Below are 105,725 nucleotides of genomic sequence, written 5' to 3'. Positions count from 1 at the left end.
GTAAAGCACCGCTGTGTTCTGCGCCACATCGCGCAGTAACGCCGCGCGCACGCCAATGTATATAAGGAAGGGCAAAACCTAATTTGATTTACATCACCCCGACGCAAAAATTCCATCTTATGAATAGTTAATGCGGTACCCGCTGCTTGTACATCAGATTCGAACCAATCAACCGATCCCTTTAGCTCGGTGGGCGAGTGGTAAGACATCTGCAATAGAAAGCAGGAGCTCGTGGGTTCGAGTCCCACCCGAGTGATGTTTCCACCTTTCACTCGGGAGGTAACATGCTGAGTGTATACGTCGATGAAGGGCAAAACCTTATTTGATGATCCATAAATTGTAAGGAGTTTTTGACCGCTACGTGCGCGAGGCACATACATGTACCATAGACATGGCCAGAGGGGTCTTTCACAAAACATGCAGTGGAATAAATTAACAAAATCGTTGGGAATGTTTGACTTGTTTTGACGTTCGGGTCGGTCCATTATCCACATCCGGGCCCCTAGCTGTTTTTAAACGTTCTTGTTTAAAACCGACCGAGTACATATATTATTGGCTGTTTCGGCAACAGGCCGAAACAGCCTTTGTTTTCGTTAAAGTTTTTTTTTGGCTGTTTCGGCAACCGGCCGAAAAAGGCAACCGGCCGAAACAGGCTTTGGGTTCGTTAAAGTTTTTATTTTTTTTGTTTTCTGGCTTTTCCGCTGAACAGCGGAAAAGCCTTTGTTTTTGTTCTGATTTTTTTTCTTCTTTTTTATCTTTTTGGGTCCACCCCAAATCCCAATGACTTTGTACACGTTTTTGGTGTGACCCACTTTTGATCTAAAACAAAGTCCTTTTCCAATGAAACTTATCTCAGGTAAAGACCCTATAGTGAAGTTGTGTCTCGAAGAGTGACGTCATGATTACGTCATCATGGGTCACGTGACATCATCACAAATGTGCATATTTGGAAGGCCTATATCTACAGAACTGTAAGTCCGATTGGGTTGAAACTCGGTATGTTGGTAGACCGGGATGTGTTATAGGTAAAAATTGAGATGACGTCATAAGGACGTAATCGTGCGATTTGATATGAATTTTTGAATGTTTCGACCTTTAAGCGGTATCTCAAGAACGCAACATGCAAAATTCAAAAATCCTTTTGTAGTTGGCTTGTCAGATAATAGGTATATACACAATATGTGTGACGTCACGATGACGGTAGATAATGTCACAAGTATGCAAAATTTGAAATGATGTAACCATGACGTCATCGGTTGATATTTTATGATTTTCTTAATATTAAAGATTTTATTCCGCTTACACAATTTTACACTTTCTTTCATCAAGACCACAATGACAAAAATGTTGGTGTTTGGTGGTTCGAATTCGCCATGAAGTAGGCCTAAGCATTTGTGAAATGTGAGCAAAGGAATTCGAAACCGTTTCATGTCATTAATGTGTTGGTCAGAATTCAATAAAGTGTCTTTGTTCGAATTTAAAAATACAGAACAGCTGTTTCCCACGTTCTACGTTTCCCACTCAGCCACAAAGCAGCAGTCAACAAAAATAACCATTATATTGATCACTTTTTGGCAGAAAAAGAAAGCAGATGTTACTGAAATGAAGCATGTATACGATAAAGCTGACTGAGAAAAGAGCAAAGGTAAATAAGTACGAACATAATTAACACGAAAAAAATATACATGTATGTGAACATGATATAAAGAGGGCAAGGATCTTCTGAGTTTAATGTTACCTAAGTTTATAGTTAATACAGGGCGAGTAAAAAAAAACCGAAACCCAAATGTCGGGTCTATTGTTTTATTGAAGTTCTGCATGTAGGACTTTCAAAATCTAGAACATGAAAGACCAATTCATAAACTTTCTTTTAGAACAAGAACCATTCAAATCACTCATGTACATATCAAGTTACGGAATTTTTAAACACAACCACCGTTTTAAAGTTCTGTCCACGGATCACAAAAAGGGTGCGTTCTTTCAGCAAAACAAATCTAATTCACACACATCCCTATGTGATTGGCTTTTTCGCAATTTGCCAAAAAGCCTTTCTTTTTGTTCTGATTTTTGGCTATTTCGCAATTTGCGAAAAAGCCTTTTTTTGTGCTGATTGGCTTTTCCGCTGAACAGCGCAAAAGCCTTTGTTTTTGTTCTGATTGGCTTTTCCGCTGAACAGCTTACAGAATCCAGGGTCTTCATTTTGTATATTATGTGCAAAATCACGTGACTCCCCTTCCGGTTGAAACCGGAAGTGCCTTGTAATTTAAAATTGGTGAAAGAAGTGAACTCGCTTTCAACGATGTATACTCAAGATAAGTTGTTCTTTACCACAAAATTATAGTTATACATAAAAATTGATGGGACGTCATCATGACGTCATCACGTGACATGTGACGTCATAATTCAAAGCCCCTTTGAGAATGTAATCACATAGTATATGCCACCATTTATTATAAACAGAACTACACATTCTTCCTTGATGGAACATATACTTGAAACTTTTAATGTCACACGTCACAAAAAATTACCGAAACAGCCCTTTGTCCACAAACATAAATCTAGTTTTCTTAATAACAACAAAGCATTGATCAGACGTGTTCACAACATACTAGGATCATATTTCGTGGTGGTTAAGTTTCTGTGTTAATAGAAGCATACGTCATTATGCTCATGGGAGCGTATCACTCTAGTCACGAGTGTTTGGATAATTTATTTTTATCGCCCATTGAACCCTGGAGTAAATGTCTAAGAAAAACAAAATGGGCAATAAAGTATTGTGCGGGTCTAGTTTGTCCACAGCCATGCGCAGCTTCAAAAAAAAACACTCGGCTCTTTTCCGACAACGCTAATTTACAGAGGCCTGAACACGTATTATCATTCAAGGAATGAACAAAAAAGTCTCAGTTCTGCTTATTTTACTTAGTCTTTCCTGCTGAAAAAAAGGACTTGAATTGTCTCTACAAAAACGACCACTATACCAGACGTAAAACGCCCCAGTATATTTATCTTTCTTTCATGCAATGTATTTTGTACTCGAAGTTCACTACATAATGCTGTTATGATAATGCCGTATATACAAAACGGCTATAGAGATTCGGTCTAGGTCGATGAAGCACGATAATCACTTCACTCGAAGAAGGGTCACCACTTTACTTCTCACGCTATTCAAAATCTTTTTAATGCATCTCAAGATCTCTGTCCATCACAACAAATTGCCCACGGTGCAAGTGTGCAGACCCATGGCAAGTGTAAAGTAAATACTGTCGGTTGCTGACGTGCAAAATACTCTTTAGTCCGAAAGTCAGTCAACTGGCAGATCGCTGGGAATCACAGTATACATTTCTTGATTTCTTCGAAATGACAGCAAGCCAGATGGCATAATTTCACGGGGTGTTTTGTACCAGTACGATCTTTAATCCATTCCCAAGTAAGCTTTTTGATAACACGTATATGATGAGGTTACTTTTGGTATAAATATTAAATGCAAATGATCCTGCCTTTCAGTTGCGCTGTAAAAAAGGCTGTCAAAGACCATGACCGCTAGTAGGCGTCATTCAGCGCGCATTAACATTCACAGCATCCTTCACATCATCATCATTATCCTTCACTTATTTACTAGTTATCGACTTTCTCTTATCATCTCCCCCAAGTAATCGCATGTACTTTAGCATGTGCCTTACTTAATTTTTTTTCACAACATATACGCCGTATACCACTAACAGAAGACACTGCATAATCATGATGCGTAACAATGCACAGGTTCCATTATACTACATTCCTTCTTCACATTAGGCGAAATACATGAATAAAAAAACATTAGTTATGAGATTTGAGGCTTTGCATGGTGGAGATACTAAATAATGAAAGGTTTGCGGAAACACCATGTGCGAATAATTTCTCAACTAAGAGAAATGTTCCGAAAAGAACCAGAGGTATAAACTCGACGTTCCGGTCAGTATGCTCTCCTGAAGAAGGTCAGAGCATACTGACCGGAACGTCGAGTTTATACCTCTGGTTCTTTTCAGAACCATTAACTTAGTTGAGAAATTATTTGCACATGGTGTTTCCGCAAACCTTTCATTATTTAATTAGTTATGAGGCTGTTAAAGGGCACCACTTGACATTTAGGGGGGGGGAATAATGCGAACGAGGGTGATCGAAGTAGGATTACAATAACACGCACATGCACCGTATGTTAATGCATTGTATGAATAGAAATACAGTTTAATAATAGGTTGACTTTATCATAACCTTTCAAACTTGCACTTCAATTTGTAAACGATAGCAGGGGCCGGGTACCGGGTGGGGCGGTCGGACGACGCCCCACGCTAAAAAAAAGATCTGCCACAGGTTAAGTCACTTGTTATTAGACATGAAAAATGTCCACTTTGAGGTAGAAACGACCACCTCATCAACCATGCTGCCTATACGGCCCCGAATGTACGTGCCTTTAAGGAGGTACACGCGTCACTGCTTTCTGAAAGCATTTTAAACCTTTAAAAGCAATTTAAACCCCTGCCCCCCTAAAAAAATATTTTTTTTAATCCTATTCGATATAGAGTTTCCAGAAAGGGGGGGGGCATTTCTTCAAATGATGATCTTTGACAATCTACAAGACTTCGGTTACAGGTGAGTTCCACATGCTACTTTGGAGTTTCATACCAAAAAAAACAAAAGATATTCCTTTTCTAAATACCGCACCGTTCACTTTCGTTGAGTGTAGACGGAACACCCTCCCCCGGCTCCGCCCACCCCCGATACGCCACTGTTTCAGTGTTAGGTGACTGGCATTCCCTCGCGAAAGAAAACGAATACCGAACAATCTTACGTACGAAGGAAATATTTCATTGGAAGGACAAACTCTCATCTAAATTCCGTCAGTAATTAGAGTCAATTGAATGAGTTCAACGGGTGATTTGGGTTGTTTTCGTTTTGTGGAAATTAATTACCTAGTAAAGTCGAACTTCGTGCAAATACACAAGCTGGCGATGACAGACTTGCCTTTCGGGAAATACAATTTGGTATCTAAATTCTATTTTTCCCATTTTATCTTTTACTCCAAATTCTGCTTGCGGGTCCGGAGGGGGGGGAGGGGCCAAACCTGGACAGGTTGAAGGGGGGATGTCTCTTACATGAACTAAGTACCAGCTATATTCTGATGTCGGTGACTCCAACAATAAATTAAATACAACCCATATTTAGAAACTCAAGCCATTAACGCGTAACGAAGGACTGGCCGTAAAACGAAACTTCTTGGCTGTCGATATATGCGGGCACTTTTCGGATATTTTTATCATTATTATGTATAGACTATTTTATTACCGGACGTAATTAGTATTTTCATAACATATTTCTGCGAGTTAATAGCTCATGTTGTTTTGATAATCTTCACCGAACTCATACTTTTCCAGACTCTCTTAATGAGCGGAGCTGCAACATTCGTGGTCATTAATGCTCCTTCCTCGTGCTATTTCGAGTTTTATCCAGAAATACATTACTTTTTTTTAAATTATCTGTACATAAAGTTATTCCCTTTTGAATAAGATTTCGACCGTAAAAAATGCCATGTTTAGTTGTTGATACTTTACAAATTATTTTTACTGGCTGTCGGACAATTAGGCATAATTACGTTATCGCGGGCCTGGTTCCCGCCCCGCGATCCGATAGTGACTACGGACGGCGAGCCAGTCTGCTTGCAAAGCAGACGCCACTTGCCACACGTATCCTGAATGGGAAAGTTAGACAATTAACGTACGTTTGACGCAAATAAGGACCCGTCGATATGAGCGGTTGCTAGTTTTTGGTGTCAATATATTTAGGAATGTTAAGGGTCTTTGTGAGAGAAACGTACCACATTGTGAATTTTCAAGCATGTCAGAGGCCATACAGCTGACATAGGCAAATAAAGAGCGTGCAGGATGAAAAACCTCGAAAACCTACGAGATTTTACGAGAAAACAGTACATCCGGGTAGGCCTACCATTGTAAAGGAGCTACAACTTAGGGTCCATTTTGGGGCATTCATTGTTGTGTCTTGACTTAGCTTATCCAGTCAAGGGCGACAAAATGCATGGGTTCGGTGAAAGATCAGCATTACAACACATTGAAAATATTATTGACGACTATAATAAAATGAAACATTTTGAACTCAACTCCCGTTTAACCACGCTGATAACAATAGGGTAAATTCCAACACAGGAGTCTGTGACTAGACCAGTCAGTGTTTGGTACCAAGACGTGCACATGAAAAGTGAAAGTGGACTGGCGAGATAGGCACCGTTTGCATGCCCGTTTTATACCCAAATGCAATTATCTACGCAAGACATTATACGTCAATACACGGTGTTTTGCCAGCTAACAGGCCAGCAGGCGGCTAGCCTTTTAAGTAAAAGTGGATTTTTTCAACACAAAAAAAGTGTAGATCGAAACCGCAACTTTAAAAACTTCACATGACATTGATTTCAATAAAACTATTTAGTCCAGTTAAAGTACTTGCATTTCTTTATATTTTGACGGTTAAGATTAAAAATTGACATCCCAAAAAGTGGACCCTCTGTCGAATTTTGGGTGCAACAAGCCCGACTTCCCTATATAGCTAGCCATATGGGCCCACCTCTGGTCGTTATTTCGACAGCTGCTTTGCGAGACACCAGAATACTAACACGAAGGCCTATGATATGCTTTAATTGGAGCGTCAACTTCTTTGAAAAGGTTAAGGCAACACAGCGTGGATGTCTTCCCTGTTTTGTCCCAACAACCATAAGCCCATGCAAGTGATCGATAAACCTGGTTAATTTTGTTTTGATTTAGGGTAGGACTAGACGTGACAAGACATTGGACATTTATTATCCCTTGTGCCATCTGGAAGAAAATAGTATTATTTGTGGATTGTGAAACAAAGCGGCCAAATTAAAGGCTACATTTGGTGAAATTCAGGATTTCACGCGTCAGAAAATATTTGCATGCGATTCGTTATTACCTCTGCCAAAGAGGTTATGTGTTTTCGTCGGATTTGGTTAGCTTGTTTGTTGGTTGGTTTATCTATTTAACAAATAACTCAAAAACTTATGGACGGATTTGCATGACACTTTGTTGAGGGGTGGTCCTTTGTACAAATACAAATCGAATGGATTTTGGAAGTGATCCGGATCTGGGTCTGGATCCATGATTTTTTAAAAAGGATTCTTCACCATTTATGCGAGTATTTCTTTTGGGTGTACTGACAATATGGCGGGGAATTATTTTAGCCTTGGCGGAGCCTTTGCGCTCTCTGAGTGCTTTCTGCTGTTGATGTTTAGGTTTTGTTGTATTTGTTTGTTTGTTAGTTTTCTCTAATTGTCGGGAATTTCTGAGCTGATGTGTATACTTCAATATGTACTTCAGACTTTTGCACTGCTTTTCTCGTAATTGGTTAAACATACAATGTACTGAGGTGATTAAAATATAATGCCATGCTCAATGACATGATATGAGACATCACAACCTGTAGGTGGATTATCGTATAGTACTAGTGGAGGCAATATTTTGAGGGGCACTCAGTGGGGTTTTAAGCAATTAAAAATCTATAATTTTTGCCTTTTCCCCAATTTTGAGGGGGGCACACAAGGCGAGGCGCGCACGTGTACAGCGGGGAGGGGTGGCCCATCTCCTATATACTTATACCACCTCGTACGGTACCCGGTTCACGGGTCCGGCCATGTAAGTAATTGCACGGTAATTGTTAAGACAAATTTGATTAAAAATTTACTCGGTCTTCCCAAGGCTCTTACCTGAAAGGATCGCCTGTACTGAGGACTCATCACCCCGTAGATAATGGGATTGAACACGATGCATGACTTGGCGACCAGAGCCGGGGCGGCCGACACTGGAGGAGTTATGTCTCGATGGTCCCCAAAGAGACTCCAGAGGGACACGAAGCAGTATGGAGTCCAGGCTAGGAGGAAGAAACTCAGGCAGACCAGCATCATGATGGTGGTCCGTTTCTCCATGGTGCGGGCCGAGTTCCGGAGCTGGAGGGACACGGACTGGGAGATGTGCTCCTGGGTCCGCCGGTGGAGGAAAGTGAAGATCCGCCAGTAACAGTTCACGATGATGCCGAGAGGTGCGAAGAACAGAGCCAGGAACATGAAGGCTATGTAAGACACGAAGAGAGGCGACTTGTCGCGGTAGTTGATGTCACATTGAGTCTTGAATCCCTCCAAGATGAACTCGTTCCAGCCGTACAAGGGAGGGGTGGTGCAGATTAGTGTGATCACATGAACCGCCGCGATAACTTTCAGAATCATTGTCACCGTGAAGCGTCTATTGGGTCCATACCTCATAATCACTATATACCGATACACGGATATCGCCGCGAAGGTGTTGAGCGAGATGCAGCCGCAATAATAGTTAATAAACCCGTAGTAGGAACACCCACCTTGACCGTAGAGCCACCGGCCGGCGAAGCTGCTTGAGCACGACATCGGGGTGCCGACCACAGCCATTGCCAGATCGCTCACCGAGAGATTCATGATCAGGCAGTTGTTGGCCGTCCGCAACTTCTTGAATTTGCAGAAGGCGACGATGACAAGAACATTGCCGACGAAACCAACGATTATGACAGCGCAGAGGTACACGCCGATAGCCACGTACGCTGCCATACCGATAACATGCGGGGAGGTGTTTTTTTTTTTTTTATATTAAACACGCGCGCCGGGAAGTTACCAAGTTAGACTGGTTCCGGGTGACTCTACCGTGTTATTTAATTACTTGCCACGAATGACCGATGATTTCTGGGCCAACGAGCTTTAATCGTCACAGCAAGTCGCCTTGTAGTTGATAATTACTGCAGGTGGCTGCTTTTATACTACTGCATATCATCACTCCTACACATGATTTATACACGATCCAATTGCTAATAAGTGCCTCAAGGTCTTTTCGTCCACGTGTCTTATTTTTATCAACTCGAACTGATATTATTTAATCAGACAAGGGTCTTTCAGAACGCACGATAAAAGATTAACGATGAAAGATGAGATGATTATATATCTTTGTTTTAGACATGACAGATAAACAAAGTTGAAGACCTATTGTTTTTTCCGCTCCAGTTGGAACTGGACTGCATGTTACGAGTTACGGCAATAATTACACGACAGCGATCATAGACGCGGACATCCGGGGATATTTTTTCTTGACATTGGCGTATATCTAGCTCCCAGACCTATACTCTTGAAATTCAATGGTTCTTGAGTCTGGAGTGCTGAATAGTATAAAATACAAATCAACCAAAGAAAACTGGTGTGCAAATGAATAAATGTTTTCAACGAACGCCACTCCGCCTCGATCTAAATTAGCATAATAAACTATAATAAAATACATCACGCCTATGGATTCGTTTTTCAAGGCAACATCATTATTCACGCAACTGTCACGCATGAACACGGTTTCTAATTACGTCTGTCTGGATATTTTATTGTTTTTATTTTGTTATTTTACAATAACAATATTTGTAACCAATTCACGAGAGTGTGCGGGTTGTGACGTGTACGTTGTATACTTGTAAACCGTAAACCGTGTTATTTAAAACAAACATTCATTTTCAAAATGATGGAACAAAATTGTAATGCTTCTCATTTGAACAATTGTATCAAATGTAATATTAAATTATTCAATTTAAAGGGAATGTACACCATTTGCTTTTGCTGCAATTTTCAGAAATAAGTGGATAGGAGGATAAGTATGTTATAGCATTGTTAAACTGACTTGCTTCACGTTTTGGGTTCGGAGATGCTGGAAAATCCAAGAAAACCAACCATGTTTTTGTAGTCTGGTTCCCTGACCCCACGTTAGATGAAACGGAGCAATTTATAGAGATTGGGGAATTGTAAGGTCAGAGAATCAGTCTAGCAGGCTTGTACCCCTTCACAGGTGTGTAATCAATTGCAAATAAAATGCGGAATAACTAAATATGAAAAATTGGGAGCACGTTTTGAAAAAAAGTCAGTTTTTCCAACGCTGGTCGGTCGACCAGCGTTGGGAAAAATAAACTTTTCTTGAAAATGTCAGCACACCAGGAGCCACGATTTTACAAGACGCTTTAGACTGTCATTCCCTAACAATCCAGTGAGATATTTCGTGATAAGTTGATCATTTGAGGTTTTTTTATGTTTGCAAATGTTGTATCTTCCCTTTAATACTGAATATAAAACCTGGGGTTGTTCTATCTTTGCACGTAGACCGGGTTGGGGGTAGTCTGAGTATCACCCGTTATCCACGGAGCCAATTCCTGGAGAACGTCTGACATCTCCTGACATGCAAATTTATGCAAGCCGCGCGCCAGCCAATCGGAGTCGACTTTACTAAATCGTGACGTCATTTCATTCCTAAATCGGGACTAAATGGTTTGATTGGTCAATTTGAATGAAGTGTTTTGTAATACAACAACAGCCGCGCGATAGCGCGTAACATGATACAGAGCGCGTGACACATTTTTTTTAATCCATTGTCTATGACGCACCACGGGTGAAAGACCGAAGACCCGATATAGAAGGCTCTCACTGATTGGTCAAATATCTAGAAGGTCAAGAGTCGGTTGTCTTGCCTAATTAATCAGCGAATCTGCTCACAGATAATAGACCACGGCATTCGCCGTGGTGACAGGTCTATTACATAGACTAGGTGGGGGGTTAATCCAAAATTTGACAAAAGATTTATCATCAATCCTATTTTTGATCAAGTTAAGTTTTTTTTTTTTTTTTTTACACTGTTCCCAGTCAAAATTAAAGAAAAGTTTCATTCCTGCGCTTTCAAGACTTTGGCGAGAAAAAAATATTTTAGCGTAAAAATGGTGTGACTGACGGTGAATATCTGGGGAAAATGTGTGAGGCGGATTCCGATACAGCTCTTGTACCGTTAAACCATTTTAAAACCTTGATCGTAATTACTTTTGTTCATTTTGTATTGTTTCAATACAAACATTCAAGTGTAAGGCCTGAAGATCAGCTGTCATGGTTTTTCTTTTCAATTTCACAATTGTTGCGAGACTCCAGGCTATATTTCGAAGGTCCTAAAAGGCCCACCTCCTCCATCCTATACCTTTTAACAGCTGTTTTAATATATACATGTAAATTCATCTTCCCGGGAGACAATTTAGCTTAATTCAGCCCGAGTGAAATTTTTTTGTTTGCACACAATTATGTTCAGCTGCATTTAAACGTTTTGAACGGACGGACGATTTTAACATATACATTGTACAACGGTGACCTTCCAGTAATTAAATAGAATTTGCTTTACACTAATACGCTAGTTTTTAGGCCGTGGATTACTGCGCGGCATAATGATATGAAAATATTGCCGGGTCATAGTGGTGTCAGGCATGCTTGACGCAAGCGCTTTAGCTTTTCGTGGCAGGTGAAGTGTCACAAAAAATCCAAGAGGTTTTTTTTCTGTACTGGCAGCTGGTTTATCAACCCTAAATAATTGACCTTTCGTCATCAAAGCAGTTAATTATTGTCTGCCCTTGTTCCTTCATTTCCTACAACAACATCCGAGTGATTATGTCGATCCGTTTTGCTGTAGGCAATCTATAATATTGCCTTCGTGACAATCGACCCCTATAGTTGGCTTATGGTCAACAATCATCTCCCATGTGCAATTTTGGACATTGTTTAAAAGTTTCAGGGATTAGTAATGAAACGCTATAGTCGTGTTCCCTAACGTGGCGCACTTCGAAGCTTACCCAACTTTCCTCGTGTAGTGTTGCCAAACCTCTTTGTTGATAAACCTCAAATTCATGCAGTGAAATACTGGTACTTTTACCTTTTTAATGCTTGCTATTTAACCTCTGTGAACAATTTCGGTTTCATAAAATTTAATCCGAAATGCAAAAACGGTCGCGTCCGGAAATTGGGCACAAATTGGCGGAGTGTTCCCTAACGTGGCGCACTTGAATAAATCTCAGAAAATTCCAAATTAACATTTAAGAATTTCTGTAAACTTGATAAATTCTGATAAATCATTATTATCTTAACTTACAAACCCAGCCAGATGTTTGTCAGAAAATTATTTTCTTATTTTTCGGGGCATTTTCAAAGGTTTCACTTTGCACTTGAAAATAAAATCGGAAAATCACGCCAAAATAATTTTTTCTTTTAACTTTGTAGCGGGTAAATAAACTCGCAATTTATGAACGGGAGTGTTTAGAACTTGATGAAATTTCACTTTCTGTGAAATTTCAGTTAAAACTTTTGCTCTAGCTAGGCGCTACAGGCGAAAAATCAAAGTGCGCCACGTTAGGGGCCGCGCCACGTTAGGGTACATCAACAATACATGATCAACTTGACGCCATTTTTCTACCCAAGAAGAATATTTTCCGGGTATCGTGGGGTTTTTTTAGCCGAAATTAAAAATAAACAATTGAATACCCATTTTCGAGAAATTGAAAATATTCGTCACTGTAAAGAAGTGCTTGACGAGAATGTTGCACTTCTTGCCGCTGATCTGATATAGCGCAGCGTGATTTTCGCGTGGGGCGGCCCCCGGGCTTGTACGCACCATCTCCGGTCAACGTACGTACGTGACCGTGTGCGCACGGTCGAAAATGATGAGGCCTCAGTTATTAATTGTGAACAGCGCCATCTAGTGTCAGTTACTGTTAGTCTGGTCCCCCGACCTGACAATTTCCCCCGACGTCTACACGTCTAAGATTCATCAGGAATAGTCGGAATCTTTTGGTCTGGGAACCAGACTAAGTTACTGTCTGCTTCTGCATCCCTGATTGATCTATTGTCGAAGTTCAAACAGAACATGGATTTTTTTTATGTTTAAAGAAGTGTACTTTCAGTGAAATGAACCAAAAAGGGATTTCAAATAGTTTTCATACATTTCAGACTGTAGTAGAAAGTTGCACAAAATGTGTTCCTAAGAAAAATTGACCCCTTTAATAATGTCAACAATCACTTGATCTGGAACCACACCAAATAATGAAAACAAGAAAGTGTAGGCTACCAGTTTAATAATAGTCTGTCAGTCTGATAACGCCACTCCTGACAGTGATAATATAGCGCTCATAATAAAAGGTATCAGACTCAACAATTGTCGCAGCCATCATGCAATAAGTCTCACAGGTCATGCGTGACTTTGTCGCTTAATTTGTTGATGTTACATTATTAAATGATGCAATAATAGTAAGTGGTGACTTTCCTAAAACTTGTGTCCATATCAAAAGGGAGAACGTTTTTGAGGGGAAGGTACGTAGGCCTTAACTTTAAACTATTTATAATTATAGTATTAGTAGGCCTAATACAAGTAATAGTAATCATATTCATATTCATAAATAGTCCGAGTAACTTGGACCCAACTTATCGCCTTTTTTAACATTTGGACATGGTCTGGCGATAGTAAGGTCCAAGCTAATACCGAGACCTAGACAACACAGTCCCAAAAACCAACATTTTCCAACAAAAAACATCAGATTTCACCTTCAAAACGGCCTCCAAATTACTAGATATGTCACCTGATATGTCACCAACGCCACGCGCTTCCCTCGCGTAAATACAAGCGAAATCATTATATCTTTTGATCCGCTACAAATAACCATGTACAATTTTGCCCATAGGCAAATCACTTAGGGCCTACTTGTTAGGCTTCCAGTTCCTGTAAAATACGGCACAATATACAATAAGATGGGTACACCACAGGTGATTGGTTTGTAAATGGACTTTTTATTTTGCCAGACAACAAATTGTTTCCTATTTCTCAAGTAATCTTTAAACCATTTGAGTGCAGTACCTCTTACACCATAGATGTTTGTAGTTTACTAATTAGAATATCATGATCTATAGTATCGAATGCCTTAGAAAGGTCCAGAAAAATGCCAATTGTATGCTCACGTTTGTCCAGGATAGATGTTACTTTATCAACTAAATCAATCAAGGCAAGTTCAGTTGAATATTTGGCCCTGAAGCCATACTGAGATTGTGACAGTATGTTAAATCTAGAGATTTTTTTTTTCCAAGACAGTTTGCAACTAACCTTTCTAACAATTTTGAGAAGCATGGCAAGACATATATGGGACGATAATTAGTGACATGGGAACACTTCATTGACTTCGCCTCTTGCTACTTAAGTATTCACTTTCTTAGAGTTTAGGCACTCTCCTGAAGACGGTCAGAGCATACTGACCGGAACGTCGAGTTTATACCTCTGGTTCTTTTCAGAACCATTCTCTTAGTTGAGAAATTATTCGCACATGGTGTTTCCGCAAACCTTTCATTATTTAGTATCTCCACCATGCAAAGCCTCAAATCTTACTTAATGATGTACATTCCCTTTAAACTCAATGTTATAACCTGGCATGCCCAATAGGGGATCAGGGTCTGACTTCAGCCATGTTTCAGTAAGGCCGATAATTTGACATTCGTGCCTTATTTCTAAAAGCGAATGCTGCAGGGAATCAACATTTTTATTTATACTTCTTACATTTGGGTGATACAACGAAAAGGAATCACCTTTCCTAGTATATTTGGATTGCACCTGTTCTTCACTAAGGTATTTTAGACCCGCATGTACTTTGCAGGAATTCAGCGTATTCAGTATCCAACGGTACGGGATTAAAGACGTAATCGTTGAGGCGATTTATGACATCACTATCTGATGAATGGTGTGAGTCTGTACTACTTAAACTTTCATTGAAACTACTGCTGTCGCTTAAATAGCTACTGCTAGAACTAGACATAAGTATTTAAATTACAATAAGACATTGATGGAACGAAATGGGCCAGAATAAAAGCTGTTACTAAGCCAAAAAAAAAAGTCTCCGGTTTCTGGTATGCGCGCGCGCGTGTTGCCGTAGCCATGCGCGTTGGCAAAATGAAAAAGTTTTTTTTTCAATGAAAGATGATGTCTCAAAACCGCCAAACTCACTGGTTTGACTGGAATCCTGCTGCCGCACAATTTTAACGTGTTTTTAGATTGGGTTATGGTCGAGAATAAGCTTTATGTGGCCTCACTGGACTCCCATATATTTGCACTAAGTTTAGTCGGGCACCATTTGCAGTCATCAGCCGACATTTGAAGCAAAAAAATCAGGTAAAAAAAAAAAAAAAGCCGCGTCGCCGCACCACTTTTGGGGCAAGCTCCATACCAGAAACCGGAGACTTTTTTTTTTGGCCTAAGGGCTAGTGAAGGACGTCCACAGCTGTGCACAGCTGTGCACAGCAACGTTTCAGTGTATTAAACAAGATACTGAAACTATGAACATGTTTCATTACCAATGAAATATGGAAGATGATGTGTTTACTAGGGTAGACAATGATCATAAATTCACACATTATTTTGTTATAATTACACGCACTAAACCCCAAATATTCGGTGACTTAAGAAGACATTGAAATGATAATATAAGCAGGTGATCTGCCAAATATTGCAAGATTTTGGTGATGGTAGTAGTTGTGAATATTAAAGAGAAAAGAAATTGTTACCATATTTAAAGTAGTAAATTTAAGTAGTAAGTAACAATGTAGCTAAAGCAAGTTGTTATATACCTTATTGATGGCGTTAAAGGGAATATACATCATTTGCTTTTGCTGTAATTTTCAGAAATGGATGGAATTGGGGGGTTGGAAATATATAGCAAATATAGTTACACTGACTTTTTTGAGGTTTTGGGTTCGAAAATGCTATAAAAACCAAGAAAAACAATCATTTTCCTGTAGTCTGGTTCCCTGACTCCATTTAAGAAGAAACAGCAGTTTACATACATTGGGGAATTGTAAGGTCAGGGAACCAGTCTAGCTGGCTTGTACCTGTTCATCATGGTGTGTAATCGATTGCAAACAAGTGCGATGGTCAATTGGGGCCAGTATTTGAAGGAAAAAAGCCAGTTTTTTTCCCAACGCTGGTCGGCCGACCAGCGTTGGAAATTGATACAAAAATACCACTTTTCTTGAAAATGACAGTATACCAGGTGCCATGATTTTACAGGATGCTTTACACTGTCATTCACTAACAGTCCAGCAAGGTATTTCAAAATGATTTGGTAGTTTTATTTTTTGATGTTTGCAAATGTTGTATTTTCCCTTTAAGATATCGGGTTAGATTGCCCCATTCTGAAGGGCTTGAATGAACCGCTCTTGAGTTTGTAGCTGATGACTGCTGGTACTGACATGGGGATGTAGGCGAATTGTACCTCCATGCCCCGCCCCCTAATTTTACTTTTAATAGTGTTATTTGCTTTTATGTTTTTTTTTATCAAATCCTAGTACTTTCTGTTGAAGTGGGCCCAGATTTAATTTGTTTTCATAGTGAGCCGTGGCTTTGGAGGAGTTTCTTTAAAAAGGGTAATTACATTGTAAGTCCGAGAACCATTCGGTCGATGCATGTAGGTGCTAAGACACAAAGATCCCGGCATTAAATATTGTCAAGTCGGGTCAGGAAACTAGACGGTCAAACGCTGTTAAGATGCATTATTAAATAGTCCATGAAAGTTTCACTAAATAGTTACCACATTACGAACTCCGGAGTGTCAACTATAAACAGGTAAAATGACATTTCTTGTGCCTATTCTCACGGCTGAGATTCGTCGGTGATTGTTTCAGTCCTTGGTTATCCATAATGCTTGCCACACAAGCATATGACAGATGATTCTGAAAATCTAATCACTCAACAGGCTAAGGAACGATCTGTAATGGTTTTGCAGATAATCCGTCCATAAATCATGTACATTAATTAACTCTGCAAGGGCTCAGCTCAGCTAGTTTCTTATTGGCCTTCATTTTGTAATTTATTCTTTTGACAGGTTCCTTTTTCGAGTATTATTAGTGGCACCCGTGAGTCGTAATTCACTCGACAGTCGTCATGTTAGCGTCGCGAATCTTCATCAAACTCCCCCTGGTTGCCTGTGTTTCCGCCCCCACGGTAGGCAGGGGCGTGGCTACCTGCTTGCGACCCAAAGTCAGTGTTGTGGTACCCGCCCTGCGATATGCAAGCCAACCGAGCAGAATCGCGGCCAAGAGAGCAGCAAAATCAAAAACCTTGAAGGAAATGGCCGCTACCCCAGCCGATGGATCAGGTATGGAAACCAAGGCCCATTAAAAAAAAGTTACTTGTCCAAATTTTTGGGGAAAAAAGGAGGCGGCCCCTTTTTTCTTTTTTTTCGTTAACGTTTTTACCAAATGCCCCCGAATCTGAAAGTTTTCAATATCCTGCATTATCAAAAAAGTCAATTTGGACCCAAACCTCCAACTTCAGCAAATTTTTCTCAAAAGTTTACACAAGGTACCTAGAGGCCAGAACTGAGTCCCCTGAAGATTTCAGTTCGCTACGGTCAGTATCCAGTGAGAAAACCAAGATTTTTTGTTTTTACCAAATGCCCCCAGACCTGAAATATTTTCCATATTCAGCATCATCAACAAAATTCACTTTTTGGCCCCAAAATCCAAAATGTCTACCTCATATCTATGATTTTAGGTTCCAGAAATAGTTTTTTTTCCAATAAGAAGCAATACTTATAGCTGGCAATACTTATCTCACCTGCACACCAGTCAAATGCAATGCCTTGTTGTCCCCTTTCATTTGATACCACATTTGAGGTTGTGATGCTTGTAGTTCTGAAGATTTCTTTAAAGCTATAGTCCATCATTTGCAGCCACCCGAAAAAGTAACTGACGTATTATTGTTGAAAAACATACTTGGTTGAAAAATTGTAAGTGGACTAAACTCCCTGTGAAATTAATCTTTCTGGCAAGCTATCATTTTGAAGTAATCAACGAAAGAAGGCCTTTCCAACGGTGCGTTTTAAGACGCACTGTAGGAAAAATTTAAATTACATGTAGTTGTTCGTTTTGTTATTCGGCGCAGCGCGCACAAGCATTGGAACGACGCACAGGTGCGCGCGGTTTCTATAATTCGTCAGATCAGTGCGCGACATCGCGTATAGCTGCAATTCAAAACAATTCAAAACATGATTCAGCAACTTTTGATTTGAAATTGAGATCCTAGAATGCTGTTTTTCTCGAAATATACAGCTGAAGCTGAGCTGAAACTTCATCAGGTTAGTTGTTCAGTATCCTTCATTAGATTTTGAACACTTTTGTTGCTTCAAACAAACAAAATGCACAAATTACAAATGATGGACTATACCTTTAAATTTTCTACTTCACAGCCATGTCCATTTTCTCATTGAATTCCCCATTAAAAAAAAATTATATAAAACATGTCCTAAAGACTAATTTCTCAGCATCTTGCCACAAATGATTGTTACCTACTGGTAACACCTGTTGTTTTTTCCCCTTTTGATGATTGCCCCAGCTATCAGTGTCGGGCGGGGCGCTTTGGCAGGTGCAGCGGCAGTTGGCATCGGTGCGTTGTGCTACTATGGCCTTGGCATGTCCAAAGATGTCGGCGCCTTGGAACGAGCCGCGTAAGTCCCTTTGCAAATTGATTAAAAATGTATTTCCAAGGTCAAGTTTGTCCCTCCTAGTGGGAAGTCAATATTCAGAGCAATATGTGAAACCCTTTGAAACCCCGCAGGTCAGTTTCAGGTGAAGGGATATGAAGTGTTAAAGGGAGGATACAACATTTGCAAACATCAAAAAACAAACTGATCAAATTATTTCGATATACCTGACTAGATTGTTAGGGAATGACGGCTTAAAGCATGCTGTAAAATCGTAGCTCCTGGTGTGCTGACATTTTCAAGAAAACTTTTATTTTTCCAACGCTGGTCGGCTGACCAGCTTTGGAGAAAACTGGCTTATTTCAAAAACTGCTCCTAATTATTCATTCCACATATTCTTTGCAAGTGATTACACACCTGTGAAGGGGTACAAGCCTGCTAGACTGATTCTCTGACCTTACAATTCCCCGATGTCTATAACTTGCTTCTTTCATCTAAAGTGGGGTCGGGAAACCAGACTACATGATTGGTTTTCTTAGTTTTTCCAGCATCTACAAGCCCAAATCATGAAACAAATCAGTTTAACAAAATTTTCTATAGTAGTCGAACCCTCCAAAGTCCAAATCCATTTCTGAAAATTGCAGCAAAAGCAAATGTTGTGCATTCCCTTCAAAGTGATTCTGTGTCACACAGAGTATCACTGCACACACGAAAACAGCACTGTGGAGAGCAGTGAAGCGTGACTGAATCTGCCTGCTTACCCTGAGCTTAATGACGCCAAAGGATTGTGCAGGGATTTGAAGTTGACAAATTACTTCTCAGACGATGAAAAAGAAAGCTTTCGAATGTCAGTTGTGGGGAATTTTCAAAATAAAAACCAGGCCATATGGGAAAAACAAAGCATATTTCACATTTGTGACGCTCACAAAAGCTGCAGTTTACACCGTAAAGCTAAGCTCACTGTACACACTTGTATCTTGTCGTATTGATGCGCCGATGCGGTAGTATTGCTGTGCGGATCATTGTAAACAATCTCAACAGCAACTTCAGAGGTTTTTAAATTTAGCATGTTTGGCGTTGGGTTTCTTTAACCCAGGTAGCTGTGTTGTTTTTTTTCAATCGGGTTCTCGATCCCTGTACTACCCGTAAATGCACACCCCTTGCTTCGGAGGCATATTTCGAAATGTTTCATGCTAAACTTTTCACTGGAAATAAATTGACAAGGAAAAACTGAAGACATTGAAGTCACATATGTGACAGAATTACCCCTTCCCCCTGGAGATAATTCCACTTAAATTTTAATCTGCCTTTGATTCCCAAGACCTTGTGAATTTTTAACAGCTTTTTAGAAAGACCTCAGTCCAAGGAAATGAAGATGAAGTCATGAATAAAGCAGTGTCAATTTTCTGAGCCGAGTGTTGGCGCGACGGCGCCATGGGACTGTATTGTCAATCGCACTAGATAATGAAAATGTCCTCTGTGGTGATATTCATTTCATTCAAGTGCTAGATGCTGGCAATCACATCACAAACTTATAAGCCGCTGTGGTGAAAATAACGAGCGTTAATAACAGTGCGCCGAAGCCGATTAATACAATTTGGAAGCAGTAGGCCCGCAGATCATAAGAAAAAAGGAAGGTCTCATATCGGAAATGACTCGGAGTTTGGAGGTCGAACTTTGTGTTTTTATCATTTGGGCAATTCCACGGTATACTCACGTTACATTTGGAGGGTGGTCTTCTTTCAACTCTGTACTCTTATATAAAAGTCATTTAGGGTGGATTTTTTTCTCAGGGATCAACCCTTAAAATTAAGTGACTCAACTGTAACCAAAAAAGGCCCAACTACATGTAAATGAACTTCTATTGGTTTGGGAATATATTTTTTATTGATTACTAATGTTACACAAACAGGACATGGAAATGTTTTAAAAGTGTCCATGAAATGAATTTTTCAGAGAAACACAATTCGTGCTACTTTCTACTCTTCTTAAATGTATGAAAACTATTTGACATCCCTTTTTTGGTTTATTTTATTCAAAAGTGCACTTCTTTAAACATTCAAATTTGTGTATGTTTTTTTTTTGGACAACTGAGGGCGCTGTTGCCGTGATGTCATTTCAGGGAGACACTGTTCAGTTAAATGGCTTTGTGTACATATGTGAACCCCAAAAATCTGCTTATCGATAAAATTGATGAGAAAGGTTCGCTCATTGGCTTACTGCCATGCCATGTACTAACACAACAACGAATCACCGAAAAAAAAGAGAAAATTTTCAACAGCAAAATATCCAAACTTCTGAAAACTTTTTGTGCACAAACCACTTGCAACAGTGAGGTTTCTGCCTGATATGACATCACGCTTTTGCTCATTAATATGGAAATTTGCATTAGCATAAAAACCAAAAAGGCACCAAAATTCCCTTGAAAACAGCATAATGAAAATTGAAAATAAGGTTAAATGGGACACAAAGGTGCATTTTCAAGAATTACATTTAAAAAAATTGCATTTCATGGGCCCTTTGAATACATGTACCTTGCGTTTGACACTGTTTTATCATGGTGTGCATGACATGACTGATGGAAAAAGGTTTTGATTGCATCATTAGGTGAAGTCGTTTTCTACCATTCAATCTCTAGAGAGAAATGTGTTTTATTAACTCACACTTAGCGCACTACTGACTTTCTCCCAGCATATCTTTGGAATTATTTAAGCTACAGAAATAAATTTGGTGTCATTACAAAGCTAAAGAGTTGCTCTTTAAACGGAAGATACAACATTTTATAACATCAAAACAGCAAATTATCAAATTATCACGAAATACCTCACTGGCCCTTCAGGGAATGCAGGCCTTCTGATTTGAAAATCACAGGCGTGTGGAAAAAGGCACACCTGAATTTCTCTAGGTGTGTGTTTTTTCTAGGTGTGTGGTTTTCTAGGTGTGTGATCTGTGGTCCAGGGAAATTCAGGCGTGCAATTATTCGCACTTCTCAGGAAGCTTTTAGGTGTGCGATGGTGTGGGGGTGTGATCCCACGCCTCAAATCAGAAGGACTGGGAATGACACTTCTAAACCATCCTGTAAAATCGTGGCTCCTGGTGTGCTGACATTTTCAAGAAAACTTGTATTTCTCCAACGCTGGCTCTCTCCAAAAACTGGCTTTTTTTTCAAAAAGAGCTACTAAGTTTTCATATTTGGTTATTCCACATTTTCTTTTCAGTTGATTACACACTTATGTGAAGAGGTACCGGTACAAGCCTGCTAGACTGATTCTCTGACCTTACAATTCCCCAAAGTCTATAAATTGCTCTGTTTTATCTTAAGTGGGGTCAGGGAACCAGACTATAAGAACATGATTGGTTTTCTTGATTTCTCAACAACTACAAGCCCAAAACGTGAAACAAGTCAGTTTAACAATATTTGCTATAACTTACTAATCCTCCAAATCCATTTATTTCTAAAAAAATTGCAGCAAAAGCAAATGTTGTACATTCCCTTTAACATGGTATATAAAACTCAAAAAGTCAACTGCTGGGAGTTATTCCTCAAATGCCAGGTGTAGTCAAGTCCGTCCCAAGTCAAATCACAAGTCAAATTAAAAGAAATATCACAAGTAACAGGCGATAAACAACGAGAAACTGATCACTGATTAGAGACGAGAGGACTTGTGATGTACCTGTGAGGACATGCAAGAAAATAACTAGAACTCTGGTGTTCATTAAAGGGAATGTACATTATTTGCTTTTGCTGCAATTTTTAGAAATGGATGGATTTGGGGGGTCAGTATGTTATAGCAAAACATTTTATACTGACTTATTTTACGTTTTGGGTCCGTAGTTGCTGGAAAATCAAGAAAACAAATCGTGTTCTTGTAGTCTGGTTCCCCGACCGCACTTAAAATGAAACAGAGCAATTTGTAGATGTTGGGGAATTGTAAGGTCAGAGAATCAGTTGTACCCCTTAGAAGATGTGTAATCAATTGCTGAGACAATGTGGAATAACTAAATATAAAAAAAATAAGAGCAGTATTTGAAGAAAAGTCAGTTTTACCAGCGCTGATCGGCCGACCAGCGTTGGAAATTGATACAAAAATATCACTTTACTTGATAATGTGAGCACACCAGGAGCCATTGTTTTACAGGATGCTTCAGACTGCCATCCCCTGGCAGTCCAGTAAAGTATTTTGTGATAATTTGGTCATTTATTTTTTTGATGTTTGCAAATGTTCTACATTCCCTTTAAAAACACAGGGATATTTTTTGAAAATTATTAAGTACTGTCCAAACAGGCCCTTTTGCTTAAAGGCTATGGATTATCACTGTAACATGTGATTGACATTTAAACAAAGCCGCAGCCATGCATGGCGGATTCAGAGGAGGGCCTTCCATCCAAATCGGAGTCACCGGAGAAACGGATTTAAACTTTCACGGATCTTAAAGAGAATGTACATCACTGGCTTTTGCTGTAATTTTCAGAAACGAACTATTTTGGGTTTAGGCCAAAAAAAAAAAGTCTCCGGTTTCTGGTATGCGCGCGCGTCGCCGTAGCCATGCGCGTCGGCAAAATGAAAAAGTTTTTTTTTCAATAAAAGATGATGTCTCAAAACCGCCAAACTCACTGGTTTGACTGGAATCCTGCTGCAGCACAATTTTAACGTGTTTTTAGATGGGGGTATGATCGAGAATAAGCTTTACGTGGACTCTCTGGACTCCCGTACATTTTGCACTAAGTTTAGTCAGGCACCATTTGCAGTCATCAGCCGACATTTGAAGCAAAAAAGTCAGGTAAAAAAAAAAAAAAAGCCGCGTCGCCGCACCACTTTTTGGGCAAGCTCCATACCAGAAACCGGAGACTTTTTTTTTTTGGCCTTAGTATAATAGATCAAATATTGTTACACTGACATGTTTGAAGTTTTGCATTCGAAAATGCTGGAATAAACCAAGAAAAACAAAAGGTTTCAAGTAGTCTGGTTCCCTGACTCCACTAAAATGAAATGGATCAAAAATGCCAGAAAACTGTAAGGTAAGGGAACCAGTCTAGCCTGGCCTGCACCCGTTCATGAACATGGAACCAATAGCAAACAACATTTGGACTGAAAAAAAACAATGGTAAATATGGAGCAGTAGTTGAAAAATAGTTAGGTTTTTCCAACGGTGGTCGGCCGACCACTGTTGGAAATGTATACAAAAGTACCATTTTTCTTGAAAATGACTTCACACCAGGTGCCATAATTTTACAGGATGCTTTAGACTGTCCTTTACCAACATCCTAGTAAGGTATTTCGTAACAACTCGGTAGTTTTATTTTTCGATGTTTGCAAATGTTGTATTTTCCCTTTAAGTCTGTCACAGACCATTTAATAAATATTGTGTATAGGTTTTTTTTATTTTGCATGCATCAACCTCGAATTTAATAATAATAATAATAATAGTGGATATTTATAAAGCGCACATATCCACCAAGACTGGTGCTCAAGGCGCTACATCATTATTTCCCCTACTCATTGGGCACATGAAACATTCCAAATACCATCTCAGCTCCCTGGGGAGTATGCAGCTCGATGCAGCCTGTTAGGCGCAAGCAAGCTAATTGAGAACGCTATAATTGTGTGTGAGGATAACTCATGGATCATTGAACATATGGTTACAAGGTTGATTGTAATTACACATGAGGGGTAATATACAGGTCATAATTCCCTGGAGACAAGGTTGACCGGTCATATTGCTCAACCGCATCCATCCTTTATGGTTTTCAAAACCTCCATTTTTAATTCCCTGGCTTAGAGAACTATATGGCTAAATAATTGGACCCATTTTCTACTTCAGGGACATTGAATCCTAGAGGACAATAAATTGAATCATAAATTGGCCATTTGAAAGTTTTAGAGTATTTTCCTGCAAGAGTGTTTGTACATGTACTTAGCAAACTGATGTCCTTACATATCACAGATCAGTGAAAGTTGACTTGAATTAAAAAAAAAAAAATTCTGTACCTGATCATTATGTGTACTCTTTAAATGTAATATACATGTGTACAACATTTGCTTTTGTTGTAATTTTCAGAAATTGATGGATTTGGGGGTTAGTATTTTATAGCAAATTTTGTTACACTGACTAAGACTTGTTTGAAGTTTTGTGTTCAAAGATGGGGGAAAACCAAGAAAACAAATGCTGTTCTTGTACATTGTAGTCTCGTTCCATTGTGAGACGGAGCAATTTATAGATGTCAGGGAGCTAGGTCAGGGAGCCAGACTAGCTGGCTTTCTCCCAGTCACGGTTGTGTAACCAAATTGCGAACAAAATGTGGACTAACTAAATTTGGCACCTTGGGGGCAGTATTTGAAGGAAAAAAAAACAGTTTTTCCAACGATTGTCGGCCGACCATCATTGGAAATTGACACAAAAATTCCACCTCTCTTGAAAACGTCAGCACACCAGGTGCCATAATTTCACAGGATGCTTGAGACTATTACTCACTTACAGTCCAGTAAGGTACTTCATAATAATTTAGTAGTGTTTTTTTTTAATTTGTATTGCCTTTAATGTTCATATGTAGTCTAGTTACCTTGAAGGTAGACATTTGGCACGATTTTGCAAAACTTTCATGTTTTAGATTGTTTAGTGACCTTATTTCACAGGTTTGGATCACACAAATCCACATACATGTAATATCTAATATTCACGGAGAAAACATTTTAAAAACCCTGTATATAAACTATTCAGTCATGTCAGTATACACGTACAGATTGTATTACGCATCTTGCAGTTGGTATTCTGTTTTATTCCATCACAATTTTATTCCTACTTTGTTATCCCTAAATACAGCATGTGGCCAGACTACGTACGGGAGAGGGTCCAGTCCACTTATGCCTATTTTGGCGTCGGGATCGCATCCACTGCAGCCTCAGCTATTGCAATCTCCAGGAATCCTGCCATCATGGCCAGAATGATGCCCAAGTCATGGGTGGTAGGTACAAACTTCTCAAACGGCAATGTCAGTGTATGAAAAGTAACAAAGTACATGTAATGCCTGCTGGGCGCATCCATGTTTGTGCACAAACCTATGGAGACCTAGACAGTTTGTACGGCTTTTGTACGGCTATTTGCATATCTGCGTTTGTATTCCATACCGGTGCGTTATCGAAGCCAATACGCCCAAAACCGAAACGCACGATCAGCAAATGAGAGTGTCATTTTGCTCTACGCAAACAGCGCAACGCGTGCGCGTATTCGCTGCAGATGCTTTTTGCTGTAACGGTTTTTTTTAACCGTCAATGACGCGCTTAAGTTGTTTGCGTATGTTCTACTTGCACGTTGCATGTAGAGCACACTTTCAAAATTCAATCCATCTAATTTCATTATGTTCTACAAACACGCACATGAATTCAAAATGCCTGCGCCCAGGACGGCTTCAAAGCTTCTCCGCGCGCAGAATGAGGAGTTAGCGCTCTAGTAATTTAATATAGCTCTATGGTTTGTACCGAAACTGCAAAAAGAAAAGCACAAAAATTATGAATACTTGATTGAAAGTACCGTGGATGATACCGGTAGTATCAACTATCAAGCATCCTGTCAAATTTTACTTCACGGAAGACCTTAGTTTCCCTTCCTTTGTTTTCCTTTGTTCCTATTGAAATCTCAAACTCCATTACGTTTCCCTTATGGGGGTGGATCAAGTTCTTAAGACTCCCTGCGGGGTCTATTCTGCTACTGATATGCTGTCACTTTAAAGGTATAGTCCATCATTTGTAATTTGTGCATTTTGTTCGTTTGAAGCAACAAAAGTGCTCAAGATCTAAAGAAGGGTGCTGAACAACTAACCTGATGAGGTTTCAGCTCAGCTTTAGCTGTATATTTTGAGAAAAACAACATTCTAGGATCTCGATTTCAAATCAAAGGTTGCTGAATCGTGTTTTGAATTGGGCCTGAGTTCAGTGTCCGAGACACGTTCTCTCTGAGCCGATTGCAGCTACGCGATGATCGATGACGCACACTGATCGGACAAATTATAGCAACCGCGTGGGCGTGTGCGTCGTGCCAATGCTTGCGCGTGCTTTGCCGAATAACAAAATGAAGTACTAATTTGAATTTCCTACGGTGCTTCTTAACAAGCACCGTTGGAAAGGCCTTCTTTCATTGATTTCTTCAAAATGACAAGCTTGCCAGAAAGAATAATTTCACAGGGAGTTTAGTGCCCTTACTATCTTTCAACCAAGGATGTTTTTCAACAGGAATTACGCCAGTTACTTTTTGGATAGTTGCAAATGATGGACTATAGCTTTAAAGGTATAGTCCATCATTTGTAATTTGTGCATTTTGTTCGTTTGAAGCAACAAAAGTGCTCAAGATCTAAAGAAGGGTGCTGAACAACTAACCTGATGAAGTTTCAGCTCAACTTCAGCTGTATATTTCGAGAAAAACAACATTCTAGGATCTCGATTCAAATCAAAAGCTGCTGAATCATGTTTTGAGTTGGGCCTGTTCACGACACGTTCTCACTTAGCCGATTGCAGCTAAGCGATGTTGCGCACTGATCCAACAAATTATAGCAACCGCGTGTGCGTCATGCTAATTTGAATTTCCTACGGTGCTTCTTAAGAAGCACCGTTGGAAAGGCCTTCTTTCGTTGATTTCTTCAAAATGACAGCTTGCCAGAAAGAATAATTTGACAGGGAGTTTAGTCCCCTTACTATCTTTCAACCAAGTATGTTTTTCAACAATAATTACGCCAGTTACTTTTTGGATAGCTGCAAATGATGGACTCTGGCTTTAAATAAATCAGGAATAATTCATATTTTTTTCACCACGAATGGACACAGAACATAGTACAAATGCTAATTGGTTTACAGTGAAGCTTAAAAATAATGTGATCAATTTGTTACGGGTGATGCATCACATCTTTTAACTTCCGTAAAACGTGAGCCAGCTGTGAAAGTTGTAAAAATACATGTCAGTCATGGACGGTATTAATTTCCTGTAAACATTCATAACACGGCGTCAAATTATTGGGTGCCCCAGCTGGCGAGGAGTTGTGATAACGGTCTAATTACGGACCCACCACCAGCGATACCGCGCTAATATTGCTGCCCCTGGAGGAGTAATTAGTCATTTGTTGTTTCCCAGATGTTAATCTTGTCAAGATTGTGTGATTGCGGCGTCTAAGAATGCCTTCAGGGATGCAGGCCACTTAAGCGTTATTTGCTCGAAATCTGTCAAAACAATCATCATTTTGTCGAAGCTCCAAGTTGAGGCAGTTTTCAATTCGCGACTTTGGTTTGCAGCTGTGGCTTGATTTTTGCATTTTATTCATAGTCATTTTGAAATGTTTGTTCTTAACCATCTTAAAACCAAATGAAAAATGCACCAAAAAGTGAACTCGAAAGAAAGTACATGTAGTTCATCAGGCCACTCTGGAAATCCGGAAAAACCTCGAAAATGAGTTTTTATTTTTTTCTGTCAGGGAAAACCCAGGGAATTTGGGAAAAACACCAAAAATCAGGGGAAACTCAGAGAATTTGACAGTGACCCAGAAGGGAAAGGTTTGCGTCACTTTGGGTATGTGTGGGTTTTTTTGCCGTGTGTCCATGTTGTGTTCATTGACTGACTGGCTATGGTGGCTTTTTAATGTTAATGCAGTGTGAGTATTACACACCTCTCCAGACAATGACAATTGGCTGTGCTACACCACCTCGTGACTTCCCAGCAACCTTGTGAAAATATTTCTCATGAAATTTGGAATTTTCTCAGTGAAATATTGGGGAAAATGCAGGGAATGTTGTTTTCATAAAGTGATGGGAACAGTTCATGTCTAAGTAGCAGAAGATTTGAAGTACATTAACCCTAAAAGAGCCGGGCTATTTTGATCATCTCTCATCCCCCCCCCCCCCCCAAGATCTCGGCCATTGAGCAGTTGAGTGACGAAAAAAATTTGAAACTTGGTACATGCATAGAGCAACTCATCATGAACATACCCAAGAAATTTCATGACTATAGGTCAAAGGGTTTTGGAATTATGGCTAATTAATTATTCTTATGCACGAATGGTACGGTAACTCTGCTTTTTTTTTCTGCTCTCTTTTTGGTATCAAAAGATGCCCAAGGCTTGAGGTTACAAGTCAGAACAGCTCGGGTCGCAAAAAAACACATTTTTTTAAGCTATCGGGGAAAAAGTTTAAGGGGGGGGGGCGGATTCTCCCCCCCCCCCCCACCCGGCCCCTTTAGGGTTAAGCATATTGGTGAAGCTAGCAATAAACCTAAGGCCAAAAAAACAAAATAAGTCGGTCTCTGGTCAGCGTGCGCGTCAATTTTAATCTTGCGCGTCAATATATTTTTTTTCCAAAATGTTCTGCGGTAGCTCCAACAGCGCCCTCTATTCCCACACCTCAATTTTTTTTTACTAAAGAGCACCAAGGAATGGGAAATTGCACCAAGGCAAATGATCGAGAGCACCAAGGCAAATTATGGAGGACACCAATGTACATGAGGACACCAAAAGAGCAAAATAGTACCCCACCTTGTCTGTACAATCCAAGCTTGAAGAAAAAAAAAAAAAGCCGCGTCAATTCCGGAACTTTCGTCTGACCAGAGACCGAATATTTTTTTTTTTTTTTGGCCTAATATACATGAACCGTAAGGTACTGGTAGTATTTACCTAGTCCAGATTACTGTTAATTCTTAGCGAATTACTACTCGGATATTGGTCATAGATCAGTAGCCCTACCGCTAAGCTGCCACCGGGTGTACGCTCTCAACAGATAATTAGTTTTTAAGTCATCTGTTGACTAACAGATAATTAGTTTTTATGTCATTTGTTGTTCACTGGATTTTTTTTGGTGGATTAATGGTAATCTTCAGAAAATCAACAGGGGCAGTATTGCTGCTTTTAAAGGAAATATGTATGAAAATTCTGAAAAATTCAGGAAATTTTTGATAATTCAAAATACTGCTTATGGATGTCAAGTTTTCAGAGGTGTATTTTTTTGCAGCACAAAAACGGTCACTTTTCAATAATTTAAAGTCTGTTGGGTCTCTTACATTTTGACAGCTCCATGTATATATTTATTGTAGTGGTTACCGATCATTTTGATGCAGATCATTTGTTGTATTCATGCTAAAACATTTGCCCACTAAAACGTTTGAATTGAGTTTGGCACGGAAATGGCACAGCGTTTACAATAGTGCCGTTCCACTCCCGTTAAGAACCACGATAGCACAGCAGACCCTGTCGAGCAAAAGGATGTTGCCGTGCCGAACATTGGCAATGGTTAAAATGCCGTGCTATCGCCGTGCCAATTCCAGAAAGTCATATTAATTGAGTTTTGCACAGCGGTAGCACAGCATTAAGAGCATAAGTGTAGTTCTCAGAGATAACTTGATTTATATTTCTTATCTTCTCTCCCCCCCCCCCCCCCCCCCCAGGGTGCACTGGGCATGATGGGTCTGGTCATGTGCTCAGGCTTTATCTGCATGTCAGTGCCGTACACAGAGGGCGTCCTAGGAGGGAAACAGCTGGCGTGGTTGGCTCATAGTGGTCTCTTGGGGGCGGTCTTAGCCCCCATGACCCTGCTGGGTGGACAACTCCTGATCCGTGCTGCATGGTACACGGCTGGTGTAGTTGGAGGTCAGTATTGATATCGGCACTACAATTACTAGCAATTAACTCCCTCCTGTGACGTCACACTATTGTTTCTTCTCGCCGTTATTTTGCACGAATGGAGCACGGCCTGCGATTCAGCTTCTGACGAATGGCGTACTGCCCACATATTTTTTTGTTGTAGGTGGATGAAGCCACATGTGTTATTCAGTAATTTAACAGAATCGAAGCAAGACACTTAGTTTTTTTTTGTTCTGCTTTTTCCCATGCAATTAAAAAAAAATGGTCGTTGGAAAAATTGACGTAGCAGGATTCGAACCGGGCACCTTTCAATCCATAACTCATCTCGTTTACCACTAGGCTACTGTGGCAGCTCGACCACTGCCTTTCTCTTAAATGCTTTAAACATGGAGGTAGGAAACTCACTAAATAATAACAAAAATGTGACGTCATTGTTCTTTTCTCATAAACAAAAATGTTTTTTTCCCATTCTAACATATTCAACAATGAAGCTGTACAAAGGCCTTTGTTCCAGCAATAATGAGGAATTCACGGAGGGTGTCAAGTAGGTTAAAACACTCAGTAGCGAGCCGTTCGTGGGTGAGAATGGTGCGCTCCTCGTGTACCATCCATAACACATATGTTTTAAAAAAAAAGACATGATTTTTTTTCCCACCCTACCAGCCCGTCCCAAAAAAGTTTGAAAAAATTATGAAAAATAATTCTCAGGAATTGTTTCAATATTCTGAATTAATAATATGTCAAAGTTTTGAAATGGGCCCCAAATTTTATTACTGAAAATACTGTCCCAACCCAAAATACTTCAAATTCAGGTGCTGAAACTGCTCCATTCTTGGTTTACTTCAGAATACCCAACTTGAATTTGTCCCGATCTTACCGACATGTGTAAATGTATGTACCCTAATGTTAACAACACCAATCTTGTTTCAACTTTGTCAGGATTGTCCTGCGTCGCTGCCTGTGCACCTAGCGAGAAGTTTCTGTACATTGGTGGTCCCTTGGCCATGGGACTCGGTGTCGTCATTGCAGCGTCAATTGGTGAGTTTTTGCCTCACAATTGGTAAAATAGGTCCTCCGTGATTAACCCTCATGTTTGATTGTTTCTATGTTGCTGTTGCAGGTGGTATGTTCTTAGCACCTACTACCGCCATGAGCTCAGCTACCCTCAACACTTTAATAGGCCCTCCTAGATAAATCCTAATGGTATATTGTTTTCTATTTTGCCGTTGCAGGTGGTATGTTCTTTGCACCTACTACTGCCCTAGGCTCAGGCCTGTACGCCATCAGCACCTATGGAGGCCTGATTCTCTTCAGTGGCTTCCTGTTGTATGACACCCAGCTGATAATGAAACGTGCCGAAACCTATCCCATCATGCCCCAGAGGCCTTACGATCCAATCAACGCGTAAGTGAATGTTTTTTTTGGAAAGAGTTATTTTAAGATACCAAATATGTCTGTGCACGCCAGTACATGGGCAGTATAAACATGTTTAAAGAAAAAGTTCGAACGACTGACTTTACAGTTTTTAAAGGCATAATTTATAGGGTTTTTTGCATTTATCTTAGAAGTAACCTACTTAATTATCAAAAAGCTTACTTGGATTAAAGATCGTACTGGTACTAAACACACCGTGAAATTATTCCATCTGGCCCGCTGTCATTTAGAAGAAATCAAGAAATGTAGGTGATTTCCAACGATCAGTCAATTGCCTGATCGTTGGAAATTAAGAGTGCTATTGACAAAATCGTGTTCTTTTGTCATACTGTTGTGCATGGTTTTTTAATATGTTTTATCGAAAAGTGTAATATCCACTGAGCTGAAACTCCAACAGGTTATGTTTTGAACATTCTTCTTTGGATTTTGAGTGGTGTTATTATTGGAAACGAACAAAATGCATGATCGTACTGGTATATATGCCTTTAAAAACCTGATATTTCTTTTCATTTATTGTTCCATTTCTTTTCTAGGGCAATGGGGATCTACATGGATACAGTCAATATCTTCATCAGAATCGCAATGATCTTGTCCAACTCATCAGGCGGACGAAGGAAATGAGGAAACGAAACAGTAGCCATGGCAATTTTATAGATCACCCTAATGAATCTTCCATGTGTTCTTGTACAGTCTAAATATACGAGTCATATATAGCAGCAGAGGGAGGGAGGGGCTTAATTAAATTTTTTATAGGGGGGGGATTTCTAGGCTAATGATTTGCAAAGAATGAACAATTTCTCTTGTTGATGGACTTATGATTACCAGGAACGACAGGGTTTAGCCTAAGAAGGCAGCTGGTTCCCCGTCTCGCTGTTTGATTTCTGAAGGAGGGGAGGGGCAGGAACCAGTGTTCTTTTGGCACTTACTTGGATGTTTTCTTATCACTTGTAAGAATCATTGTATACCAGGGAAGTTTCATTCATTGACAACATTTGTGCATGTTCATGTTGGGGGGGGGGGGGTTGCTTGGGGAGGTGAGTGGGTTGCTGGGGGAGGGGGGGGGGAGAGCTAGCAAACAGCACCAATACAATTCAAAAGAATATTGTAAATATTGTAGCATAATCGCGGTTATTTTTGCAAATACGAATTTGAGAATGTCAATGACTGATTTTTATTGTACAGTTGTCATATGAGATCACATTCATTTAATAGGTTTAAAAGCAAACTTCATGGATTATTTTGTAAAAATTCATTTACATGTACATCCAAGGGCGGATTTAGGGGGGGGGGGATTGTCCCCCGTTGCCCCCCCCCCCCCCAAAAAAAACCCATTTTTTTTGGTGACGTCGCTATAAAGGCAGGCACTGCGTACACCATCTTTTCTTCCCCAAAAAAAATTGGTTAAAGTGGTCAGAAATTGCCACAGATCGCACCACAGAGCATTTAGAATCCCCCCCCCCAAAAAAAAAAAAAAAATTGACCCACTTTTTGGGGGACTCAATTTTTTTTTTTTTTTTTGGCCCCCAAAAAATTGTGTTCTTGATCCGCCCTTGTGTACATTTGGCATAGCTGTTGCTTTTTCCCTTGCATCTTTAGAATCCTTGGTAAAAATTTCTCCAGAGTACCCCAACGGAGTGGGTTCCGAGAAATAACTTGATTTCATTTTCTCTGCATGTTATTTCTCCTTTCTTTGTATACAGTTGTTCTGTATGCCTTTTTGTTAATTTTCCTTCGTGTCCCTTTCATCCATGTTGATTTCTTTACTTCATTCTCGAGTTTAAATAGTTGGTAGGATAGCAGAATCCCAAATTAGCATTGGCTATCAGTGCTAAGCCATCGTATGAATTGAGGACCTTTTCTTTGTTTTAATCCTCTCAACAAACGACAGCACTGGGGCCTCAGCTTCACTTCCAGTTTAAAATTCCTCCATTTTATTTCCAAAGACGCTATATATCCATTTGAAAAAGGTGAACATTTTGCATGGTTATCAAACTTTAAAGAATAAAAACAGTATAACAGCTGTTTTAACTTCCAGGCGCGGATCCAGAGGGGGGGTTTTGGGGGTCAAAAAAAAAAAAAACCAGCTCTGTCCAAATTTAATTTTTTTCATACAAATTCCTAAAAAATAAGTCGGAACCCCCCCCCCCCCCTGCTGTGTCACCCAAAAAAGATTATACTGGATATAATGTCTGCCTGTTCAAAATACGGTACACCATTCTGTAATCTAATGTTAATAATTGTCGGATTTGAACAGCGCCCCCTATTGAAAAATGGTACGGTTCACCTAATTTTTGTTTTTGAGGCAAAATCTGTTAAAAAGTAGCTGTTTATTAAAAAAAAAAAAAAAAAAATTTTTTGACAGATTCAACCCAAATTTTCGATTCTTTAAATAATTTTTTTGACCTCCACATGTATTTTGGAACAATAAAACCAAATAATTTATCTTTGCAATGAAAACAGTTTGTTGGACAGTTTCTTGAGAAGTGTGCTCCTGCTTTTGTTAGAATGACCTCATGATTGTTATTCAAATAAGTGAAGGCAGAGTTTCATGGGGGAATCCCAGGCGCGGTTCTACGGGGGGGGGGGGGGGGGCTTTAGCCCCCCCAACATTTTGTCTAGCCACCCAAAAAGAAATTCCGTAAAAAGAAATTGCATTATCAAAAAGAAGGATTGTGATGTACATGCGAACGGTCTCCCCCTAAAGAAAGTCGTGACAAGGGTGCATTTGTAGTTAATAGAGTGTGAATGATTTTAGGATTTTATGAGCCCCCCCCCCCCCCCCCCCCCCCCCCCCCCCCCCCCCCTATTGATTTTCGGAGGCCTAAGTGTCTGGAGAAAATAACCGGTCTACATTTCAGCACGCCTCCCTGAAAAAAATCTGGATTCACCCTGCTAGCCCCCACAAAATATTGGTTCTAGAACCGCGCCTGGGGAATCCCTTTCAGAAAACCTAAGTCTATATTTAATTTGAGTCTAATAAAATGTGTTCTTTTACTCCAGTTCTCGACCAACTAAATCGCTAATTTGATCGATAAATGAAGGCTCACTTAAGCATTTTTTGCATCACGGAGTAATCATGTTAACATGAATTTTCAAACCTGAACTTCTTTTTAAGAAAAGGCACAAAATATTTATGGAAGACATAATGCGATTATCAATTTTAAATTTTCAAATGGTTAGGAAGCTTGAGCAAAAGGAAACAACAGACTTAATCTGTGTAAATCTGTATCACATTTATTTGTTTAATTAATTAGCAAGTTTTGTGGTGCAAAACCTTTTTTTTAGGCCTTCAATAATTTGGTTAGTAAGTGGGGCGCCCCCATGGGATGACACTCAAAACGACGGCGCGCGCACGTGGTTGTTCCGCCATTTGTTGTTCGCGGGCAAGCCGGACGATGTAACGGACGTCAACAACCATCACAAGAATGCAGAGTAAGTTACGCATTTTCACCTTAAGTAATTTAGTAGGAACTACTGGCCACACTGGAGAACTTGTGGGAACAATTTCAATTAAAGTATGGATAAAAATGGTGAGGAAAAATGAGGTCAAATTTGCAAGCACTGCATGTAAAAAAAAAGTAGCTGTCTGACTGTACAAAATGTAAAAGACGCCCCCTCGCGACGCCCATGTGCCGAAGGGAATTGCGTTCCTAATAATGTTGACACCTTTAACATAATGGTATTGGTAACACTAACAAGTGTCAATTTCAAGAACAGAAAGAAGTTGTCTTTGTTTCAAAATTGGCGTCACGTTGCAACATTGTTTCCGAACAGATACCAGGAAAAAATTGGTGTGAAGTGGAGGAGGGGAATTTCTGGATGATTCTTGAACGAAGACATTCAGTCACACTTTGTCATGTTTGCAAAATCTCTTTAAACTTTATTACAACGCAGTGGCTATCGTTACAGCAGCCGTAACGCATTTCCCATTTTGTATCGTTACGGTAGACTGCAACTTTTATAAAAACATGAGAAGAAAATATAAAATTAGAAGGAAAAAAGAGAATTTGAACGTTATGAAATTCGGACTTTATTTCCCTTTTAAAAAATATCCTCCAAAGCCTCAGGTTAGAAAAGGAAAAAAAAATTGAGTGCAAAACTGAGATGCGAACCCGCAACCTCGCGGTGAAAAATCCTACCCTCTATCAACTGAGCTGTCACACTGCTCGCTAAAACATGGGGAAACAAATAATTATATACCTGCGTGCTTATCAAAATGTATCGTAGATGGCGCTAAACAACGACTGCCATAACAATAGCCACTTCGTGATTACAACTCCCAAATTACATCTTTCCTCTTGGACCGCCAAACGCTAACTCCACCAACCATCACCATTCGTCCTCCTCCGCCACCCAATGCCAACTGACTAAATTCTTCTAAGAACAAAGAGTCATTCTTCAAGTTACTGTTGTTATGGAATTGTCTTCCATAATATATCTCGAATGACTTTAAAGGGAACATGTAATGGGATTTTAATGACTTAAATACATTAAAAACAGCTTTCTTACCATGTAACTATGACTTTCCACCTCTTTTGTAGCAGTAAAGGGAAGAAATTTCAACATTTTAATTTTTATGCTAATGAAAATTTCCATATTCATAAGCCAATGGGTGATGTCATTCAAGGCAGAACAGTAGTGTCCCCATAGCTTTGTGTACAGATATATATCAAACTTTTCTTCATTTTCTTGGAGTAAATTCCACTTTATACTTGTTTATCATTTTTAAACAGCTTGTTTGGACAATAGTAGTGACCAATATTTCTTCAAAACTTTTTTTGTGGGTAAATTTGAAGGAGCAGTTTTTGTACTGTTCATATGCACTTTTGACAAGGAGTACCTTAAGTGACAAAACCAAAATAGCGCCCTCTTACATGTATTGATGAAAGGATTTGCTAATAATTGAAAAACTACCACTTTCTTGTCACTTCCAATGAAAACATGTATTATACAAATATTGAGTGGCTCAGCGTGGAATGGGAGGAATATTATCACAAGGTAAAATGTGGACTTTTCCATTACAAGAGGCGAAGCCGAGTGAACTGGAAAAGTCCAGATTTTACCGAGCGATAATATTCCTCCCATTTCACAATTTAAAGCCACTCAATATTTGTTTTATATAACTGACATAGATCCTTGTCATTTGATATTTTTTGAACTTTTTTTCAATACATAACTGGAGGAAAATGTATTTCTCTCTTCCAAACCACCCCTTCACGAAAATGTTTGAACCTAACGCTGTAGCGCTGGCTCCTTGGAACAATAAGCGCTACGCGCAACGCTGAACGCGCACACCAACATGCATTTGCACACAAATACCGCGTCATGATCCTAACTGTTGATTAGTATTTCCCATTCCCCATGGGCGGATAGTACTTTTTGAGCCGCGGCATGAATGGGAGCAATAACGAATGCCACGTGATGCGAGTTCCACCAATCAAATGACAAGGATCTGTATGTCGGTTATATATTAAGATCTAGTATGTATTGTTGCAACACATACATGTAGTAATGTGCATGAAAACAAGATGAGCTGAATTTCCACTGCATGTTTCCTTTTACGCATGCACGCACCCAGCCAGCTTGCCTGCCAGCCTGCCAGCCAGCCAGCCTGCCAGCCAGCCTGCCAGCCAGCCTGCCAGCCAGCCAGCCTGCCAGCCAGCCAGCCTGCCGGCCTGCCAGCAAGCCAGCCAGCCAGCCTGCCGGCCTGCCGGGGAGCCAGCCAGCCAGCCTGCCAGCCAGCCTGCCAGCCAGCCTGCCAGCCAGCCTGCCAGCCAGCCTGCCGGGGAGCCAGCCAGCCAGCCTGCCAGCCGGGGAGCCAGCCAGCCAGCCAGCCAGCCTGCCAGCCAGCCAGCCTGCCAGCCTGCCGGCCTGCCAGCCAGCCAGCCAGCCAGCCAGCCAGCCAGCCTGCCAGCCAGCCAGCCAGCCAGCCTGCCAGCCAGCCAGCCTGCCAGCCAGCCAGCCTGCCGGCCTGCCAGCATGCCAGCCAGCCAGCCAGCCTGCTGGCCTGCCAGCAAGCCAGCCTGCCAGCCAGTGTTCCAGCCTGCCAGCCAGCCAGCCAGCAAGAAACGAGTCGTCCAGATGTGTTCACTAAGGTACATGTAGGACGTGACATTTGGTTCAGTCATTGATTAAACTTATTTTTAGTACAATTTTGATCAAAATGCAAGGCTAAACTCTTACGAATGCCACGTGATGCGAGTTCCACCAATCAAATGACAAGGATCTGTATGTCGGTTATATATTAAGATCTAGTATGTATTGTTGCAACACATACATGTAGTAATGTGCATGAAAACAAGATGAGCTGAATTTCCACTGCATGTTTCCTTTTACGCATGCACGCACCCAGCCAGCTTGCCTGCCAGCCTGCCAGCCAGCCAGCCTGCCAGCCAGCCTGCCAGCCAGCCTGCCAGCCAGCCAGCCTGCCAGCCAGCCAGCCTGCCGGCCTGCCAGCAAGCCAGCCAGCCAGCCTGCCGGCCTGCCGGGGAGCCAGCCAGCCAGCCTGCCAGCCAGCCTGCCAGCCAGCCTGCCAGCCAGCCTGCCGGGGAGCCAGCCAGCCAGCCTGCCAGCCGGGGAGCCAGCCAGCCAGCCAGCCAGCCTGCCAGCCAGCCAGCCTGCCAGCCTGCCGGCCTGCCAGCCAGCCAGCCAGCCAGCCAGCCTGCCAGCCAGCCAGCCAGCCAGCCTGCCAGCCAGCCAGCCAGCCTGCCGGCCTGCCAGCATGCCAGCCAGCCAGCCAGCCTGCTGGCCTGCCAGCAAGCCAGCCTGCCAGCCAGTGTTCCAGCCTGCCAGCCAGCCAGCCAGCAAGAAACGAGTCGTCCAGATGTGTTCACTAAGGTACATGTAGGACGTGACATTTGGTTCAGTCATTGATTAAACTTATTTTTAGTACAATTTTGATCAAAATGCAAGGCTAAACTCTTACGAATTTAATTTTGTGATAAAAATTGATTTTGTCCCATTTTGATACAAAATGCAAGGCTACATCTAACGGCTTATGATGTGGAATCTTTGGAAAAATAGTTGTCATATTTAAGGCTCAAACATAAGGCTCATAACCCCTTATGATTTTGAATTTGTGATCACATTTATTTTTGTGTGATTTTGATACAAAATGCAAGGCTACAATATATCCCCTTACCATTTTGAATTTAAAAAACCAACTTTTTCTGAAAGTAAAATGGTTGAATTTCAATTTAAAGCAATTTTGGTCCAGTTTTGATACATGTAGCATTGCAAGATAAAGCCAACCCCTTTGTTTTTTTTTATGAAACTTATGTTTCAGTCCATTTCAATAACAATGGAAGGCTAAGCCCTTACCATGTTAATTTTGATAAAAATTAATTTCTGTCAAATGTTGATAAAATTTCAGCCAGCCAGCCAGCCAGCCCAGCCAGCCAGCTAGCCAGCCAGCCAGCATGAAATAAGTCGGCCAGGTGTGTTCACTATTAGGTGGGACCAACCATTTTGTTCAGCCGTTGATTAAACTTATCACGAAACAAGTCAGCTACATGTAGATATGTTCACTAAGGTAGGACTAACCATTTTCTTTCAGCCATTAGCGCTCAAATTGAGCCAGTGAACACCCAAGACCCTGGATCTCAAGACCCTGGATCTCAAGACCCAAGTACAGTCGGCAAGTGGAGTCGTTCGATGGGTTGTTCAGAGTGAGTCAGACTCTAAATGTTTAATTGCATCCCAGCGCGCTCTTCCTCTGGTGTATGTTCTGGTACATGTTGCGGTTGTGGGGTCGGTGGTGGTTGGTTTTGTGTGGGGTGGTGGTTTCTCCACAGATCATCGGCTCAAATTGAGCACGTCGGGCGATTGGAGTTTTACTGGTGCTTCAAAAGTGCGGCGCAAGCCCAGTATAAGGTGGTGCGGCGGAATCGATTACTAACTGGAGTTTTGACTGGGGCTCAGGTTGAGGTGCGGCGCAACCCGGTTAATCGGAGCGGGACTGGTGCTTCGGTTGAGGTGCGGCGTAAACCCAGTTAATCGGGGTTGGACTGGTGCTCCGATTGGTACAGCGGAGTAAACCCAGTTCTAAGGGGCGAGTTGCGTCCGCGTGGAAGGTCCGCCATCCACGTGGGGCGTGGGTCCTACGCAGCGGCCTGGAAACCCTAGGATGCCGTGCTGTAAAGGAGCAGGTAGTGCGTCCCTCTTTTATAGGGGCGTGGCCCTGTATTCAGAGCCGGCACACGCTGCTACTTCCTCAGAACGCATGAACCTGTAATGGGGGATGAACTGAGGGGGGCACGCATATAGGTTAGGGTACTCTCCTGATCCTTCGGGGTTGGGGGAGCGTACCGGACAGTCGATAACTGTGTCTGGCCCTCCGGGGCCTACCTTTTATCCAGCAATGGACCTGACGATACTGAAAGCGTGTTTGGGGCTGGTATCCTGGGACCTTCTCGTGGTGGCCCTGTTTAAACCAACCTTACCAGGATCTTTTGACCTGGGCCCAATTTCATGGCGCTGCCTAACAGTTAGCAGAAAAGTTGTGTTTAGCATAGCAGAAAATGTGCTTACCTTAAGCACTATTTCACGGCGCTGATGTGCTAACGGCCGCGCATGCGTGGAGATTTCTATTGCTACATTATGCAAGTTAAGCAGATTTGTTTCCTCTGTAGTAAGCGTGCCTTTTGCTTTGCTTTAATGCTTACGGTCTCCAAGAAATAGACGGAGGCTCTGTTAGCGTAAAACCGTGTGCCTAGCAGCGCCGTGAAATTGGGCCCTGCTCAATGAACATGAATCACAGTGTAACTTTGTCTTTCTTGCAGCTATTAACCTGCTTAGTGAACAATGATTACATGATGCATCATATCTTCAATTCTTCATAGATTCTGCAATTACTACCGGTGACTTGGCGTTCAATTTCACAGACAAAATTCTGAAATGAAAATGCAGACCGACGGTTTTCTTACAGGGCAAGGCCTTCCAAATTTTATGCTGAGAAATATAACTCGGAACATTTGCTACATGAAAACGCTTTGTTTTTCGGTTTGCCCTTTTTTTTTTTACAAAGAAATCCTCTGAAATTGCATCGTGCAACATGTGAGCACTTTTCACTGAGTAGGTCAAAATTATTACATGTACATATAATTTGTGCTTTCTGTACTTCAATATTTATTTTTCTGAATTTTGTTTAAATTGCGAGGTTTAATCCCTTACCATTTCAAAAGAATTTTTGATAAAATAATAATGGTCTTCTTTTGATATTTTTGATATTTGGTACTGCTGAATTTTGATAAAAAGGCAAGGATAACCCCTTAACGTTTTGAATTTTCGATGAAAAATTTTGTCCTACACATATTTTAACAAACATGTAAGGCTAACCCCCTTACCATTTTGAGTTTTGACTGAAAAAAAATTGTTCAATATCTCGATAAAAATGCATCCACTTACTGTTTTGAATTAAAAACTTAACTTTGCCCTATTTTGATAAAAATGCAAGGCTAACCCCTTACCGTTTTGAATTTCTGATAAAAAAACTTAACTTGGCTCCGTTTTGATAAAAATGCACAAGGCTAACCCCTTACCACTTGTAAAAACTTTTAAATCGTTCCCCCATTTTGATAAAAATACAAGGCTAACCACTTGAATTTGTGATAAAAATTAGGTTTTTTTTCTTTTTAATACAAATTTAAGGCTGACCCCTTACAGTTTTGAAAGTTAGATAAAATGTTGTTTTCGTCCTATTTTTGATAAAAATGCAAGGCTTACCCCTTATCGTTTTGAATTTCTGACAAAAATTTAATTTTTGCCCTGTTTTGATTAAAATGCAAGACTTATCCCTTTCGTCAGTTTTTGATAACAATGCGAGGCTGACCCAACAGTTTTGAATTTGATAAAATTGAACTTTTTCCCCCATTGTGATACAAATTGTGATGAAAACTTGTTTTCGTCCATTTTTGATACAAATACAAGGCTAATCCCTTACCGATTTGAATCTGTGATAAAAACTTAACTTTTGCCCTGTTTTGATAAAAAAAACATACAGTATTCTCAGATCACACACAAAAGCACACATTGAAGCAATAATTTGACTTTTGGCAATTTCTTGAGCCAATACTTTATTTCTCTTTCATTGATGATTCACTTTATTGAATGGCACACCAGTACACGTGGGTGCTTGGCGTTCTGTTTACAAAGATTAAACAAAGTCTTACTATTTCAAATTTGTTATAGAACTAAATATTTGTCCACTTTTAATCAGAATGCAAGACTTACCCATTACCATTTAGAACTTTAGATAAAAACTTAACTTTTCCCCTTTTTGATAAAAATGCAAGGCTAACCCCTAACCATTTTGAATTTGAATAAAAATAGGTTTCGTCCCCTTTTGATAAAAATGCAAGGCTAAGCCCTTACCATTTTGATTTTTTGATCAAACTTACTCTTCCTATCTTTTTGATAAAAATGCAAGGCTAACACTTTACTATGTTGAATTATGGATAAAAATTTGTTGTCATCCCCTTTTGATAAAAATGCAAGGCTAACCCCTTACCGTTTGGAATTTTGGATAAAAATGTTTTTTTTCCGTCCCTTTTTGATAAAAGTGCAAGGCTAACTAACCCCTTACTATTTTAAATTCTGTATACAAATTTGTTTTCGCCCCTTTTTGATAAAAATACAAGTTTGGAATTTTGGATAAAAATGTTTTTTCGTCCCTTTTTGATAAAAATGCAAGGCTAAACCCTTACTATTTTAAATTCTGGATACAAATTTGTTTTCGCCCTTTTTTGATAAAAATGCAAGGCTAACCCTTACCGTTTTGAATTTTGGCTAAAAGTTTGTTTACGCCCCTTTTTGATAAAAATGCTAGGCTAACCCCTTACCGTTTTAAATTCTGGATACAAATTTGTTTTCGTCCCTTTTTGATAAAAATACAAGGCTAACCCCTTACCGTTTGGAATTTTGGATAAAAATGTTTTTTTCGTCCCTTTTGATAAAAATGCAAGGCTAAATTCCGGATAAAAAATTGTTTTCGCCCTTTTTTGATAAAAATACAAGGCTAACCCCTTACCGTTTGGAATTTTGGATAAAAATGTTTTTTTCGTCCCTTTTTGATAAAAATGCAAGGCTAAATTCCGGATAAAAAATTGTTTTCGCCCTTTTTTGATAAAAATGCAAGGCTAATTAACCCCTTACCGTTTTGAATTTTGGCTAAAAATTTGTTTTCGCCCCTTTTTGATAAAAATGCAAGGCTAACCCCTTACCGTTTTAAATTTTAGCTAAAAAATGGGTTTTGTCCCCTTTTGATAAAAATGCAAGGCTAACCCCTTACTATTTTAAATTCTGGATAAAAATTTGTTTTCGCCCCTTTTTGATAAAAATACAAAGCTAGCCCCCTCATCGTTTTAAATTTTGACTAAAAATTTGTTTTCGTCCCCTTTTGATAAAAATGCAAGGCTAACCCCTTACTATTTTAAATTCCGGATAAAAATTTGTTTTTTCGCCCTTTTTTGATAAAAATGCAAGGCTAACCCCTTACTATTTTAAATTCCGGATAAAAATTTGTTTTTTCGCCCTTTTTTGATAAAAATGCAAGGCTAACCCCTTACCGTTTTAAATTTTGGCTACAAATTTGTTTTCGTCCCCTTTTGATAAAAATGCAAGGCTAACCCCTTACTATTTTAAATTCTTGATAAAAAGTTGTTTCCGCCCCTTTTTGATAAAAATACAAGGCTATTCCCCTTACCGTTTGGAATTTTGGATAAAAATGTTTTTTTCGTCCCTTTTTGATAAAAATGCAAGGCTAACCCCTTACTATTTTAAATTCCGGATAAAAATTTGTTTTCTCCCTTTTTTGATAAAAATGCAAGGCTAACCCCTTACCGTTTTGAATTTTGGATAAAAATTCCTTTTCGCCCCTTTTTGATTAAAATGCAAGGCTAACCCCTTACCGTTTTGAATTTTGGATAAAAATTTGTTTCGCCCCTTTTTGATTAAAATGCAAGGCTAACCCTTACTGTTTTGAATTTTGGATAAAACTTTGTTTTCGCCCCTTTTCTGATAAAAATGCAAGGCTAACCCCTTACCGTTTTGAATTTTGGCTAAAAATGTTTTTTTCGCCCCTTTTTGATAAAAATGCAAGGCTAACCCCTTACTATTTTAAATTCTGGATAAAAATTTGTTTTCGCCCCTTTTTGATAAAAATACAAGGCTAACCCCTTACCGTTTGGAATTTTGGATAAAAATGTTTTTTTCGTCCCTTTTTGATAAAAATGCAAGGCTAACCCCTTACTATTTTAAATTCCGGATAAAAATTTGTTTTTTCGCCCTTTTTTGATAAAAATGCAAGGCTAACCCCTTACTATTTTAAATTCCGGATAAAAATTTTTTTTTTCGCCCTTTTTTGATAAAAATGCAAGGCTAACCCCTTACCGTTTTAAATTTTGGCTACAAATTTGTTTTTGTCCCCTTTTGATAAAAATGCAAGGCTAACCCCTTACTATTTTAAATTCTGGATAAAAAGTTGTTTTCGCCCCTTTTTGATAAAAATACAAGGCTAACCCCTTACCGTGTGGAATTTTGGATAAAAATGTTTTTTTCGTCCCTTTTTGATAAAAATGCAAGGCTAACCCCTTACTATTTTAAATTCCGGATAAAAATTTGTTTTCTCCCTTTTTTGATAAAAATGCAAGGCTAACCCCTTACCGTTTTGAATTTTGGATAAAAATTTGTTTCGCCCCTTTTTGATTAAAATGCAAGGCTAACCCCTTACCGTTTTGAATTTTGGATAAAAATTTGTTTCGCCCCTTTTTGATTAAAATGCAAGGCTAACCCCTTACTGTTTTGAATTTTGGATAAAACTTTGTTTCCGCCCTTTTTGATAAAAATGCAAGGCTAACCCCTTACCGTTTGGAATTTAGGATAAAAATGTTTTTTCATCCCTTTTTGTTAAAAATGCAAGGCTAACCCCTTACTGTTTTAAATTCTGGACAAAAATTTGTTTTAGCCCCATTTTGATAAAAATGCAAGGCTAACCCCTTATGGTTTGGAATTTTTGCTTAAAATTTGTTTCGCCCCTTTTTGATAAAAATACAAGGCTAACCCCTTACCGTTTGGAATTTTGGATAAAAATGTTTTTTTCGTCCCTTTTTGATAAAAATGCAAGGCTAAATTCCGGATAAAAATTTGTTTTCGCCCTTATTTGATAAAAATGCAAGGCTAACCCCTTACCGTTTTGAATTTTGGCTAAAAATTTGTTTTCGCCCCTTTTTGATAAAAATGCAAGGCTAACCCCTTACTATTTTAAATTTTGACTAAAAATTTGTTTTCGTCCCCTTTTGATAAAAATGCAAGGCTAACCCCTTACTATTTTAAATTCTGGATAAAAATTTGTTTTCGCCCCTTTTTGATAAAAATACAAGGCTAATCCCTTACCGTTTGGAATTTTGGATAAAAATGTTTTTTCGTCCCTTTTTGATAAAAATGCAAGGCTAACCCCTTACTATTTTAAATTCTGGATACAAATTTGTTTTTTTCGCCCTTTTTTGATAAAAATGCAAGGCTAACCCCTTACCGTTTTGAATTTTGGCTAAAAATTTGTTTTCGCCCCTGTTTGATAAAAATGCAAGGCTAACCCCTTATCATTTTAAATTTTGACTAAAAATTTGTTTTCGTCCCCTTTTGATAAAAATGCAAGGCTAACCCCTTACTATTTTAAATTCTGGATAAAAATTTGTTTTCGCCCCTTTTTGATAAAAATACAAGGCTAACCCCTTACCGTTTGGAATTTTGGATAAAAATGTTCTTTCCGTCCCTTTTTGATAAAAATGCAAGGCTAACCCCTTACTATTTTAAATTCCGGATAAAAATTTGTTTTCTCCCTTTTTTGATAAAAATGCAAGGTTAACCCCTTACCGTTTTGAATGTTGGATAAAAATTTGTTTTCGCCCCTTTTTGATAAAAATACAAGGCTAACCCCTTACTGTTTTAAATTCTGGATAAAAATTTGTTGAAGCCCCATTTTGATTAAAATGCAAGGCTAACCCCTTACCGCTTTAAAATTTGCTTAAAAATTAACTCTTGTCCCATTTCAATAAAAACACAAGGTTCAATTCGATTCAGTTCAATTCAATAGAATTTATTTCCATACGACATTCATTGCAGAGAAAATAATTACAGTTAAAATAAATTAAACAAATGTATTGAGGTCAATTCACAGAAAAGCAAAAGCTTGTTACAGAATGCCCTGATATACACTGCATTCAGAAGAAGTACATGTAAATAAGAAAAAAATTCATATTGAAACAAAAAGTATACAATAGTACAGTACTACATGTAGTATATATCAAAAATGGGTGGAAAATATTTATCCAAAATTCACAACCGTAAGGGGTTAGCCTTGCATTTTTATCGAAATGGGGAAAAAAATGTTTTTATCACAAATTTAGAATGTAAAGGGGTAAGCCTTGTATTTTTATCAAAATGGGGGAAAGTTATTTTTTTATCACAAATTCACAACGGTAAGGGGTTAGCCTTGCATTTTTATCAAAAAGGGGGAAAAATTTTTTTTATCACAAATTTAGAATGTAAAGGGGTAAGCCTTGCATTTTTATCAAAAAGGGGCAAAAACAAATTTTTATCCAAACTTTAAAACGGTAAGGGGTTAGCCTTGCATTTCAATCAAATACAAAAAGTTAGTTCTATAACAAATTTGAAGTAGAAAGACTTGGTTTAATTCACAGAATGTCAACGAAAGAGAAATAAAGAAGTGGCTCAAGAAACTATGCCAAAAATAAAATCATCGCTTCAATGTGTGCTTTTTTGTGTGGTCTGAGAATACTTAATTTTATCAAAATGGGGAAAAGTTAAGTTTTTATCACAAATTCAAAATAGTAAGGGGTTAGCCTTGCATTTTTATCAAAATGGAGGAAAGTTAAGTTTTTATCACTAATTAAAACGGTAAGGGGTTAGCCTTGCATTTTTTATCAAAAAGTGGCAAAAACAAAATTTTATCACAAATTCAAAACTGTGAGGGGTTATCCTTGCATTTTCATCAAAATGGGGAAAAGTTAAGTTGTTATCACAAATTTAAAATAGTAAGGGGTTAGCCTTGAATTTTTATCAAAAAGGGACGAAAACACATTTTTATCATGAATTCAAAACAGGAAGGGGTTAGCCTTGCATTTTTATCAAAATGGGGGAAAGTTACGTTTTCATCACAAATTCAAACCGGTAAGGGGTTAGCCTTGCATTTTTATCAAAAAGGGGCAAAAACAACTTTTATCACAAATTCAAAATGGTAAGGGGAGTTAGCCTTGCATTTTTATCAAATTTGAGAAAGTTAAGTTTTTATCACAAATTTAAAACGGTAAGGGGTTAGCATTACATTTTTATCAAAAAGGGACGAAGACACATTTTTATCACAAATTCAAAACAAGAAGGGGTAAGCCTTGCATTTTTATCAAAAACTGACGAAAACAAATTGTTCTCCAAAATTCAAAACGATAAGGGTTTAGCCTTGCATTTTTATCAAAATGGGGGAAAAACAAATTTTTATCACAAATTCAAAATGGTAAGGGGTTAGCCTTGCATTTTAACAAAAAGGGGCAAAAACAAATTTTTATCCAAAATTCTAAACGGTGAGGGGTTAGCCTTGCATTTTTTAAACAAGGTAAGAGTCAACTTTTTAACACAAATTAAAAAGGTAAGGGGTTAGCTTTGCATTTTTATCAAAAAGTGGCAAAAACTAATTTTTATCCAAAATTCTAAACGGTGAGGGGTTAGCCTTGCATTTTTTGTCAAACATGGCAAGAGTCAACTTTTTAACACAAATTCAAAAAGGTAAGGGGTTAGCCTGGCATTTTTATCAAAAAGTGGCAAAAACAAATTTTTATCCAAATTTTAAAATGCTAAGGGGTTAGCCTTGCATTTTTATCAAAATGGAGGAAAAGTTTCAAGTTTTTATCACAGTCAAATTGGTAATGCAATATTATTGCATTCTGATTAAAATTGTACAAAAAGTTAGTTCTATAACAAATTTGAAGTAGAAAGACTTTGTTTAATTCACAGAATGTCAACGAAAGAGAAATAAAGAAGTGGCTCAAGAAACTACACCAAAAATAAAATCATCGCTTCAATGTGTGCTTTTTTGTGTGGTCTGAGAATACTTAAGTTTTATGAAAACGGGGCAAACGTCAAGCTCTTATCACAAATTCAAAACGGTAAGGGGTTAGTCTTGCATTTTTATCAGAAAGTGGCAAAACACATTTTTATCATGAATTCAAACAAAGGGTTAGCCTTGCATTTTTATCAAAATGGGGGAAAGTTAAGTTTTTATCACAAATTCGAAACAGTAAGGGGTTAGCCTTGCATTTTTAACAAAAGTGGCAAAAAAACAATTTTTTATCCAAAACTTAAAACGGTAAGGGGTTAGCCTTGCATCTTTATCAAAAAGTGGCAAAAACAAATTTGTATCCAAAATTTTAAATGGTAAGGGTTGGCCTTGCATTTTTTTTCAAACATGGCAAGAATCAAGTTTTTAACACAAATTCAAAAAGGTAAGGGGTTAGCCTTGCATTTTTATCAAAAAGTGGTAAAAACACATTTTTATCCCAAATTCAAAACGGTAAGGGGTTAGCCTTGCCTTTTTATCAAAATGGGGGAAAGTTAAGTTTTTTATCACAAATTTAATAACGGTAAGGGGTTAGCCTTGCATTTTTATCAAAAAGGGGCGAAAACAAATGTTAATCCAAAATTCAAAAGTTAAGTTTTTATCACAAATTTAATAACGGTAAGGGGTTAGCCTTGCATTGATATATCAAAAACTGACGAAAACAAATTGTTCTCCAAAATTCAAAACGATAAGGGTTTAGCCTTGCATTTTTATCAAAATGGGGGAAAAACAAATTTTTATCACAAATTCAAAACGGTAACGGCTTAGCCTTGCATTTTTAACAAAAAGGGGCAGACAAATTTTTATCACAAATTCAAAACGGTAAGGGGTTAGCCTTGCATTTTAACAAAAAGGGGCAAAAACAAATTTGTATCACCAATTCAAAACGGTGAGCCATGCATTTTAATCAAAAAGGGGCAAAAACACAGTTTTATCCAAAAATTTTAACGGTAAGGGGTAAGTCTTGAATTTGCACTAAAATGGGGGAAAGGAAAGTTAACTTTTCATCAGAAATTCAAAACGGTTATGGATCAGCTTTGTATTGTTATCAAAAAGAGGCAAAGAAATTTGTATTCAAAATTCAAAACGGTAAGAGGTTGGCCTTGTATTTTCATCAAAAATAGCACGAACGTAAGTTTTCATCAAAAAGTCAGAACGGTGAGGGGTTAGCCTTGCATTTTTCATAAAAAAAATTGCCTGTGCAAAGATGACCCGCATGATGTCAGACTTGTTTGGCGTATTGTTTTGAAAAATGAATGTGAGAATTGCAAGTTTGTACCACAGGCCTCTGATACGACCCAGAAAAATGACCTCAAATAACAACTGTTTAACTGGAAAATACAAGACTACCCAGTCAAGCCTTTAGCAGAGCTGTTTACTCTTTCAGTGCCCGCGAAATTTGAAAAGTGCCCAACTTCAAGCGTTTTTTTGTAATTGTTCAAAATTCTGTAAAAAAAAAAAGTAAATAAGGTTTACTCACTAACTTTGTTGTTGTTGCTCTCTGGTATATCCTTGGTACATTGGAAAGTCAATAGTAGTCACGTACATAGTGATACACCCTGAAACACTGTCCTGCACACAGGGGAATTCCGCACTTTTTGCAGTAAATACCAGTGTCAATGCTGCGCCCTCTCGCAAGAACTCAAATGAAACAAATAAATACAGGTCGTACCTGAATGAAAATGATCTTATTAGAAAGAGCGAGAGCATGCTTAATACTCTACCTCGTACATGTACGAGGTTTGGCGATTTTAAGTACGAACATTACCTTGTACATGTACGAGGTTGGCAATTTCGAACTGACAAATATACCTCGTACATGTACATGTACGACTTTGGCACCGAAAGAGTTAACGGAGTCACTCACAAGCATTGACAAGTCAACCAAGAGTCATCCTGCCTCAAATCAAATGAAATTACATTCAAACGAACCGTGACGGAGGCATCGCTCAGTTATTGCTCAATGTCCTCCTGACTTGACTTGTGATTTAACTTGCGACTGATCTGATGACATCTCTGCCCAAAACAGCGAAGTCCGGTTCTACTCTCTGCAAATCCTGGGTGTTCAAGCTCACGTTAGCTCCCCCTCCAAGTCTCTTCTCCAGTTTTTCACACTCCTCGTTGACAATCTGATCAACCGCATTCTCATCAGTCTGAATGGTAAAGGAAACAAAAGTTCCGTTCAAAACATTATTCTCTCTGTATCTCTGGTAACTGTGATTTTAACAAAAGCAACAAATTTTTTTCCATGTGATACTCCAAATGCTTGGCACTGAAAGCTTAGTTCTTTATTTTTCTGCTCCTGTAGTATTGATTGGTTATCTTCGGCTCAAATTAGGGCGCATGTTTCCAAAAAGTCGAGCACTGTGTGTTCACAACGTGTATGTTTAACTGGAACTGGTCGTAAGTGGAGAACTGGAGTAAGCGTGCACGCGCATAGACCAACGTTCCAACGCGGGATCACCTGGCATTCCTGGGCTGTTCCAAGTAAGAACAACGTACGGTATGTTCCTGATTGGAACAGGCGATGTTCCCCGGTGGAACGTTCTGAACGTTCCGACTTTTGAGACAATTCCTTATACTCCGGAAAAAAACCTGTTTTTTTAAAGTCTATTATTTACCGGACGTTATTCCCTTTCCGTTGAAATACTGACGCAAGAAAATGTGGCCAATGTGTAGTTAGGCCAAAAAAAAAAAGTCTCCGGTTTCTGGTATGCGCACGCGTCGCCGTAGCCATGCGCGTCGGCAAAATGAAAAAGTTTGTTTTTCAATGAAAGATGCTGTCTCAAAACCGCCAAACTCACTGGTTTGACTGGAATCCTGCTGCTGCACAATTTTAACGTGTTTTTAGATTGGGTTATGGTCGAGAATAAGCTTTATGTGGCCTCTCTGGACTCCCATATATTTGCACTAAGTTTAGTCGGGCACCATTTGCAGTCATCAGCCGACATTTGAAGCAAAAAATTCAGGTAAAAAAAAAAAAAGCCGCATCGCCGCACCACTTTTTGGGCAAGCTCCATACCAGAAACCGGAGACTTTTTTTTTTGGCCTTAAGTAACTTAAGTTATAGGTATAGGTTTTCCTGGCCAATTTCCCAAAATGTACATTCACTTGTGAAAGTTTGTCATTCGTTTTCGTCTGAATTGAGATTCCCTCTTAACACACGCTTCATTTTCGCTACAAGAGCATTCGATTCCATTTCAGTTCAATCAATTGATTGAGCAGCACTTTCGTTTATGTCCATTCAGATTCATTTACAAGACATCTTTTTCACTTCTAGAGGGTGATTTCAAACATTCACCATTCCATTTCACTTTAAGTTTAATGCCATCGGCACCAGATACAATTAGGGGTTTCTTTTCAATCAATTTTAAAAAGTATACTTGCGTAAATGAATGCACAGGTTAACGTAATTGGCCGTCTGTTTCTCAAAACCGATTGCACGGACAATAAAAACGATTGAACTTTCGTTGAATTGAAACGGGATTAAAGACGTGCATTCAGACAAAAATGAATGACTGATTTTCAGAAGTGAATGAACATTCTATGAAATCGGCCATGAAAACCTATACTTAAAAACTTTTGAATAATGCGCCTTGCAAAATGTGTGGCCACTTTTAAAAGTCACACGATATCTTCCTCCTGATCAAGGGTGCCTTTGGGAATTTGACTGAAAATCTTGCCGCTTAAATTGAGCATGAGCATTGCCAGTCTAATAACATATTCTGAAGAGATTTCTTTTTACCTTTTCAAACGCTGAATGACTTCCGGCACACAGAACCGCAGCGTGTTCTGCAACTCCTCTTCAGTGTCAGCTCTAGCTGGGCCAACTGATGCAGGCTCCTTGCATCTCAAGTTTGAAGATGCGATCCTCAAACCTCTGCAATTACAAAGAAATTCATGAAATTAGAAAGCACTCGGAGAGCACAACCTCCGCCAAGGATAAACAATTGCCATGTTGTTCGTTTATCCAACACGAGGAACTTTTTTTTATGAGAGTTGGCCATCACAACTTCACAAGGCCCTATTTAAGGGCTTCTCAAGGTATTTACCCTAACCGCCCTGAATACTTCAAAATATTCTTGCCAAAGCAGAGGAATTTGGAGGAATGAGATTTAATACATGGCAAAAGTGCGTTACTGATTTTGTAGGATGCACTTTGTCAAGGTCTTGGGCCGGACCTTGTGTTGTTTTTGCTCAGTCATGCATAAATATAGGCCAGGATTATGCTTGAAATCCTCTGTACTGCTGCAGGATGTCACTGGCTGCAAGCCTCAACATATTGCCAGTCACTGCCGCAGGATTTTGCAGGATTCAGGCGGTGGTCACCCCTCCACAGACCACATTCAAGAAATAATGGAGGAATTTGCAGGATTGAGGCTACATGTACAAGTACAATGCTATTTTTCCATGAGGCCAATTGAAGGATTTTGCAGGAACGAGGCTGCATCCTAGCAAAAAACCTAGGGAGTTAGGGGGATAGATACCGGTAAGTACATGTAGAAAGATAAATAATGACGTTACCTTTAAACTGGGACATATTGGAACAATTTTTAAGCAATTTAATTTTTCGGCCAAAATGAAAGAAAAAAAATCACAAGGCGGGGGTAAGCCTTACAATTTTATCAAATTTTGGACAAAAGTCTACTTTTCTGGGAACTAGCCAGAAACACTTTGGGATGCATGATGAACGTGTTTAAATACTCTGGAAATGATCATTTTAGAAGGGCAAACATAAAGGATTTTTGCAGAAAATGCATGTACATGTACATACAGTCGAGTCTCGTTAATACAAACTCGTTCGGACCTTGCCAAATTGTTTGTTATATCAACATTTTGTATTAAGAGGAACATCAGTCCCATTCATTGTGCACATAAATGCACAGTCGGGACCAAGGCTTTATGTTTGTTGTAACCAGAATTTGTATAAACAGAGTTTGTACTAACAAGAGTCGACTGTATTTCACGCAATTTTTCATATTTTCTGTACATCATAATTCTATTTAAAATGGCACGTCTGGCAAGAGAACTAAAGGGAATGCGTTCTAAGGGCCTTAGACATCTTCCTTGCAATTTTCAAGCAATTTGATTTTTCGGCCAAAATTGGAAACAAATCACAAGGGGTTAGCCTTACATTTTTATCAGATTTTGGTCACAAAGGCTTTTATCTGGAAACAACCCAGAATCATTTTAAGATACATGATCAACATATTTTAATACTCTTCAAGTTATAATTTCAGAGATGTTGGCAAATATAAAGGATTTTTGAAGAAAAAATAAAAGTTTTCACTCAATTTTACCAATTTTATGGACACCATTATTACATTGAACGGCACATCTTGGCAAAGGAAATTTGGGGACTGTGTTCTACATGTAAGGGCCCTCATGCAACTTCTTAGCCATTTTCAAGCAATTACATTTTTTTGGCCCAAATTGTAAAAAAAAAACAATGTATATTTTTATCAAATTTTGGTCAAAAATTGGCTTTTCTGGAAACGACTCTGAAACACTTAAGGATGCATGTTTAACATATTTTAATACTCCTCAAGTGATAATTTTAGAGATTTGGGCAAATATCAAGGATTTTTGAAGAAAAATTTACATTTCTCAATCAGTTTCAAAAATATCGTGCACGCAATATTTCCATTTAAGGGCACATTTGACAAGAAAACTTAATATATGGGAATGCGTTCTAAGGGCCCTCAGGCAACTTCTTGACAATTTTCAAGCAATTTCATTTTTCGGCCAAAATTGGAAAAAAAATCACAAGGGATAGGTTTTTATCAATTTTTTGGTCAAATTTGACATTTCTGGAAACAACCTACATGTAGAAACACTTTAGGATGCATGATAAACATTTATAAATAATCCTCAAGTGATAATTTCAGAGATTTGAGCAAATGTAAAGGATTTTTGAGGAAAAAACTTACATTTTCACTTCAACTGAGGGTCCGGCATTGATTCGTCACTGTCTTAGAAGTTGTGACTATTGCAGCAGAAAACGGCCCATCCAACAAAGGACACTGTTTTGTTCCTGATGTTTCCACCTCCGAGTTTGGCACAAATTCTTCAGTCCTTCAGAATGTGCCTTACATGTATATAGAGCAGGCCAGCATTATCCCCGCCAGTAAAATCATTCATTTGCACACCAGTTTTCACCGGTTGCTACATGTACGAGTTACCATTCAGCACTCCAGACTCAAGAACCATTGACTTTCAAGTAAATGGTCTAGGTGCTAGACACGACAACGTAAAACTTCCCAGATGTCGGCACGCGCCCATATGACTGGATGTCACTCAGTTGATGACGACTGTTTAATTCAAAACTGAGAATGTGTTTTCATCCATGAGATCGTCTATTTTTTCCCTCAACATAGCCACTATTTTCTTGGTCGATGAATAGGTGCGTGCCGTTGAGATCCCACTAAAACTTCCCGTAAATCTTCCCAGATGTCGGTGTGCTTGTCTGTATGACGACTAATACGTCACTCAGTTCATGTCGACTGTTTAATTCAAAACTGAGAATGTGTGTTCATCCATGAGATCGTCTATTTTTTCCCTCAGCGTGGCCACTATTTCTTGGTCGATGAATAGGTGCGTGCCGTCGAGATCTACAAGGATGAACCTCCTTCCCAGCGTCTGCTTCTCGTCCAAGTGAAGGAGGAACTGCTTCATGACGGGATCGCTAAAGTACGAAGAGAAAGTTATCACATTAAACGTGTTAAAGGGAATGTACATATCATTGGCTTTTGCTATAATTTTCAGAAATGAATTATTTGAGGGGTTAGTATAATAGATCAAATATTGTTACACTGACATGTTTGAAGTTTTGTGTTCGAAAATGCTAGAAAAATCAAGAAAAACAAAAGTGTTCAAGTAGTCTGGTTCCCTGACCCCACTAAAAACGAAATGGGTCAACTTATAGATGTTGGAAAAATGTAAGGTAATGGAACCAGTCTAGCTGGCCTGCACCTGTTCATGAACATGACTGTAACCAATAGCAAACAAAATTTGGACTGAAAAAAAATGGTAAATTTGGAGCAGTAGTTGAAAAATAGTTAGGTTTCTCCAGCGGTGGTCGGCCAACCACCGTTGGAAATTTATACAAAATACCACTTTTCTTGAAAATGACTTCATACCAGGTGCCATAATTTTAGAGGATGCTTTAGACTGTCATTTAATACCAACTTCCTAGTGAGGTATTTCGTAAAAAATTGGTAGTTTTGTTTTTCGATGTTTGCAAATGGTGTTTATTCCCTTTAATGCCTGCCTCGTTGAAAAACAGAAATTATAGTGCAACTGTGATGTCCTTTATGGTGAGCAGAAAGCTTTCTTCATGAAGTGAATTGCATACAAATTTGTCACCGACACCACGAAGTAACACCCAAATCCACTTCAGTGCTACTTCGTGAAAACCGCTATTATGACAAATCTCACTCGTGAGATACACGCGCTATCCACTCGGCCATAGGTCTTGCACAAATTTAATTCCTTTTTACTGTAGGCCTATTCGTACATGCATCAAAGAGGGCGCTTAATATCGTTTTATTTGGAGTGAAAGAAAGCCGGCTAAACCAAGCCGGCAAAATATACACCTTCCTTCTATTTTGTATTTTGTTTTGTTTTTGGTTAAATATACATGTACATATCTTTATGCAAGAGATTAATACACAACATTTTTGCATTTAGTTTGTAGCTAGAATTGGCAGACACTTAATTTAGATAAGAAGTTTTAAAATGGATATTAAAATGTGGAAAAAACTGGGGAAACATATTAAATAGCCCCTGCATATGGGGAATTCCATCCTGTAAAATAAAGATAGTGGATATTTTGCCGGAGGTAATGACGGCAAACTAACGTTTACTAAAGGTTTGCCGGCGGCAATCCATATCAGCAGAGGGCGCTGTACTCTTTAAGATTGGGCTGAATTATAAGATGTATTAAATTCCCACCAAAAGTTGTGTAGCACGTTTGGTGTAGTGGTTAAGCAAAGGCTCTACCAAGCGGGATGACTCGCATTCAATTCCGACCGCAGCACATTTATAAGTTTTTTTTATCTCATCCCCAAATAAATAAGAATATTCTTCTTTTATTATTTTAACATGTCTCAAACATTTTTTTGCAGAGTATTACATTTTCTTTTTCAGATATGTGGCTCTGGAGGATTTTTTTTAAAAGGGAAATAAAGTCTGAAATTATAAAATGGTCTGAATCCCATCTTGTGAATACAAGGTTACAACGATAATTTTGGCATGGAGCCAGACTAAAATTTGTCACCGGAAAATGTTGAAGTACAAAAAAACAGTAACTGCGCATGTTCAGTGCATATCCGGCAAACTAACGTTTACTAAAGGTTTGCCGTCTCCGGCAAAATATACACTGCCTAAAATAAATGTTATTGTTTACACGGAAACTCACACTTCACAGAGGCATGTACTGCACATACTAAAGTTTGTGCAATGATCAACATTTCTTTTGTAACTACGAACCCATCATTGCCCCGCCCCCCCCCCCCCCCAAAAAAACGTAGTGGCTATCGTTACGACAGCTGTAAAGCAATTTCCAAATACTATCGTTAAGGCATTGTAAAACACAATGCAAACGTATTCACTGCCCATGCTACCACAATGCTTTGGTAGCTCGGTTGGTACAGGCATTAGCTCAGTGAGCTTGGGACGCTGGTTCGAATCGCTGCCACGCTACACAACTTAAAAAAAAAAAAAAATGAATGGATTTCTTAAGTTTTAGGTTTGTAATCAAGTTGTTCTTTTCATTTAAGGGTAATCCTTACCTTTAGGACCCCTTTTCTATATAAGGTTAAAAGACTCACCAAAACAGTTGACTAAATGACAAACAAATGTGACATTCTGATATTTCTTGGCACATTTGAACATTTGGCATTGGCAATGACACCTCTTGAATATCAGCAGGTTTAATTTTGTATAAAAAGGGCCGGGCTTTGATTTATGAGGGGTTAAAGACGACGATGACAAACAGGAAATATATTAAAAAAGCAAGATGGCGAAATGCAAAAAAAGGTAGGAAAGTCACATTTTCTTGGAAAGTGCTTTCAAAATTATTACTAACATGAGTTTGTCTGAAGAAAAAAGACTTCTTTTAGCCAGCAAAAGTCACTGTGGTACTGGACAGTCATCTGCAAATGTCAGTTTTGAACAGAACTCGTACAAAATAGAGGTGTCCTAAAAGTAAGGATTACCCATTTAAGACTAAGTAGGCTAGATTTCATTTTCTTCCCTTTGAAATCAGAGGGTTTGGAGGATACATGTAATTTCCATGGTGCCGAGTTGGCAGGTGCCGAGTTGGCAGGTAGTGCCGAGCTGGCATGGTTGGCAAGGTGCCGAAGCGAATAACATTAACAAACTTCAAGTTCAACGGTTTTTCTTTCCCAACTGTACACATTCTTTCATTACTTACCATTCAACGAGAACGCCTTTAATCACGTTCACCATATTTCCCCAGATTTCTTTCCAAATTCGGGACTTTCAACACAAAAATCCGGTGGTTTGACGACGATTCCACATGCAACGCGTGACATCCAAAACACGAAAATACATCGGCGCATGTTAGTCTGCTCCCCTTTTTGATACAGTATCCAACGTACGCACGTTTCCTTCTACGCACCAGACTAGTATAGTACCGAGAATCTACACAGTAACTTTTGCATACAAATTTACTTCGGAACCAGTCCTGCAGTTTATGGTCTCTTTTCCAGTCGTTCGATCTTACTTCAAAGGAAGTCAAAATCTATTGAGTTACACACGTTATACGGCAGGAAAGCGTCTAGTGACGGGGGACAGGGGCGGGGCGAGGGGGGTTAAATGGTTTTTAAGTTTACCGAACACCGGGACATGGGGACGGACACTGGTATAAATCCATCGCAATATCTTTTTAATATGACTTATGAGGGCACCATTTATTGTGATGTTAGCTTCAATCTATTAATGGTCCAGCCAACATCATCCCCGCCCCCCCCCCCAAAAAAGGCCCAGAATTTTCCAAATTCTTCTTTAAAAAGCCCCAAAAGCTCACTACCAAGATTCCATTCTCATACAGTAAGACAAAAAAATATTTGAAAGTGCCAGATGGTGTTCCATTTTTCATAGTCCGACCCACCCCCAAAACCCCACCCCTCTCATTTCAAATTCCATACATCCGGAAACTTTCACTCTTCAAAACATATTTGACGACATAGGTCAACAAACAGAGACCAGTGCAAAAGGACACAATTCAAATCCAATTGGTTTTATTTACATTTCGCTCACTTCTTCTTTCCAAATTTAATATTATTAATTATTAAATGAATTAAAGTAAATGTTTTCGGGAAGAGTTAATTTTTACCTGTTGTATATTAAACGATTGAGTCATCTTTATTGATGTAGATATTGTTTCAATGTCCTCAATTTTCAGACGTCAGACAGACCGTTTGCAAACTCGACTCTAACCAACTCAACCGTTTTTTAAAAATTTATTTAATGCTTTTTTAACTGGGTAGCCCATTCAGTGGGACCCACTGGTCTCCCATGGGCCTGGGGTCCAGTAAAGAGAAGACAATGTGACGAAATTACAGTTTTAAAGGTGGGAGGAAAACCCCAGAAGAATATTCTGGGGGAAAACCTACGGAATCAATTAGGGACTGAAAACCCAATCCACATATTGGCCCAGGCGGGATTCGAACCCGGGTCACATCGGTGGAAGGCGAGGAAAGAACTACTTCAAAGCTACTTCAACCTGACTCCCCAATCGTTTACCAATTCCTCCTTTATATCAACAGACGACTTGCATATCTAGTTGAACAACGAAGGAGTTGGCAAAAGGTCGAGTTGTTGGTTCGAGTCGAGCTGGCAAACGGTCGAGTTGTCTGCATACCTTTTCAGCCGACATATACAACCATCGAAGAACCAGTTGATTTCGTTATCAGCACACAAAAGCAAGTTCCCCTCATAATCTAACACTTTATTCGCATGCAACCTTTCTAACGATAAAACAACAACTGAAAACCGAGACTGTCAAATATAGCACATCGTATAAAATTACCTGTAAACATGACGTAACAAAAAGCTAGTGATTTAAGTTTATTCAAACAAAAACACAAATGCAAATTTTATTTGCAATTATTCAACTGGTTTTTCTGATGAGGTATCTTACCACTCGGATGCTTACGATCCTATATACATAAGGCACAAGTAAATTTTCTTTCCTTTCCTTTTTCGAACTCAAGATTTTTTCGCAAATTTAGACTATTCAACAATTAGACACAGTTTATTTTGTAAAAACTGTGCAAATTAAAGTTTTTCAATCTATACAGTTGTCTCCAGAAATTAAATTTGTACAGAAATTACTCCAAAAGTTACCTATTACAAGTACTCCAACTTTTAAAGATTCATATAATCTAATGTCATCACACACATCAACTGAAAGATATGAAGTCTATTTTCTTTCTTTTTCAAAAAATTGAAACTCACTGAGGAGCAACAAGCCAGTACATTTTTTGTATTTTTTGTTTAAAAACAAAAAATACAAAAAATGTACGAGCTTGTATTCCAATATAGTGTTTAGTATTTGAGGATGTAGACTTAACTCTAGCTCCTGAAGTAGATTTGCTAGGATGTTACCTCAATCCTACAAAATCCTCCAACTGCCTCCATGTGAAAATAGCATACAGCCTCAATCCTGCAAAATCCTCCGTTATTTCTTGAATGTGGTCCTTGGAGGGGTGACCACTTGCCTCAATCCTGCAAAATCCTCCAGCAATCACTGTCAATATGTTTGAGGCAGAGCCAGTGACATCCTGGAGCAATGCGGAGGATTTCAAGTCTAATGTGGCCCTAAATTTCTGCAAGGCTGAGCATAAACAACACAAGGTCTGGCCCAAGACCGCGACACAGTGCATCGTTCGAAATCAGCTACACACTTTTGCCATATAGCCTCAATCCTGCAAAGTCCAAAAATTTTGAGGATTTTGTAGGATTCGGGAAGGTTAGGATTAAAGAAGATCTGTTCGTGTTCTTCAACAAATTTTATCACCAATCGAATTTACACGTGTATGTTTTATTTCTGAACAACTACTATGGGACAATTGAGGGCGTCTGCAACTTTCTGGAAACATGATGATAGATCCAGCGTTTAGCTCGTCACATACTTTTGAGGACAAATTTACACTGAAATGGATTCTGATTTTTAATTCTGTACCCCTTTCTAATGTTACTGCTGGTCAAAGCCTCATACGATAACTCAGAGATTCTGCAAAACCAAATCTATCAATGGTATAAAAAGTTTATCAGGCAGCAAAAAGTTTCAACATCATTAAAGGCATATAGGATCATTTGCTTTTCGTGCATTTTTTGTTCGTTCCCAGAAATAACACCACTCAAAATCCAAAGAAGAATGTTCAAAACCGAATCTGTTGAAGTTTCAGCTCAGTGGGTTTACACTATATCGAAAAAAAAACAGTGAAAAACCATGCAAAATTTTGATCAGGAAACACTATTCCGTAAATAAAACTCTTTATTTCCAAAAATCAATCAACTGACTGATCGTTGGAAATCACCTACATTTCTTGATTTCTTCTAAATGACAGCAAGCCAGATGGAATAATTTCACAGGGTGTTTAATACCAGTTACCATCTTTAATCCAAGTAAACTTTTTTTGATAATAATTTAGAAGGTAACATTTTGGAATAATGCAAATGATCCTATATGCCTTTAACCTTGCTGATGAGTCAGACTATATAACGAATTTTTGTTTGAGACCAGCGGTTGGATCTATTTCTTGCCGTAGGTGTAGAACCCCTCGCCGGTTTTTGTGCCCAGTTTGCCGTCTGCCACCTTCTTGTCCAGGAGCGGACTGGGTTCGAAGATTGGATTATCTGGGTACTTCTCATGCCATCCTGCGAAAATTCCAAAATTTACCAAATTAAAAATCGTGGCCTGTTTTTGTTGTTGAAGTTGATTCATCTTAGGCCCGTTCTAGACACTGCTACTGCCGTGCCGAACTCAATCAATGTGACTTTTTTTTTAATTCGGAACGGCGACAGCACGACGTTTAGAACCATTTGGCTCGGCGAATTCAATTCAGCACGGCACCACCCTTCGGCTAGACAGGTCTGCTGTGCTATGGTCATTCCGAACGGCAGTAGCACGGCATTTTTCCAAATGCCGTGCCATTGCCGTGCAAAACTCAGTTCAATTCGAAGTTGGGGCAAACATTTTAGGAATGCGCATTCTCACAATACCCTCTCTGGCGTCCGCATCAGGGGGAGTGAAATTGGCGCGAACAGAACTGCTTTAACCTGCCCATTACTCCAGATACATTGAGGTTCGACCTTTGCATTCAGCGTCTAGAGCAAATGCCGTGCTGTGGACCAACTATTGCCAGACTCATTTCAATTAAGTTCTGCGGGGCAGTAGCACGGCGTCTCGAATGGGCTTTAGCCACTGCAGCTAAACCTCAACTGATTTCAGACAAAATATCACAGAATCTTTCCCTGCTGTATCGAAACAGGTCAACTTGTAAACACCTACCGACTCATAAGCAGCTTGGTAAACTAGTACACGTGCCAACTCGTACGTATATTCAGGCATGCAACTGGGAATTTAGAAACAACGAGGAAACTCAAAACTACAAAAGTACTTGTGTTTTTCAATCTGTAATGAGCTCCGTGCGCTGACAAAAGAGGGCGCCCTTTTAACTAGCAACGACGTCCCATGGGTGGGACATTTCGCTGGTTGACGCGCACCGTTCCTCAGTGTGACACACGAACACCAGGGGATTTGTACTATGTACACGCAGTGGCCGCGCTTCGCGGCAAATGAATTGCAGTCAGGCAAGATGGCGTCGGTCGGTCACCCCCAACTGTACTTTCTTTGCTGGTGAGGGGGTACTTGTGAACGGAGCGGATAGCATTCATGAGAAGTCAAAAACGAGGAACTCAGCGGATCCGAGCAAAAGTTGCACACATTAAACTGTGCACTCACGGGGCCCCCTTCAATGGAGAAACCATTGTGCTTGCTATTGTACAAAGCAACTCCCCGTGAGGGATTATCTGAACAATAGCTAGCACAGTGCTTTCGCCATTGAAGGGGGCCATCGTGATAGAATTGATAGCGTGTTTGCTATCGGTCTGTAGCCAGGCGCCTACCATCAATGATGAATTTGGTGACATCAAGGCCCACATAGTCCGCTAACTCAAAGGGCCCCATTGGATAACCAGCACCTAGCTTCATCGCGGTGTCAATGTCTCTTGCCGAGGCATCACCTGGGGAGAAAAAAAACGACTACTGTCAGCGAAGCAGACATAGATCTGAAAATTGCGTTCCCCTTTTCTATTTTAAGTTTCATCCTAAAAAGTAGGTTCCTTTTCTAAATTACTATTTATCGAGCAATACAAAAGTTATTCACTTCTGAATTAAAGGGAAAAATACAACATTTGCAAACATCAAAAAACGAAATGATCAAATTATCACGAAATACCTTACTGAATTGTTAGGGACTGACAGTCTAAAGCATCCTTTAAAATCAAGGCTCCTGGTGTGCTGACATTTTTTTCAAGAAAACCTGTATTTTCCAACGCTGGTCGGCCGACCAGCGTTGGAGGAAACTGGCTTTTTTTCAAAAAGTGTTCTTAATTTTTCATATTTAATTAGTCTGACTTTTCTTTGCAATTGATTACACACCTATATGAAGGGGTACAAGCCTGCTAGACTGATTCTCTGACCTTACAATTCCCCAAAGTGTATTAATTGCTCCGTTTCATCTTAAGTGGGGCCAGGGAACCAGACTACAAGAACATGATAGGTTTTCTTGGTTTTTCCAGCATGTACAAGCCCAAAACGTGAATTAAGTTAGTTTACCAATATTTTCTGTAACATATTAATCCTCCAAATCCATTTATTTCTGAAAATTGAAGAAAAAGTAAATGTTGTACATTCCCTTTAAGACATCGACCCAAAAAAAATCGGTCCGTGTTTCGTTATTGAATTATTAATTTACAATTTGGAATGATTGCCTGCCAGACAATAGTTCCATTCACGCGGGGTAGGCTGGTTCCTGCCCTACCATCAGTATTGATAATGAACAGACTGAGAGCCAGTCTGCTTACAAAGCGGAGCTGTTTGTGCCCCCAATATAATTTTTTTGCAAAATCTTTTATCAGATGTAACAGGGACACGAAAAAAAATGGACCCCCAATTTATGGAATGATAAATATCTCACACATGCTGTATTTAAGCCAAAGCGCACCTGAGGTATTCTCAGAACTTCCCGAGTAGCACTGCCAAAATTCCCAAGATTTGATTTGATTTGTCTTGTTGATAGCGCCTCTAACACCACAGTGGCTTGAACGCGCTAAACCAGGGATCCGAATCGGCTGAATTATGGGAAAATCCAAGATCATGCATAAAATTACATAAGGATCCGATTCGGTGCGATTACGTAATTTGTGACTGGGCAGTGTTCGATGCAGCATTTGAGTATCTTTACCTCTTTCTAGAAGTCTGATAGATTCCATCATGTAGGGTACGAGTAGTCTGTTGACGATGAATCCCGGAGTATCCTGATGAAATCAAAAAGTAACATGAGATTCAAGACAAATAGGATCATTTGCTTTTCATGCATTTTGTTCGTTTTCAATGATAACACCGCTCAAAATCCAAAGAAGAATGTTCAAAACCTAACCTGTTAAAAAAGTTTCAGCTCAGTGGATAGTACACTTTTTCAAGAGAACAGTGAAAAAGCATGCAAAACCTTTTGATCACGAAACACAATTTCGTCTATGGAGCTCTGTATTCCAAAAATCAGTCAGTTGACCGATCGTTGGAATTCACATACATTTCTTGATTTCTTCTAAATGACAGCAAGCCAGACGGAATCATTTCACAGGGGTGTTTAGTACCAGTACGCTCTTTAATCCAAGTAAGCTTTTTCTTAATAATTCAGTAGGCTACTTTTGGGATAAATGCCTTTAAAGCATAATCGAAACAATGAATATTTAAAAACAAAAATTGCAAATCTTTAAAATCCATTGCATGAAAAATTGAAGAAGAATTTGAAAGAAGATGTCTTGCCAATCAACCACCGAGCTTGCAGGTCGGCTGGCTGGTTCGAATCTGAATAAGCTTGTGAATTGTGTCTCACAAGTATGACAAGCATTCGGACAACATCCAGTATAGGTATATAGTGTTTGTAAAATATGTTGGTGAAAGGCAAAACCCAACACTGAATTTACATTTCCCTGGTCCAAATTCAATCCTATTAATAGTTTGGTTGCAGTACTTGCTGCTATATCAAATTTAAATCAGCCAGCTGACCCTGGCAAGCTCGGTGGTCGAGTGGTAAGCCACTAAGCAGGAGGTCGTGGTTCGAGTCCCATCCGAGTGATTTTCTCAAAATCACTCAGGACGACACCGAGTATACAGTGTTTATAAACTTCGCCGGAGAAGGGACAAACCCAATATTGAAAAGAAGCCGCGATGGTTTATCTTTCACAACACACGATAAAATTGATCTAGTGCTTCATAAAATCGAACCTGGTCTGGTTAATATTCTTGCTATACTCACTTTGCATGCAACTGGCACTTTGCCTAACTTAACAACAAACTCTGTGAGAGTTTTAATCGTCGCTTCACTCTGTTCTGGTGTTCTGACGACCTACAAAAATATAAAAAAAATAACGATTACATGTTTTAAAGATGTACTGCCCTAGAATGCCATGGTCCACTCCAGTGAGCGACTCATGTACGATTGTGTCTCGGTTTGGACCCTGCCAGCAACATGGTGTTTGTGCCCTTGGGCGAGACACTTAACTACAATTGCCTCTCTCCACCCAGGAGTATGAATAAAGTACCCGTGAGGGTAGAGGACCGAATGTGCGCTGGTTTCGGCTGCCGCGTGGTCTCCTGGCCTGATGAACGGGGGAATAATTGTAAAGCGCTTTGAGATTGTTGATACAATGGAAAGCGTCATATAAGCATTAAAATTTTTATTTTATTTTACTTTTACCGTCCATGCCCTTCAACAAAGGATACTATTGTCCTTACATAATTTCAACTTTTCAAATAAATCACAAAGATAAACTGACCAGGTACATTGTAATAACTTTTTTTCCCAAGATAAACAAAACAAAATGGGTAGTCACAAAGAAAGGCCTGTATCATTTTCATGCACAGCTGAATATCAGGGAAACTTTAACAGACTGTGGTCAATACCCAGACCGAATGACGGCCGAAGAGAAACATTTGGCAACCTGTCCCGTTTTTGTGGGAGACAAGAACATATCCAAAGGGACATTTTTTGACCCACCCTGTATTTAACACGGCTACAATGGACAATGCAGTCCTTCTGTTTTGAGGCATGCGATCACACCCCGCCGCCATCACACGCCTAAAAGCTTCCAGAGAAGTGCAAATAATTGCACGCCCGAATCCCTCAGTACCGCACACTTCAGCATAGATTTACAGCATAATTATACTTCATAATTTGTGAAAAATGAAGTACGTCAGTGAAGAGAAAATGGTTTTATTGTAAACCAAGATGAATATTATGCAATAATATCACAGCTTAGACCATAGAATCACACACCAAGAAAAATCACTCGCCTAGAAAATCACACACCTAGAAAAATCACACATCTAGAAAAATCACACGCCTAAACAAATCCAGGTGTGCCATTTTCCAAACACCTGAGATTTTCAAATCAGAAGGACTGCAATGGACAATCAGCTGAACATTTTAGCACTATAAAGCGGTAATTATGTGAAAGCAAAAGTATACCCCCCCCCCCCATTACCTCGACGAGTTTCATAACAGGCACAGGATTGAAAAAGTGAATTCCGCCGAACCGATCTCTTCTGTCGGTACCACTGGCAATGTCTGAGATAGGAATTGATGAGGTATTGCTGGCAAAGATAGTCTCTCTGTGAAAATACAAAACAAAAACATGAAATGTTTAAAGATATAGTCCATCATTTGTAATTTGTGCATTTTGTTCGTTTGAAGCAACAAAAGTTCTCAAAATCTAAAGAAGGGTACTGAACAACTAACCTGACGAAGTTTCAGCTCAGCTTCAGCTGTATATTCCGAGAAAAACAGCATTCTAGGATCCTCAATTTCAAATCGAAAGTTGCTGAATCATGTTTTGAATTGGGCCTGAATTCAGCGTCCGAGACACGTTCTTACTGAGCCGATTGCAGCTACGCGATGTCGCGCACTGATCCATCGTGCCAATGCTTGCGCGCTTCGCCGAATAACAAAACGAACTACTAATTTAAGTTTCCTACTGTGCGTCTTAAGAAGCACCGTTGGAAAGGCCTTCTTTCAGCAAGTGACAGCTTGCCAGAAAGAATAATTTCACAGGGAGTTTAGTCCCCTTACTATCTTTCAACCAAGTATGTTTTTCAACAATAATTACGCCAGTTACTTTTCGGAAGCTGCAAATGATGGACTATAGCTTTAATTATGCATACGACAAAAAGGACTTTAAAATTGAACAGTTAAACATATATATACTTATGGTGTGTATTTACAGGTCGTACGGGAACCAGGTACCCTATTGAAGTCAAACACAGGTTCCCGTTAAAGAAACCCAACCCCAAAATTCAAATCCCGCAACTTTTGCGAGCGTCATCTGTCGCTCGTTAAAATGCACATAAACTTGAAATCTGTTTTGATTTAAGACGCACCGTAGGAAAATTTAAATTAGTAGTTCGTTTTGTTATTCGGCGCAGCGCGCGCAAGCATTGGCACGACGCACAGGCGCGCGGTTGCTATAATTCGTCGGATCAGTGCGCGACATCGCGTATAGCTGCAATTCAAAACAATTCAAAACATGATTCAGCAACTTTTGATTGGAAATTGAGATCCTAGAATGCTGTTTTTCTCGGAATATACAGCTGAAGCTGAGCTGAAAGTTCATCAGGTTAGTTGTTCAGTATCCTTCATTAGATTTTGAACACTTTTGTTGCTTCAAACGAACAAAATGCACAAATTACAAATGATGGACTACATCTTTAATAGTGAATAATATAAAGCAGTCTACAAATTAAATATTTATGTAACAATTGTTGCACAAATAAAGTTCATAAACTTACGCAGGGGCTACTTTGTCAAGTTGGCTGAACAGCTCTTGTTTGACTTTGACGTTTTCTACGATGGCTTCAATCACCAGATCTGTCTTTGCTACGGCGGCTAACGCATCTGTGTTTACGTCAATGAGAGACATTGCATTCTTTGTGAATGTTTCAGCTGCCTGTAGTAAAAAGATAAGAGCACAATTTATGAAAAATAAACAGGGCAACAGATCAAATGTGATACAAATTTACAATTACATTAGTGTTGGGTTTAAAATCCGGATACTTTAATATTCGGTTTGAATTCCACTACTCGGTTTGGATTTTGGAAACCGGATATTCGAAACCAAGCTTAAAAAAAATTAGGCCTTCCCTTTTTTTCATGACACAAGCTAAAGTCAAAAACAAACTGGAACATCCCCCAATTTGCTCAACGGTCTCTGATTGTGACTGCATTCACTTGCTAGTTGTCTCCTCGGTTCATGAATAGTAATAATAATAATAATAATAATAATAATTTGGGAGGCTAATCATCCTTACTCGCAGCTGGTATGCTGAATTGCGAAGGACGCGGCTACAACGTGGTCGGGCCGCTGGCACGTAAAGGCGCCTATGGCTGCCGGCCACATCGACCCATATATGACCACGGAGCACAGCCTGAGATCGAAAGTGTTGATTTTTCCGGAGGGAGGAAAACCGGAGGGCCCGGAGAAAAACCCTCGTGGCACAGGAGAGAACCAACGCACAACTCTACTCACATGCGATCCGCGGCCAGGATTCGAACCGTGGTCACCTTGGTGAGAAGCGAGCGCTTTACGCACAAGCCACCCATAGCCTGCCCATTCGTCGGATCAGAGAGTTCCCCCCCCCCACCCCACTTTTTTCAACATTACATCTCTCAAGTGTTTTTTAAATGGAATATACAACATTTCCTTTTGCCGCAATTTTCAGAAATACATGGATTTGGAGGATTGGTATGTTATAGCAAATATGTTAAACTGCCTTTTTCTTCTTCACTTTTTGGGCTTGTAGATGCTGGAGAAACCAAAGAAACAAATCATATTCTTGTAGTCTGGTTCCCTGACCCCACTTAAGATGAAACTGAGCAAATTATAAACTTTGGGGAATTGTAAGGTCAGAGAATCTGTCTAGCAGGCTTGTACTCCTTCACAGGTGTGTAATGTGTAATGTGCAAAGAAAATGCAGAATAACTCAATTTGAAAAAGTAGGAGCACCTTTTGGGAAAAAGCCAGTTTTCTTCAACGCTTGTCGAAAAATACAATTTTTCTTGAAAATGTCAGCGCACTAGGAGCTACGATTTTTACAGGATGCTTTAGACTGTCATTCCCTAACAATCCAGTAAGGTTTTTCGTGATAATGTGATCATTTCGTTTTTTGATGTTTGCAAATGTTGTATCTTCCCATTAAAGGGAATATACATGATTGGCTTTTGCTGTAATTTTCAGAAATGAACTATTTGAGGGGTTAGTATAATAGATCAAATATTGTTAGACTGACATGTTTGAAGGTTTGTGTTCGAAAATGCTGGAAAAAAACAAGAAAAACAAAAATGTTCAAGTAGTCTGGTTCCCTGACTCCACTAAATATAAAATGGATCAATTTACAGATGCCGGAAACTTGTAGGGTAATGGAACCAGTCTAGCCGGCCTGCACCCGTTCATGAACATGTAACCAATAGCAAACAAAATTTGGACTGAACATGCTGAAAGAAAAATGGTTAATTTGGAGCAGTAGTTGAAAAATAGTTAGGTTTTTCCAACTGTGGTCGGCCGACCACCGTTGAAAATTTTTACAAAAATACCATTTTCTTGAAAATGACTTCACACCAGGTGCCATAATTTTACAGGATGCTTTAGACTGTAATTTACCAACATCCTAGTAAGGTATTTCGTAAAAACTAGGTAGTTTTATTTTTCGATGTTTGCAAATGTTGTATATTCCCTTTAAAGGCTCAGCTGTCATCCGGTTCGTTAGTGTGACGTCACCTCCAGCACTTTCTGCATGATTGGAACCGGAAGTTAACGCAGCTCGAGCGTTTGTAGCCAATGGGCGCTAGTAATCAGTGGTGCGCGCGCGTGTATGACGTTTTCACTAACGAACCGGATACAGTCCTGCAAACTATGCCAAATCATTTCATGCGGCACCTCACTCGTCACTTTTTGCTGGCGTGACTGTGAGCTGGATGGGAACTTCCGGTGAAATCGGATAACCGTTATTCGGTTTGAAAAAAAAAATTAGGATAACCGGATTTTTGAAATGTCAGATTTCTCCCAACACTAAGGCAAAAAAAAAAAATAAGTTGGTCTCTGGTCAGCGCGCGCGTCGATTTTAATCATGCGCGTCGATCTTTTTTTTTCCAAAATGTTCCGCGGTAGCTCCAACAGCGCCCTCTATTTCCGCACCTCCTCAATTTTTTTTACCAAAGAGCACCAAGGAATGGGAAATTGCACCAAGGCAAATGATCGAAAGCACCAAGGCAAATTATGGAGGACACCAATGTACATGAGGTGACCAAAAAAGCAAAATAGTACCCCACCTTGTCTGTACAATCCAAGCTTGAAGAAAAAAAAAAACCAAAAAAAAACCAAAAAATAAAAAGCCGCGTGGCCGCGTCAATTCCGGAACTTTGGTCTGACCAGAGACCAAATTTTTTTTTTTGGCCTAACACACACGTGGGCATCATTTAAAAAAAAAAGCGATTAAACAAAGAAATTGGCTGGGTCGGGATTTGAATCTGCGACCTTCAGATTATCGTATCGGTAGACGCAAATCCCGACCACGTACTGACACATGCACTGATGCATGCAAACATCAACCGTACCCATAGAGCTATATTAAATTACTAGAGCGCTAACTCTTCATTCTTGCGCGCTGAGAAGCTTTGAAGCCGTCCTGGGCGCAGACATTTTGAAGTTATGTGCGTGTTTGTAGAGCACAATCAAAATAGAAGGATTGAATTTTGAAAGCGCACTCTAAATGCAATGCACAACTTAAGCATCTGCAGGGCGAAAAGCATCTGCAGCGAATACGCGCACGGGTGGCACTGTTTGCGTAGAGCAAAATGACACGCTCATTTGCTGATCGTGCGTTTCAGTTTTCGGCGTTGGTAACGCACCGGTATGGAATACAAACGCAGATATGCAAATAGACGTACAAAATACGTACACAATTTCTAGTTCTCCATACATGTAGGTTTGTGCACAAACATAGATGCGCCCATTAGGCATCACTTTGTACATATGAGTTAGCGCTCTAGTAATTTAACATATAGCTCTTTGACCGTACTGCACATGCACTTCCTCGCTTGAAAGTGAAATTCCCAACCAACACACCCAACTTGGGCTTGTAAAACTTGCAATCAGTGCATGTCGAGCATTCGAATATCCAACCGAATCCAAATTCGAACAATCAAATACTGAATTATTCAACAGCGCACAACACTAGCTAGAACTGCAATATTGATGTTACGCCCCAACTACGTCATTGTCCCAACTAAAGTCCATTCCAACTACAGTTAGGATCGTCCCAACTGACATCAGGCATTCCCAAACTATTGTTGGAACTGTCCCGATAGTTGGGACCATTGCTACATTTGTATAGTTGGGACGGAACACTGACAACAACCAAACAAACCTTAGCATCTTCCCCAAATTTCTTCTTTGCGACTCTGGCCAGACTCCGCTCTATCGTCAGTCTGGAGTGAGCAAGGATTTCCTCTGATTGGTCGACCACGGTCACATGATGTCCTGTCTGGGCGGCAACCTGCACACAAATTAATTTGAAAACAGAATAGGAAAATTTAAAAGCAATGTCACCTTTATCCTGTAATTTTGAGGGGAAATTTGGAGAAAGACTAGTCTGAAATGACTGGATGATTTTTTACCATGTTTACAGGGTAACTTAGTAGATCATGACCAGGTAGGCCTTAACGTCTATTGTAAGACGGATTTCATGATCCCCCGGCATTGTGCGTCAAGAGTACGTCAAAAGTGCATCATGTTGTCCACATCTGTGACACAGTTATCTCTTCAACATTTGGCTTAGCTGGATAATGTCATGGTTTTGAGGCTCAGCTGGATGTCATGGTTTTGAGATCGGAGGTTGTGATCGTAAGTTCAAAACCATTTTTTCAAGGCAGTGTATATTTTGCCGGAGACGGCAAACCTTTAGTAAACGTTAGTTTGCCGGATATGCACTGAACATGCGCAGTTACTGTTTTTTGGTACTTAAACATTTTCCGGTGACAAGTTTTAGTCTGGCTCCATGCCAAAATTATCGTTGTTACCTCGTATTCACAAGATGGGATTCAGACCATTTTATAATTTCGGACTTTATTTCCCTTTTAAAAAAAATCCTCCAGAGCCACAAATCTGAAAAAGAAAAAGTAATACTCTGCAAAAAATGTTTGAGACATGTTAAAATAATAAAAGAAGAATATTCTTATTTATTTGGGGATGAGAAAAAAAAAACTTAAAAATGTGGTGCGGTCGGAATCGAACGCGAGTTATCCCGCTTACTAGAGCCTTTGCTTAACCATTACACCAAACGTGCTACACAACTTTTGGTGGGAATTTAATACATCTTATAATTCAGCCCTATTTTAAAGAGTACAGCGCCCTCTATTGATATGGATTGCCGCCGGCAAACCTTTAGTAATCGTTAGTTTGCCGTCATTACCTCCGGCAAAATATCCACTATCTTTTTTCAATTTGTTTTCTTTTCTAATAGTAATTTGCGACTTTGGAGGATTTTTTTTAAAGGGAAATTAAGTCAGAGTTAATCATAAGGTTCGAATTCATTTCTCTTTTTTCCTTTAGTTTATACATTTTGTTCTCATGTTTTTATTGAAGTAAAGGGAGTGCCAAATAAAGTCCAAACATCTCACAGCGTAAACAGTAAACCCCATTCGCTTATGTCGGAAAAAATGTTGCAACCTGATGCCACTTCCGCGATTGCGTACAAAGTCTATCGTGTCTATGGAGAGTCAAGACTCAAGACAATTTTCTAAGAAGTATTTCCTAACAAAATTGGAAATGTTTCGGTCCCAGATTCATGGCTTATCATCATTTTTGCAATGAATGACCTTCATTCAATCTTCATTTGAGAATGAGATGATTTATGAAGAAAAAAAGTGGCGTCAGGTTGCAACATTTTTCCCCTTATGTTGTTTGGGGCGGGCCGGGCTAGACGCGATCGGTGGACCACACTATGTACACGCCGCATGCTCACCGCCGGCACAGCCCGCCTGGCGTCGGTCATGCCGGCCCCGGCATCTTACGACTTACCTGCGCAATTCCCGCACCCATTTGTCCGCCGCCGATGACCGTTACGTTCTTTATGGCTGCCATCCTCAACGCAGAGGTGGTCAAACCCCTGTGTATCACCTTTGTGACAAAAGACATCGTCTCAATTCCGCTGATTTCTCTTGCAAAATGAAGTGAATTTCTCACGAACTTGGAAAGCAAAGTTTGCACGTTCCCTGTCGACTCAGTTCAATTCGCTGAATATCGTGTCAAAGGTCAACGTACCTAGCCGGCTAGGTAGCCTTTATACCAGGCTTGTGTAGCTTGACCTTTTATTGTGTTGCCCAATCGGATACAGCGCCGTTATAATGGCGTGAAACAACACATGAAAAGAGGCTACTGATTTCTAGTAATTTTTCGTTCCCAGGGCTAAACAGCAGACACGCTTCATTACATTAACTAGGCTGGTCAATGGGTACGGTTAGACCCGCCCACTTTTGACGTGCTACAAAAGATTGCTTGGCCATTCAATCGCCCACTTTTCAATATTTCCCTGAACTATTGACCTACCAGTGCCCAACATGCTGACCATATCCCACATGTACATGGGGATCACCCCACTTGTGAAACTTATAGAAAAACATCACCCCGGATGTGAAATCTTTAGCAAAAGGGATAAAAGGAACACAATGCCATCATCCCACATAATTATGTTCATCCCGTAAAGTCGTCCGTTCGCGGGCACAAAAGCCTTGAACTCGATGTATTCACATGGCCAGTTGTCTGCAGTTTATTTATTTAGAGTAAATTACGCGTCCAGACATTTTGTCATTCACCCTGTTTTGATCTATATTGTGATCTGGTTATTTTACAAGGCTATCCAAAGCATGCATGTACATGTACTCAGTGTGTAAGAACTTTACAACATGCAATGGAAATAAATATCACCAAGTACACGATATAAGTTCAAGGCGGGATCGAATCAGAATAAGAAGCAAGGTTGCCTCCCAGGGTCTGCCACTGTCCCGAGGTCGAATGTACGCCCTGGGAACGAGGTTAGGTCGGGCTCGTCACATTGAGATGTCCGTCTGCGCAACGGATCTTCCTAGTAGGTGATGACGAGCAGATCTGATGAAGTGTCTCGGGTATAAGAGGTTCTCGGGTATTTCTCAGACTGTGTAACGGCACGATGGCGGAGGCAAGTGATGCAGCGAAGCCGTGGACTCCCCGCGAAGGCGAGACAGGATTCCCAGGGCTTTTCCGGTCTTTCAGCAAGGAACAAGCGGAACCTTTAGAGGCAAAAATCAAAGGTCGGTCACCGTTTTAAGAAATCGTTTATTTTTGTTTGGCCGTGTCTTCTTTTTCGAAGTGGGAGACGTTCAAGAGTTATCAGTAGACGATGTAGACATTGAATCTTAAACGGATCTTGCATGAATGAACGTTCGTTCTATATAATCTATTTCTTTAGATTCTCAGCTGGAAACGTTGGGTAAAATGTATTCGAATTAATTGGGTCGTGAAAATTCACACATTATAGACATCTAGAAATAACCTTTGCGGGCAAATATTGTTTTTACTTTGTCGTGCCAGGTTACTTGAGGATGTCATATACGTTTTATATTATAATTTTGTTTTTAAAATATTCATTTTCGCATAAATAAGTTGTGTTTATTTCGTCGTGTTTTTCTTGAGATTGGCGTTTACGTTTCATATCATGATCTAATTTTTATATTTATCTTCACGTAAATAACTTGTATTTCGTCGTGTTTTTTTTAGATTGGCGATTACGTTTCAGATTATAATCTTATTTTTATATTTATTTTCACGTAAATAACTTGTTTTTATTCCGTCGTGTTTTAAGTAAGAATGACGTATTTTTTTTATACTATGATTGTAGTTTTATAATACCAATTTTCACGTAAATAAGATGGTTTTATTTCGACATGTTTTACTTAAGAATGGCGTGTAGTTGTTATATTATATGTTTCATAATTGCACATTCAGAAATCAGTTCATATTCACACATCATAAATATGATTTTCTTTTTCATTAGGGCCTATGTATCTATGCCTCAAACACAATTGCCGAAACATCTGTCGATATTTACAAGGGAATTCCGATTAAAAAAAAATACAGATCAATTTCAAATGTTTTTATAGGAACTGTTGTTGGCCCCTTCTTGTCGCATTTAGAATGGTGTGCCATTTTTGTTAAGCCGCGCGTCCTGTTGATGCCAAAATCTCGTGTGTATTGTGGAATATGCATGGTCTATATCCAATTATCCCATGTGAGTTTGTATTCATGGAATTTCAATCAAGACGAAGCATTCAGCTTCGTTTTCGATCACTTGTCTGAAATGTCACCGTCGAGGCAGGTGCATATTTTTAAACCACATTCATAACGTTATAAAGGTAACATTCGTCTGGAAATATCGTCAAAATTTACTGACTTTATTTTAAATGTCTGGGTCACCAAAAATTAAAGTCTGACATCTACGGTGAAAATGCTACAAAGGCCCCAGCTGCGATTTATTACCAGTCGTTGACGAAATAAGCCATCGAATTTTTAGTAAAATAAAATTCAAGTTAAATACATGCATGGATCCTAGAGCACTCGCCAGTTTAAAATCATGTTGCGACCTTTAATGAGCAGTTTCAGCCCATCTGTCTTTGTTTTCTTTTTCAGACATTATGTTCTATTTTGGTCCACCCATCGGTTTCTGCAGCTAGCTAATGAACGTTTTTTATGTTTTCATGTCTCTTTATAAATGGTCTCTCATCGTTTTGTTTGCTTGACAAAAGCGTCTTATTAGTACGTATTTCCAAGTAAAAGTAAGGACGAGACATCGAAATGTTGTCTTCACACCGGCGTGTATATTGTGCTTGTATGCCTACGATTATGGTTTTAAAAATCTAAATAAGTCGAGTTTGAAGAAGCAAGAAGACAAAACAAATTGAATGATTACAAACGTACTGGATTGTAACAATTAAAATTATGCACGTTGGTCATTGTATAAATTTAGGGTCATAAAACAAGTGTGACTTTTTTTCTGTCCTTACCTTGGTACTTTGTAATTTGCCATTCAAGTATCATTAAGAATGACTTCAAATGATTGTTTATTTGTTGAGTAGGTAGTTTGCTATTCATAATCACTCTTAGAGGACGACTGCATTAAGGAGTGCATCAGAATTATAAAATCATAGATGTCAGATGTAACAGGGACAGGAAAAAAGACCCCAAATCTATAGAATGACCCATAGCCTACAGTTCAGCACCATGGCAATTAATGCGCAATCGTAGCTACAGCATACGTGCCCTAGTAGCGTGCTGGTTTTAATAGGAATTAGCAGAAAAAAAAGTATGCCGATACATTTTTATTAATAATAGTCTATGAACAAAATAATACAAAAATATTAATTTTTTTCCTTTATGTTTTGCATTACCTCCAGGCATCCCAGTATATTGTGTGCCTCTAAGTACCCGTAACTTTGATCATATAGTAAATATTGTGTATTTCTAAAATTTGAACACTGATGTTTACGTTCTTGAATGTCCGTGAAATATTTTGTATCATACTTGGTATCGTATACGAAAGCCTGTCTGTCGAAGTATAGGCCTATAAATTGTAAACGCTAATAAAAAAAAAACGATTTACAAGGTTCACTCGAAAGACAAAGGAAAATACACGTACACACTTTTTATAATCGCCAACATGTCCATTTCAAAAACGGATGTCCGAAATAATATACTTGACTTTTTAAAAATGTATTCCTGATTGCACTAACGGGCTTTCATACTGTGCAAAAAATGTGGGTACGAAAAAGACTGTAAGGATTTTTACAATGTATAGAAAGGATAGCATCGTTGCCGCAGGCAAAGTCAATAATCTTTTGTTGCATTCTGTGCTATACAGTACTGTGGCTTTTTAAGATGTCGTCGACCTCAGGAAAAAGTAACAACTGACAAGATGTTATCTGCACAAAAAAAAGCTTTTCTGTGTAGGTGCATCGTTAATCCCTTCCCTATAGACAAACGAAATTGAATCCAACTGCAAATTCCAAAAAGGAGTAGCAATATTGCAATTGCGAGGAAAAGATGATATAGGCCTAGATAAAGGTCGAAAACATGACTTAGGGTTTTAAAGGGGTTAGAGCAACCTCGCTCCCATGCTTTTAACCTCGAGATAAGAGTAGACCCCGGTAGAAAAACCTGCTTCTGTATTCTGATTCGATCCCACCGTGTAGCCGATCCCACTGTGTAGCAAGTAATGGATTCATATCGTGTAGTTGGTGATTTTATTCTAAACGTGTATTGCGTGTTTTTAATTTTACGTTCATTGTCGTCAACTCCCCCTCAAAAAGCAATCTTCTCTTTTCCACCTTGCTTATTACATACATGGTGAGTAAAAAAAAAAGCGGAACCCAAATCAAAAGAAATATAATTCATATTTAAAAACAAATATGTAGCACCAATTATGATTGCTAAGCCAATTGAATAAATTACTTTTTAGATGGAAAAAAGAAGACTTTTAACATGTAGAACAAGTGACATATTTTCTCACTTCAAAGTAGTTTAATAAATGGGCTTCCAACTCATAATTAACTTTGGTGCGCCATAGTTTTTTTTTATATGAAATATCTTTGTTTTTGGATGCCGCATTTTTTTTACTCGCCCTGTATTTAAGCCTATTGCTGGATGGATACGATTGTGTGTTACATTACAACTTTGGATGGGTAACATTACAAATTTGGGAAACAAATCATATGTTTTTTTCGATCTCACGACGAATCGATTCCGTCTGTACCCTGGACACCGCATACAAAAACAAACACTGATTTACAGGACAGGCAGGCACTAGACTATTCCGTACCTAATTATAATGATATACTCTGGACTGTTGTTACCTAACACTTCCCCTATAGATATCTCAGAAGAATTCATGAGATTCCGGTAACACAATGACCAACACAAAAAGGGGGGGGGGGGGCTCTGCTACATAATTTTGCTACATAATTATAAGTACATGTATAGGCTAGGACTAATAAGAAAGATTTTTGAACACGCAATTGATAGAGAGCTGCTATAGTGGGCGCGTACTGCTCGACGGCAAGGGGATGAGGTTGAATTCGCTCAAAATATCTCATGCAACACTTCAAGAAACCGATTTCTTTGTAAGAAAATATTTATGAAGAAATTATAATACACGGCGGATCGGAGCAGCTGTTTTTTTCCCCGAATCGCGGACGACGAAGATCTGATAATAATCTTAATGGATGGGAAAGGTAATTCCTTCTGTTGGAGTATTATACGAGACCTTCCATTTTCCAGCGGAGATGAGATATAAATCATGTACGACATTGGGACAGGTGTGTGACTTAACGCCCGTTGAACACAATAAGCGGCCAGATAATGGCAAACCGTAGACATAATGGAAGTTTAAATTGGTAAGGCTTACTTCAAGGTTCGACATTGAGTAAGAGTAATAATGGAGTGCATTTTTGATAATTATGAGCTACGATGATGCTTTCGGTTTACTGTCTCGAGGCCAACCGATAGGACTCGATTTAAAAAAATGAAAAATGTATTGAAAGAGCGTCTGCAGTGCGCCGTTTGGTTATCACGAAATGATTACACATGCAGTTGGAAAGATCATAAGTACAATACAAACGCACACACCTCACAAATATTTTTGGTTTTCTTGTAAATAACGCGCGAAAGAGTTTTTGGGATGAATGCCGGAGGCTTATAGCGCATGTCTACCAACCATTAGGTACCTCAAGGCGACGCGTCGCCTTGAGTTACCGTCGCGACGGTAATAATTGTCTATATTTAAAGACAGATAAATGAGTAGTTTACGAGAAATATGAGACCCATTTTTGTAGCACCTTAATAAAGGGTAAACAAGGTGCAAAATTTGTCATAAAAAATCGGCCTTTTGAGTGATGATTCTAGTCTCGATTCCAGTCCCACGTTTATTTCAAAACCTTGCTCCAAACACACGTTTTTTTCAGTATGGCGCTATAGCCTGATGTTGAAAGTTTTCGCTCATGATCTGATGGCAATCCGTACGTCACTGCTGGAAAATACGTCTAGATAAAGGGAAAAAGCGACTCCCATGCGTCAGCTGTAAGCGAATCGGATTTTCAAAATTTCCTCCAAAAGTGTAAGACTTCTTTTCACCCAGACCTTAAAATGGTCGTAAATAAACAATTCAAAACACAACATTTAAGCGATCTCCTGGTGAAAGTAGACCTTTAATCTTTTCCGTTTTCAATCAAGGCAAAGTCCCGGACTGGGTGGAAGGTAGTTTGCTTCGCAACGGGCCGGGAAAGTTCGAAGTCGGCCCGGATACCTACGAACATTGGTTCGATGGACTGGCGGTATTACTTCGCTATAATATCCACAAAGGCAGGGTAAGGAAACTATATATATATTCAAATTTAGAGGTTGTTGTAGAAAAGTAGAGGAAAGGGTTCAAAGATAACGCCGTGTGAAGAACACATTCGTTTTTTTAATTACCAATAATAATTTTCATAAATCGTTTGGTTGGCACTTTTTGCTATAACCACGGGTTGCCAAACTATGGTAGGCCAACACTTCAAAAATAATGAAATGTTAATAATTTCCAAACATTATCACTGGATTAGTGAAAAAAAATTAACCAACACCTGCTACCAAATGCAATTTACATAATTTTATGCATGAGCAAATTCAGTAGGATGTCACTTCAGGTAGAAACTTAAATGTTATATAGTCATTTCAGCACCAACAAAATGTCAGAATGGTATTTTGCAGTCATAAATTTTCTTTTCTTTGGCGATTCGTTGTTTCAGTAAAGAGACAGTAAGCCAATGAGCGAACTTTTCTCACAAACGTTTTCAGTGAGCAAATTTCTGGGTCAGTGTCTCCCTGAAATGACATCACAGCAACAGCGCCCTCAAGTTGTCGGGAAAACCATGGACACTTTTAAACGTTAAAAGAAGTGCACTTTTCAAACAAATTAACCAAAAAAGGGATGTAAAATAGTTTTCAGACATATAAGAGTAGAAGTTGCACAAAATATGTTCCCAAGTGAAATTATCTCCTGATCCCTTTTATTCTATGCTCTTGTTGCATGCTTCTCATACAAAATGGCGCTCAAAGTTTACTAACGAAAGAAAGGTTTAACATTTTTTTTGTTTTTGTTAGGTGACCTACCAGAGCCGATTCCTCCAGAGCGATTCGTACATCAAAGCAATGGAGCAGAATCGGATAGTCATGTCTGAGTTCGGCACGGTGGCGCATCCGGACCCCTGCCAGAGCTACCTGGGCCGGTTCCTGTCCCGATTCGTCCCTCGGACTTTCACGGACAACTGCAACATCAACTGGGCTCAGTACGGAGACGAGTTCTACGCCGTCACGGACGGCACGCTGATGCGCAAAGTAGACCCCAACAGTTTGGAGACATACGAAAAGGTGTGTCAATTCAAGTGGACTCAAACATCTTCTTTTTTTTCGGTCATTGTCTCAAATTAATCAAAATCACGTGTCGCATTCGGTCATTTCAAAAGACTGTCACTTGTGAATTAGACTGGTTACCTATCTCACTGACTGACTGTCACTTGTAAATAGACTGGTTACCTATCTCACTGACTGACTGTCACTTGTGAATTAGACTGGTTACTTATCTCACTGACTGACTATCACTTGTGAATTAGACTGGTTACCTACACTGACTGACTATCACGTGTGAATTTAGACTGGCTACCTATCTCACTCACTGACTGACTGACTCCCCCGTGTGAATTAGACTTGTTACCGATCTCACTGACTGACTGTCACTTGTGAATTAGACTGGTTACCTATCTCACTGACTGATTCGGAATCAATTGGCCCAAAAAAAATGCACAATGGGACCGCTTTACTAGACTTGTCCAGTCTTTTTTTTCACCTTGATTACAGGTGGATGTTGCTGATCGCATTGCCGTGCATTCGACCAGCTCCCATCCACACACTGCGAAGGACGGCACCGTGTACGGCCTAGGATCTCGCTTCTCCTATCAGAGCACATACAACATCATTAAGATACCTCCACAAGACCCAGGTTCGGTACAGAGCAATCCGGGCACGCGGTCAATTTGGTCACGGAGGCCCCCTTCAATGGTGAAAGCACTGTGCTAGCTATTGTTCAGATAATCCGTCATGGGGCAGTTGCTTTGTACAATGGCATGCACAATGGTTTCACCATTGAAGGGGGCCTCATGAATGTACAGTGACCGCGTGCCTGCAGATTCATCTATCCGCTCCGTTCACACGTACCCCCGGCCCCTCACCGGCAAATGAAGTGAATTGGGGGTGACTGTGTATATGGAGATCAATGGGGGTGACCAATGGGGGTGACCGACCGACGCCATCTTGCCTGACTGCAATTCATTTGTCGTGACGCGCGGCCACTGCGTGTACATAGTACAAATCCCCTGGTGTACGTGCGTCACACACAAGGAACGGTGCGTGTCAACCAGCGAAATGTCCCGCCCATGGCACGTCGTTGCTAGGTAAAAGGGCGCCCTCTTTCGGTGGCGCACGGAGCCCATAGACCTTTTCCTTTCAGCGGCCATCTTAGAGGTTTTCTCTTTTCATTCCACAAAATTAAATACACAGTCTTCTCTAATCACATTTCTATGGAACACTAGCAAGCACCTGAAAAAGGTTGCAGTGCAAACGGTCTGTTGGCGACACACACATTGATATGGCTATAAGAAGTGGCTGGCATGCAGCTCTATTTTATTTTCGAAGTTTGGATTTCAAACAACTTCAACAGGTTCTTATATTTTGTGTTACTCTTTTATTTGTGGCTTTAAACACCACAATCGTACATTAGGTATATTACTAAATCTTTTTAATCTATATATGCTATCAGTGTTCACGATTTGCATTGAAGGTTTTATGTCCGTGTCATTTTCGAGTTTCAACCGATAGATGCATCATAGACAAAATAAATCGCTGCTTTTTCAGCAATATAAAAGTTATTCAATTTGAATGAGAAATCGAACGAAAATGACTTCAATTTCTGAAAAAATCGCGGGATTTGTTTTCTTTTCAGTATGGGGTAGTAGGATTGCAGATTGGCTTTTAAAAGTTGGAAATTTATTTATATCTTTCTGGTAATGAAGCCAAGGATTCCTCAAAAGCGCCCTACGGGCACTATAGCTCGCAAGCCGAGAAACCTGTAAAAGGAAGACAATGAGAAGAAACTACATGGTTTTAGAAGTTGGAGGAAAACCCCAGAAGAATACTCTGGGAAAAACCCACGGAATCAGGTAGGGACTGAAACTTCAATCCACATGTGGGCCCAGGCGGGATTCGAACCTGGGTCACAGCGGTGGAAGGCGAGGAAAGTACCGCTACGCAAACTGAACTCCCAATCCTATTATTTTAATTCCGCTGATGTTGTCTTCCCTAATGTTATGTCGTAACAGATGTCAAAGGTGATCCGCTATGCAACGCCACTGTACTGTGTTCGATCCCCGCCTCCGGTACCTATCCTACGTTCTACCACAGCTTCGCAATGACAGACAACTACTTTATCTTCGTGGAACAGTCAGCAGTCATCAATCTGCTCAAAGTTCTTTACGCTCAACTCTTCTTCAAAAGTGGGTGAAACTTGTGCGTTGCTTTATAGACCAATTCGGGCACGCTATCAATTCTATCACGAAGGCCCCCTTCAATGGCGAAAGCATTGTGCTAGCTATTGTTCAGATCAGCCGCAACGGACAGCTGCTTTGTACAATAGCATGCACAATGGTTTCTCCATTGAAGGGGTGTGAGTGTACATGCAGTGATCACTAGCCCGGATTCGTCCATTTAGGCGATCACCCTTATTTACACGTTATTTTCGCCTCGTGGAATGGAACATTCCATCTGTCACCTCATGAAATTATTCTTACCATTGCACACAACATAAACATTCATTATTTTGTGCACTATCATGATGTTAATAAAGACAATGGTTTTTTTTCGATGTCTCGTTCGTGTATCAATTTTAACAGGCTACATAATCGGAATGGAATTCCACAACGAGAGACCCGCGAGATTTCACGTGGTTAAGCGAGACACTGGGGAGCTCCTCCCACAAGTCTACACGTCAATCCCGTTCTTGAGTTTCCATCACATTAACGCGTACGAGGAGGCGGGGCATCTGGTGATTGACATGTGCATCTACGAGGACGGTACCATTCTCAGCGATATCAATCTGAGGGACTTACGTAATGGCGATAAACCGGCGCAGTTTGGTAAAGCCAAACGATTTGTTCTACCTGTTGAAGAGGTGATTTTGAATTTAAGATTTTTTTTAAAGTTAAACAAAAGAAACTGTTTGGATGGAGCGGGGTTTGAACCTGCGACCTCCTGATTGCCGTTCCGGTGCTCCACCAGCTGAGCTATCCAGCCCTATGTTGATGGTTCCCATTTTTGTCAATGTCTTTGTTGAAGAAGTTCAAATTTAGGATAAACTGTGCGTGATATTTCGAGTTTCACCCAAAATAAAATAATTGTAAATTTTCTAGCATAATAAAGGTTATTCACTTTTGAATGAGACAACAAACGAAAAAAAATGGCCCATGTTTAGTTATTGAATTATTACTTTACAATTTCGATTCATTTGTCGCCCAATAAAATTCCATTCCGCTGGATAAACAGGTTCCCGCCCCTATCATATTCGATTATGTGGGGACCGGTAACCAGCCTATTCGTAAGGAAGATCTGTGTTGGGTTTTTTTTTGCGCATCAATAATATGAAGGCTGAATTTGTTATTATAAGAGACTTTTTAAAGGGTTGCATACGCAAGAAATAGAAAAGGGTTAGCTTTTAACGTTAAACTAAAACAGACATTACTTGTTGAAAGTTCGTTATGACAACGAAAATCGACTTTGTTGAGGGGCACGAACAGTACAGCTTTAATTCAATTGAGGTTTCTCACATGAAAGCTATAAATACTTTTTTTTTTCTCGTTTTGTATTATTTTTTTTATCGTTTTGTAATAAAAAATGTTTTTTAAGATTCCCCCTTTTTAATTTTGATTCTAGACAATTGAGGAATACCGTGATGGGAGGACGCCTGCCTATTTACAACGCTTCGAGGCAGATGTGACGATGAACGAAGACGGATCATTCCATTGCATCCCAGAGGTTATTTCTGATCGAAGTATGATGTGCCGTTTCTTTAAAAAAAAAATGGCCTTGGTATTTTATGAAAATAGATTGATCCAAATTAATCAAATGCTGTTGACGTCACGATTCCATAATTTTTGTTGGCCTATGTGCATAATCAAATGATTAGTTTTCTACCTTTCCAAACGGAACACTGGTCAATAATTTTGACAAATTTAGCTGGCAAATTATGACCTATAGGGGCGCGACGATTCCAATTCTTTGTCAGTGAAACGTGGGTCCATTTTTTGAATGCGCACGTTCATCACGTATCATGGCATTAACATGAAGATCCGTTACTGTAACGTGGAGATCCTTTTCTCACACAAGTATTTTATATACTGTATCATACTCAGTATAAGTTTAAATCACGTTATGTGTTTACCTTGCAACTTTTTTGCACTATTATACAGATGTTGAGTTTCCGCGGATGAATTACGAGTTGTACAACGGCAAGCCGTACAGGTACTTCTACGCTAACGGCGGAGAACTCAACCAAAAGGTAAACAATATTTATGCGCTCTTTTCAAAACAGCAAGGTTAGCGAACCTTCGGTTTTCTACTTTTAAACAATTTTTCCAACTAGGGCCTCTTATCATTTTTTAGGTAACTGCTGTTTCGAGCACAAATTTGTAAACATCGTAAGGAAGACCGAACCATCTAACGAATTACTCGTAAAAAGTAACTAACATGTTTTATATTTTTTTATCAAAATTTATGGCCAAATTTCCAAATTTCGAAGTGGCACCGCCTTGCTAATAAATATTATTTACTGACTTTTTTAAAAATATATTTATTCTTTAACGACTTTCAGCTCTTGAAGGTCGACACGAAGAGCGTGACGTCTAGAGAGTGGTATGAAGACGGCTGTTTCCCCTCTGAGCCGATCTTCGTCAGTGCACCGGACCCGAAGAGCGAAGATGACGGTAGGTACAGACACATCAGTCACGTGACTACTGTACACTCACGAGGCCCCCTTCAATGGAGAAACCATTGTGCGTGCTATTGTACAAAGCAACTGCTCCATGGCGGATTATCTGAACAATAGCTAGCACAATGCTTTCTCCATTGAAGGGGGCCTTCGCGAACTGCTGCACAGGATTCTATGATTTTTACATGACTTTTTTCCTTGGAAAAAAATCAACTTGACTTTTTTCATGACAAAATTCCATGACTTTTCCATGGCTTCCCACGAAATTCCAGCATTTTCCAGGATTTTTCCATGACTGTGGTCCCTTACTGTGGCACAACGCATGAGAATTGGGTTGTCATACCCAGGCATGTTTCGCATCAAATATGGCCGAGTACAATAACGCATAATAGACCTCATATTTCCGTGTTATCATTTTTTACAGGAGTGGTGTTGTCGTCAGTGGTCGATCTACGGCAGGGTAAATTCTCGTATCTTCTCGTTCTGGATGCACGAGATTTCACGGAGATGGCTCGGGCCGAAGTCGATGCGGAAGTGTCGTTTGGGTATCACGGGATGTTTCATCCGGAGTAGACATTGCGAGATAGGTTCCGATCGTATGACGTCAGAATACCACGTGACCATCCGGTTTCCCTATAATCGGCCACCATTGCAGTAGGCAAGCGTTTGGTTAATAGCAACCACGTCGTGTGTTGTAAACTAGACAGTACGGCTTATTTTCATGTAAAATAACCGCGATTTTTTTATCAAATGGTAACCTATATACCTGTGGCGTGTACGATTGCTATCATACCAACCCAGCACTAAGTGTTGGCTCCGTAATTTTCTCACAGTTGTAGCCATCCATCACAGCTTTAAAGGCTTGTTTACTACCTACTGCGCGCGGCGCTATATGATCTTTGCCTACTACAATGGCCACTTTAAACATTTTATAAAAGTTCCATTTTTCCGGACAACTGAGGGCACTGTTGCTGTGATATCATTTCCGGAAGACACTGTTCAGTTTAGGGTTTTGCTGTTTAAATTGTGAACCCAAAATTTGTGGGCAAAACATGTGTGAGAAAGGGTTGCACATTGGCGTACTGCCATGTATTTTAATACAGAACAACGAATCAAGGCGGAAAAGAACATTTATGACAGCAAAATATCACAAATTCTAGTAACTTTTTGTGCTGTAATGGCTGTACCATTGAGTTTTTTCCCCGGAATGACATCACAGTTTTGCTCATGAATATGGAAATTTGCATTAGTATAACAACCGAAAAGGCACCAAAATACCCTTCAAAATAGCAAACCAAAAATTGAAAATATGGTTAAATGGGACACAAAGGTGCATTTTCAAGGACGTCTGCATTAAAAAAATGTCATTGCATGGGCCCTTTAAATTTTCCTCAGATTTTTTGTTAATTTATGATCAGACTTTTGTGTCAGATGTACATGTACATGTACTTTGTTATTAGAAAACAAAACGCAAGTGTGACACTTTTAACTTTTTGCGATCGTGTTTTAATGCAAATTTTTTCATAAATCCTCAACAATTGTAATGGTTCAATAAGGCACGGCTCTAGATAAAAAAAATATAGCGTAACGATTATTGACGATTCAGTATTACATATTTAAAAGCCGAAGTTGTCTGTAAAATCCTGAATTTCCACCAAACACCACACATATTAATTAAAGGTTTAAAACTACATGTAAATTAAAAGTTAAATTAAATGAAGGTAACTTAATGCACTTCTTTTTTTCTTTTTTTAAATACCACCTTTAATAATTGTTTTCTTCCAAACGGATACCACTTCTAGCCGAATAATTTCACATGGTATTTGATACCAGTCCTATCTTCACTTTTAGCAAGGATTTTTTTTGGTTAAAGGGAATGTACAACATTTACTTTTGCTGCAATTTTCAGAAATAAATGGAATTGGAGGATTAGTATGTTATAGCAAATATTGTTAAACTGACTTGTTTCACGTTTTGGGCTTGTAGATGCTGGAAAAACCAAGAAAACCAATCATGTTCTTGTAGTCTGGTTCCCTGACCCCACTTAAGATTAAACGGAGAAATGTCACAGACTTTGGGGAATTGTAAGGTCAAAGAATCACTCTAGCAGGCTTGTACCCCCTTCACAGGTGTGTAATCAATTGCAAAGAAAGTGCGGAATAACAAAGTGAAAAGTTAGGAGCATTTTTGGAAAAAAGCCAGGTTTTTTCCAACGCTGGTCGGCCGACCAGCGTTGGAAAAATACAGTTTTTCTTAAAAATGTCAACACACCAGGAGCCACAATTTTACAGGATGCTTTAGACTGTCAATCCCTAACAATTCAGTAAGGTATTTCGTGATTATTTGATCATTTCGTTTTTTGATGTTTGCAAATGTTGTATCTTCCCTTTAAATTGGTAGGTACGTTTCCAAGTAATTGCAAAGATTCCTACGTGCCTTTATCATCCAAAGTTAAATTAGACAATCATTGTAACAGAAAACTATTGAACGGTAAACTGCCTCATTTTTGGCTGTTTCTAAGGCCCATATCTGGAGAACTTCTGGTCCGATTTGGTTGTAACTTGGTATGCACCTACACTGAGATGTGTTACAGATGAAAATTAAAGTGACGTCATGATGACATCATTATATGTCAAGTGCCGTCACATTAAATGTATTTTTTTCCTTCAAATGCCTACATCAACAGAATCGAATGTCCAATTTGGTTGAAACTTGGTATGTACCTGGACCAGGATGTGTTATAGATGAAAATTGAAGTGACGTCATGATGACATTGTCACATGCCATATGGCGTCACATTAAATGTACCTTTTTCAAAGGCCTACCGGTACATCTACAGAACTGTAGGTGCAATTTGTTTCTAAAGGCTCAACTTTGAAAGTCCCCCTTATTTTAATGCCTTGAGTCACTATCCCAACATTGATGTTGCGTTTTAACAGCGTGCAATCTTAAGAACTACTCGTCTGATCGCTCTGCAACTTTCTACAGCACATGCATGTCCTGTAAGTATATAACATGACAAATACATGCAAAAAACAACATGCCGAAACAGCCACTTTTGTCCTCAAACATAAATCTAGTTTAAGTTGATATGCAGTGTTATGGATAATTAGCATTTGCTTGAGTCTTGTGTGTGTCAGTCGCATTAGTAATGCAAATTAAAAATAAAATGAATGCAATTATCAGCTTTATTAAATGTTAGCCAATTTTTCTTTCTTTTTTTCTTTGTTTTAAAAAAAAATGGGCTTCAATTGATCCGGAACAATTGATTTGATATTGCAATAGATTACTAATCAAAAAGACATTTCTTTTTACTCTAATGATTTTTGGTGTGGTTTTAATAACTTACTTAAGGTCAAAAACATTCAAACTTTGGTCTTGTTTCAATTACTTACTTGAAGTAGAAATATTCAAACTTTGGTCTTTTTATAATTATTTACGCGAGGGGGAAGACGTTCAAACTTTGGTACATATATCTTTTCAAGCTTTAAATTAATATTAATTAATCAACCAATAGTTTTATCACCTTTTTTTCTGAAAGACAGAGGAAAACAAATTTTATCTAAGGCATCGAACAATTAAACATCGAAATTGAAATATGATACATTACAACTTTTTTTGAAAACGTAGTAAGATGTTCTGATAACTTCTGGGTATTGCAATTGCCACATCTTAAGGAAAATGATGAGTATATTTTGCCATTGAGTACATATCTTAGAATTTCAATATCATAGTAAAATAATATATTTGACAGGTAACTTTAGATTATTGATATAAAATAACGTCTCCTTTTTTGGTGGTAGTAAAATGATCACATGATCTAATTGCCACATCCACACAAACAAATTGAGAAATGCATATAATTTCATATAATTTCCAAGGATTACAATATTGAATATTTCAAAACAAAAACATTTCGAGCGTATGAAAATTTTACACGATACGTGAGCAAATCATGAATGGTTTAATTTAGCAGTAAAAAAAAATTGAGTCAGTCACGAGCCAATATGGCCCATCAGGCCAGCGTTTATCTCCGGTTTCAGTGGCATGAAACGACTGAGAATATTTCTACTCCCCCTGGATGGGATGCTAGTCCATCGTAGGCTACTCCCCAGCTAATGCCGGTACCCATTTATTCTCCTGGGTGGAGAGAGGCAAGTGGGGGTAAAGTGGCTTGCCCGAGGACACAACATATGACCAGCAGCTGGATTCGAACCCCTTACCCTCTGATCATGAATCACGAACCCTAACCACTTGGCCACATCCCCCCCCCCCCCATCATGATTTAATTCGGAGAATCCCCCCCCCCCCCCCCCCCCATTATGATTTAATTCGGCGAATTTTTTTTTTTTCAATGTAGTGGTGGATTTAAATCTGCCTTGTTTTTAATTTGGTTTGAATTCCACTATTCCGGTAATTGAAACAAACAAAAATAAAGCTTTCCACTTTTTTTGTGACACAGGCTAAAGAAAACAACTGGAACATCCCCCAATTTGCTCCATGGTCTCTGATTGTAACTACATTCACTTGCTAGTGGTCTTCTTGGTATGTGAATAGCCTGCCCATTTAACTTATCAGAGAGTTCCCATCCATTTTGTTTTCAACGTTACAGCTCTGGAGTGTTTTTGTAAACGCCCAGTGGTCATAGAATCCTGCAAACTATACCCAATTTTTGGGAGGGCATTGCATGTGGCACCTCACTCGAGCTGGATGGGAACTTCCTGTGAAATCGGATAACCGTTATTCGGTTCGAAAAAAATTTGGATAATCGAATTTTGAAATCTCTGACTTCTCTCACCACTACTTCAAAGAAAGCTAATTGTGATGAAGTGTAAGATCGTCTAGTTTGCGAGATACATGCCATGGATACCGAGAGTAACCTCTGCGTCAATCTCAGCTCTTGCTAGTTCCTTCATGTCGCGAGCATCCAGCACCACGAGGAAGGATGGTTTGCCCTCGCGTGTGTTGATCACCGCCGAAACCACCACGCCTACAAAACAAGATGATAGTGTATCCCTTCTGTCCGCGTGTACGTGCGTGTTCCATTTTCAGGTCAAATGTTTGGTACCGTCATATGAAAAGTCACAGTTCAATCTCAACCAAACTTGGTGACAATAATCTCGTCACCGTTTTCACGAAGAGGCGAATTTAGTATTTCACTGTCTGAACAAACATTCGAGATAATCGCGTTCAAAGTTGGTCCTTTTTTTTCATTTGACAATTTGAAATTTAAAGATTCATAAAATATGAAAGATTTAGGTATCAGATGAAAGAAGAGATTCTAATCTTCCTCAATGTAGCACACTTTAAGAAAAATAGGTGATTAGTTTTGCAGAATTAATCAATTAAGAAAAGTGGCTGTTCATGAAAACGAACAAAAAGACCAATTAGCAAATTCGCCCCTTCGTGAAAACGCAAAAGTGACTACGCGCAGATTTCGCCCTGCTGCGGTCTGAGTCAATGCATTTTTTGTACAGTACGCGCAGATTCTGGCGCATGCGCCTTTCTTTGTGAAAACGTTTTATTGCACGCGCATGGAATTCGCCCCTTCGTGATAATAACAAATTTAAAAAACAGACGATTTTCATGAAATTCGCCCCTTTGTGAAAACGGTGACGATCTGTGGGTAGGGGGACTTCAGATGACTTGAGACAATTGAGGTCAAAGGTCATCTAGGGGTCAAATAAGGTCACTGTTGATTGCGGTTAGGTCAAGTGAAAAGTGCTGTCTTGACTTACCATCGTCTTCGCTGGTTGATCCTGGGGCGTTGATGAAGATCGGCTCAGAAGGGAAACTCCCTCCCTCCATCCACACTTGAGATGTTCCTGTCGTCGTGTCGACTTTGACCAACTGAAAAAAAACACAAAGGAAAACGTGAGAAAGTCATTATTTCATCATGAAAGGATGGGGTTGAAGGTGAAGGTGGAGATGGAAGTGGGGATGGGGTGGGGGGAGTTGTGTTGAAGAGGATTTTGCCTACCCCCCCCCCCCACGTTTTTTATCTCAGAAATGAAATAACTGATTGTTGTAAAATTTGATTAGATACAAGTAAGAATGTGATGTTTTACATGTTAAAATGTTTAAACGAAACTCGACCAAATTATAGAAAAGGGACAGTACAAGCTAATGGTTTGCCTATTTAAAGCCAGAGTCCATCATTTGCAGCTAGCCAAAAAATAACTGGCGTATTTATTGTTGAAAAACATACTTGGTTGAAAGATAGTGAGGGGACTAAACTCCCTGTGAAATTATTCTTTCTGGCAAGCTGTCATTTTGAAGAAATCAACGAAAGAAGGCCTTTCCAACAGTGCGTCTATAAGAATCACCGTTGGAAATTTCCGTTAGTAGTTCGTTTTTTTTCAATAGGCGAAGTGCGCGCAAGCATTGGCACGACGCACAAGCATGCGCTGTTGCTATAATTCGTCAGATCAGTGCGCGACATCGCGTATAGCTGCAATCGGCTCAGTGAGAACGTGTCTCGGACGCTGAATTCAGGCCCAATTCAAAACATGATTCAGCAACTTTTGATTTGAAAACGAGATCCTAGAATGCTGTATTTCTCGGAATATACAGCTGAAGCTGAGCTGAAACTTCATCAGGTTAGCTGTTCAGCACCCTTCTTTAGATTTTGAGCACTATTGTTGCTTCAAACGAACAAAATGCACAAATTACAAATGATGGACTATACCTTTAATTTACAAAACAGTAGAAGCACTGCATTACTTGATTACATTCGGGATGCCGTTGTTACGTTTTCACTTTTTCACTGACTGCCTGCAACAGTGAAATCTCGATAATTAGTCAAACCTCAAGAGAACGGTTCAAAATTTGACTTAAGCAGAGTTTTGAGTTAAGCAGGGTTGCATATCATTGTTATACTAATGAAGGCAATGGATTCTTTCTTTGACTTAACAGTTGTTTTGAGTTATCAGTGTTTGACTCATCGAGATTTCACTGTGTTTATTATGTCAATCCTTGTTGATTTATCATGTCAATCACGCCGTCTGCAGACATAACGGGCAGGTGTCAGCTTTTGCAAAAATGGCTAAATGTTTAAACGTTTCTTAAAATAGTTGCTAAGGGTTTACAAAATTAAAGGCAAAGTCACACGTTTAGATACAACAGTCCTTCTGATTTGAAAATCACAGGTTTGTGGAAAAAAGCATACATGGATTTTTGAAGGTGTGTGATTTTTCTAGGCGTGTGATTTTCTAGGCGAGTGATTTTTCTAGGTGTGTGATTCTATGGTCCAAGCTGGGATATTATTTCATAATATTCATCTTGGTTTACAATTAAGCCATTTTCTCTTTACTGACGTACTTCATTTTTCGCAAATTATAAAGTATAATTATGCTGTAAATGTATGCCAAGGTGTGCGGTACCGAGGGATTCAGGCGTGCGATTATTCGCACTTCTCTGGAAGCTTTAAGGCGTGTGATGGCGTGGGGGTGTGATCGCACGCCTCAAAACAGAAGGACTGATACAAGGTTGACAGAAAAGGATATATTGAGACCCCTGCTTCAACAATTTGGCATATTTTGCACAAATTCTTACCCTGACTTTTGTTGAGATAGTGTTATAACATCTTCAAGACATTAGTCTATAAACACAAAAAGACTTGAAACAAACAAAAAAATCTGGCAATAATGATATCAGACAAAACATACAAGAGGACTGAATCTGTCCCCCCCCCCCCCCCAGCCATTTCAGGGTTTTAACAGGAATTTGGGGGTTTGAAAAAGTCATTAACAGGAAAAAATATAGAAATACCTTGTCTAGTGTACCACTCAAAGCATAGAAATATTTGTACGGTTTTCCATTGTGTTTCTCATAGTTTATCCTCGGCAGCTCAAGATCTGTAAAAAAGAAAAAGCATCAATTTTTTTAAAAAACCTTTGTTAAAAACACATCTTCTTTCCTCAATATGACACTGAAAAGTGACAATTGATATTTTTGCATCTACTACAGCTCATCATGTTACGAGGTCTTTGTTGAATTTTGGAAACTGAAAATAGAAAGCAGTGTCCTCTCTGAGTGATCCCCGTTTGCTATTTCCCAGGTTTGCAGCATTGCTGATGTTGCTAGCATCGTGACTTTGGGCGTGATCCCTGGCTACATGGGTTTATGGCTTCTGACTAGCGCCCCTTGAACAAAGACATTGACAAAATGGGGAACGGCCAACATAGGGCTGGATAGCTCAGTTGGTAGAGCACTGGAACAGCAATCCAGAGGTCGCAGGTTCAAACCCCGCTCCAGTCAATTTCTTTGTTCAATTTTCAAATTATTCTAAAAAATTGGTAAAAAACGCTTTTTGACCAATATGAACCCCCCCCCCCCCCCATGGAATGAACACGTCATGTCTGCGTACTAGTTATTGCGAATATTTGTGCAAAATACGCACAACTTCATTTATTCTGAATGTACGCAAACACATAGCGTCTTTGTATAAGCATCAGGCGTCGTTCGCAATATAGGACTGTCCATTTTCGAACAACTTACTATTTGATTACTCAGTACATAATTTTTTCATAATTTTTTGTCACTCGATGGCCGAGATCTGAGGGGGTGCTGAAACCTTGCCCACCAATTGCCCCCCCCCCCCCCCCCCCCCCCCCCCCAGATTTTAGAGTCTGGCGCCGCAACTGAGCACATAATGAAAATAAAAATAACATAGAGCTATATTAAATTACTAGAGCGCTTACTCGCCAATCTGCGCGCGGAGACGCTTTGAAGCCATCCTGGGCGCAGACATTTTGAATTCATGTGCCTGTTTGTAGAACATAATGAAATTAGATGGATTGAATTTTGAAAGTGTACTCTACATGCAACGCGCAAGTAGAACACACGCAAACAACTTAAGCGCATCACTGACGGTTCAAAAAAACGTGACGGCAAAAAGCATCTGCAGCGAATACGCACACGCGTTGTGCTGTTTGCGTAGAGCAAAATGACACGCTCATTTGCTGATCGTGCGTTTCGGTTATGGGCGTATTGGCTTCGATAGCGCACCGGTATGGAATACAAACACAGATATGCAAATAGCCGTACAAAAGCCGTACACAATTTCTAGGTCTCCATAGGTTAGTGCACAAACATGGATGCGCCCAGCAGGCATTACTTTGTACACAAAGTTAGCGCTCTAGTAATTTAATATAGCTCTATGGTCACAAATAGGACTTACACTGTTCGCTTAGGAGCTCAGGAGTACAGTGAATAGAGCCGTCTTCCTTGAGGACAGAAGTCGCCTTAGAGTAATCCAAGCCGTTCAGATTAACACCAGGAGTCTAAAAAAAATTTTAAAATGAAGTTTAAAACAAATATAATTTAATAAAGAAGACAAGGCAGGCCTATTAAAGCTGGTCCAAGAGTGCACCAAATTCTATTCAATTCGGGTGATTCACGATGCAGTGCGCCACCAAGAGTTTGACAACGGTTTATGAAAAATGACGTGGTTTGAAAAGTTTCACATTTACTGAGATTACGGGAGTGAAAATTGTCGCGCCACAATGTCACGCTGCCCAGAATGAACGGCAGGGAATATCAACCGCACAGTGCTGGCATGCATGGGAGCACACAAATTGAATTTACCCGCGCTTTGTTTATGGGCACTGCGCAGTCAATAGGGCCAATTACGGGCATGCGTGGTTACGCTTAGCAAGTTCTCCTGGCGTAATCTTTATATTTGCAACTTTTCAAACTGCATCATTTTTCATAACCTGTCGTCAATCATGGATGATTTACAGTCTTTGGTAGCAAACGGGGTATCAAAATGTAGCTAACAACATTCCCCAAAGGTCTGCATAAATGACGCCAGCATAAGACGATCAGATTCAAAATTATGACCCCTCCAATGAGTGTGGACTTTCTTTTTCTGTGGTTGTTAGTATGCGCACAGTGAATAGGGGCCAAGTTCGCGCAGGGACTATAGTTGACCAATGGTTAACTAACGTTTGCCCGAACTCTGTCTAGTCGACGGTGGTTGACTACGCTAGTCGACTATTTGGAACCAGCCTACTGGGGCTGGTTGCATCTCTGGTAACCAATAGCCGCGTGCATTCATAACGCTAGCAGAGAACCAGGAACCAGAAGTTTTGCGATGACATTTTGACCAGCGTTTGACTAGAGACGTTCGCACGTTGCTATCAGTGCGCAGGCGTAAGGTACGTCACAAATCAACCACTAGTCGACTCATGGTCCTTGCCCGAACTTGGCCCAAGTCGACTGGGCTCTCAAAAGTGGTCAAACAGTGCCCTCTCTTGTTTGGGCACGGAGCCTATAGACTGACCTCAAAAAAAGGGGGATGATTTTTACCTTCTCGTGTTCGAGTGGTAGAATAAACCTCTTGCCGACAGCGTCAACATCTGTTAATCCCTTCCCCTGCTCTGCAAAGTTCAGTCCATTCATGATCCCGATATCTCTATAGCAACACAGGTCAACAACGACATGGCCCGCCTCTTCATAGGCATTGATGTGATGGAAACAGAAGAGGGCGTCGGTCAGGAACTTTTGGGAGAGGAGCTCCCCCGTGTCGCGCTTGACCAGGTGGAATCGGGCGGGTCGTGTCTCGTGATACTGCATCGCATCTAAGAACGATTCTGTAAATTTTGTTTACAAAACATTCATTTACAAATTTGGATGTTTGATCATCACGTGATGGCATCTTTCAGAAAACAGTTCTCTTTGGAACATGCATATCTCTTGAAATAATGGTTTAAAAGTGTTGATATATACAGGGCGAGTCAAAAAGAATGACAACCCGAGATTACACACAGGTATTAAGATACAAATTTCTATCATTTTTGTCAAGACTGAAAAATTATTTTTACTGTCAGATTTTGTGTCCTCTGCAAATTTACATGCAGGCAAATCAAGTCATTCTAAGGCAGAGACTCAAATCGAGTCATTCTAAGATAGAGACTCAAATTGAGTCATTCTACGGTAGTGACTCAAATCAAGTCATTCTAAGGCAGAGACTCAAATCCAGTCATTGTAAGGTAGAGACTCAAATCAAGTCATTTTAAGGCAGAGACTCAAATCGAGTCATGCTAAGGCAGAGACTCAAATCGAGTCATTCTAAGGCAGAGACTCAAATCGAGTCATGCTAAGGCAAAGACTCAAATCGAGTCATTCTAAGGTAGAGACTCAAATCGAGTCATGCTAAGGCAGAGACTCAAATTGAGTCATTCTAAGGCAGAGACTTAAATTGAGTCATTCTAAGGTAGTGACTCAAATCGGGTCATTCCAAGGTAGTGACTCAAGTCGAGTCATTCTAAGGCAGAGACTCAAATCGAGTCATTCTAAGGTAGAGACTCAAATCGAGTCATTCCAAGGTAGTGACTCAAGTCGAGTCATTCTAAGTTACTCAAGTTGAGTCATTTTAAGAAAGCGACAAGGTGAGTCAATCCACGGCGAGTCGAGTTGAGTCCCTTGCTAGCAGTGACTCAAGTCAGGTCAAGTCATCGGCAGACAATGATATAGGAATAAATGGTTCTCACCATTACGGAATAATCTTGCAAAGCGCAACTTGAGAATGTTCAGAACCAAGGGCTGTTCCAGGAAAACGATGTAATTGTCAGTCATGCCGAAGCTGTGGTAGTAGGAAGGGAATTTATCCGAGGCTGGAATCGAACAGAGAATAGATGCCTTGCTCATCGGGTCCGCCATCACGCCTGTTCAACATAACAGAAAATAAATTAATATTAGTGCTGTGTATTTTTTGTATAATTTAGTGTTCCGTTGTTCCAAACTTTCAAACATGTTCGAATATTGAATATTCGGTTTTGAAATGCACTGATCAAGTTAATCACTTCGAGGTTTCCCCCGACTTTTCTCATGCAGTGTTGCCAAACTTCTTTATTGACAAACTTCAAATTCATTCAGTTTAATACTGGTACTATTACCTTAATAATGCTTGCTGTTGAACCTTTGTGAACAGTTTCAGTGTCATGAAATGTAGTACGAAATTCAAAAAGTGGTGGCGTCCGGAAATTGGGCACAAAATCGGCTGAGTGTTCCCTAACAGGCGCACCTTAACAAATCTCCGAAAATTCCAAGTTTAAAACTTTCTTTGAAGTTGACAAATTCTGATAAACCATTATTATCGCCGTTCAAATACCCAACTACAAGTCTGTCAGAAACTTATTTTCTTATTTTTGGGCGCATACCAAAAGAGTTCACTGCGTACTTCAAAATATAATCAAAAGTCTGCCAGAAAAAAAACATTTCTCAGTTAACTATGTAACGGCTAGTAAGTAAACTCAAGATTTATGAACGGGAATGTTTAGAGCTTGATGAAATTTCACTTACTTTGAAATTTGAGGAAAGAATTTTGCTCTAGCAAGACACTAGAGGTGAAAAATCAAAGTGCGCCACGTTAGGGGCACTGCCGCTGGAACAAACTTTTGCCAGGGGGTGCTGGAATTTCTAATTAATACGAAAGCGGAGCGCAAAGCCCTTACGTCGTGGCTTAATTTGGAATATGGATGCTCTGTGGTGCAATCTGAGTCGATTCCTGGCCACTCTCATTTGACTTTTTTAGCAAAAGTTTTTTGAGATTATAAAGATAATTTATTCCATTATTTTGTTTAGAATATACTGTTGCTCTTAAAATGTTTAACTGTACTGAAAAGTGGAGAACCCTGTATTTTTATCTCCATTTTTGGTTCCATTTAATTCTGGAAAAAGAATTGTATCATTATGCATGACATTGCATGTAAATATTATTGTTGCAAGGCTACTTTCTTACATTTAGTAAATTCCGTCGTGTATGTTTTGTTTTAGTTTCTGAGCCCTTACGGCGTGGGGCCACAGGGCCAGGGGCCAGCTTTAAGGCCCCGGAAAATGTTGGATTCTGGAAGCACTGTGATGAAATATACTGAAGTACATGTATACTGTTTTTTGGTTTACGTTAAAACAAATGGTTCCACTGGAAACGGATGAATTTCTGTTCATAAAAATATTCACATAGTTCTAACTCACCAAACGATGTAACTCTCGATATATTTGCAGTGTTATTTGTTTGTTAAAGGAAATGGCAAATATAAACGACTAAAAGACCGAATGCATCTTTATGTTTATGATCGACAGATGGCAAGTTTGGGGCTAGGCAAGGATTTATCGGTCTACTGAGTTTTTATGAGGAAAAGCTTGCAGAGGGTTAAATATGAATAGTTTTTTTATTAAAACGAAACTACACTGGAATTGGCGTTAAGCATGACTAGTTTCAATGAAAGCCGTCCCACTCCTATTAGGTTGGGGATGTGTGTGAGAACCTTGCTAATTGTTAGTGTTGAGTACAGAATGCTATAGCAACGTCAATGAACTTGTAAATGAAAAGAAAAACCTTCAGGGGAAAGGTATGAACATTTGCCCCTACTGAAAGATCGAATGAAAAAAAAATCCTGGCAAGCATTATCAACTTTGCCACCATTGTCATGGCCGAGGTTATTGCTTTCGGGTCAAAGCTTCCATCGTGGCGAAAATATCATAGACATGTCATGATTTTAGATACCTTGAGAGAAATATCGATTCTGCACTGCCTGAAGATTTAGAAAATACCTCCTCTTGATATTTTACAGTGTTTGTGCTAGACTTTCGAAGCGCCGCGCTGAGCCGCGGCAAAACTAGAAACGAACAAAACGAAGGAGATATTTGTAGAGCAAGCATAATGTGTAGCGTTGCGGCGCAATTTCATCGTCGTAGAACACTGCTGGCTGGAACACATTTTTGCCCGGGAGTAGGGGGTATGCCAGCACCCCAATCCAAAAAGTTGGGGTGCTGCAGCACCCACAGCACCCCCTGTTCCCGCGGGCTTGTGGTTAGGGGCTGCGACATCAAGAAAACATACCTGGGTCTGGTGGAGGGGCCTTGATGATGTTGTAGTGCGTCTTCTTAGCAAAATGTGATCCCATGTTGTAAAGGGTGCCGTCATTTCCGATGTGTGGGTGGGCAGTCGCGGTGTGCACTGCGACCTTTTTAGAAAGATCAACCTGTTGATGCGATAAACTATAGTTACTTAGATTGTTCAATTCGGGCGATTCACAATGCAGTGCGCCACCAAGAGTTTGCCGTGGAGAGTCCATTTTTCAAGTTTACGATTGACAAAACACAGCCCATTTGAATGAGTAGACAACTACAGAGATCAGTAGACAACTTAATTCAGCCAACTTGTTATAGATTGGGGAAAAGCATTCTGCCGCCTTACAAAAAACGCCACATTGATAACCAAAAAAAACAAGGCGGGAAAACAGATACTTGAATCATATGCTTATTAAACAACTGACCGCAAAAACTATCAATTTCAAATGTCCTGCGCTGCGAATTTGTCGACCATTTCCCACAATGCACTGGGAAAAATGAACTCTCCTTGGCAAACTCTTGGTGGCGCACTGCATTGTGAAACGCCCAAATTCATAGCCAGTTTATGAGCCCATAGCTTTGTTTTTCAGGTCAATGAAATGCTAATTTACCCATGGCAAAATGTTGAGAGTTTCCGCCCAACTCCGAAGACAATCGGACAAAACTGTTTTCAAAATGGCAGGGGGAGTTTTTTGACGAATGTTTATAGAGACAGGTATAAAATCGTCCATAAAACATCTGTCATAATAAAAGCTGTGATTATCAAAGACGATTAAAGTTTTCAAAACGTTGCTCAACTACACCAAGTTTTGATACATCATTCATAAGCTAATTGTGCAAGCTGCGCAACAACATGCGTTGCGTAAAACTCACCCATGGAATCAAGTACGCACTGTTTTGTGAAATAGGCAGCAAACAAAACATAGTAAATCGTGACATAATAAACAGGACTCCCGATGCAGCGTAGTATAAATGAGTCCTGTTTATTACGTCACGATTTACTATGTTTTGTTTGCTGCCCCCAACGATGACTTTTACACAAATTGCACGTTCGGGTCGAAACAGGACCTGAAAAACAGCTCTCAAAAGTACCTTTTGTACTCATTTCATGACAGACACAATAGTCGTTTTTATTTCATCACACCTTAGGTTACATATACCCGAAAAATGACGGAAATGTCTTCAGCATTCCACAACCTCTTTAACACACGCTTCTGTGTACGCATCGTCAATGAAAAACTTTAGCTCTTCTAAGTCATCATATGCGCATGTGGTCATTCCAAAATGCACCATGTCTAGCAACGCGTGATCTTTTTGCCTTGTGAACAAGATGGCGCATATTACCGTGAGAAAAACCTTATTGTGAAAGGGTTCACTCTGACCACCAACCTTGTCCAACGTCTCCAAACCAACAGGGTCGATTTTCCGAATACTACTGGTCTCGGTCATGACATAGCATTCATCTCCAAAGGCCATCCAGTTGACGTTGCAGTTGTCGGTCATCTCGCCCTGCTTGAACATGGACATGAAACGTCCAAAGATGCTCAGACAGGGATCGGGGTGCGCCATGGTACCGAACTCCGACACGACGATGCGATTCTGCTCCATAGCTTTAGTGTAGGAATCACTGCGCTGGAAGCGACTCTGATAGGTCACCTGTAGACGCCAAATCACAGACGAAGCCAAAACGTGACGAGACAAGTCTAATAAAACTGGTCCCAGAGATCACAAAATAGTTTTCAGTTGATTCCGAAGATCTTAGAATAAAGGGTAACGTAATGGATGAAAAATCCACTTTCGCAGCCTGCATGGAGACTTGACTTATTGCCTACACATGTATCATGAAAGTACTTGAAACAAACAGCGCCAGACTTACGCACGCGTGGTGTTGATACATCACATACATGAACAGATTAAACGTGAATCTATAAGTGATATATTAAGTTAGCAACTGTCACAGCCACGCCCCATCTATGCCCCTTCCACGTCCAAGCCTCGCCCCAGCCGCGCCCCTTAAAAAAAGTTAGTTAACAACGACAAACCATCAAACACGTAATTGTAAGTATCTTTGCCCCAGCCACGCCCCAGCTACGCCACGCCCAAGCCACGCCCAAGCTCAGACTGGGACCTGGAGTGCTCTGAAACGTGCAAAACTAAATCAGGTCCACTGTACTCACTCTTTAGCCAGCAAATTTCTCCAGAAATTCCACTGGGCAAAGAAAATGTCCTCAGTATTTCACCAACCAAGTTTGCAGACTCAATTCAATACTAAAAGGAGACATTTCTTCAGTATTTTGCACATGAGAGGGAAGTCAAGTGATTTCAAAATGAGGCTAAAGACTAGACTGGTACATGTCCAACCATGGTGCAACTAATTGGAAAAGACTGACCTCTTCATTCAGTGTCATTAGTCTGGTGGCTGACTATGGAGAAATGTGTAGTAAATAGAGACTAGTTCCCGGTTCATGCCACATGTTTCTTTTGGCACAGTTGATTGATGCAGTACTGAAGCTGTGTTGGACTGATTGTTTCAGGTGCCAGTCTACAATTCTACGTGTATTTTCTTGTATTGCATGTTTTCGATACCTTAAGTTTTGGGACTTTCATACACAAATTTTTGGACTAGCCCAAGCCATGAATGGCCATGCCCCAGCTACGCCCAGCAACTGGCTTAAAGGGAATGTACATCACTGGCTTTTGCTGTAATTTTCAGAAATGAACTATTTGAGGGGTTAGTATAAGTGGCCATTCAGAATTTTCAATGTTTTAAAATTTTGATCTTTTTTCCAAATTGTGGGTGGGTGGGTCAAGCTAAATAATTGAAAATCGAAATTCACTTTCCATGGAAAAAAGATAAAAAACAAAGAAAGATAGATCTTTTGACTTGCCTGAACTACGCGCAAACGTTCCAATATCGCGATGCGTGTTTCTTTTTCAACTTCGTCCCCTGTATGTACTGTCAGTGGCATAGCCAGGAATTTTTCGGGGGGGGGGGGGGGGGGGGGGGGGGGGGGGGGGGGGGGGGGGGGGGGCTGGAACATGTATGGGGGGGGCGTCATGTAGATCAATGATAATTTTTTTAGAAACTCAAAATCTCAGTGGGGGAGGCGACTGGGGGGCGACAAGGTTTCATGGGGGGGGGCTGTCGCCGTCTGTCGGTCTTCTATGCTGTTATTTTTACTTTCAGGTACCTTCAATGGTACTATGTTTAATTAACCTGTTCATTTGTTTAATTAAACTAATAACGCACATATAGTTGCCAAATATGGCACTAACAAGTTTGAGGTCGGCAATTTCGTCTTTAAAAATCTGGGTACGTCGGGTTACCGTACACACAATGTCCTGGAAACAACAGTACCAAAGTACAGAAAGTCATACGCAAGAGCTCCCCAGCAAGTATCGCTGACGCCATTATGATTCCAAAGTTTCTCACTGTGTCACACAGTGAAATATCTAAACAGCGTCGTTGTACATTTGTATTGTGAACACATAAAAGCATTCATGTCGCGTTCTTGCACACTTGTTGCAAGTCGACATAGATATCCTTGAACCACTGCCCCTGCTTTGCATAACAAGTGCACATGAATGAACGATTCGACTTTTATTCAAAGAAATTTCTATGTACAGTCACCAGACTCTATTCAGTAAAGTCCCCGTCAAAACTAAAGTAATCAATCCACGTGCATAACGCACGGCTACACCATCGTACAGTGTGGCAGGGACACCAACAAGTAACACAACAACTAAACATTTTAAAAAAAAAAAGATAAATATTCTGATTGAATTTCGTTAAAAGATACTTGTTGGTGAGGTATCACATAATTTTATCACATAAAAGAGGAAGGCCGACAACTTCACGCCGTCACTGAACTAGACACACATGTACATGGTGTTTAAGTACATGTACATGTAAGTGCATGTACATGTACATGTACATGTTCAGTTTTTTATTAATCGAAATTAGGGGTGGGTGGGTGGGTCAAAATAATTTGGAAAAAAAGTCGAAATTTTAAAACATTGAAAATTCTGAATGGCCCCTAATACTAGATCAAATATTGTTACACTGACATGTTTGAAGTTTTGTGTTCGAACATGCTGGAAAAACCAACAAAAACAAAAATGTTCAAGTAGTCTGGTTCCCTGACTCCACTAAAGATGAAATGAATCAATTTATAGATGCCGGAAAATTGTAAGGTAAGGGAACCAGTCTAGCTGGCCTGCACCCGTTCATGAACATGTAAATAATAGCAAACAAAATTTGGACTGAAAAAAAAGGTAAATTTGGAGCAGTAGTTGAAAAATAGTTAGGTTTTTCCAACGGTGGTCGGCCGACCACAGTTGGAAATGTATACAAAAACACCATTCTCTTGAAAACGACTTCACACTGGTGTCATAATTTTACAGGATGCTTTAGACTGTCATTTCCCAACATCCTAGGAAGGCATTTCGTAAAAACTTTGTAGTTTTATTTTTGGATGTTTGCAAATGTTGTAACTTGTATATTCCCTTTAACCTACCTTTCCTTCACTAATGTTGAATCTTGTAAGCAACGACAAGCCGTCAAAGACGTGATTGTAGGTATCGTTGCCAACCTCATACTTGCCAGGGCCGTTGCGGAGAAGACTCCCATTGATCCAAGCCGGAACCTCACCTGTTAATTTGAGGGGAAATTTGGAAGTTTGTTCAATAAAATGACTGCAGGATTTTTACAGTATTTAACTAGATGCCCAAAGGTAAGGCCGAATAAAAAAAAAAATGTTTCTCGTCCGGGTTTTTGAAAAAAAGGAGGAAGAGGGGCTTTTTATTTTTTATTTTTTTCAAGATGGTCCCCATTTTAAAATTTCCTGCAACCGTTGGACAAGAGAACTGAACATATTTACAGTGTCATTTAGACTTGCATTGGTCTGCAATGAACAGTTTTAGACGAAAGTATTTATTTTCCAATGAATTTTAGTCTGGTTCCCAGACCAAAAGATTCCGACTATTCCTGATGAATCTTAGGTCAGGTAGCCTCCGGTAATACAATGTATTACAATTTACATCACGTGACTAAAACGGGAGGAATTCCTCCTTTTTCCGAAATTGTCCGAAGTTTGCCGAATTTATTTCGTCGACAATCGGATAGTGTCCGAGTATTTCCGAGTATAATATAGGTTTTATTAACTGCTAATTGCTTATTAAAAACTTTAAAAAACTAGTTGATAATTAATATCCGTTGCTTTTATTTAGAAAACTTGAAATCAACGACGATTTTGCACTCGGATCGTATACGAGGGGCGAACTTTTTGCTGCGTCATGCACTAGTTTGAATTTGACGACCGTTACCGGCATTTTTCAAAACGCGGCGTGGTCTCAACTCGGCTCCGCCTGCTAACAGTGCTGTTTGGGTGTCCAGCTTTGAAGATTCCAGGTTAAAATTAGTCAATGTTTTTTTACAGAAGTATTAAACTGTATATCATAACTGTATGATATATGAAGCAAGTGATTTATTTTCTAAAAAATTATCGGAACATTAAAAGCTTTATGTGATAAAGCGAATTCGGAAACGAAGTCGAGCTTTGAAAAAGGGCCGTCAATGTCGTCATGTTTATTTTTAGCCACGGAGGCTGCCTGACCTACAATTTAGACGTGTAGACGTTGGGGGAAATTGTCAGGTCGGGGAACCAGACTAGATGAATTTGTGGACTTTCTCGGTGTTTTTTTTTACTGCATTTTTCAAAAATAAAATTGTTTTTAAAAATCCAGGCGGCCTCCAAAAAGGAAGCGGGCAGGGACGAGAAACATGGGTTTTTTTTTACTTCGCCTGAGACATTTGATTTTTTCCCCCCTACTTTTTAAAGATGCGTACCTGTGCTTCTTGACCTAAAAAAAATACTTTTATTTCAATCGTTATTTTCCTAGCAATATAGAAATTATTCAAACCGAAAAAGCTGCGAAACTGTAAATATTCATTTTCACGAAGTAGCAGTTTACAACACGAGGAAAGTGCAACTTCAGGTCAGTGCGCGTGCGCTCATACAAGGAGAGTGTTACTTCGTGAAAACGTTTTTGCTCACATTTGAGAAGAGTGCGCACCATGCATTACAATGGTAAATGGAACTTGAGTGTTTCGTGAAAACGAAAATTGTCACTTTTGCGCAAAAGTTGCCATGGATAATTAGCAGAATTATTAAAGTAAAGCTCTTGAAGCTTTGAAACTTCGTGCAATGGTAGGCCTCGATGAATAATGTTTACAAATGTAAAAAAACTGAAAATCGACAAAAAATATGGTTTAACATGTGGAGTGTTACTTCGTGGTGTCGGTGACGATATATTATGTCTAGGAAGGTCAGTCATTCATGAAAAAAATGTTGAAAAAACATGAATCTGGGACTGAGAAACATTTCCAATTTTGTTAGAAATAAGAACATACTTTGAAAATGCTCTCGACTCTCCATAGACTTTGTACACAACCAAAGAAGTGGCGTCTATAGATACTACATTCTTTCGAAGTCGAGTATTTGGGACACATTATATCAGCATTATGGGGCTAACCAAGACATCTAAAATGTCTGGTTTCCCTGAAAATTCTCCATAAAATTCTGAGATGAACAAAAAATCGCAAAACTCCCAACTTATAGTTATATTCAAGTTCATTTTCCAGCGTTCCAAACTGTCCAAGTAAAAAAAAAACCCAGTAACTGCGCATGTTCAGTCATTGTGTCACTGTCAGTGCATATTCGGCAAGCTAACGTTTACTAAAGGTTTGCCGTCTCCGGCTAAATATCCACTGCCAAACAGAAAAGGAAACGGCAAAATTAGCAGCAGCCTTAAAAAATAATTGGGCTATGACACTTGGCCTACCTTTGATTGTTGTTTGCAGAGGTTCTGGTTGTTCATTCTCGACAGAGAAGTACAGTGCCTTGGCGCTGGCATCACTGGACGAATTCGCTCGGATAAACGGTGCAGCATTGCGGACCAAAGGCAAGACATCTGTCGTTCTTAAACGAGCGATCGCCATTTTTTAATTGATTGGTGAATTGACCGCGTCTTGTGAAAAGGTTTCCAGAGTTACTGGGATATGATTAACGGTTCGCTCGTAGCTCGTACTGCCGCGCCGGCCCTGCAAACATAGGACGGGGCGGGGCTTCGAGCGAAGGTTAAACATGTTAAAGGGTGCATGAAGTGATTTTTTCTTCGGAACATATTTTTTGCAAATGTATAGTTCTGGGGGGGCTGGGGGTCTAACCCCCCCCCCCCCCCAGCTCTGTCAAAAAAAAATTATCATACAAATTCCTGAAAAATAATGCGACTGGATAATCGACTGGACTCGACCTTCTTGACCTAATGATTCGACTCGACTCGAGTCACAAAAATCAGTGACTCGTTACAACTCTGGCAAGTGCCCTATTTTAGTGTTCCCCCCACCATGTTTGAAAAGCGTTCCACCGCCCCCGTGTATAGGCCTTTCTCACCACTGACAATGAACACATTGAAAATTGGAGTGTTGAAACCAATAAATGAGTTGTGTTTTATTGTCCTGTGGCATACTCTCCTTGTTAATACTCATCAAAAAACAAAACAAAATCTACCAGTTTAAAATAATATGTATTCTACCTCAAAAAATATATATACCGACGTGACAAAGCCGGTTGTTTTTGTAAAGTCATATTTGTGAGTTGTTTTATAAAACATTTATATAGTTAACTTCTTTTGCTAAAAGTGGTGTTTTTTTTTAATTAACTTCTTTTGCTGAAAGTGGTGGTTTTTTTTTAAATTCACATTAGAAATAAACTGTAAAACACTTCAATTTAACATTAATAAGCACCTAACCAGAACCCACAATGTAAAACACTTTTTATGCATCAACTGTACATTGT

The 105,725-nt window shown here is 39.6% G+C and overlaps 5 protein-coding genes, 2 long non-coding RNA genes and 1 other non-coding gene across 8 annotated transcripts; 4 read left to right on the top strand and 4 right to left on the bottom strand.

The window, feature by feature from the left end:
- Positions 1-5,584: 5,584 nt before the first annotated feature.
- Positions 5,585-8,641, bottom strand: LOC119731456 (rhodopsin-like). The gene is made up of 2 exons (XM_038204625.1): positions 7,769-8,641; positions 5,585-5,725 (listed from the first exon to the last, which is right to left on the bottom strand). The coding sequence occupies exons 1-2, from the start codon at positions 8,636-8,638 to the stop codon at positions 5,585-5,587; spliced, it is 1,011 nt and encodes a 336-aa protein (XP_038060553.1). The 5' UTR covers positions 8,639-8,641.
- Positions 8,642-13,151: 4,510 nt separating this feature from the next.
- LOC119731265 (growth hormone-inducible transmembrane protein-like) lies at positions 13,152-32,438 on the top strand. Its single transcript, XM_038204398.1, has 8 exons — positions 13,152-13,225; positions 16,774-17,046; positions 18,285-18,396; positions 25,195-25,336; positions 29,788-29,989; positions 30,923-31,021; positions 31,216-31,387; positions 31,951-32,438. Exons 2-8 carry the CDS (start codon positions 16,833-16,835, stop codon positions 32,036-32,038), a joined length of 1,029 nt encoding a protein of 342 aa, XP_038060326.1. The 5' UTR covers positions 13,152-13,225; positions 16,774-16,832; the 3' UTR covers positions 32,039-32,438.
- A 6,348-nt stretch (positions 32,439-38,786) lies between these two features.
- LOC119731119 lies at positions 38,787-39,184 on the top strand. The gene is made up of 2 exons (XR_005271432.1): positions 38,787-38,869; positions 38,973-39,184. It is a non-coding gene; the product is annotated as an uncharacterized LOC119731119 (long non-coding RNA).
- Positions 39,185-49,448: 10,264 nt separating this feature from the next.
- On the bottom strand, positions 49,449-54,054 carry LOC119731479. Its single transcript, XR_005271451.1, has 3 exons — positions 53,474-54,054; positions 51,289-51,423; positions 49,449-49,696 (listed from the first exon to the last, which is right to left on the bottom strand). It is a non-coding gene; the product is annotated as an uncharacterized LOC119731479 (long non-coding RNA).
- Positions 54,055-58,497: 4,443 nt separating this feature from the next.
- LOC119731206 (hydroxyacyl-coenzyme A dehydrogenase, mitochondrial-like) lies at positions 58,498-72,171 on the bottom strand. The gene is made up of 8 exons (XM_038204284.1): positions 71,934-72,171; positions 70,282-70,410; positions 66,649-66,806; positions 65,349-65,475; positions 64,121-64,210; positions 63,044-63,116; positions 61,704-61,820; positions 58,498-60,452 (listed from the first exon to the last, which is right to left on the bottom strand). Exons 1-8 carry the CDS (start codon positions 72,048-72,050, stop codon positions 60,328-60,330), a joined length of 936 nt encoding a protein of 311 aa, XP_038060212.1. The 5' UTR covers positions 72,051-72,171; the 3' UTR covers positions 58,498-60,327.
- Positions 72,172-72,831: 660 nt separating this feature from the next.
- LOC119731205 (beta,beta-carotene 9',10'-oxygenase-like) lies at positions 72,832-84,672 on the top strand. Its single transcript, XM_038204283.1, has 10 exons — positions 72,832-73,201; positions 78,171-78,304; positions 79,080-79,346; positions 79,833-79,974; positions 81,350-81,523; positions 81,920-82,197; positions 82,956-83,073; positions 83,492-83,580; positions 83,893-84,004; positions 84,434-84,672. Exons 1-10 carry the CDS (start codon positions 73,081-73,083, stop codon positions 84,580-84,582), a joined length of 1,584 nt encoding a protein of 527 aa, XP_038060211.1. The 5' UTR covers positions 72,832-73,080; the 3' UTR covers positions 84,583-84,672.
- A 4,120-nt stretch (positions 84,673-88,792) lies between these two features.
- Positions 88,793-105,071, bottom strand: LOC119731330 (retinoid isomerohydrolase-like). Its single transcript, XM_038204492.1, has 10 exons — positions 104,710-105,071; positions 102,384-102,517; positions 99,256-99,522; positions 97,856-97,997; positions 95,505-95,678; positions 94,321-94,604; positions 93,191-93,293; positions 91,780-91,865; positions 89,748-89,859; positions 88,793-88,999 (listed from the first exon to the last, which is right to left on the bottom strand). The coding sequence occupies exons 1-10, from the start codon at positions 104,864-104,866 to the stop codon at positions 88,851-88,853; spliced, it is 1,608 nt and encodes a 535-aa protein (XP_038060420.1). The 5' UTR covers positions 104,867-105,071; the 3' UTR covers positions 88,793-88,850.
- On the top strand, positions 92,196-92,268 carry Trnaa-agc. The gene has a single exon. It is a non-coding gene; the product is annotated as a tRNA-Ala (tRNA).
- Positions 105,072-105,725: the final 654 nt, after the last annotated feature.

The sequence above is a fragment of the Patiria miniata genome, unplaced genomic scaffold, assembly GCF_015706575.1.
Source record: "Patiria miniata isolate m_02_andy unplaced genomic scaffold, ASM1570657v1 HiC_scaffold_23, whole genome shotgun sequence".
Classification (NCBI taxonomy): Eukaryota; Metazoa; Echinodermata; class Asteroidea; order Valvatida; family Asterinidae; genus Patiria; species Patiria miniata.
The sequence above is the reverse complement of the archived record's forward strand: the minus strand, read 5'-3'. Positions and strand labels throughout refer to the sequence as shown.

What these genes read in the sequence shown, in the direction of transcription:
- LOC119731456 (XM_038204625.1), bottom strand. Translation starts at nt 8,638, where the DNA reads ATGGCAGCGTACGTGGCTATCGGCGTGTACCTCTGCGCTGTCATAATC. An exon ending in AGTACAGGCGATCCTTTCAG is followed by an intron (nt 5,726 to 7,768) that starts GTAAGAGCCTTG and finishes TTTCCCATTCAG; the next exon opens with GATACGTGTGGCAAGTGGCG.
- LOC119731265 (XM_038204398.1), top strand. Translation starts at nt 16,833, where the DNA reads ATGTTAGCGTCGCGAATCTTCATCAAACTCCCCCTGGTTGCCTGTGTT. An exon ending in TACCCCAGCCGATGGATCAG is followed by an intron (nt 17,047 to 18,284) that starts GTATGGAAACCA and finishes TGATTGCCCCAG; the next exon opens with CTATCAGTGTCGGGCGGGGC. An exon ending in TGATGCCCAAGTCATGGGTG is followed by an intron (nt 25,337 to 29,787) that starts GTAGGTACAAAC and finishes CCCCCCCCCCAG; the next exon opens with GGTGCACTGGGCATGATGGG.
- LOC119731206 (XM_038204284.1), bottom strand. Translation starts at nt 72,050, where the DNA reads ATGTCTTTTGTCACAAAGGTGATACACAGGGGTTTGACCACCTCTGCG. An exon ending in CTTGACAAAGTAGCCCCTGC is followed by an intron (nt 65,476 to 66,648) that starts GTAAGTTTATGA and finishes GTATTTTCACAG; the next exon opens with AGAGACTATCTTTGCCAGCA. An exon ending in AAGTGCCAGTTGCATGCAAA is followed by an intron (nt 63,117 to 64,120) that starts GTGAGTATAGCA and finishes TGATTTCATCAG; the next exon opens with GATACTCCGGGATTCATCGT.
- LOC119731205 (XM_038204283.1), top strand. Translation starts at nt 73,081, where the DNA reads ATGGCGGAGGCAAGTGATGCAGCGAAGCCGTGGACTCCCCGCGAAGGC. An exon ending in ATAATATCCACAAAGGCAGG is followed by an intron (nt 78,305 to 79,079) that starts GTAAGGAAACTA and finishes TGTTTTTGTTAG; the next exon opens with GTGACCTACCAGAGCCGATT. An exon ending in GCGGAGAACTCAACCAAAAG is followed by an intron (nt 83,581 to 83,892) that starts GTAAACAATATT and finishes AACGACTTTCAG; the next exon opens with CTCTTGAAGGTCGACACGAA.
- LOC119731330 (XM_038204492.1), bottom strand. Translation starts at nt 104,866, where the DNA reads ATGGCGATCGCTCGTTTAAGAACGACAGATGTCTTGCCTTTGGTCCGC. An exon ending in GTTTGGAGACGTTGGACAAG is followed by an intron (nt 97,998 to 99,255) that starts GTTGGTGGTCAG and finishes TCGCATCAACAG; the next exon opens with GTTGATCTTTCTAAAAAGGT. An exon ending in TGCAAGATTATTCCGTAATG is followed by an intron (nt 94,605 to 95,504) that starts GTGAGAACCATT and finishes CAAAATTTACAG; the next exon opens with AATCGTTCTTAGATGCGATG.